The sequence below is a fragment of the Rhopalosiphum padi genome, chromosome 2, assembly GCF_020882245.1.
Source record: "Rhopalosiphum padi isolate XX-2018 chromosome 2, ASM2088224v1, whole genome shotgun sequence".
Classification (NCBI taxonomy): domain Eukaryota; kingdom Metazoa; phylum Arthropoda; class Insecta; order Hemiptera; family Aphididae; genus Rhopalosiphum; species Rhopalosiphum padi.
Genome location: NC_083598.1, coordinates 77,273,632 through 77,417,810, shown reverse-complemented (window position 1 = coordinate 77,417,810; position 144,179 = coordinate 77,273,632). Strand labels below are relative to the sequence as shown.

Below are 144,179 nucleotides of genomic sequence, written 5' to 3'. Positions count from 1 at the left end.
GGTAAAATATGCCTATACAGCTTCTAATTATTACATAAATACACGATATGTTTGAAACAATAAAAACCATTTACAGTTATTTGAGTAGATACAAATAATAATCTTCATATTATCTTGGATGGTTTTTTATCGTAAATATGCTATCGTATACCTGAATGCGTATCGTATTACTTTCGTGGTTAAAAATAAAAACAGTCGTTATCAGTTAAATATTTTTGAAATATGTAAGGCACATTATATTGTGTACGTATATTTAGGTATAATGTTGCATTAGTCATTACATTGCATACAGTTTGACAACAATAATATACATTATTATACATTATACAGAACGTGTCTTCAAACAGTGTTTGTTCTGTCAATAAAATTGTTTTATGATTAATGATTTTAAATAATCGAGTAAACTATAAACATGTTTGATCTGCTTATACCTTTTTTTTAATCATACAATTTATAATCCTACATTGCATGTTGGTACAATAAGTACAAGGTTTAAATGAATAATAAAAGTACTTGCATATTTGTTGAAAAACCACCTAGCGTCAACTTTGGGTGGTTAAATTATTTTAATTTTATATTTTATTTATACGTATTAGGTGTTAACTAATAAAATCTCTGACCACAAACACTTCAGACCTTCTTGAAAGACTTCCAAGGAATGAGTGACTTGCTAATTGGTGCATACTGCAGTATGTAAGAAATCGTTTGAGACATTATAGTAGGGAGCGTAAAATGGATTATCTTACATTTTTGATTAGAAGATTTAAATATTTTTAATATTTAATATTGTAGCCACACCCTTTAGGTCCAGATAAGTTTGAGGAGTAAGTTATACATGAATATTTTTGAATTTAAGTTGAGTTTGGGTTGCTTTTCTAGAATAGTAGTTTGTGACTTAGAAGAGCGAATCGCATAGGTTAAAACTGCTTATGTGTATGTGTTACCTAGATTAGTCTTACATCAAATTGTAGGTCTGAGTATTTAAAAGTGTCTGAATGAGGTATAAGTTTATTGTTAAAGTGGACTGGTGAGTGGTGGAAGTTATTGTTGTATATAGTCGTGAAAATTGTGTGAATTTATTATTTTTTTCGATTTTAGCACACCTACGACTGTATACAATGAAGGCATTAGATTAAGAAGGATTTAAATAGATATTAATACTATCAGAGGGTCTACGTGATTGCAGAACACTATTTTGTCATCTGCATACTCAGCAGCTAGTTACTTGATATACTATGTATAAATTGTAAAAAACAGAAGAATCAACCATTCCATGGCAAACGTTGGTTAAAATTGAAGATATTAATATTTAATACTGCGTAAAATTAAAAGCTATTAAATATCTGTTTTTGTGCATATTAAAACTTTAATATAGTCAATTTGTATAAAAAACGTTTATGATTTCCATCTAGTATTTAAATAGTTATCTATGTTTATAATTTTATCAGGAAGTGATTACTGAAGTATTATGTTTATATGTAGTAAGCGTCCTGACTTCTGATATATGCACTATGGCAAACATGGTTAGATGACTTAGATGGATACACTATAATACTATATGTATTTAACTCGTCGCATAAATCTATAACCCCCTCTTCACAATATGGCCATATAAATTTATTTAGGGGCGCCACTGGAATAATGTAGAGTGAAGGTACTTACTACAGTGTACCTACATTACGTATTTACGTAATAATAATTATTATTACACTCGATGATCCATCATAATCATTTTTATTTTTAATATTATATTATAACAATATTAAATATTTATTAATATTTTGCACCTAAGATAGCAAACAAATATGCAGTTATATTCAAAAGTTGTTGATAAAAAATGCATTACTATATGTACTTACAATTTTTAATTTGAGATTTTTTACTCTTCACCTTGTTTTACTCTTTATAGTATGCACATATTATATATTTTGTATACATATAAATCATATAATATATTATATGAAGAAAGCTAATAAGTAATAACCTAAGATGTTGAAGTATATTATAATTAAAAAATACATATAAATTAAGTCTTTTTAAATTACTTATTAATGATTATACTCGAGATTCGACATTGATTATTAGTTATATGTAATTAAAATATATTTGTTATTAATCGTTTGTATATATAACCTATACATCGGAAATAAAATTAAGATAATAATTATTAAATGTTTTATCTAATAACAAAAATGATTGGTAATTGGTACAATATACTAAATGGTTAACGTGCAATAGCTATGTACTAGTTTTCTGTCTTGAATTGAATCAAAAAGAAAACCAATTAATTAGATAATAATGATAATATTAGTCAATATTTTTTTGTCTACCGTCAGGACTTTTTTCAGGGGAAATTTTCAATGTATAGTCATGTTAGTATATACTATATTTCAATATTTGTATACCTATAATATGCATGAGGTGATATATCTTGAGATCAATAAATTTAGTTTAAGAAATAAAAGAATTTGCTCCGTTTATAGATTTTTAGTGAACTGAATGTACTATTGATATTTGATTGTATTTTGAAAATAAAACATTTTTTTATTGTTGGAATAAAATATTACAAGTAGAAATAATTTCAAGATAACCTGATAACCTAGACCCCTCAATTGTGGTATATTGTCTATGGCTACATTTATATATTGGGGTAGAATACAGTTTTTGAAGGGGGACAACATAATTCTAAATACTGTTGTATAGGTGTATATATATATATATATATATATATTTATATCGCTATTTGGAAACTAAAATGTGGTATATTCGGAACGCTATCACTCTGCCGAATTTCCGTTTACCATATTACACCGTAATACAGTATTGTCCTCAATAATTTAATAATATTGAAGATATTATCTTCTAGACACGATTTTTAGATATAAATAAATAATAAAAAGTGATAATAATTTACAATAATAAATCAATGCTCAATACGTTTATATGTCGCGTCTTAACTATTTTACTTGATTTTTTCAAATCCATATTTTATGCACACATATAACACGTAAAAACAATAAATTCTAAATTAGCACAGTAAAAAGTATGAAAATTCTACTATTTCCAAAAAGAAATTTGTGAATAATATTATAAGCAATGAGCATCTTACCTTATTCGTCACGAATTCTTCGGGAAGCAGTTTTGTGTCCAGACTGTTATCTGACGGGAGGCTCGTTCAAAAATCATTTCACTGAAATTTCGTCGCATAAAAAATATGTGCATTCGTGGAACCGGGGGTAAATAAACGGTTAGTCCTAAATAAATCAACATTTGTGGCCAAAAATGTGTCACACTTCACAACATTGATCTCACTCATCGATTGCAACGGTCAGAAATCGGAAGATGACAGGCGGTAGTAGCGGAAAAAACAGACGACGAATAAGAAGATAACTAATAAAAAATATTCTGGTTACCCGTTTTCTGCGAATAACCATATATACAATGATATAGATGGATGATATATTCTTCGGCTGAACATACCACGGTATACAATGGTATACTTACCGGCTGACCGTGTTTATTAGAACCTCGCTGTGAAATTCTTGAAGTTACACATTCAACGACTTTTATCTGAAATGTTTAAATGTTTACCGTGGAATTTAGCGAGGTTATGAACTTATGTAGTCCGACCGCTAACAATATTGTTTAAGCGTTAGTAGCTGTAATATTTTATGTTTGTAGTAATGAAAAGAACCCTGCCCATGAAAATTTAATTAAATAATTATAAGCAGGTAAATGTTTTTTTTTCTTCCATGTAATCAATACTAATCTTGATTATGGATAACTTAATACTCAAAAATGGCAATCGACTTTAACATTTTCTCCTACAAAAGAACTCCAGACTTTCGACGTCAGGAGTACAGGTATCAATTTGCACCGATTGATGACTGATTCAATTACTGACTCAATTACAATTGTTGGCATGTTTTTATTATTTTTGAATTCAAAAAAGAACCAGGCATGCGACAGGACAAGCTTTTACACCGAATGATAACTGATAAGTAATAGAAAAACTGTTAACTCACAAATACGGTAATCGACTTAATCACATTTTTAATGACCAATTTCTAGACACTAGAAAACTATTCCCGACCGATTTTCCGGTGAAGCGATTTTCACTCAACCACCTCACCTCGAAGGCGGCTTCTACATACCGGAATCGAGTTTCACCAGCCTCTAGTTTTAAATACAAAATATGAACGCCGCACAGTGTTTCCAAATTAAAATACGCAGGTAAAAATGTTTATAGTTGTTATAATATTTGAACCGCTTAACCGATTTATTTAGTCAGTACCTTTATTAATCAGAAATAATAATAACAATTATAATACCTTCTATTAATATACTGATAAATCCTTGAAAATTAAAAAATCAAATTTTACCTTTCAAAAAAAATAAATTAGAAAATAAACATACACTTAAAATAATATATTTTTATTTATTTAAATACAGCTAACATAATTATATTGTTAAGTATAGCTAATTAATTAAGATAATACTAATTATTAAATATTATCATCATCCATGTCACTAGCAGATTCACTATTATTAGGCTCTTTTGATATTATTAAACTTTTCATTTGCTCTGGTAAATTTTTTTCTTTAAGTTTATAGCAATATGTAATGCATATTATTACAGAAACAGAGCGCCGTGATCACATTAGTTATTATTACACAGTTCTAGTTCCAGCGAATCTATTTACATAACGTTTATTGATATCGGTCTAGTATAGTTTTGAAGATAAGTAGTTGTTATCAATAAAATTCAATTTTTAATTTATATAATTATATAGTGTTCCATTTTGAAAAGTTACGTGACCCATCAATCTGAGTTAATGTGCAGATATGTGTCTGCAATTTGCATAGTGCTCCTATATTACAATAAAACAAACGGGCTACATTTTTGCAGACATGTCTTAGTTAACATTAAATTATTTCGAATTAGGTCGTATCATCATATAGTAAGTAAATAGTAAATACCTACTATATTTAACGCATCATAATCGTCATAATACGATGCAAGAGTAAATGACGCCGTACCTCGCTTTTATATAATAATATGATATTACTTTTTAGTTATTAAATTTTACGAATTCGTTTTCGGCTGTATACCGATAATTGGAGAACCCTGGTTATAATATTATAAATTATAATACTATTTAACGAAAAATCGATCGCAACATTATATTATTACAATAAACTAAGAACCATATTATCCTTTTTTTTTTTTTTTAGAAAATTTAATATTACAGTTTTCAAATATAGTACGAAATATAATAATATGCACAATGCATATATTGCCATATTGGTCGAAGTGTGCTTAAAAATAATTTTTTTTTATTAAAACTCTTTTTATATATTATAATGAAACTGCAAATTAATATAATATTATTACAATACAATATTATAATATAATATAATTGACTAACAAAATATATAATATTATGCAAAAAATAATTTTCTGGTAATTTATAGTTTGTTAAAAAAAAATTTTAATATACCTACTCATTGATAGTCATATGATTTACTCCATTATTCATAAAGCTACAAACAGTCATTTTTATTTTTATTTTAAATACCCATACATATTTTTAGATTACAGGTGTACATAAAATATTTCTATTTTTTGTTTATTTTATTAAACTCCAATACGTATTTTGTTTTGTTTTTAATGAGCCTATATTGTTTTTTTGAAGGTAGACATTATATCAAACAAATAATTTTAAGCTATTGAGCATTAACAATTTTAATCAACTAAGTACAATCACTAAACAATAGTATAATGGAACCTGTAAATAATGTGGGCTTGTGATCCTATTTTGCTTATCTAAACTATAAATTATTTGTACATAAACATTTGCCAACATAAAAGTGTCATTTCAATTAAAAGGCGAGAATACGTTTTTTAAGCGTTTTTTTACCTATAATTTATATTAATATATTCATTAAATATATCTTTTATTTAATAAACTAGTCGGCTAATCCTTTTATAATGCATTATGAAAACATGTTTATCTATATAACTTGTATGTCACAATTAAATTTCTTTATCAAATTTGTATGACTCAAGTGTTATGTTATTATAAAATAATATATAACAGCTTAAATTATATCTTTAAAAATAAGTTTATTTATTTAAAAAGATTATAATTTATACATAATAATACCAAAATAAGTGACTTGTATACACAAAGAGAAAAATTTAAATAATAGCGTGAAAAGAATTTCACAGTAAAGATAAACATGATAACATGATTAAAAATTATATCTTTTTGTTAAATCGAGTAATCGACATCCTGATTTTAAACACAATAAAATGTTATAAAATAAGTTTTTTAATTAAAAGATTTTTCCCATAATCGGGGGAAATGTTTTAACATTATATAAAAACACAAATAATAGCAATTATTGAATGATATTCTTAATAACTTATATGATTTTTCTGACTTCTGTTGCACATAAAATATGTTTGTATGAGGTAAAAATGAAAATATTTTTTATTGTTAAATGCATGATTAGGTTTACATCACACGTGTTTTGCACATAAATTTATTTATAAAAATTGTTTTGCGACCATCATTTCTATACGATTTGTAATTAATACCTTTAAATCTTTTTGAAAGTTGAAAGAACTAAGACGAAGACTTAATTTATAGCCAATTTGTTATTAATACAAGATAAACAAAGACTGATTAAATTTTAAATATGTATATGTAATATACGAAAATATAAGAATCTTGTTATTATGAAAACTCCAGCTTCTTCCCGGAATATCAAGTATTTGTGGAACAATATGACATATATAGTTTAAAAAATATAATTATGTAAAACAATAAAAAAAAATATTAAATCCCTTCAACGGGAATTTAAAAAAAGCGGGTCAATGTACCTGTTGTTACGTAATTACTTTTTTTTCAGCCATATAAATTTGCTATAAGCGAAAAATGCACAACCAAAATACCAACGAGAGCCACATGGTAACTAAAAAAAAAATAAAAATATTTGTACATACATTTTTGCAAAAATATTCTTTTCTTTTTTCCTACATACCCGTGAAAATTGGCAATATCTCGCGCCTCCGGTTTACACCTATACATTGCTTTTGGCTCTCATTGAGGTCGATCTATTTTCGTGGTGGCAGGACATGTACTCTATATTTGCCGGTTGCTGTCGTGCGAAAAGCGAAATTGTTTGACATACGATTTGGCTCGCGAATAACATTTTAGTTATTACACAGTGAAAACAGTTGTCGTTATTGCTGTTATGTTTCAAATACCTATCATAACACGCTTAAAAAATATTAAGAAAAGGTACCTATGCAAAAAATCTCACTGTAATACGCGAATATATGATTATTAAATTTAATATATTATTAAATGTATGACACATTGGTAAAATTATATTGATTTTTAAAATAATATTATTTTGAAATAAATTCATTGATAGACATAATAAATACTGAATACGAAAACCAGCACACTTCATTAACTGAATGTCATGGTCCGTGGAACTCAGTGCTGGGCAGTGGTGGTCAAAAAAGAGAGGGGGTGAGGGGGGGATAGATCCCTTCCATGACTTTTTTCATTAATATTTTTAACAATTACTTTTATATATATATAGTACTATACCTGATGTTGATGTATTGAATTTTGTTTTATTTTTTTCTCAAAATAACGTCTATGAGCATATATTATAATTATCTAGATTCTAGACTCATTCTAGGAATTATTCAGTAACATAAACTCCTCACTTGTTATAAATAAAGGTACTAATTTACCTTAATTTAAAAAATTGATATTAGACATAAGTGCTGAATGCATAACCATGGATTATATTTTAATGATTAAGTAGTGCATATTTAATAATCAGCCATCAGCCATCAGCCACATCCCCCCCATGACAAAATCATTTTATCGCCACTGGTGCTGGGTTATTTATATTTGTATGTATATACTACCTAGCGAATAATTTAGATATAGATTATGGAATCTTCGTTCATTATACAAGTTTAAAACATTTAAAATTTAAAATAACTAATTTTTAGTTCAGATATTTTAATATTAAAAAACATTTACTGAACAACTATTTTTATTCCTTATACCTTGTAACACGTTATTTAGCTATATTATTAACTATACTTATTAATACATAGGTACTATATTACACACGATCTTGTAAAAATACTTTTTAAAAGTATTTTTATAGAGAATGTTACACCCAATAATTTGGTATATCTCTAGATTGCTCATCTTCTTTGTTATAGTATTTTGATTGTTGACTGTGTATAAATATTATAAAAATTATATATTAATATATACGACTAATTTGAATATTTATTTTATTGAATGTGATTATTAATCACATTTCTATTGAAAATAGAAAATAGAAAATATTTTTTATATTAGTATTTAATTTCAAATACCGACACTTTGACAAAGTATTTTAAATATTTTCTTTAAGTACTTTTTACAAAAATATTTAAAATTCGTGTTTGAGTACTTAAAAATTATTTGCATACTTTTACTCAAGTACTTTACACAATTGATTACACATAACTGAAGCAGAAAACGGTTTCAATTGTAATAACTTGACAGTTTATGAGATTTAAGTATTGTTTTTGTTACAATTTTTTCATAATTAATATATACGAAAATATAAAATATGAACTGTTTAGTATTTAAGTAAATAATAAAAACTAAAATACATTCCCTTAATCATTAAATAATCTTCACATTTCTAGGAACATTGATCCATGATTAACTATTTAAAACTAGTAATTTAACTAAAGTTAGTTAATCGTACATTGATAAATTCTATACATAATTATAAAAATCACTGTCATACCACTCATACCCATAAAGTTTTCCAAATAAAACAAAATATTTCAATATTTTTGATAGTTTCTACCAAGTTGTTCGAGTGCATTGAAAATATTCCAATCAAAAAAATACACTTAACAGTAAGTACTAATAATAATTTATTTGCACAATAATGAAGAACAATAATATTCATATTACACAATACATATACAGTTAAAAGGTAGTAATAATTATAATATAATATATTAGGTATATACCATTAGATCAGTATATACATATAAAATCACACAATTTATAATATAATAATATCGTATAAACCTCGAAACAAAATAACAGCTATTATGATGTATTGAAGTATAATAGAACGGATAAACAAATAAAAAAAGGTCGTTTTTGATTATTGGTATTTTTTATCACCCACAGTTTCGATTTTAACCACAACGAGTTGTTTTATAGTATAAAATAAAAAAAAATAACTGTTTTTAATCATGTGTTAAAATAAATTATGTTGCTATAATTTCTGGTTGCTGTATATATCATTATATTGAATAAACATAGTATATTATTATTTATGATCGATAATATAATTATAAATAATAATATATAATGGAAAAGGAAATATATTTGCTCAATATCTCAATGTACGGAAATTTCAGTTGTTTATTTTGTGTATATCCTAGTCGCATACCGACCGTCCCTCACAATAATTTTTCCTAATACCTAATCACCTAGAAATGAAATCTTATTGTAAATGCGTACACGCACAACACGTATTCCATTGGTAATCAGTACATAATACATATATTATAAATGTTTAATGTATATGTATATTGTAAATATTACATTTCCGAACTTGGACTGAATCGTAGTTAAGCAATTATAAATTAGTTTTTTTTATTATTAAATAATGTAAATTAAAATATTTAACTGCAGTTAAGAGTTAAGACGCCAAGACAATAAATAAAAACAAACATTTTGACTACTTCTTTCGTGTTTTCGTTTATATTATAATCAACTGTGTTACTTAACTTCGTTCAGGAAAAAAATGAAAAAAATATAAAATATGATGCTTGGTATATTAAGGTTTAGAGTAAGTGTACTCAGTTTACAGGTAAGTCGGTTTCGCCATGGCACAAACCTAACTATGTATAAGCAAATCTTACTTCTTCTTGGAAAAATTATAAACAAAATATATAAAAAATGAGAACTGTTGAACCGGTTAGATAACGCTACAAGTGTATTCCTATTGCATATCTCCATATTCTGAGGTTAGAAGTTAAATATAAAAAAATGTTTAAACGTTACACTATATAATAGTGTATCATATCCGGTTAAAAATAAAAATCTACTCAATAAAATAAAGTAGTTCCAGAGCCACAATTCAACAAAGTCACAATTCGTGACAAATAAACCAATTTAAGTTTTGCCTATCAATAGATTTATTAATATTTTTCTGTATTCAATTTTAAAATCTTTTTAGAGGTATATTTTTCAAAATCTACTAAACGTATGTTTTTCTTTGTATAGATGTTTTAAACAAAATTTTCTATTATTAACGGTCACGGGTCATTTTCTTTCTTTCATATTTTACTTTAATAATGAAATTATTCAAATTCTGATTTTTAAAACTTTAAAATGTAAGTAAGGTCCATAATTTTAAATTTCTGAGTTTTTTGTATTACTTATGGAGTTTCCAGTGAAGAAACAAACTTCAGTTTTTCAAATGTAAATTCTCCTTTTCTATTGTAAATTATTTAGTGAGTAATTTTTCTGAAAATGTCGATGTAACTATAAATATTGTAATATTTTGTTAACAAGCAATTATTGTTCATATGGCAAAACGTACGACAATAGGTACAGCATCATGTTTATAAATTGTATACATATTAGTCATTAACAATAGTGCTCTCAATAATATAATATAATATATATGTATATAATATATATGTATTATAATACAGATATTATACATATAAAGGTAATATAATGCGACAGTGATTGAAACAAATAACAATACGTATATTTTAATTCAAAAACATTTTGTTACTGTAAATAGCGTAAAAATCATTTCATTCGGTCTTATTAATTGCTCGTAATGAAATTAATTATAATTAAGTTGTATCTCTGATTTTGATGTTATTGTTTCGTTTCTCTTCTTTTACATTTTGTTAGCAGTTAGCATCAACCTTTGACTATATTGTGTCAAAAATCGAATAGCTAATCGAAATTATTAAATAATTATAGAAAATTATACATTTAAATATAAGCGAGTGCCGAGCATTATTTATTAAAAATGGTTTTAACAAAATGTATATTATACAAGATAATTTGTTTAATTGTAATCATTTGTTATCTAAAATATATTTTTATTCTTCAAAGCTATATTTTTCATTATTTTTAATCCTCATTAATTTTTGAATGGAACTGATTTGTGACACATTTTAAATTTAATTTTTTTGAAGTGGAATATCTTTTTTTGATAAAATCAAACGGGTAGTAAATGCTTCAGTATATAAAATTAAAAATGCATTCTACTTTTCAAAAAAGTAAAAACCTTAAGAACGACAATAATACTGATCGTGAAAACATAACTTGTTTTGTAATAACTTAAATTACTAAAAAAATATTTTCAAAACTATAAATACTTTTAAAGATAATAATGGTTTACTGTAACAATTATCGTTCTTTATATCCGGAAACAACAGTCACAGTAGAAGGGTTTCTAATTAAATATAAGACATTCTTCCTTCGACAAAGTATACTACTGGGCACATTTCTATTTCAATAACTACAATAACTAATCCAAATATCAAATTATCATATGAATTAGGTATATATTAGATTTTGATGTAATTAAAAAATTATCAACCATAGATACTTTAAATATTTACCAAATCTTTATATCAACATTTTCTACACATGGACATTTTTTAAAAGTAATTTGATTTTTATTTCCAAAGTATAAATTAGATGATTTAGATCCAATTTGCTACAAGATACTAATGTTGAAAATTAAAGCATTTTTTCTTCTTTAAAAAGTAATAGATACAAAAATAAAAATATACATTATTGTAAAATCAATATACTCTCATAAAATAGAAAAAAAATATGTTGTTTCATAATTAATTAAAATTATATAAAAAAACATTTCATAACTTGAATACTTTTTGATTTGAAAGTTGAGAAAATAGTTTATTAATCAACAAAATATATGCGATAAAATTGGTAAAATAGAGTAACAAATTTGTTACTATGTAGATATACTTGTAAGTCGGTTAGGTTACTGTTTGAATATAATAATTGAATGAGTTAAATAAACGACTACTGCAGTAATGTAGATACTTGAGTTAATAATGTTTAAATATAATTTATCACTGCTTTTATAGTAATATGTTCATTTTTTAAATATTTAAACTAAAAATTTAATAAAGAAAATAGTGTATACTTTATATAATTAAATATATTATAATTGATTTTATAATAAAGGTATTTTATTAAAGTATATAACTTATCTAAGTATTTTTCTGAATTAATTAATTTAGAAAAATATTTATCAATGTTGTTAATTTAGATAAAATGTTATGCGATCACTGCATATTTGTTTTTTTATACAACAATATGCTAATAAGCATATAATAGTATAATAGTCATTATTTTTACTTATAAATATAATAACTACCTACTGATTATTAATTATTATTATACTGGTCAGGCTAAGATTTTAAAAAATATGTATCTAGTAAAATTATTCTCATGATTATGTAAGCATGAAGCTATACTAAGTCGGATTCATCCGTTTTCCGATCTTTATTCATTGTGCAGTATATTAATGGAATGAAAAGTTATATAATTATAATGTACACAAAATACAAAACATTGGTATATAGTAAGGCTTTATTTTATAGGTGATGAGGATTGGCTTGATAACAAAAAAAATCAATTTATTGGTCAAATCTTTAATATATTATATATGTATATATACATTATACAATAACATCTATATGCTTCTATAGTCTATCAAGAACGTTTTTTTAGAACGTCTGGATGGTGTATTATATTTTTGCAGATGGCCGAATTGGCCGATGGATTGATTCGTTTAAGGTTAATACCTAATAATTAGTACATGTTTTAGGAACTTTCAATACTTGATTGAATATATTGGAGTTTAGGAGTTTCTATTTAAGAAACATATAAAATCTATACGACATAATCAATAAAATTAACAATTGGAAAAATCTCTCTAAAGTTTTAAACAGGTACATCATGTTAACAGGTACATACATAATATTAATAATTGTATGTATTAAAAAAAATAATAGAGACAATAGAGTTGTAACAATTTAGAGCGATCTTACGTGTAAAAATAAATCAGTTTAGCTATATATACTATATAGGTATAGTGTACTTAGTATAGGTATAGTATACTTAGTATAGGTAGTATACTGCATATAGTTTATAAACACATATTAGTCTAAACTAAAATTTCTAAACATATTGAACAGTAATACAATGATAAAGAATTTGCTTTCGATATCTGGGTGATGTAGTGAGCTGATTTGATGATTTATCTTACAATAATACTCTTCAGTTAATCACGTTGTTCATATTCAGAAAGACGCGGACTATAGCATCACAGAATTTTAATTTCATACGGAAAAAACCTTAAAATATACTGTCATTTTTTAACGATTTAAAATTTTTTTTTTAGAAAGAAAAGATCTTTTTCTAAAGCGATTAAAAAAGACATTTTAATATTCTATGCATTTATATCTTGAGATATTCATGAATTCATAATAAACCTAAACCGTTAAAAACGCCTTCTATTAAGATATATAGATGAGAACCATCTATTAATATCCGCTGTATATTTTTTTATGAGAAGGAAAATTATTAATAATTATCATCAATTATATTATAAAGTTACAAATATAATTTTATACATTATTATATTATATAGGTGTACTGATATAGTATAAATCTATATCATGTTTGAACAAATAAAATGTAACTAAATAATATATTATTCATTAATAATTATGTACCATTATTAAAAATATAATAATATTAAAACACATAACTAAATCAGTGCTAGTACAATATTCATTTTAATGATCTACAGTTGTATTACAATTACAAATGTATTAAATAAGTTATTAATCCAACTATGTTAGATATTTAATGTAAGTCATTTTTTAGCACTCAAAAATGTTAATTAAAAAAATTATAAAATATACTATTTAAATTTCCATTTTCATAATAATATAAAAAATATTATAATATAATACTACAATAATAAAATAATGTGTAATACATAATTAATTATGTATACATCACATATAATTATTCACACTACACCAATTAAAAATACACTATATATACCTACCAAGTACCAACCAGTACTTCCTATATAATAATGTAATTATTTCTGTAATCCTATATATATTATAGTATAATTTATTGATAAATTGTAGCAATAATTTAGTTTTAATTTCAAGTCCTTGAATACTGTGCAATCTACTAATTTTCCAACTTAAGACAGGGCAAAGGAAAAAAAAATAATATAATTCTTCAGATTTCATCCAATGACCGGGAAATTGGGGAAACGTCCAATCACCAAATTTTCTAGCAATATATCTAGGTATTTGATGTGAATTGAAATGTTTTTCTATCATTATTCAACCAATTAAAGAGCATACAGAAGTTTGCAACTGTAGCATTACCAATCGTCCGAATAAACTTTTGCGGCAAATATTTTAACGTACATTTAAAAAATAATTATTTTGGGAAGGCGGATGGTACAATACGTACATATTATAAGACGAAGCTGGTTTTAAATTGAATGTTAAACTGAAAAAGACGTAGGTCGAGAAAATGTCACCGTGGGGTCGTTGTCATTATCGTCGTCACACGGTCACAGGGGGCCACGCGCGTGCTTAGATATACATATATATCATAATACCAATTTACTATATTATAATATTAACAAATGTTATAATAAATACTACGGTGAACGAGTACCTACACATGATGCATATCATAGAATATTATATTATGATATTAGTATTGTGTGAATTCGCGCACGTGTGCCGCGGGACGTATTGTGCCGGTTTTTATATGGGAACCTATATAATACTCGTAAGAAATTATGAGTATTATGACAAAAGATGGGGTACTCTGATATTATACCTATAGTGAGACGATGAGCTGTATGCTACTGTTGTACTAAGCGTGTGTTATAACGACTTAATACTCAATATCTGTATCATAAAATTATGTATAATATTATTATAAATTATGAAGCACTTAATCCAGTATTATAATAGGTATTATGATTTGTGACGGTGGAAATATTTACTGAAAAAAGAAAATAATTTCGCATGCGCATGAAAGCTGAATATTGTGCTTATTAATTAGTAGCGAGGAAATATGGTACAAGTTTTATTATATTTATGTGTATAATATAATAAATATTGAATCAGCGTATGATGTATTGCACGAATTCGCGGTGACTGGTGTGCATTTATATATAATATATATTACACCATATATGTCTGTATGCGAGGGTAATGGTTGTAATTTATAATGTACATTCGTACACAGGGTGTTATTTTTACGATTTTTATGCTTGACTTATAAACAATATATACACATACTTACACACTACAGAACAAAACTGGCCTACCCAATTATTTTGTGCTGGATCTATTTAAGCCAACTTATTTCGAAAGACAAGAAAACCAACATAGAAAACCTTGAGTTACCAACAAACAACCACTTACTAATTGTTTTTTTTTATTTCAATGACACTCAACAAATTTTATGTAAAAAGCATAATTGTAAAACATTTTATTAATAATATTAAATATTCGTACCGTATAATAAAAAGGTAATTAAAACTGCTTACATTTTAATAACTGTTATAACTAGGGCTCGGATTTATATGTATTTATGAAACCAAAATATGTATTTACGTTAGCAAAATATGTACATAAATAATAAATATGTGCTAAAAAAATCAAAATATGTATTTTAATAATATGATTATTTTACTAATATTTATTAATATTTAATTATATAATATATCCATATGAGTTTCTAATGAAACAAATTATATTTTAAATAGTAAAATTATTAAAAAAAAGGTATTACAAATTATAAAATATAAATAAAAAAATCTAAAAAAAAATAAAAATTTTAATTATCTTGATTACAATTTATGATAACAGCCATTTTCAAATTTTCAAATTCAAAAGATCTTCGATTTGGTCGTAAAATTATCTTATACCGACTAAATGATCTTTCGGCTTCCACTGATGTTAATATGTTATTGGACAGTATTGCATTTTGACTATGTCTGAAGAAGTAAGTTATATCTACCGTAGATTAATTTCAATAATTGGTGTTATTTTGTTACTATTTTGTACTTTTGGAAAAATACAATCGTATATAATTAATAATTATTAAAAAGTCGTAAATGAACAAATTGTCGAAATATGTAGGAAAAAATGGAATTATTGAGAAATATGTAAAAACATGTACTTTGACAAAATATGTAAAAATATGTAAAATAAAATATAGTTAATTTCATTGGAAATCCATTGAAACGAATTTATCACTCACCTAAATTAATTTATCAAGTCACAGTAAAAATATGTATTTACATATAAATCCGAGCCCTAGTTATAACTTATAGGTAATAATATACAGAGTAAATCACAAACTATGCTAATCTCCATTTTCTTCTAATAATTAATTTATTAAAATCCTGATTTTTTAAATTTTTAAATATATTTATATTTTTAAAATGAGAAACGCCATTTTTTCAGTAAACTATTTAGTAGATAATTTTATTGAAAATGTTGATATACCTAATTCAAAATTGATACGAGTAGTTTTTCAATCATTAAAATGTTTATGCATAATAGTTCTTAAAAATAATTTATAAAAATATAAAATACATGTAAAATTGGATATGGTATTTATCATACTCAAACTATTTTTACAGATTATAAATGTTGATAAATTATAAATTAATAATAATTACTCACATTTTAAAATCACCGTAGCTCCAATATCTTTTAAATCGTTTATTCTTAGTGTAAAAAGTTAAAAACTCAAAAACTACTCGTTAAAATTTTTATTTTGAAATGTTAAATATTTTGTTATACGTTAAATATTTTATAGTAAAAAAGGCCCTTTTTATTATTTGAAAACAGAAGTTTGTGTCCAAAAAACACTCCTTTAATATAAAAAAAAAATCTTAAAAAATTGAAAAATTATATGATCTTTTGAGGTGGGTTACCCTGGCACCCCTATATTCGAATTTTTTATTTTTTTTTTAACCATTAATTGTACTATAATTTGTACCAATTTGTACCAACAGTTTTAAAATTTGTACCTAAATATTTCCACCGGAAAAACCAATTTCCGCTGTGGTGCCAGGGTTACGTTACCCCAGCACCACAAAAACTAAATAATACATTTTATAAATTTTTTTTTTTCATTAATTGTACTCTAATTTTTACCTACTAGTAACACTAAGTTTATAAATATATTAATATATTAATATATTTAAGTTAGTAAATATTTGTTGCAAAAATATCAATTTTTTTCCTTCAATATATATACAAATATTAATAACATAAAATCTTTGTTATAGCTTTTCTTATCGTTTATTTAAATTAAAATCTAAAATGTGTAGGTACAATTTTTTTATTTTTATTTTGTGTATAACAGTAGCTCGAAATTATTCTTTTGGTTTTTATATTGCTGTACATTTTCTTTTAAATCATCATAAACTTCCCACCTATCGTTAGACCTAAATGAGTATGCCGTATAATGTCCGCTTGTCACTCTCAGTCCAGGTCTATTGCCACTTGTAAACACCACTGCACCCCTAAGAAAATATGTTCGGTCGTTCACAAGTAGTATTTTAGGTATTTCGTCTGCGGTCAACATCACTTCACCAGCATAATTTTGGTGTACTAGATCTATATCACTGATACTACAGACACTGGTAGATAATTCAAGTCTTAAAAAAAATATTTAATTATATTATTTGTATGTGTTTTTAAGTAATAAAAAAGGTTAAATTTACCTTGGGGTATAGAAACTAGCTCAATTAAAATATGTGATTTCGTATTTATTGTAATTTTTCTATTTGAATCACACTTGGAACATTTTATTATTTCATTTTTCGTAAAATTATCAATGTCTTTTTGAATATTGATGCACCCGTTTAAAGCACTTAAGGTTATTACTTCACAGCTGTTTTGAATGGAAAATTCTGGACATAAAAAATTAGTACATTGATTTATTTTTCTATAAGATGGCATCTGATGTAAAAGTTTCTTGGCTGTTGAAGTTATTGTATCCATTGCGACGATCATTGTTATACCCCCAACAAGTTGTATATTATTTGATAAAAAATACGGAGCTAATAATAATATTCGTTCTTTGTATATGTTATTTTTTGTTTTTGTAGTAAGCATATTTATTATGAACTTGGCAGTTTTATTTTTTTTTATTAAAGATGTTAAATGTTTAAAAACAAATTGACTATCAGCTGCAGCACATGCCAAAATTGTTAGTAATGAATCGGCTGAACAGCTATTACTTAGTAAGGTTTTTCCTATTTTAGGTAAACTATAAGGTTTATTTTGAAGAACATTTCCATTTTTAAGAAATACTATTGATTGTTCACAACCGTTTTGATTCAAATTTATTTTATCGAATCCCGGCTGTGAAACCAGATATGATTTTACAGACCTACAGCGAGACAATGAAGATGATTTGCCTTTTCTTTGCCAATGTTCTACAGCCACATTTTCGTAGTCTTTTTCAGCACACGATAAACACACACGTGATTCTCCATAACCTTCTTCACTGTTCATATTTTCAACCGAACAGCCAAATAAATGTACCGGTTTTTGACATTTAATACACCTGTGTATTCCTGTCGGAAAATCTCCATTTGTACATGGTAAACAAATTATATTACTATCTTCTAGTTGCGTTTCTGTATGCATATCTCTCATATCACTCTCCTGTACAAATGTTTCTTTCCTTATCTCTTCATTTTCATTTATACATGTGTCTGTATGTGTTTCTTCATTTCCTTCTATATCTGTTTCTGTATGAATTTCGAAATTATTCACATTATCTGTCTCTATCTGTATGTCCATGTGGACATCGTCATCTACATCAGTGCCAGTATGTGTAAATTCGAATATAGGGGTGCCAGGGTAACCCACCTGATCTTTTGTAAGTATATTTAAAAATTCCAAAAATAATGATTTTGAATAACTGCATTATTGAAGAAAAAAGGGTTAACAATAAGCATGTTTAATGAATCACTCTGTATAAACTATACTTTTGCCCTTCCGGTCGGTGAAATAAACAAATACAACATAATAAGTATACAGTAGAAAAAACTTAAACCGCGAATTCATAATAATAAAAATAAAATACATAGCACTCTAGTCTTATCCCGGTGACCACTGAAACAGCGCATGTTGGATTGTCTATTCATGTCGCCGGAAAGTAAAATCGATAATGATCATAATAAAAATATTATTAAATATTTTTATTAAAAAGCCACCGCCATAGTTCGCGTACTATTGAATAGCTTTTATATGTGCGTGCGCGTATATAGCTAAAAATGTTACTCAACATTGACTCGATAACGCGTTTATATTACTGTCACACCACCTTTCGAGTATGTCGAAATATATACGTTGTAATGTATGTTATATTATGTATACCTGACGCGGCCCCGCGTAACAACCGTTTGAATTCAAACGGCATTTGCGCTGAAAGCCGCGCAATGACTTCTCTCTCTCAACCGACAACCACTAGTCGACGGCGGACCCGACGCGATCGCGAACCACCCCTAGGTTAGTCAGTTCAATCCACCGCACCGTACGCGCATAGTGACGCATCGCCGTACCGTGTCCCCCTTTTTTTTTACTTCGCCAAATCAAGAGTGTCTTTTTTGTTTTATTTTTTTTATTTTTTTGTTCTGCATATCGCTTCGAGACCAATAAAATATTATTTGCCCCGAAACCCTGGTGTTGTTTTTTTTTTGTTTGGCATACAGTCCCGGCTGCAGACAGAGATAGTGTCCGTCCGGCAATCGCCAACGCAGTCGCTTACGGAGTTTTTTTACAATAAAAAACCAACTCGCGCGCCGCATCAACAACGGGCAAGTCCCGGTGCTAGCTGAACCACAGCTAGTACATACGATAGTCGGATTAACGCACAGTAAATACCGTACGCATATACGACTGCAACGCCCCAACACATTTGTGGACCTCCGTCAAATCGCGGCAATTATAGACCCACCAGATCACCCGCCGACACAATCGTTAACGAAACCGGAACGCGACAAAGGCGGACAGTCACGCGCACCACGCCCACCACACACACCGCGAACACCGGACGGTACAGCCGGAAGGCCGCTACCGCGCGACCCGTGCAGGTACTGTGGAGGGCCGCACTGGAACAGTGACTGCCCCGCAAACGCATCGGCTTCGGGAAACGCCAGGTGAGTCGGCGGACAGTTGTCCGCACCGCCGCCTCAAACACACACACACACACACACACACACACACACACACACACGCCAACAACACCAACCTTTGGCATTATCGATGGGGATATAACCATCAAACGCGCATCGACACGCTCGGCGTTTTCACATATATCACCCGTCCACACACCTGAAATTTCTTCAAGTAATAGGTCATTACCACCACACACCACGACCCCCACTACGAAATTTACACGTGCACTATCGGAATGTAAACGTAGCACAGAGGTAACCGAAACGGACGCCATGGTAATGGCTGTGCAAACCGCCACCAAGGACTCCGAAATCGCGGTTAAGAACCAGTTATCCCGCTACTACACACACCCGATTTCGAATAATGTTAAACGAACATGCCCAGACAAAATTCCGACCCCAGCGGTAGAACTCGAATTTAGGTCAGGCTTCGTAACAGCACTACTCGACTCACAAGCACAAAAATCATATGTAAGCCCGAACATTGCACACACACATGGCACACCACAACACGGACAACTCACCCACATACGAATGGCGGACGGACACAAGTGGTACCGCCACATTCGAAGCCAGAATAGGAGACCTTACGGTCACTTTCACCGCAGCCATTCTGGAAAACTTATACTGCGACATGCTACTAGGTCACGACATCCTCGTAGACAACGAAGTCACCTGGGACTACACCACGAGCACTATACATTTAGGTTCACATAGGAGAACAACAGCGTGCTGGAAGGGCCGAACAACCACCCACCGCCCCACACCAGACATCGATAATTTGTTAATACACACACACATGTGGTGACCCACACACACGCACGAAAATCACCGACGTAATTCGCAACTATTCGGACGTTTTCAGCGGTAGGATAGGCCGCACCAGATTAATCGAACACGACATTTTCCTTAAAAACCAAACTCCAATAACGCTCAAACCATACCCCTATCCACATACAAAACAGACCACAATAGACAACATGATACGGGATATGGAACAACAGGGACTCGTAAAACAAAGCACCTCTCCGTGGGCTGCACACGTCGTCTTAGCAAAAAAGAAAGACGGCTAGCCCCGACTGTGCATTGACTATAGACGGCTCAATGATGTCACAGAGTCCGACGCTTACCCGATGCGGGACCTCAATACTTTGATTCGTCAAATGCGAGGTACAAACATTTTCAGCAGTTTGGACCTTAAGTCTGGATACTGGTAAGTACCACTTAACCAAAACGCTCGAAAATACACGGCATTCCAGACGAGTCGGGGTCTATATCAGCTCCGAGTCCTACCCAAACAGCCCCATGACCTTTGTACGACTTATGAACGAAGTTTTGAGGGGGTATCTGGACGACTTCGTACGTGTCTACCTAGACGACATAGTGGGGTTTTAGAACACCACGGACGAACACCAATGCCACCAAGACAAAATTTTGGAACGTCTACAGAGACACGGGCTGACAAGCAACACCGAAAAATGCAGTTTCGGATCAACCGAAATCTCATTTCTCGGACACCTAGTCACCTCCGACGGCATAGATAAAGAACCGGAGAAACTAGAATGCATTATGAACTTCCCCACACCAGCCAAAATAAGGGACCTACGGAAATTCCTGGGCGTCTGCAACTGGTACAGCCAGTTTGTTGACAACTACGCGGACACCATAGCACCCCTAACGGATAGGCTCAAAGAAGGAACTAAGTGGTCGTGGACCAAAACGGAACAGGCGGCATTTATTAAAATAAAACACGCACTGTACAATTTTCCAAAACTGTCGATACCAGATTACGGAAAACCGTTCTGCCTACAAACCAATGCTAGCGAAATAGGAGCAGGTGTCGTTCTTTTCCAACGGGGTGACAGACCTGAGGAAAGACGGATAATCGCCTACGCGAGCAAAAAGTTTAGTGACACGCAGACTAGGTTACGCCGCGGTCAAACGCGAGTGCCTTGCGATAATCTGGGCGACCGACAAGTTTAGACCATACTTAGAAGCCCGCCACCTATTCACAGACAACTCCGCCCTCACATGGCTCCACCGGGGCAAAAACACCAACTCCAAGTTGACCAGGTGGACACTACAACTGGCCCACCTGGACTTCAAAACCACACACGTGCTCGGCGTACAGAACGAGGCGCCGGACACGCTGTCCCGCAACCCAGCCACAGGACTCCCCCCCCCCCCCTTAGACGAGGACCGCATCGAGGAACGGCTAGTAGAAATACCCACCACCCAAATCACCACCACTACTAGCACGCCGGCCGACAACCTGTTAGCCACTACGGACCCGGACAACACCACCAGCGAGCCCACCATAACGCGCGCTATGCTAGTGACGTGGCAGGCCAATGACCCCGACACGTGAGACATAGTGAACAACGGGACACCGGACACATCGGCGCGCAATACCAGGCACGCCGCGCAAAAAAAGAACAAATATGTTTTTACCGACGGCCTCCTGCGAATAAATTTGCGCGACCACACACCCATCATTATACCACGTCAAAAAATATAGAATGTGATTTAGACATACCACGATAACGTCCTAGCAAACCACCCAGGCTGGAAAGAAACGTACAGGACGATAAAACAACGCTTTTACTGGAAAGGTCAAAAGACGACATCCGACTGTACGTCAAGTCGTGTCACATATGCGCGTGCACCAAACCACTAAACGCGCGCGCAGATGACCCAATGACCGCCAGAACACACCACCACCCCTGGGAGGTAATCAGCATAGACCTCATGGGCCCCTACCCGCGCACGAGTAGGGGAAAACTCGGTAGGGGTTATCACTGAGACACACGCGGGAGTAACCAAAACGTGTAAAGAACTCGCGTTCTAACGTTTCGATTATTGTTTTAGATGTAGCTATGCCTAGGGGATGAGCCTCGGTTCACCTACTAAGACAGTCAGTCGCTACCAGTATATACGATTTTCCCTTACCGGAACGAGGGTATGGGCCCATAAAATCGACACTGATAACTTCCTACGTCTGTGGGGGGGAGGCTGTATTGGATCATTAGGACGCGCGTTAAGTGGTTTTGTACACGCACATACGTGACACGCACCGACATATAACCTTACGTCGTTCTTTTGACCTTTCCAATAATACCATTGTCGAACCGCCCAGTACGTTTCTTTCCAGCCGGGGTGGCTGGAGAAGACGTGATCGTGACACCTCCAAATCACGTGTTGTGCTTTGGACTTCGGTATCACGATGCGCGCGTTAGGGCCAACGTTTACACGTAAGAGCCTGTTGAAAAAGACATATACTTCGGTTCCCGTTTTGGCGTTCCTTGTGTTACGTGCTGGACCGCCTAACTTAAAATCTGCAATCGCGGCGTCTTCGGACTGCCATTTTTCGAGCGTGAATATGGTGAGGGGGGTTTCGTCACTATCGTGGTTACCGAACATAGAGAAGATGCGATCGGCCTCGGGGTCAATATTTGTCGTTGGAGTTGTTGGTGTTCCGACCAATTTTTCCTCGAGTCGTTCCTCGTCTACAGGTGTGCCCGATGCCAGGTCGCGGGATAACCAGTCTGGTACCTCGTTATGTATTCCCAGGACGTGTACCGTACTAAAATCTAAATTAGCTAGTTTTAGTGACCAACGTGTTAATTTTGAATTTTTGGCTTTTGCCCTATGTAACCACGTCAGCGCAGAGTTGTCAGTAAGGAATTCAAAACGTCAGGTCTCTAAGTAGGGGCGACATTTTTCGGTCGCCCATATTACAGCTAGGCACTCGCGTTCGACCGTGGCGTAACGTGTTTGTGTCTCACTAAAATTTTTGATTGCGTGGACACTATGCGTCTTTCCTCAGGTCTGTCACCTCGTTGGAAAAGAACTGCACCGGGCCTATCTCGCTTGCGTCGATTTGTAGACAAAACGGTTTACTGTAATCGGGTGGGGACAATTTCGGTGATGTAACTAGCGCGTTTTTTATTGATTTGAACGCGCGCTGTTCGACATCTGTGCCCTAAAAATGAAATTCCACGTAAACCGAATTAAAATTTTTTTGTATTCCACGTTAATCCGAACCTCTTGAGTCGCTCTAGAACTTTGTCTAAGTGGACCAGGTCTTCGTACTCGTTCCGTGAAAATACCACTGTGCCGTCTAGGTAAACTTGTACGAACTTATCCTGGTACCCCCCTCATAACTTCGTTCATGAGCCTCACGAAGGTTATTGGATTATTTTTTAAACCGAAAGGGAGGACTCGGAATTTAAAAAGACCTCTACGCGTCCGGAATGCCGTGTATTTTCGTGCAAGGGTACTTGCCAGTAACCACTTTGCAGATCAAATACACTGAAAATTTTCCCGCCCCGCATTTTCCTAATCATTTTATATTGGAGTTCCATATCGCGCACTATATCATCGATAGCAGTTTGTTTCTGTTATGGATATGGATATGGTTTAAGCGCGTTAGGCGATGGGTCTTTAAGCAGAATTTCGTGTTCAATTAATTTGGTACGTCCTACTTTTTCACTGAATACTACTGCGTATTTGTTTAATACTTTGGTGAGTTTCGCGCGAGTTTCGGTGTCGTCCCCAAATTTTAATTGTGACGACAAATCGGGTCTAGTGGTGGGTGGCTGTGCTTTCCCTTTCCAGCATGTCGACGTACGAATTTGCCTACCTATATGAATTGACGTGGCGTAATCCCAAAAGACTTCATTGTTGACAAGGAAGTCGTGTCCTAATATCGCGTCGCAATACAAGTTATCTAAGACTGTTGCTTCGAATTTGATTTCGAGAGCCCCTATCTTAGCTTCGAATGTGGAAGTGCCACTGGTTGTCGCAGTGTGAGCGTCTACCGTCCGGACTTTGTTGTTTGGTCCGTGAAGGGCGATTTGCCATATTTACAGGCTATTATCGGATTTACGTACGATTTTTGTGCTTACGAATCTAATATAGGGCAGTTACAAAGCCTGACGGAAATTTGAGTTCGACCGCGGGGGTCAGAATTTTGTTCGGGCCTGTTCGCGTATCGTTATTAGTCATATTGCAATCGGTAGAGCGGGACAACTGGTTCTGAACCGTGACGGAGACTGTCTGGTCTACGGTGTTAACCGACATGCCCATATTGTCCCTATCAGTTGCCTCTGTGCTCACCTGTTGCGTTATGTGCGCAGACTGACCTAATGCGGGGTTGTGCGCAGCAAGGCTGGTCTTGCTCTAGCCATCTCCGTGACTATTTCGTTTGGGACAAAGTCGGGACCTGGAGCCTTCCCCTCAGTAATCTGGAAGCCATCAAGGCTAACTCCTCTAGGTTGAAGAGCTCAATGTGCTGTGCTGGATGTAACGAAGTGATCTCACCGGTCCATGAAATCAACGGTCGAGTAAGAAATAGAGCGGAAGCAATAGTCAGCTCTCGGCCCTCGGTAAATGGGGTCCTGCTGCCATTCCTCATGAATACCCTGTAGGGTAGTCCCCAAGGATCATCATCTACTAGTAAACAGAGTTTTTTCCAGGATTTACTTTGAGCCACCCGAATGGCCCTTCTCAGCTCCTTCCTGGCAGAGGAGTCCACTCTCTATCCCTTTCCTCGATGTCGTCTCTGCGAACTGCGCGCTGGTACCTTCTACGCGCCCTGCAGCTAATCCGCCGTAGTACGGCTATCTCGTCCGTCCACCAATGTACAGACTTCCGACCCTGGGCCAGGCCTAATGAGGCATAGTGTGGTCAAATACATCTACCAAGATGTTGTTTAAGCTTTCAGCCATTGCAACAGCATCTGCCCCGGTTTGTAGAGTGAGCTTGTGAGGAGCACTAGCGAGCTGTGCTTCCAACTCCGACCAATCCAGCTTTCTGACTGCCCAACCACAAGGTGAGTTAAGTCAACTCACACCAAATTGAATCCCCCTAGATATCTCGTAGGTAATGTATCAATGGTCACTCTCCGAATTTAGGTCCAAAAGTATTCACCAGTTCTTGATCTCCGCTCCCACTAACCTAACCCGAGAACGACTGCCCTGCGCTATTGCCAGTAATATTATTCTCGGATGGCTGCCTGTACCCAGTTCCCTTCCGTGCCTACCAGCGTCGAGGAAGCGTCCGGCTGCTCTTCCGTACCGTCCGACAATATGTTGATTGACGGCTGCACGGGATAAAACCTGATCGGGGTCCTGTCCTCTTTCCCGAATGTGGTCCTCGAGCCTGATAATTACATCTGGCTTAGAGCAGGACATGCTTATCCCTCGGGCCATACACTCTTTACGTAGCTCCGCCGTCGACAACTGTTGTAACGATATCCGTGTCATATAGTATTTTATTATGATAAAATTACAAATTTGAACGTTAAACTATTGCGTAGACAGTAGCCTGTGTTTGTTATACGGAACGATGTCTTAGAGAAAATTTGGTCGAGGAGGTGAAAAATATATAATTAAAAAAAAACAAAATTTGCCCGATGTTTTGATTACACTTGCGCAAATGATTATCAGCTGTGTAGCTGTTGCGGCGTCGCCGGTACGGTCCAAAAATAACGTAATTAGGTCAACGTACTCGGCGGCGGCAGTGAAAACGATTTGTCTCGGCGGTACGCGGCGGCTGCTTAAGCAAAAAGGGTGGCGGTTGACAACGGTGGTGCGCGGCGGCGGCTTACGACGACGGCAGCGGTACCGGTTGAGTATTCACCTGTACGCTGCGCTGTTATCTGTGGTAGTGTCACGGGACGAAACTTTCGTCACGAAAGGCAAGTGTTTGGCGGGGTTGTGTTCTATAACGTTATATTATAATTACTTCCGACTTGTCTTCCCGTCCCGCCCTGCGCCTTCGCGGCGTGGTGGGAGAATTGACTAGGTCTGGTCGTCTTTGCCCGTAGTGGCGGTTCATAAGGTGCAGACCGGTCGTTGTGGTGCCTGTACTAGCGACCGTTACGTACCATGTCATAGGGGCGGTGGTCGTTTGGGCGAAGGTAATAATTTTGACCAAAAAAATAGTAGTAGTTTGAGCAACTATCATTTGTACCGTTTGGGCGAATGAAAATAATTTTACCTATGCGAAGTAAAAACCTGGTGACAGATACGGACGATAATAATGCAAATCATTATTAATTACTTTTATCAAAAATTTAAATAACTAACTGTTGAATGTACATTGTATATTATGAGCATTTTCATACAAAGCCAATAGATTACTTTAAAATGTACTAATTAGTAATTACATTATAAGTCATTGTATTTATAATTTTTTGACTGTAGATTACTACCTATCTATATAATAATACTATTAATATCTAAACCAATTAAATTTTTTTTTTTAATAGGACTTATTATTAATTATTTATATTTTATATAATTTTGTTTAATTAATTGTTGAGTGTATATTAGGTATAAGCATTTTCATACTGCCTAAACGGTTTCTTAGTTGAATTATCCTCGCCCAAACGGTATATTTGGTTGAATAAACCCTCGCCCAAACAGATCATATTTTGGGTCAATTCGCCCAAACGGTCTACGCCCTATCATAGTAACCTCATTCATTACATAAAAACAGGTTGTTTATTTGTAAAATTTTAATTTTAATTGGCATAATAATAATTGTATATTATTATAACAAAATAATTTATTACATTTATTATTATTATTTTTTTTTTATTATTCATACAATCTGTTACCCATCGGTATCGGAACAATAAGTACAATATTATGATGATAGTAAAAGTGACGGAAATTACGGATTGTAAAGAAGGAACTACGACTCAATTTATTATTATTAACAAATTATTTTGTCATAATATTAATAAATTTTGGCGTCACTATTGGATTGGAAAATAAATAAATTTAATCATCTATCTAGTCATTATTTTCTTCGCTTGAGAGTGTAACGATTGCCGTCTATTATGGATGACATGAATTTTTAGCAGATATATTGTATTTAATTAATCAAACAAATAATACCATTCCTGAGACCGAAAAAAATGTTATAATATTAGATGCGCTAACACCAGAATACTATATAATACAGTCATTATTATGAATATACATTGGACAACTTAGAAACTAATTTAAAGAAAATAGAAAATTTAAAATTGATAAAATTGGACGTTCAAAGTATTATTATTAATTTAATTAAATATCAATTATTTTTAAGTCGATTTGGTCCTTTTTACTATAGCTCTAAAATCAAAATTGACTAAATGGCAACCAGTCAAAGTTTCGATTTAGTCAATTTTGAATTTGGTATTCAAAACACCTGTTGCCATTTAAAAAAATGCAAGTTGTATTGCGCATGCGCACACGGAAAGATCTAAATATGTAAAAATCATCAAGAAATGTGTATTTATGTATTCCCTATCCCCTCCCGAAAACCGTATATTATTCCGATGTCACTATACAGAATTATTTAGTGTTACCTTTAAAAGGAATCTAATGCAGTAATACCTATTATATTTTTACATAATCTACCATAATAATAATATACGTAATTTATACATTATACTTACGTGCTTCATTTCAATAAGGTTACCTTGATCTTAGTATTAATATTACACACTGAGGTTGAGTCCCCGAGATCTCGTTAATATAAACAAAACTTAAGCCAGTAGGACGGAAGACGTAGGCCCGGTGAAGAGGGGACGTTACAAGAGCATTCATATCAATATTCTACATTCTGTATTTTGACGGTCCGTCGTGGTATGATGGTCCATGCATTAAGATTTTCTGTAATTTGACGATCCGTACAAATACGATTTGTCATTTTCCGTTATGTGGCAGTCTGTGATGTTACGTACCGTACATTTACATTATGCAATTATACGGTCCGTTCGAATACTTTCCGTGATTTTACATGCTTCCATAATATACATACAGAGGGATTCTTTTATCATGAACCATTCATTATTTCAAAAAGTATTCATGTTTTTGAAAACATTTTTTTAAATAGTTTCAGGTTGTTTACGTACGGGGTAACCCAGCAAAATGTTTGTCCAGTACTCCGCATGTATAAACTTTAAATATGTATAACTCATAAACTACTCACCCTAAATTAGATTTTTATGTATCAAAATACTTAGAAAAATATTTTGCTTTGAAATATGAAAATAAACTATGTTGTCATTCAAAAAAGTAAAAAACTTAAAAAAAATATAAGGATAAAAAATATTAAAAAATATATTTTTTTAATAAAAACGTTGTTTTTTTAACAACTTGAAACTATGTAAAAAAATTTTTCAAAGACATGAATACTTTTTGAATTAATAAGACGTGGTTCATGATAAAAGAATCACCTTGTATAAAATATTAATATATTATCACTGCGTTCTACCGCTGAGGTAAAATAATTTCAAGATTCTTAATTTTGGAAATAATTTTAAATCGATGTCAACTATAACAGATAATATTGTAATTTTTAGTAAGTATATATTTTAATATAAAATGTTTTTTGTTATACCTATTACCATAATAAATAAGTAGTACATCTGAACATTGAACAATTCAATGCATGCTACTATAATATTATGTTTTAAAAACTTATGAAATATTACCATTTATAGAAATTATCCCTTGACACCAAATTACATTAATCGCATAACATTTCGACAGTACCATATGAAAGGTGTATGCTATTAATGCGAATAGCACTAATTGGGCAACCAATCCGATCGGTAACATCCTGAGGAAGTATCCAACGAGAATTAAACCATCGATCATAAATAATATAAACCGATTGTCCTTTAGAATGACCGATAAGTTATCTTCGGGTTCCTGATCATCGATTCTATTTTCCTATACATTAAAAAACACTCTTTTTTTATTGATACCATAGCTGTTATTAACTATTATTATTATTATTATTATTATTATTATCATTATCATTGTTGTTAGACGATTAGAAATAATATAGAAATATTATATCCAATCGTCAGTTACTCACATCATTATTGTTTTTGCGTTTCCTCCTCATGTACCAACCTAATAAGACTGTGGTGGAAATAACTAATGCGAAAGTGACCACGGTTTTGTTAAGAAACATAATTTATTATTAACTAACGTTAAATAGATTTTAATTGTTTAATTTATTTTGTATCGTTACCGGATCATGTGATACTATTATGTACAAACCAAATAGGATATATATATGTATATATTGTCATGGTAAAAAGAAATAATAGCCAACATTTATTAAATTCTATAAAAGAAAATTACCGTCAAGATACTCGTAGTATTTATACATAACTACTATCATATTGTTCAAAAATTCTAAACAAAATTAATTTTGTTAATATAGTTAAATTATATAATATGTGTATTGATAACACTGCAGTATAATAATAATATAAGTAGGTACCTAAATGGATTATCATGCGAATATGATGAATTCAAAATTAACTTGTCTAAAAATTTCAACTCATCGTACTATAGCTGTAAAATAGCTCGCTAATTTTTTTTTAGAAGATTAATTAAAATAATTTATAAGATTAAGTCGTGTCATAAGAATATAAATCATTTCCGGTACTGTTAAATGTTAATAATATAATATTAAGTATTTATGTATTAACCCTATAAGAAATAATTTCAGTGTATAGTATCCTAACTTGTTTATCAACTTTTAAAGTTCTAATATTAACACTAATACCTAGTTAGAAATAAGTACAGATTAATTATAGTATAGATATCTTGTTATTTAAAAAAAAAAAAAACATCAAGTTTGATCATAACAATTATGTATAGTTAATTAATTGTCAAAATATTCCTCTTGTTTTAAATTCTAATACAAAACGACAAAAATATATTTTGAACTAAATTCTTAAATCTTGAACCATAGTTAAATAGGGATCATATTAATTCACATCATGTTTTAAAATTTTTGTTAAAAAATCACAAGAACTTTATTACCTAAAATAAATTTAAAATAAAACATCAAACGATTAAAATGATAATGTTTTCCAGTGTATTCATATTATTCATCAAGACATGCTATCATTAGTATTATAGAAAATCTTTAATGATTTGATTTGTTTCAGACAGCGACTGATTAATAATATGGAATATAATTTAGTTTAATATTCACAATCAGCCACAGTATATGTTCATCTAATATTTCTAATCATTCATCAAATTTAAATTAAATCAAATACAGAAATTAATAAATAGTTTAGAAACTTCTTCACAAAAAACTTTTTTTTTTTTTAAATAATCAATGTAAAAATAGTAAATTATATTTATCTTGCCACTTTAATACTAAATTACATAATATTATATCTTCTGTTATTTATTGATTTATTGCAGTCCTAAACACATAATTGAATACCTATATAAAATCACTCAACATAATATACGTAAATACAATTTTAATTATTAAGCTAATAAGTGATTCGGATTCGTAAATATTTAAAATTAATTATGTTATCTACCTATATTGTTTATTCTTAATGATATTTAAGACAAATAAGTGTTTTGAATACAAAACGAAACATTTTGTTTGAATTTGAAACACTTAATGTTTGATTAAAATTCGCCTGGTCATGTTAGTTTACTTAACTATATAATGAGGACTTCCAGACGCCACTGCTTCTAATAAAAGATCGCCAAAAAGGTTTTTTTAAAAAAAAAAAAAAAATAGTAATGAATACAATTAACACAGGATTAAATGGAAGATACCAACCAATAGTTTTAAGAGAATATATTTTTTTTCAATCGTCTGTCATTTTTACTTGTGGGTTATTAAAACTTTAAAATTATATTGAATATTGAAACCTTTAATCTGTTTTTTCGTAAAAATAAATATTCGTGTTATTGAATTCAACTTTTGAAATAACATTGTTACATCAAATAACAATACTGTTCTTCAAATTCATCATCAATAAATTGTAATTTATAATTTTAAAGATTTTTCATGATGCAAATACCATTAACTATATGAACTCGTTTGAATTATAAGCCACGAAGCATAAAAATATTATTATGTATTAAATATTACGTATTAATTATTACCTATGTTTATTATTATACATTTTTTTTTATACAATTTTAAATTTGATTTTGCGATTGCATTTGTGTTTACCAAAAACAAATATAGAATTAAATGTTTAGATAAAACCACAGGGTTCAATATTTTTCTAAGTAATTGCTTGTTTTTGTTGTTGTTTTTCATTGAAAACGATTTTGTTTTTGACGTTTCTGTATAGAATAAAGATTATCGACTATAGATTATCGTACTCATTATCGACGTGTTGGAATTTGAATTTTTCATCGCAGACTTGAGATTGGACACGTTTGGCTTATCTAACATAGTTAAAGTATATCTTTAATTGGTTATTAAAAATTTCGATTAGTGTAAAAATCACTTATACATAAATAGACTTTCACCGCTGAACACATATTCGCAAATCGCTAACCGTCTCAAATTAGCCGAACATTTCACGAGAATCTTATTCTATTTATTTCTCTCAAAGCTCGATTAGTACACAAGAAGTTTAGACCTAAAAACAAATTCTGTAATACACACAAAATAAGCAATTTTTTTTAAATTGTGTTACTTTTAATAATACTTATCTATTTTATACCTGTATCACTATATTTTTTACGTTTGTATGGTTTGATGTTTTGAAATTATCTCTAAAGGTAAAGACGTCTGAGACTTGTGGCTGAGGCGCCAAGTTCAAAATTATAAATAAACACGATTAATCGTGTTATAACATCTAAATAATTATGAAACGAGGGCGTGGAACCATTATTATTATTACTATAGCTTATGTAATTATTAAGCGTGTACTCAGCGTGTATTGCTATTCCGGTGTTAGAGTAGATATTTTAAGTGCGTAAATACGGCGATATAGATATATTTATAAGTTTATAGACAAAAAGGAATTATATAATGACTGTAGTTGGTTTAAAGTGTCATTTGTATAATATAAACTCGATACTTGAAAGGCTAGTTTAAAAACACTGAACAGTTATATTATTAAATATTGTTTTAATCTTATGTTCAAGATTAGTAGCACATTCTCGTATACATACGCACAATAATAGTACCTATGTACGATTTATAAAGATACATGTTTGCATTTATTTATATAATATATATTATATCATAAATAGATTTTTACCTTCAATATAAGTTATATTCATAAATTGAGCGAATTAATGATTAGCACTCGTATAATAAATTAATAGCAGCCATGCATTAATCTATGGAAACAAATACATAAAAGAAGTAGCATACTTGCGTAGGTAACTGTTATCAGTTTCGACCGGGTTGGGTTAAGATCTTATATGTTTGGCATTCGAGTTGTTAGATAAGTAAAGCTGAAATCGAGAATATTTGTTTTCACGTTTGGACGTCATGATCATTCTTCACAGACCGATAGATCGATCATCACCGATCGCCCAAGGGAACGTGTTTATTAATTTAATGGCTAAAGGCTTTTAGAGCAATGCTATTTGTGAAGAGTAATATAGTATTTTGATATGGTTGATTCGACAAAAAATTGTAGATGTTATATCTGACTGCTTAGGTATACGTATAATATGTAATATGTTATAGTAATATAGATGAAAATAACTGCATTATTGTGTGAAAGTAGTAATCGAATTTAATTTTTAGAAATAAAACGATGATTTATATAATATATTAGATACTAATTATAAATTGATTAATTTTATTTTTATGATTTATGAGCATTATTCAATTAAAATTCGAAAAATCGTCTTCTGCTTGGCTTAATGCGGGTAAGTGGTTAACTAAATACGGCCTACTGCATAATTATTGTCTTTATACATATATGTATACATATTATAATGTATTTTTTTTAAATGTTAACTATTTAATGGTGCACAGTTTTTAAAGTGTAATTTTTATACTTCATTCTAGGTTATTGACTCGTAAAATACAATAAGATGCTAATTTATAATATTATAATACTGATTAAACACTTGGGATTTTGGATACTTGAATGTTATTACTTATTAATATATGATAATCGTATGCGAAGTAACATTTTATTAGGATACTGGACCTTCAAAACTACCTCCGAAATATTTAATAAATTATATAGGTATACTATTCATGGCGTGATAATGGAACAAATATATTCATTGTTTTATTGTTTGACAAGACAAAAAACCAAAACAACATGATATAGATCAATATTTAAATTTATTAAAATATTATATTACCAGAGTTCCTGATCTCCTTCAACCAGAAATAATAACGACTGCAGAAATGTGAACACGGCAAATTATTTTTCTGCAGAAATGCAAAATCACTTTTATGTAGTTAGCTTAATATTAAAGTAAGTTGATTTATTATCAAATTTAAAGGTAAGAATATTATCTGCATTTGTGCGTGGAGTTTTATGATATAATAATTTTTAAAAGATTATGATCATTATTAAATTGCAGTATTTTAAATTTTATAACAAATTGAAATATACGTATGCTGTTTTCACCTTTTTTTGTTTTCATTCTTTTTTTTTTTTTTCGTTTTATCATCAATGCTAATTACACAAAATCGGTCATACTGAACACAAATTGTCAGTGTTGCACTTTTGTAAAACGAAGACAACACAAGACCCTTTCATTAACCACAGTTGCCACCACCGACCAAGTATATCATGATATTATATTTTACATCGATACGTTTTTCTCGAAACTGCGTCGTCGATACTGCAATTCCAATTTTGACATGTCATCGCACACAGTCGCACACATTTCTTACACGATACGAATACATATTATATTATTATTATATCGTGGAACGGCATTGAAATAGGTATGTACTTACACTTCAACGCTTGTATATACTATATATATATATTCCTATAATGTTATGTATGCGGTGAAACACTATTTATATTTATCGTTTCGTCAGGTCAAGGAACTTATAGTCCGCAAACATCCGTCGAAGCCGATGAAACTTTTACGTACTTGTATATATTATTTTAGTTTTGCGCAGCAGCAGAAGCTCGGTAAGCAAAATGTGTGTGATGTTTTTTTTATTAATATTATTACGTATACGGTATATATATGTATTATTTGACGGGGAATTAAATTTCTTTTTTCGTCCGTACCTATTACCAACGTCTCACCAGGTAAAAATTTGACTCGATCCGATATAAAGTATTATAATAATACTTATATATGATTTAAATAACTCGCAATAACGATCGCATCATCCGAAAACCACGGACGATGACGTTTTGATATTGAATGCGACGTGAAAATAATGCGCAAAATGTGTTAAAAATATTATTATACAGATCTACTGCCCGTTGACTGCGTGGACATATATGACAGTATTGACATATGGAAGACAATTTATTATGTTATATTGTTTTTTGTGCGGGGCAATAATACGTGTAAAAATAACGTATACCTACTATAACTATACGTATGTACTTAGATAATAATTACGATTTTGTTTTCATCCACATTTCCGATCGGTTTTCATACCGTAGTTTAGTTAGTGATATGGTACTACCTCACATACTGGAGTGCTCATATTTTAAATATTAAATCATTATACAAGATAAATTTCTATTTTAGTTATTTTTTATTTTTTTTTATTTTTTAAGGGATAAATAAAACATTTTTTATTAATTGTGTCTAAAATTATAGTGCGTTGAGAGATTTCCATTAGGTTCTTCCCTCCAAATGATTTACCAATAATAAACCTATACAGTTACACGTTCGTAAATTGCGCCTACAATGAACAGATAGGCAATTAAAAAGACTAGGTACAGTCAATAATTGCACATGGAATTTTTCGATTTCTAAAATAGGTATAGTAATTTGGATTAATATAAGTTCATATACGTGGTAAAAAATAAGGTATGCATGTTAGTACCTACACTGCATATATTATTATATATTATAATTATTTAATAATTGCAACAATAATATATTACATTTTGTATAATATTATAATTTATAAGTTATCAATCTGATGATACTGTCATATATTTTAATATAATAATTCATAATTATAAAAAAAAATTATATTTTATGTGGTTTATTTCAGAAATTTAAATGTTTAACATTGGTTAATTTTGTTTGTTGAGTACTCTCAAAATATGAAAAATATTTTCTTTTTCGGCATATTTATTATTTTTGACTGATATTTATTTTTATATAACTATTTGCAGTTTGTATTTGTTATTTATAATATATTTTCTTGAAATAGTTTGAGAATTTCAATAATTTGAAAAATGTGTGAATATTGATGACAAAAATTTGAATCAAAGTCTGAATGAAAACGTTCACACACGTTTGTCATGTGTATTCTGCTAGAAAATTGTCACGCCCACATTTTCCGTGGTAAAATACTATTATTTGATATATAATTGTCTATTAAATAATCAAAAAATTCTGTTATTGCTGAATTTTCAGGTTTGTCAGTGTAAAAAGTTATTATTCAATTTGGAAATAAACATTATTTTGTGTTGTTTTCTGTAAGTATTATTTTTATCATTAATGAAAAGTAGTAAATATTTTGTGTGTTGAAAAATCAAATTTATATGTCATGCTTTATCGAAAGCTATCATTATAAATGTTATAATCTTTAAAGTATAGGCACCAGTGCACCACGCAATACGCATAGTGATTGAAATGAGTGCCATTATATATTATTACAGTTACTCCGCGTTATTATATTGTTCTATAGTATATATTATTATTTTCGTATCTTCAGTTTGATAACTCATAATATTATATAGAATATAGTATATTTTTTTATACATATCGTTCTTCTACCGTGTAGGAATTAACATACATAACTTTTATTTATCGTGTAGGAACTTATATATATTCATTTTTATATTCGTGTAGGAATTTACACATCATATATTATGTAGGAATTACCGTAAGTATGTAATTTTTACCTGCTACTATCATGCAGGAAAATATGATTTCCCAGTAATTTGAATCAATAGTACTTAGTGACCCTTTAAATTCATCAATATATATTTCAGACACTTCTATACATTTATTAATGAAAAGGTCAAATGTTTTATTATTGCTAGGTATATAAATGTTGTTGTGATATCGGTGTTAATGATTTTACTTAATATTTTAGTCAATTGTTCATGAAATGCCACAGAAATATAGAATATTATGTGAAAATGATTTTGATTTAATTTAGTTATTTTCGAAAATAACTTAATATATTATTATTATTATTTATAGTACTATAATAAGTACAATATATTATAATTCACCTTTAAAAAAATGTTTTTAAATAACCTAATATATTTATATTATTTAATTAAAAAAATAAATGATCTTCTCAAAGTATCTCCTTGACCCACGATAATGATAGTTTAAGTAAATAATTATCAAACAAATAAATAATAATATTATTTAAAAATCTCTGGATTCAATTTAATACACAGAAATGGATACCTCTAAATGTGTTGGACTCGAGTTACAATTTTAAGTCGCAATTTACGCTAATTTAAGTAGACATTACATAACAAGTCCTTGAAGCTTTGTAGAATTGTAAAGTTAATAATAATTTATTAAGTTAAATACTTTTCATATTATAATGAGTAAAAATTAAAGTGTACCTGTTTTTAAGACAAATTAGTAATCACAAACCTGCAATTATTGTTACTCATCATTTATAGGTACAATAATACTAATTTTACTTAAAAATTGAACAGTTTTGTTCACTGCTGTTGTCATATAACTTATACCAGTTATACCCATTCCACGATACCTATATTTTTTTGTATTTTTTGTATATAAAATGTGGACTTGGTTTTAAATTTGGCGTTAAAACTAATACACTACAAAACGTATTGTAAGACTTTTTTATTTTTATTTTTCTGTATGAAACTATTTTCAGGTAATTCGTGTAGAAAAATATTTGTCCGCCTTAAATCCGGCATAACTTTTTTAATACATTTAAAAATGCCACACCTGTGGACGTTCATTAGCAGTAGTTCTTTGTTTTTTTAGTAGGTTTGGAATTTTTCCTAAAAAACTTGGCAAAATCTAAAAATTACCAATCCAAAGGTACCACGCGTGTCTAATTTTCTATAGCAATGAGCTGTATACATACTGTATACTTATGTAACTAATGACAACACGGTGAATTGTAAACAAATTTGTATTATACTATAATAATATAATATATACAAATATTAATAGAAAATAGTTAAAAATAGTTTGGTGGTACAGGTTATACATTTCGTAATAATTATCTTCTACATAATATAAATACGTACTAAAAATAAATTATTGTTGCTCATTGATATTACAAGACAAATTCCTCTATTAAAAACTAGCAAACCCACTATATCCAACATGATAATAATCATGGAATTAGTAAATTTACTAGAATCGTTCATATTATTCCTGAATAGTTCACGGTCTTTAAATTACAATGCAATTAACTACTTATATTTTTTGATGACACAAAAAGGATAGATGCCTTATTATTCGTTGTAAATTTTATCGATTTGATTAAGATAACAATATAAATAGTTTTCCAATAAATCAAATTTTAAATTTCTTTGTAATTCATAATAACAATAAAAAGAAGACGTTGTTTATGGCCAATATTCGTCATACATATGCACATTCACACTGCTTGTAATCTAAAAAATTCTGAGCTGCTTAGTAACTGAATATAATAATAATATTATAAGAGATTGCTTAATTAAGTGTAGTGTCATTAAAGTAATTTTTTTAATAATGAAAAAAAAAAACGATTGATCATAGCATTTATTAAACTATATTTATATAAATGTTTAAACGAAGCTTACGTGTACTGTTAATTTTAAAAACTCAAAAAATAAAATTAGAAGTGTACATCATGTTATGATATTGTTGGTTACAGATGAATGATGTACGATAAATATATATATAAATATATATATATATATCTACACGCAAATTAAATTAGAAACTATTTTAACGCTCATAAAAATAAACATTAAAAATATAAATACAACTATAGGGCAATATAGCAAGCTGGTCGTGTTAGTGTAGTTTTAGCACACTAGATCGGTTTAATATGTAGATAAATTTGGTTCTATGTTTTATTTTATTTGATCTTAGGTATTTAGTTTAATGAATATTAAAATCACAATAAGGTAACTAATTTATTTTCATAAATTCTATACAAGAGAACAATATCAGTAATGTATCTAAGATAAGTGTCTTTTCAAAATTAGTACTCGTATATATAGATACAAGATACAAATATTGTTAAAAAATAGGTTTTAATACTTATTATTATTGTAGAATACTGAGTTTCCTACTGCACACCTTCCAGTTAATTCCTGCGGATAAAAAAAGTGCTTGTACATAGTTAAAATTTTAAATTAACCAAGCACAGTAACCAAACATTACTTTTTAAAAAAAATATCTTTATCAAGTTTGATATTTTAACATAGATACTACTTATATTAACTATGAGTACAATAAGTGCATTATGTACTAACAGATTTTATGTCAACACTCATGTCGCTGTACTGATTGCTTCCGAAGAAAAGTTTTAAGTATACTATTATACAGAAAAAGAATGTAAAACTCGTCGTATGTAAATATTTCTAAATTTTTTATTTGATTTATTTGAAATAAACAATAGTAATTAATAAATAATCAATTATTCAAAGTAAAAACAACAACAGTTACCATGTTCATAAACTTTTAAAGATATAATTATTACAACGATGTTTATCGTTGAAAAATATGGTATTTTATTGTGAAAATATACGATTTAATTACATTTTAACCAAATGCACTATGCAGAATAAACTGTTTGCACTGTTTCATAAGTGCACGAGAGACGGAAGGTGGTCAGAAATATCATCACTGATATTAGTGGTCTTAACGTGAACACAGCAAGCGCCTTCAGAAGGACTCGTTGCGAATACAAGTTGATCGATACGTTTTCCACAAGTATCTCTATTTGCATAGTATTGATCTCTTACAGATTTCACGAATTCGTCGGTACCATCTGACGGCACCATAGCCACGACGCATCCTCCCCAACTAAAACACATCAAAAAATATATTACTTATTAACAAATTAATACTGTTATTTGTCTGTGTTTATTTTGAAATGAATACAATATTATTATTATTATATTATTAATGTAATATAATATACCCGGCACCAGTGAGTTTGCATCCATACGCTCCTTCTCGTTTGCAGAGTGTCACTAACTCCTCCAGGTCCGGATGACTGCATTGGTATAGGTCTCGCAGTGAAGAATGGCTATCGTTCATCAACTTACCGAGGTCCGATGCTGCTCCTGAATTCTCACATAGCTTACAAAACTCTTCCATTCGTTTGGCCTCTGTAACATAAGATGAATAGATGTTAGGAATTATTGAAAAAAATTATAAAGAGTTATGATGAACGTTTGGTAATCATTCCCAAAAGTTCGTGACTACCAGGTAACCATTTTTATATTTTTTTTCAACACGTCGTAAAGACACCTAAGTGCAGAATTATACATTTGTTTTAGATCACTGAAAAATAGGTAGTAAAATATTAAATACTTTCTATTTATTATTGTTGCATACATCGGAAACTTGTGCTATTATTCTACTTATTTTTAAAATTTTTCCACTACTTATTCTATACTTTTATTAAAATAAAAAAAAATAAAAAAATAAATAAAGATATATATTTATTTTTGATAATTAATATTGTTAAATCGTTTATAATTTTTGTTTAATTATTATTAAAATATATTTTTTATAATATTTGTGAAATTAAAAATATTAAAGTAAATTTGTAGATAGGAACAAACAAACCAGAATGACATGCGCGAAGGGTCTTCCACCTATTAATTATTATAATTAACTAGTTGTAAATGTCTAGTGTCCACGAAAATACGAAATCATGTTTAATGAATTGTTGAGTAGAATATTTTTATTTATGAATGTAGCACATTTAATTTTTGATTAGTTTAATATCTTATTCGGAATTTTACTTTATTTTATACTGAAAACACTGATAACTATATACGTTTTAATTTAATATATTTAAAACTTTCAGTACATTTTTTAGTATAAATAATTACTTTTTGAAAACTATAATAGTTGCTAGCTCTAGTAGATATTTCATATTTTTCATTATAGCCGCCTAAAACTATAATATTTCAAATCACCACCTTCGAACACATGTAGAGCTCTCTGGTGCAAAAAAAATTCGGTGACGTCGGTCGTGTTGGCCGTCAAACTGAGCTTGTCGAGTTGGTCTTCGGATACTGATAATATTTCACACACCTATATATGTAAAAAGAAAAACATTCGTTTTAATTATGAAGTCACCGATAAACAACACGTTATATTATATTTATATCGACCAACTGTCATACCTCTGACTTAGTATACCTATCGACGTGCAAGTACTGGTGAACTAATTCGATCATTTGGTCTAGCGTGTTGCCCGAACGCTTTTGCAACGTTGCTAGTACGGTCATCTGCTCCCATTTGAGATTCAATTGCTTAGCAATTACCTGAAACACACGTTCACAATTTATCAATTTATGTCGAATATAAATTTTAAATTTTGTTCATGATTAAATTGAGTAATGTAAATATCATTATTAACAGAAATACATATATTTATTGTCTAATTAATTTACGTGACTGTTATTGTTACGCTATTTTATATGTTTAGCAGATTTTTTAGATCTATTTCCCGTCTCGATTATCGAAAAACACAAATCAAGAGTTGAAATTTCGCTTATAATGTTAGGTTGACAAAATTGTATTTGATAAAGATTCTCGAAGTCTCAATAAACTTGTTATTTATTAATCATTCGTTAAATTTAAAGTAATAATATTACAAACAATATTAAATCAAAAAACTTATGAAAATAATATAAACAAATTTTAAAATTATATAAATAACCAGTATTTTTCATTTAAAAATAACGATTCTTATGTCGATTATTTGATTATTATAGCCGAAAAAATTATGACAATATCGTGCAAATAATAAATATGGAGTACTGGACCTTTTCGAGTTGAACGCATAAAACATTTACCTGTGAAGCCAGTCTGCATTCCACTACCCTCGTGTTGAAGTCATTAGATGCCGCTTTATTCTTGACGGCTAAACTCTGAGCCACAACGAACTTGGCGTCGGCTGGAAGTCGGAACTGTTTGACCGCCAACGGATTGAAGTCGATACGGGCCGCATAACCTATATACCGCAAAATAACAATTAACTACAATATTAATAATAAAGAAATAACGAGACTTATAATAATGGAGGTAATATTAAGATAATAATATCATATTCTACAATAATTATTATTATTGAATAATATTATGATAATATACGTAAACTAGGTAAAATTATGTTTTCGTTCGGTTACCTTGTTTGGCGTTCACGGCTATCGCTTGGTCCATGCCACCGCCAGCCGTACCTATATATCTTTCGCATTTAGCGCTAATTTCCGCCAGCTCGAGTCTACTGATTGGTACCTAAAAACAACGACATCGTAAGCGTTTTGCCTACACGATACGCCGTCTTCAAATAGCTACGAGTTTGTGAATTTTGATATTTTTATCACTACTGCATATCGATATTACGACAAATACCTTATTTTATTCTTACATATAATTATTTTTAAATAAATTCAAGTGAATAATAGTTAAATTTGAGTATAAAAAAACATATGATTAACCATATAGGTACCTATAAAATATAAATGTTATGAAGCCTAAAAGCACGATATTTTGGTAGTTTTTACATTGTTTATTGCATAGCTTCAATATTATATTGAACTTCTCTTTTGTTATTTTTCAAAAATTATATCGATTTGCATAATATACATAAGTAAGCAACATAAATAATTATGATATACTCACTCCGTATCCGACCAGGGTGGCCATTACGGCGGCCGTCACCAGTGCACTCGAACTGCTCAATCCCGAACTTTCAGGAATGTTACCGGTAATTGCGAACAAAAAACCGACATTTTCGACGGCTTTCAGCTGACTCTCGCTCAAGTATTCTCGAGCTCCTTTCACGCCACACATAAAATAGTTCGACCAACTTGGACTCTTGCTCAATGAATCTGCACTAAGTTTGGATAAGTCAATAGTTTAATTTATATAGGTTACATTTTTCGCAAACCAGACGCCACAGAATTTTAGATTTATTTACCTTATATCTGATATATTTTTTGAGACGTTTTCGTATCGTTCTGTACATAAGTTGGTTAACTCTACGGTATGTCGGTCAGTTGTCCTCTTCGCTGCCACTACGATGCACTGATCAATAGCCATTGGGAACACAGAATAACCGCAATAATCTACATGTTCGCCGATCAAGTTAACTCTGCCCGGTACTTTGACGTAGTATTCTGGTTGAAGCGATTCGAAATTTTCGCGAAAGTGTTGCTCCAACTTTTGAACCGGTATGTTATCCGATGACGTTCCCCATGCGTAATCGACTTCCATTTTTAATCTAAAATAATATTTTACAAAAATTAAATTGAAAAAATCAAATTTTGAAGTTTTTAATATCTGGCATCTGCAGAAGTTAAATACTTGAACAATGTTTTCTTTTTCTTTTGAAGGTTTGTAGATTGTGAGTTATTTATTAATAAATATATACCTATATATATAATAAATAATATAAGGTAAAGGTATACTATGATAGTACGGTACCTATATAATAAAATAATTATGGTACATATCGGTTATGCTTGCGCCATTTGCTAGTACCCGGGTTTTCCGTATCTTTTTTATATTATTAAATCGAAAAATACTAAATGTATTTAATAAAATAGAATTTAAAAAATTTAGTGTAATACCAATCATGATCAATTATAAATATAAAATTAATCTGTTTTATAGTAAATAAATAGTTCTAAACCGGCTAAACTCAGATTACACTTTCAAAATACCCTCAAAAACGTATTTGCATACATAGTAATTAATTTTATTTCCCAAATAAATACTAAATATTAAATAGATACCGTGAAAAAAAAATTTAACAATTCAAGAACTCAATTTTACGTTTATTTTTATTTCATTGATTATATCAGGGTTAAAAAAAATGTTTTATCCAATGTGTTATTCAAAAGTATTCAAATGTCCATGTATGAGAAATGAGAAGACAAAATACCAAAAATACCTATAAGATTAATGTATATTTTAATTTATTACACTATTAAATTACTTATATAATATATTATTTTTAATAAATAATATTAATAGTAATAGATTACCACATTATTTACTATAATAATTTAAGAATTTCGGAGTTTAAAAATTAACCTTAACAATAATTTGATACAATTTATAGTTTTAATTAGTGATTTGATTATAATATTATAATACACCAAGAAACGAATGAAAGACAAAACGTGTCATCAATCACTAATAACAACAATGATAACTTATTATTACGTAACTATCGAGTATCGTTACATCGTCCTATAAATTGATTTTGAGATATCGACACGTTTTGGTGAGGAATATACATTTTTAGTAAGCATCACGTCACCACATGGTACCTACCCTGTATCCCAAATTCAAATATTTTACCGAATTATCAAACGTTTCCTATAAACGACGGTAGTAGAACTTTAACTTTACCACGATAATAATACAGTAAATATGTATATTATGCAACAGAATAAATTATCAGTGTTTACAAATTACTATAGAATTTTCGTATTGAATAATATATATTATTATAGGAGATTAAATATTATATTATATTTACATATAACACTATAACAAAATCGCATGTATAAAATCTGTATAACATATTATACATTATACATTATACAAAAAATTCAAATACGATAGTTTATTTTTATGATAATCGTGCGAGAAAACAAAATATTTAATATATTCAAACTAAAATTTTCAATTTTGTATATCAAACCTTTTTAAATCAAACCGTGTTTTGTTAAACATCATATATATTAAGTGTGGTAGTAGTATAGACGTAGTATATTAGTAAATCATATGAGTACATTAAATATTAATCGATCGACATTTCTGCAGTCATTATACGAGTATTAAATAGATTTGTAAAAAAATATTAAACTCTGATAGTTTATGAACTAATAAGTTTTTGTTGAAATATTAAACTTTGTCAAATATTCAAGTATAAAGTGTATACCAGATACAAACTAATAAGAAAACGTGTATATCAATCCTGTATAGTTACTTAGTTATCTTAGAGGTCAATTAATAATCTTAGTGCTATTTTCTAACAGTAATTTATATAGTAGAAGAAAATGTATGTCACTTAATTTATTGAAATTTCCTCACAGATGACTATTGGTAATGGTTTCACAGAGTATATACTTGGGATGGTATGAAACTTTTAAAAGATATTATACTATATATTTTTATGATAATAATTTAATAATTGTACAATTATATTGAATAGAAGACATCTATATAGTGCATTAGTGTATGTGTGCACTAATACAATAATATGACAAATTATTTTGTAATTATTATATGTTATACAATGCGGCCTATGAGACACTAATATTATTACTGAATTACCTGTTAAGATAAGATAACTATTTGCTGTTATAAAATTCTCGCGTCACTCTATAGGTAAATAATTGCAGCCCGTGGGCATGTGTCTATAATGTAATTAAATAATTCTTATCGGAATATTATAGTTCATAGTTTTATTATATTATTGTCAATAAATTTTTCCTGCTTAGATTTGAAACCGTTAGATTTTATTTTTCGAGTTGGATCGCGTGTGGTGATATGTAAATAGGTACTGTATTGTTAGGTTGGGTGAACGTGAAATATACCAAAAAATACAATTTTCCACACTTAAAAATAAATTTTTATAATGTGTTACTAGTTTCGATGATATCACATACGATGCGCGTTTATATAGTAATATTAGTAATCTAGTACGAAATAGCTTGCCAATTAATATAATAGGTTATCGACATTGCTGCGTGGCGTACTCGCGTACAGCGTACTGTGATTTCGCTTCTACATACACCATAGTACATGCATCTTCTGTTGTGGTTTGTCTATATTGTAAATGTGTATATTTACTATTTAGTAAATAAAATAAAATATGCGACAGTAATTAAATATGTAAGTGTACATATTATAGTTTGCAAATAGTACGAACAGGATTTGGTTGCTGGTGAGAAGAACGGTAGTTATTATTTGTCGTAAAAGTCAAATAACATAGTTTGATTGTAAAAAACGTCATTCAAATTACTTTGTGTAGGTACGTAATAAAATATTACTGTAGCAAATGAACAGACTTTGCAACATCATGAAAGCAAAATAAATAAAATTATGTCCACAAACATTAGATTATAGTCGGATATGTATCTATACAATAATATATTAATATTATATTATTATCAAACATAAACTTAATCACGCCATTAAAATAACGTAACGTTAAAGTACGACGAACGATTAAAAAAAAAAAAAGTATAAAAAAAGTTTTGCAATGTATATAACGGAATAATGTAATATTGTATTATAATAAACTCTACAAACCATAACAATTGATATGATGATATAAAATGGTAAAAAAATAATACATATTATTATATTTTCATATTTTATATTTTAATATTTCATATTTTTTTTTCAGTTATGATTTATGGATATTAAGCGATACAATAGAAACGATAATGAAAAACAAAGCTGAATTAGGTAATGACTAATGATTAAAGCACAACGCGTATTATAATAAGTAGGTACTATATTACCATATTGGTTGGGACAATACAATTTTTTTTTTTAGTGATCTTAAACTTAACTAATGGAGTATAAAAAAAACAGTTTTAGACAAAAAATTAACACCTATAAATGTATAATGTTTCACGTAAAATATCACGTTCAGGTGGTAATACAATTATTTTTGCTAAACACTATGTCTTAAAAGCATAAAATTGTTTTATTTATTATTCATTATTCATAGTATCATATATTCTTTAAATTATACTAATGGTAAATTAATAATTTGACGTTCATATTATATTTATTAATGATCATTAAATATCTAAAAACGCCTAACGCCCAGAACGCTATAAAAATAAGTATGATATCTACTCGCGGGAGTCTTCAAAACATATTTGGGAAAATTATTTAACTAATAGTTTTCAAAATAATACTACGAGTATTGATAAAAAAACCGTAAAAATCTTCTTCGTATAACCCCTTAACGTACAAATAATAATTATATGTGTATAGGTACAATACGATATTAGGGACACTGATGCGTTTCGTTTGCGTACGTGGAACTTATCGCCGCCCCTCTCCCACGCAAGGTTTTGGTGATAACCGTTAGAGATGATAATATAATATATGTATATATTATACTCACGAGTGTGCGGCGGCGGCGTCGTTGTCGTCGTCGTCGTCGTTGTCGTCGTCGTCGTCGTCGTCGTCGCCGTCGTCGGGAAACGTTGGGTTCGCGTGCAGGTCGGACGTGCGCTGTATGCGGACGGCGACTACAAACAGCTGCTGCTGCTTGGCCCGCTGGAGTGCCCGCGCCGCCGCCACCTCCTCTATCCGGCCGACCAACGTCACTGGACGGCGGGCGGCGCGGCGTCGGATTAAATAATCGACTGACGAGTGACGACGATGTTTTTGCCTTCGGTCCGAAGGGAACGCCGTTGCAGCCGTACCTACCGATCATAAACGCGACACATTGTAATATATAATCTATCATAGCATAATACGTTGTGTTTTTTGTCATCGTGATTTTCGTTTTGTCGGCGGCTACCATGTCGCCTTCTCACCGATTTCATACTTCACGATGGCTTTCACACGACCGTTTCCGCGGACAACGCGGCGCGGGCGATGCATTAGGCACCAACGAGTTTATGAAAAATGTATAAAAAGTTACACGGTCAAAAAAAATTTAATTTTTAATTCATATACCAATATTTTTTATGTTGATATGATACAATTAAAATTTCATTTTTTACTTTGAGAATCCATCAATAATAATAGGTACTCTAGTAACTTTGTAATATTCTGTGAATGGATAAAATTGCATGTCTATTCAAACTTAAAGAAAATTCAATCAAAATCAAATAACTTCTATAGTAAATATTAACTTATTCAGCACGATACTAATCTTTAAACATCACTCGTATTGATCTCGATACCGAGTCTTGACTCGATTCAAACAAAAAAATGTACGGGTAATGTATATTTATTGGCTGACATATTATGTTAGACGCATAAGTCAGTGGTAATAGATTGATTATATAATATAATCAGTTGTGATTGAATATAATATTCAATATTTAAAAAAATATATTTACTTCTTTAATCACTACGCTAAATACATCACTGTTAAGCGTTAATGGTTAATACACTTTATAATTCGGAGACCATACTAGGACCGTGAACTTAATTATTGGGGAAAAATTCCCGAGAGAAAATGTTGTTTTCAAATTATATACTGACGAACACGATTTTAAAGAATTTATATAGCACTTTAAATTCGTAACTACAAAACACGATCATAATAATATTATGAATGTCAAGACTTTTATGATGAATATCAATATGTGATAATTAACAAGTATTTTCTGTATGTGAATTGAGACAATACATACCAATTTTTCTTTCAATATTAAAATGAAAAATGGGTATTTAAATAAATTAATATATATATATATCTATATATAATATTATTTATAATACGTATAATGCTCGTTTATAGCAATCCCAAAAAATAGTATGTGTATAACAGCGATAAATAAATGTAATTAATATGTAAGCACCCACGAGATAAGGAAGTTTAATAATAAACCTATACAAGGTGAAAATGGGAGTAAAAAATATAACAAAAAAATCTCTGGTTATCAAAATCATAAATATACGCTAATAAATATGTATACAGTATAAAAACTGGGTAGGGTACTTACAACGGTTTTGGGAAACATTGAATATCTATACAACAAACTATATTCATGAAAACCGGTTTTGGTTAATATTTTTAATGCTGGTCTTCTGAGAACATCTTCTTTTATGGTTGAAAAACGAACACACTTTCTTAAATATTTTATAAATAGTATAATTTAATTGACACGCACCTATACAATAACAATTTTTTGAATTGTGTATAGTATAATATGTATGCATAATAATATACTCGTAATCCTAAGTATTCCTGGTTTGCTACCGAGTGAAACTAATTTTTATATTGGACGAAACGATCGTAATATAATTATATAAAATGCACAATACCTATGAGGCTATGAAGATATTGTTCGTGTTTCTTTTAGGCTTTTTAGCATTATTTTTTAATAGTAAAAATAGACCAACTTAATTATAAATGTATAATATAAACAATATTTTATCAGATTTACCTGTGACAGCATTTGTCATATTTGAAGTAAAATTATTGTGACCGTTATTTTGACCTGCGATATTCGTTGATATTAGGAAGTTCGTAGAAAGTTACGGTTAGACAAATTTAAATTATATTTTTCACGTGCAGCGTATTATTCATAAACAACAAAATGGTTTACGATCTATACATTAACGCATCTTAAACAAATATAAAACTATTTGTATTTCTTAAATTATTAATTCTGCTTGGTAATACATTCTAGGGCTAGAATTTCTATGCAGTAAAAATTGTAAAATATATAAAATAGCTTAAATAGTCTTAGTCATTATCACTATATTTTGTTATTGTAAAACGTAATATTAAAGAATTATGACGATGACGGAACCGGAGGTAAATACTTGAGTGTTTTATAGCAACAATGGCATTATAATAATATGATATTGCGTTTTATTTCTATACAGAAACTTTAATATGATGTGTACAAAATGACAATATATCTAAATACAATTATTAAGTTATCCTAATATACCCACATATAATGCTCAAACTATGTGTAGAGTAAATTATTGATAAGACAATAACAAATCATAAATACATGATACTTATTTACCTATCAATAATTACCACACTATATAGGTCATGGTATAATTGTATAACAAATAAAATAAAACTATCGATAAAGGTGTAACAATAATTATTAACATACTACATTACAATCAAATATATTATATACAATGTATTAAAAATATAATATTATTAAGATATCACATGATAATAAATAATAAATTACACGGATAATATAGATGATAATAAACCTCTAATACAATTAGAATTTAAAATATATTTTCTAAAAAAAATTGTTAATAATATCGATCTGTATACAATAAATGTTTTTAATCGTTATTAATGAGTTAATAATATAATATAGGTTTATTGTAAGTCAATTATAACATGCGTCTATGCTGCTATACGCGTTAAGTAGTTTCGGATCTATAATAATTAGGTAATAAATAATTGATTGTTATTACTACTTTTGCGACAGTGGTGAAACATAATACAGGTACATACGTATATGAGACCAACATCTAAACGATAATACTCAAGCGCATCATATCAAAATATCTGGATTTAAGTCGAAGGCTTATCGTATGTATAGTGTTCCAACCGAATAGTTTATATAATATATCATAGTACTTTTTAAGTCTAAGAAAATACTTTATAATGTATAATTGTTCGACGAGTATGACAAGTATAGTCGTGCCGATATCCACTAAGACTTTGATGACTCAGTCAATCAACAGATCCGTAATCTCCACCGTGGACAGAACTATGTTGCCGTATCGCAGCAACATCTGTCGTACCACGTCCTCGGCGACCGGTGTCACCAGGTCGAGAACCATGCGTTTGTTCGTGTTGAAAAACTGCGACGTCGTTTGCGCTGAAAAATGATCAAATGCTAAATCGTATAATATGATATATTACTATTTACTACTCGTATATAATGATGGTTTTTGACACATAAATGAAGTATTATACCCGCCCGCCATGCCACCCGTCTAGACTTTAAAACCAATATATATATATATAAATATAATTACTATTAGTGTCACAGTGAACTAGTGACTATCCCAGAAAATATACATTTATGATTCATGTTAAATGTTTATTAATCATATAAAATACTGTTATTTTATCTACTATACTGAATTACTGCACTAATCACTATATAATATCCAGTTACACGACAAATTAACCTACTACAATATTATAAATCGATACATGTACGAATACATAATAGTAGAAATAAATTAAATTAACAATAAATTTCAATAACAATTAAAAATGTTTTAAATATTTGTTTTATTGAATATATATTTTTACAAATATTATTGCAAAGGACAAATTTGTTTTTCAATTCTACTGTTATAAGATCCTATAGAGTATATTGAAAAAGTTAATTTTTGGCAATACTTACAGCAATGTTGTTATTTTTTTTTTTTAATTATAACTATGGAACATCATAAATAATAAATTAATAATATTTATGTTAATATACTCTAATGTAATAAGTACCTATACTGCATTTGAATATAATAGTATATAGGTAGTGTAGGTACATACTACATATTGTAAATTACCATTACTTTGAAATAACTTATATACTATACCAATGCAGAAAAAACACTGTCCATTTTAAGTTTTAACCTGACGTAATAATACCTAAGTTATTCACGCAGAATTTTATAATAGAATGGCTAAATAATTGCAGAATACAATTTAGATATAAATTTGTTTTAGTCAAGTATAAATAATATCAAATATCAACACTCAACACTTTAAACCAAACTTGACATAATTTATGCTCCTAAAAAAAATGGTCTGTGTAAATATTTTTTACGCAACCATAATGTAAATTTTAAATTCCATATTATTACAATGTGGGTTTTTGTCTTTGATAATAAAAAAAACTATTTTATATTATGTAAATAAATAAATACATTTTGACGTGAACGATATTAGTAACGTTTTAATGTTTTCACCGTTCCCCGGAAATCACTAATAATTCGTTTTAAGTAATTTAGTCCATATGCTATATATAACATAATATCTATTACCTATACGCACATCACATATTTTTATCTAATGTGTAAGCAATTTAACCAGAGTGCGCACGCAAACGAACCATTAGCCGTTTAAATATTATAATATTGACTAGACGTACACAATAATCTAAAAGTAAAGTAAATACATTATACGCACATACAGCATTATATAAATAATATAATATGTGCACTGCTGCGATTATTGTCGTAGTCTATATATACGCGATAAGATGCAGTATACCTAATGCACGATGAGGGGCATCGACCGTCAATCGAAAAACAACAACAAGTGCTCAATATAATTATTATATTATATTATGTTTACCGTGCAAGACTTTGATATCAGAACCTGTGAACGATTATTATTAAGTAAAAGCGTGGCCTTACCTAATGCTGGGTTTTGCGATTTGATGATGTGCACTTCCACGTCGCCGAGGTTCAAGTTTATTTTGATATCGTTCAACTTCAATTTGCCGTCTTTCACTTCGGTGTTGGCGTGAAATCGAACAACGCTATGACCTGAAAATGTATAATAGATCCACGTTGCATTATATTAATCAGTAATTTAATATATTGCGATTTGCGAGTTCCTATAAACTTAACATTTTTCAATACATGATGTTTATATTTAAAATAGTACTGTTCGTATCTGCCTTAATAAGACAGATCGGGTCGTATACTCGTATCTACTAAAAATAATTATTATAAAGAACTGAGTATACTTCCTCTTAATCTTCTATAAAAAAAATATTCTATATCTTTTGTATTAAAAAATCACTCTAAATTGAATCCATGTATAAAGTAAACGTGACACTTTAAAAGATGATTTAAATGTAAACTATACAAAATAGGTATAGGCCAGAAATGTGTTGATTATTTAGGGCCAAAACATTTCAATTGTCTAAATTATAATTTTAATATAAATAAATCTTTGTCTAATTTTTATATATCTAAATTATAAATTTAAGAAATTAGTTTGTATTTTATATTTATTTTTATTATTATAAATGTATTTAGCTTTTGGATTCTAAAAAATAACTCTCTATACCTTTAACAAAGCCTTGCTTACAGAAAGTAGATAAATCGAAATATTTTACAGATTATATGTATCATCTATGTATTTTTTAATAAATTATTATATTATTTAAAAAAAAAACCAATTATTGTTTATTACAAATGGGTATATCGTATATGGTCCAATGTCGATTTTAGACTCTAATTGGCTGCAGAGGTTCGCTTAGATGCGCTAAAATATATCTGATAATGCAACACAATAATTATTAACAATAACCAACAATTTATAAATAAAATGTACACATTAATTATGTAATTTAACCACAATATGTAAATCATTTTACATATAATCATAAAATTAACTTAAATCAATATGCTATTTAAAATTAGTATAAAGTGTTGCATCCAACGGCCTTACATACCGAGAACAGTGTTCCAATTATAAAAAAATAAGTAATAATAGTCAAAGACTCACTGATTTTTCCGTCACAGAGTCCCTTTCCGAAGACTGGCATTAGAATAACTTTTAACGTGACGTTCAGATTGAAATCCGTGACGAACGTAATAAGGGGAACAGCTATGGTCATGTCCCACGTGTTTTCTCTTAAATTGACTCTGTGATACACAAAAACGTATATTATAATTCATTTGTCCATTTGTAAAATGATGGTGTATACCAACAATTGTAATTATAGTTAGGTGGTACTCGATAAATTAAAAGAACAATAAGTACCTAATAAATACGTACTCCGTTAGGTACTAATGTTTTATTATTGTATATCGTATAAAAATATACATTATAAGTTATGTACAATATAATATTTAAATTAAATATTTAAATACCTATAAAATATTATATAATTTTATAAATACACTGTATGAGTGATATATATTCTAAGCGTAATGCGGAGAAATTGTTATTAAATTATTTTAAAATATTTGAATCTAAATATTCTGATAGCCAAATTATTTTATTTTGATGATGTATTATCAATGAATCAAACAAAATAATAGCAACCATTACCTCTGTAGTAGGTATATATGCATATATTATATAATATTAGGTATATATATTTATGTTTTATAGATATGTATACTATGCATTGGTATATATTTATATTAAGTATACGAACTTTAATGCTTTGAAGGTAATTGAACTTGCGCCTTTAGCCGTCAAGTTAGATAGCTCTCCAATCACCCGAATATCTTGCATGTTCTTGTATACAGAAACCCTGGGGATATGCACAGGGTCCAACGGTGGCAGATTCTGTTCCGGGTTACCTGTAAAATAAACGAACGACTGAGCGTATAGATAATTTAAGTAAAATTTTGGATACTAGAATTAAGAAAATTCGTGAAATCCAACTAAAATCTTTAGTGAAGGCAGTAACTGAAATAATAAGAGTTCAACCGCACTATAACAGGTATTCCGGATTTATTGTCATAATAAGTATAGTGCAACATTGATCATATTATATCAAGGACTATTACAGAAGCTTAGAAACATAACTTAAATGGTTGTAAATTGTAATAACTATGACTTTTTTTCCCACTTACCTTGCATAAGTTGAGGTTTAGTCTGTCTGAGCATGTTCAACAGACATTCATCCAACATCGGATCGCTTCTCTTGCACGCCGTCAGTCCATCTGTAACAGTAAAATTGTACACAATATTATAATATTTAAGTGTACTGAATGTTCGTGTTAGGTTAAATCAAATTCTAGTTTTATTTAACAATATAGTTATTTTCGCGATGAAAAACGCTTACCGACGAAAGGTTTTCCTGAAGTGGTATCCAAAGCCAGACTGTAAAGCGCAAAGGTGATTAAACATTTTGTGGAAAACATTTTTTTGTGTTGTCTGGTCCAGTATTATGGTGCTGCCTTTATGCGACTCAGCTGACGATCGCTGTAAAAATGATGTAGTCCGATACAATACGCAATCCTATAAATAATAAACGTACGAAAACATATATATCGAGCTGTTTTTAATACAATTATAATTACGGGTCGCGAATATCGCTTTCAACGGACTGGCAGGACAACACTTAAACGCTTCCTAACTACGGTCTTCTGCGTAATGTTCTCGACCGTTTAGATTTCTCTATAGGTTCACATAATGAATTGGTGTACCTATCCTTTATATTATAATACATTATAAAACACTTAAATCGTAGTCTGAATTGCTTTTGCGCTAACCCGTAAATAAATTATATGGAATCGTTTTCTCCTTGTGATTTTGTCATAACGGACTACAACGTATAATATTATGATTACGTGTACCTATGTATTATATTATTCTTTCATTGCAAACAATAAAATTGATCATTTGTACGTTCATATAAATAATTATTATTTTGAAGCAAAAACGTATAAAAAAACTACGATTTGGGTATGTCACCGTATTTATTTCGCTTTTCAGGCAAATAAATATTTTAAATAAAAAACAAACATTTTCAAAAGTTGTATTATCATGTACGACTATATATTTAGAGTACTTGAACTCTCATCGAACATTTTCGGCACACATTGACGCAAATCGGCTGTACAAGCTGTAAAATTAGACGGCTTAGTGCTTTTAGAGTACTAGAGATAAATAATATTATTTTCGTGAAAATAAATAGAGTAAAAGATAACATTTTAAAAGTCATCTAATAGACTTCTTTTGAAATATTATTTTAACTAAAAGTTACATATACCTAATCATTTTAAGTTGAAATTTATATGAAATTAATTGTTGTAATTCACTATAATAGGTATTTTGTTTTTAATGATGAATTTGGAAATACATAATTTGATTTGGTTAGTTACTAGGCCGATTTATAATAAAGCTTTTAAACTATAAGAGAAAACTATATGAAGTATAGTACCTTTAGATATAATTAACGTCCAAACCTATATATTATGTCTAATGATGAATAAATACATTTTCTTGCCAAAAATTCGATCCTGCCAGTATGAATAATCAAATAATGTTCGTGTATTAATTTTTAAATCAAAAAGATTTAAAATTAATTTATTATCAGGAAATTATTTCATACACGATCTTTATAACGAATACAACTACCTAATATAAGAACAATGAATCTACCTATAGTTTTAAAATCTCAATAACAGTATTTATAATATCCATTATCCATAAAAACTATATATACATTATTTACGTAGACTATTACCTATAATATGGCTATATGGCTACACATATTATGTAAAATGAGATAATATATATATTTATCTATACTGCAGTCATATATCCGGTGCTAAATATACGGACTTTCTTCTTGATATTCGTATAACTCATACACGGAAAATAAAGTATAATATGCTCGTTATTATATTATATAATTAAAATATGTGATATAATATAAAGTATGTTCACCTGCAATACACTTTTGACATGTGAATAGAATATTTACCCCGCCGCGTACAACAATATATATTGTGTGATATTATGTTACTAAATAATTCGATAGCGATGTAATAAATAATAATATAATAAACGTATCGTACATGAATCGATCCTGTCCATGACTTTTGAACGGAATAAAAACCCTTTTACCTATATATACAGACAGTCATAAACTTATAAATTATAATATTATTTTATAATAAAATCTATACAAGACGGCAAGGTGTGATATATTATACCCAAAAACTCGTATTTTTATAACGTGACGTGCCCCATAAAATCGTATTTTCCAAAATTTACCTTCTACTCATCGATATAAGTCGACCGAGCGACACATTATGCGTTTATAATATGAGTCTACGACGTGCTGTATATCTCTTTTGAAAGATTTTTTTACAAATAATATGTATTTTATTATCACCAACGAAACGTTTTTATTTCTTGTCACTTTTGCTATAAAACGCATACCCATATAATGTGCATACTTATATAATATTATTATATCATAACAGTTTTATACATTATTTTCGTTCATTTCGCCCTTTTGGAATGAGATGTGTCTTCCGCCTCGTACAGTTATTTTTTCGGCTCTTTCTGCCGCGTATTCTTGTTAAACGCAGAGAACGTTCGAGGAGACAAAATACAAAAAAATATAATAGTACATATTATTATTACACCACGTTACGTCGCATTGTATGTTAATATATAATATATTATAGTCATGGCGGACCGACCAAAAATTTTCCGATTGGAACGCCGCTCGTAAAGCGTTATTATAATTTATAGTAGGTATATATATGTGTGTGATATTCTACTAACGGCGAGTATATATATATATATATATATTATATATTAATACATAAACCATAAAGACCACGGCCATGGCGGTCGCCTCGTTCGTTAAATATATTACATATATTATTTATGCGCGAGGGCGAACCGAAACTCGTGGACTGGAGGATTATCCCCTATACCCACTAAGTCGATTAAATTTAGACGTTGGTCCAAAACGCGAATAATGATTCCGCCGAGGATCGTAAAATACACCACCGTATATTATAAATACATATATATAATATATATATATATATATATTATATAGATACTGTACAACAATACAACATTAATAGTCGTATATAAATACATATACATAAATCGTATTACGTAAAGAAATATACATGTATAATGTATATATAATTAAAATGTAGTTTGTGTTTGGTCGGTATGGTGGAAATGCGACGAACATTAAGACCTTATCGATAAGAGGCGCGATTGGGGTGGTATGTTGAGGGTGATTGCTCGGATCCTCTCCCCCTCCCCGAAAGTGCAGTCCGCAAAAATCGTGCACTGATCAAACGTAAACGTCAGCGACTGTGATCGGCCCCAATGCTATAGGTATACGTAATAAACCATTATCACTATAACACTAAAATTTGTCACGATTGGCCAGATATTTGACGAACGGTTTTTGGAGCACTTGTCCCCAAAAAAGTGTTATAAATAGTTTTAATACTACCCTTATTATGGCCTTATTAAACGATTATTTTTATATTATTGTATAATTTTCTTTTTAAATGAATTATATACTCAATGATATAATTCATCAAAATATTGAGTTACTTTTAATTATATTTCTATAGCCACATTTGTGTAACCAATGATGATTAAAGTATAAATTATTGTGATTTACACGGATTTTACTGGTCATTTATATAATAAAAATGTATTGAACCAGATAAGGTTCATAATATAATATACCTATAGGCCATAACTGATATAATGCAGTATTATATATTTACTAGTGTTTTTTTTTATTATTTAAAATAAGAAATTTACAGTCTGTACTCTGTAAAAATAAATACATTGTAAAATAAGTAAATGAAATAAATTAGGGAAAGATTGGTAGGCATGGGTAGGAATGTCACCCAGTGACAGTATCCCAAAAACTTATATTTATAATTATTATTATCATCGACACAAATTAAATAATATTATTATTTTTAATTTATTCTAAACATTTGATTCACCTCATTGAATTAATTCCTTTAATTTTCATCATCTTTCAATAAATTTAACGAACAATAAAACTATTCTCATTTCAATCATTACATTAATGGCAACAATAATAAATCAAAAATAATTTAAGAAAAAAAACTATCTTACAGGTGAATATCGAAGGTCGTAAAAATGTTTCAAATGCTCATAAAAAATTAATTTGTTTTTCAGTAGAATTTTTTTTTTTTTACTTAGATTGAAAAACTTATAAAACACATTGTATTCAATTTTATTAAATAATTTTTATATTTTTGAGATTTAAACAAATTTTGTTAAAATTATAATTTTAAAAAAAATTTTTTATTATAATTTTTTAGAAAAAAATAAAAGCAATTTCAATCTGTATTTAATATGATGCAATAAGCAACAAACAATTTATAATGTTATATACAAGGCGCGATTACATGGTAGAAGAATCTATTGACACTACTTCAAAAATGTACTAATGTACTAATGACTAGATGATAAAATAACGAGGCCTAGAGTTCCGTTTAAGACAAATTATATAAATTAATGGATTAAGGTAGTTGTGAGTGTGTGCATGAAAGTTTGAATAGTATATGTGGGCAAGAGTTGGTAGGGTGCAGATGTTAAGATCATTGTATTAGATTGTAAGGTATGGTTGTTAATATAATATATTATGGAGTTTTTGTTATTATCCAACTTTAAAAACTTATTAAAAAAATTTGTGAGAAAATTTTTTATTTTTTATTTTTTTTAATTGAGAAATAAGCAACTTATGAGAAGATTTCTAAATTTTAAACATTTCTTCCAAAGGAATAATCATTTGTAAAAAAATAACTAAAAATAATTTAAAATTCCTCATTAATATATAAATATAAATAGCTCAAAAAGAAATATTTCGAAAATTTGATCGTAAATAGAAAATAATAATATAAACATTTTGTGAAAATTTCAAGTATCTATGGTTATTTATTTTAGATTTACTCTTTAAAAAATACAATCAATTTTGTCAAAATTTGGATTTTTCATACAACAATTCTCGTTTTTTCCTTCATTTTTTTACGCCTATTATAAAAAAAGGACTGAGAATTTTTTGATCTCTTTAAAGTACAAACTAGATCTTATTTTATATTCAAAAACACCCCCAAAGTTTACAATATTAAACAATATTAATATTACAATATTAAGCCACAATATAATTTTCAATAAACAATTATAATTTATTTTAAAACTGTAAAATTAAAAAAAAAAATGTAACACATTATTATTAAGAGTTGCAATATAAAGGGTTATCTTTTATTGAATAATAATAAAAAAAAAGTTCAATTATGATTATTTTCATCGTTGTTTTTGTAAAGTATATTGCTTTGAAAGTTTGAATGTACAATGTATATATTTTACGAAAACGCAGTTAACAGATAAACGCTGTTAACATTTCGAAAAGCACAACAGGTGACGTAAAACAAGGAATAATTGCGTTTTCAATAAAATCAGAGTTCAATTTGCAATTAGTTAACTGTCGTAATAATAAAATATAAAACTTGAAACGCGTGAGTACAATGTACATCACTATATCCATTTTGCTATTATGTCTAATAAGAAGGATCTTACCGTGAATCAAAATCGTTATTGTGAACTCGTACGTAACAATAATGTTCACGCCGTAAATGCATCTATTGACAGATGAACATCACTATAATAATATTATATTAGTACAATTTTTACTATAAAACGACCCCCCCCCCCCCATTTCTATTATTTTAACGTTGCACGTGTCAATTTTTTCACAGCATTTGGCACGCAGACATTATTTTTATTTTACGTGGTTGGGTTGAATGAAAAAAAAGTACAATCAATATTACATGATACGTTTAGGTTAATCTATCATTATTTTTAATTACTAATTGTTATTGATCGTATGTGTACAAGACACCAAATAAGCGGTACAAATAAATTGCTCGGAAAGTAAAATGTGATCAAATAATTTTTAGTCAAACACAATTATTTACTTATCAGATGATAATATCGTATTACCATACTTAGTACATGTATATATATATTAAGTTTAAAAAGCGTTTCCAAAAGACTCGGAATACTGTAAAACCGTTCTAAAAATCGCCTATAGATAGAATCGATAGAACCGGATACAAAACACTATATGTGTTCTATTTTTCATTATCTTTAGCAATTAGCCGAACTCGCGGCGGTGTATGTTTGCCGTCGGGTCGACGACAAAATATGTTTGACATTAGCAAACACAGACGCCGTTGCTTATAATATGCGGTTTATCTTAACTTTCCAGAAATTCAAAGCAGATAAGCACTTTGCGTACAGCCGACTATATAAGACTCGAACCCAACTCACAATCGATACATTTGGTCGAACTGTGTTCATCGGCTAACACATTAGCTTGTTTAACAGTTTTTGATTTTTTACCACGATAATATTTTAACGTAACGGCGTTTTAAAATGTTTAAAATATTCGCGACCGTGACGTGTTTAACGGCTCTTGCATCAGCCGTCATCGGGCAAGCGGATTATCACGACGACGAGCGTCAAGGCAGAGGTGCGTGTAATGGTGTACGAATATCACGCCTATGCAATATTCTACAATATTATTATGCTGACGTTATTATGTTTTTACGCATTGCGTATATGTATAATAATACATCGCGATGATCGATCGCTTGAACGATTCATTTTTATTTTTCGTTTTCGTCCGATCTAAACAACTGTTCCGATCGTTGTTGTTTCAGGATGGAATATGCTGGAAGGAGCCAAACGTTCGTGCGTCGGGATGAACGGCCGACCTGGGATTTGTATGGGCCAAAGCGAGTGTACAGAAGCCAACGGAAAATCAGTGGGCAGGTGTTTCCCGTTCGATTCTTGCTGTTCAGGTAACGATAGTAACATTGATTTATATAATCATTAATTATGTATTAAGTTTGATGAAATGCCTGTCAATATTATAATAACGTATTATGTATGCACTTGCGGCTGCCTATATTGGTCAATTCGTGTTTATTTGTGTTATCTGCGGCGTCCGTCCGCATGTCCGGTCGTATTGATTGTACGAGTTATAATGTAAATAATTTTCAAAATACTTGAAAAACAAAAATATAAGATTGAACGATGAGTAGGTACAAAGGTAATATATTGAAGTGAGCTTGATTTTACCAGTAAGCTTAGTATTGAAACATTTAATTTTAATATATACTTAAAAATACAAAATATAATAATAAGACGATAAAAATTTGTAATTATGCGTATATCAATTTAACAAAAAAGTCACCCAAGAAAATAGTAGGTATGCAGTATATAATTATCTTTAGTCTTTAACATACAAATTTACCATTCTTCGAAAGCAGACGAAAACAATGCCAATTGCCTCGTTGTAAACTCACGTATTTAAATCACAAATGTATAGCACTCCATTCTTGTATATATATAGACACAACACACACAATACATTAGTCCAATACTATGTAAGAACACACGATGAAAATAAAAGTTATGAATTTCATAAAACTAGCACTAAAAAACTGGATTCAATAACGATAATAATTCAATACAACTATTTTAAATAATAAAAATGCTATATAAATAATGAGTTTTGAAATATTGAACGTCTATACTTTCTATATTAAACTGATAAAATGTATATAAAAGTATTTAGTCGTAGGTATATAGCTTTATGTATTTAAAATTGTTCAACATTATAATTATTTATTTATTTTAAAGTTACACCTAATTCATGTGGTGGATTTTCGAGTTCAAGCACGGCATATTTCCAAAGCCCAGAGAAATTCCAGGACGTTTGCTCGTACAAGATCAACGTCAGACGAAATGTATGCCAACTAAGGTACGATATTACGGTGCAACAACACCTATAATTTATACCTATGTCGGCTTTTTTCAGAGACTCTTATTTTTGCTTATACATATATATTATACAAACAAAATTTCTTTTAGAATCGATTTCGAGAGGTTTTCACTCGGCCAACCGACCAAACAGACGTCAGAATCAGCATATACATGTGAACGTGACGAGTTTACATTAATTTCGAACGATGACACCAAAATAAACGTGCCTGTTCTATGCGGTGAAAATTCCGGTCAACACGGTAAATTGTGAAAAAAATAAACTTTCCGTTAAAAGAATTATTATTTATAACATTTTATTATATACTTTAATGGTTGCCGAAATTAATTTCCTGTAACGTATATGCTGTGTATAATTGCAGTGTACGTGCCCGTAAACCAGCAGCAGTCTGACTCGAAAAACAACAACAACTATAACAACAAGCATCAAATAACATTAAAATTCCGATTGACTGCGAGGGATGAAGACGACACAGACCCAGAACCATTTTGGAAATTAAAAATCTCACAATTGGAATGCCAAACGACGTCGACCAATTGGTGGAAGATCAAAGACATCGCACGTCAAGTCTGGGATTGGGAAGATGAAGAAAGAGATGCTACAAGATCCAAGTACAGTCTAGGTAAGTAGATAGATAAAACGCCAAATCTGCAGCTAAATAAATATGTACACAAAACAGAATAATATATTATATTTACAAAACTACCAGTCTATTTTCACTACGACATCGAATAAGCCGCCGATTTATTATTTATTTACTTTTATTTAGCGCCAGAAGGTTGTTTACAATACTTTACTGACAAACACGGTTCATTCGAAAGCTTCAACTATAACAAAGGGATGGGACACTATTTGGGAAATTTAAATTACGCGACATGCTTCAGAAGGAACCAAGACACATGCGGAATCAAGTAAGTCATTGAATAACACACAGCAACAGTTTGAAGAGAAAATCATGTTGTCCGTGCTTAATTAATTAGGTATTAATTGATTAACCTAAAATCGTTCGTTGACAAAGTAGGTAGGTACACCATCACACTTTTTTGTTGTCAACAGCAATTATAAAAATTAAAAATATTAAATAAGGCGTGTTTCCGATTTTGTTGGGACAATTAACAAGTTCAAAAGTTCAAACATGCCTTAGTCCTCGACCCTCATCGTTTTTTTCAAATTATAGTTAATCCTATACTTGGATCTTTCGCCATAACACAAATTACAGACCTCTCGTCCTAGTCGGGTCTGCAAAAAATAATTGATCGAAAAAACATAATGTTTGCATAATACATAACACATCAAAATAGTAATTACCACCTTAGAAAACTATTAATTCATACTTAATATTAAATTTACTATAAATTATTAAAAAAAATTGATGCATGTAACTATACGCATAATATGTATGTAGGTATTTATATTTATAATAAATACATGGAGTACAATGATATGTTATATGTATTCATTTATTTTATTTTTTTTTACGTAGTATTGTCGACGTAAGCATATACCAATACCAAAACATACTAACTAATAATACTACTAAAATATTGGATAGTATAATATTTTTCAATCGAAAAATTGCCAATCCTTTAGATACGAGGCGGTAAAATTCCAAGTGGCGTACAACCAGAGGCTGACCGGTTCCACGGACCGAGACTGCGATACGGTTCCAGCCGGCGAGTCCGAACAGACCACGCCGACATCGGGAACCACACAGCCGTCCACCGAAACCACTCAAGCTTCTGCAGAAACCACTCAGGCTCCCACGGGAACCACTCAACTTTCCACGGAAACCACTCAGCCATCGAGCTCGACCGAAACATCGCCAAACGGACGCAGCAGCAGGAAACGGTCATCCGAACGCGGTGACTACTTGCTCATACCGGACGGCCTTTATTCGAGCTCGCGGTTCGCGTCAAAATATTGTGACAAGTCGCTGGAAAACGTCGATGACAGCACAGGTAACCGCAACCGAAACTTTTTTTTTCGTTTTTTTTTTTTAACGGCGTAGACCCAACGAATTTATTGGTGGTGGGATAGTGGAGGTTTAATCTGAAGGGTTAGACTACAATTTAACAACCTTAAAGTCACTCGTCGAATCTCACCGACACGCGAATAGACCTGATGTGATCGGCCGTCATGCACATTACTTCATCTACAGAATAGAAGTGTTTACGAAAAGAGTGTTTTTAAATTATTTTTCATTTTTTTTTTTATGAATTTCAGTCAAGACTCAAGGACCTCTATACGTGGCCTTTGTCAGTGACGATTACTCTAATCCAAACGAAGATGTGGAAAAGGGATACAAGATAAATTATTCATTGACAAACACTGGATGTTAAACATTATACAATTATAATTCTATAATTCTATTTATTTTAAACACTAACAAAAGCATTTAAATATGCGATTATTATTATACTATCATTTTATATTATTATATTATACTTATTTATTCGAAATCAAATTGTATTTATTATTTTCGCAACTATCCCATGCTCCTTAAAAATTACTAAAACAATGATTGATAAATTTTAAACTATCAACACACATACACATACGTATAGATAAATTATAAATTTGATAATATTCACTGTCATCTCTTGGTTTGCCACTCTAAGAAATTCCCGGGAAAAAATATTCACGGAAATGCCATCCCTCGATTCACTCGTACATAAGCTCGTATTATATTATATAATGATAATTACAGAGGTATTATAAACATATTCTTCATTACTCATATCATATTATATCCATTATTGTAAATAAGCTTTAAAATACGGTTTACCATATAGAAATATTTATAACATTTGTGTTATGTTTTAATTTTGAACATTCAATTTATGGCACACAGTCATAAAAAATAGAAATAAATATGAATTAGAACGTTCTAAACGTTGTTTAGAGTAATTTATTCACGGCTTAGTATATCGACGTTTTGGTAAAAAATTATTATGACGTGTGTTTATCAAATATTGTTTTATAAAGATAAACAATCGACTTTTATTATCAAAATAGTATAATTTTGTAATATATTTAATAACCTTGATGAATATTATAATGATTATTTTACAACGTATATGTAATATTATACAGTTGTACACATGAATAATTAAATAATGCATATTATTTATAATAGATTGAAAATCATTAACAGTAACTATAAAAGCTTCGACGAATAGTCGATATTTTGAGCTGATATGTAACTTAATAATTTTATTAACATAATTAACATAATTGTTTATTTGTAAAAATATGATAATATTAAATATTATCTTTTTGAGCTTTACTTTTCTACGATGGCCAAAACTTATAGTATTCTACTTATAGTATTCTTATTTAACATTGTTTGGAAACTGAATTATAATAAATATATTTAATAAAATCTAATTATCATAATATTCATAATATTCATCGTGAACTTATGGACGTCCTTTCCAAATTATAGTATTTTGCCACAATATATATATGTAATATGTATACTTAATATTAATTATAACTTATAAGTATAACGTCTAGATATATAGAATATATATGTATGTAAATATAGGTTTATTGGAATCAACTTTCATTTCGCCACGAACGATAATTCATTACAAAACATAAATCGAGATAATGACACGCCCAATAGTTTGATAGTTAGCACTAAGCAGTTAGCACCCACCCGTCAGCTATCATCGACATTGTACATATCCTAGGATAATATTACGTGGTCATACCAGACGGCTTGTTAACCGTTAACGCTCGTCTTCGTGTTTACTCTTTAAAGTATTGCAATAATTCACAAGGGCAACTCGGAGTCGGAAGTAAATCGTATGATAGTAGTAAAATCGACTTCATCATAATATATAATTATAATATACAAATATAATTAATTTATGAACTTATTTCATATATTTATTTTAGAGACACAATAAACTATATTATATATAATATAAATTATAAATAACATATATTACGCATTGTGTAATATGACTTTATTACTATTACTTATACTTACACTTAATTACTTCAGAATATCAGTAGGTATATGTCACATTGTCACAAACATATTGAATATTGTACCTATAGGCTATATGTATTATTATGTAGGTATATTATATAAATATATAATTACAGAAAGTCTTTCATTGTCAGTGTTATTTAGTTTAAACGTTTATCTAATACATTATTAATAATAAATGGCCAGATTAAAAATATACGTGTAATAATATAATTTATTATAGCAATTAATTGGTTATTAAGTACAAGCCGTCTGAATAAATCGCATTCCGCGAAGTATTTGAAGTTCCTTATAAAATATATTAATCTTTCATAGTGCACTAAGTAAATAAATAAAATCAAAAACTTACTTCAGACTAGAAGATCGCTTACAAAGTTACAACTACAATGTGTTAATTGGTACACGATCAATCGGTGATAGTCTCACTCGCGTAAAGAAGAAAAATATATTATTTTAACGCTTCAGTAGAAGTAATCGCCAATCGAGGAAATCATCCATGCACATGAAATGCCAAAGGACCTTATCGGAACTTTAAAATCACGATACAACGTGTACTTACGGATAACAACGGCAGAAGACCATTTTTTTTATTTAATTTAATTTAAACAGCAGTAAAATGTTAAATTGGCTCAAATTAACTGACAATAACGAGGCCGGACGCGAGTAAAATAATATACACAGTGTACAGATAAACTTCTGAAACAATAAACACTATGATGGTCGTCAAAATAAGTTCACAGATTATTTTGAAATGAAATTTAAATAATGTAGTTTAACGTCGATTTCTTCGTATATCCGATTGTTCTGAATATATGCGTTTTTACTAAATTTGTTTATACTCGTGCATACTATATTTATAATGTTCACATTTTTAAAATTACACAAAATCAATTAATCACAATAATATTATTATCATTGACAATTTGTTTTTCATTCTTTAAACACCACATAATGCATTAATGCAGTATTGATCACATAAAATTATCAAAAATTAAAAAACTATCGCTGCGAGGATGAGCAAGTGGGCTGTAACTTTATAAGTTGGAAAAGTCAGCCATTTATTGTTTCCACATACCCCGGGGTATTATCTCGTGAGTCGTAACCATGATAATTGGTCGCCAGAACGTTATTTCGCTATGACTGAGGCGTGTCATCGTCACCCTATACTCGATTTATCATCGTGTTGGTGGAACGCGGATGTGTAACGGAAAAAAAACACGTAAATCTGGAAACAGAACACTAAACTTCTATCTAATAGTGTGGAGGGCGGCATTATTTGCACACGTATGTCACGTTTTATTTGGGAAACTGTATTAAAGTATTAATTAAGGTGGTATTGAACATTATTCCTATAGATACAGATAAAAGATAACAGATGCGCGTTTTAAAAATTTTGAGCGTACATAATAATATATAATAATGCAAAATAATTTACTTAAAGCAAATCGTAATCAGTAATCAAATATCGGAGCTATATTCTCTTGTATTATGTAGTCTCCGATTTCAAAGTTATCATAATTTAAACAGTATTATTAAAATGCTAATAACAAAACATTGTAATTTCTTTAATATTTTAATCGAAATTCAAAAACATGTATAAAATATAATATAAACAAAATGCATAATGCGAATATTAAAATGGAAAAGTAATTTACCACTCTGCTCTATAGTATGGGAGTTGAGTGAACCTCGATATTGAATAAATCATCGTATTCATCACAATTACTATAATGTCAGTAATGTTTTTAATTTTAGTTTTATATTTTAATGAAAGTATGTTTACCTATACTAAACGATGTTGATATAATGCTTAGGTACCAATGAAGCGTTTTCACTGTTTTCAGCATACAATTAAATTAACATATTGGTAAATAATAAATATTAAATAGCTGTATGTAAATATATATTTTAGAATTTACTACTATTTTAATGAATTAAAGATTTAAAGAAATAATTTTTATTAATCACGTTTAATAGCATTTTAATGGATGTTGTAAATTTGAATTCAATGATAACTTATTGTATTATACAAAAAGCAATTTCGAGTGAAGACAGTCTGTCGACCTATATTAATATTATTATGTATATGTTATAACTTATAAGTTATAACCTATAATATTAGCTATAATATATTTAATATTGCTATTATACGAGTAGTAATATATACTATTAAAAATATGATAAATCAATAAACGATGGACTGTTAAATAATTAGGCTTAAAGTTAATCTAAATAATTATTAAATGTCATTGCGTATATTAAATTATAATAATATTATACTTACGTAAACAATTTAAATCCTCAAGGATCACTAGGATGAATTACAACCAAATAATGTTATACGTTTTTCAGTATCTATGAAAAAAAAATGTTCCTAAATATTTTAAGATTTTTTGGCTTGCAGTGTTAAATGTTAATTACTTATGAAAAATCTTGTATTCAATTTTTAAGATTTTTGTTCAAACACTCCAAACGATCATTATTTTATCGATATTTATAAAAATGATAAAGCACCGTTCACTTAAATTTTTTATAAATAGCTCAGAAAAAGTAAAAATATTATTAAAACTATGCGATGCATAGTAATAAATGTTAATACGTATAAACATTAGGTAGATATTTGAAGTACCTAAGACGGTTCTTTATTTTTAAATTAATCAAAATAAGAAAATGGTTTATCGTAAAAATTAATCAATTTTTTTCGATTATTTTGAAAAATACTAAGCATTTTCAATTTTGATCCTACTCCAGAATCACATCTAAATCTAATCTTCTATCGGAAATCATCATTCATATTGTTAACCGTATAAACATATTATACAAAAACCACATTTTAAAATCAATACTCAATTCAATGCTCCGCTCAGAATCTAAAATTATTTATAAGAAAAACTACACAGAATATAATTTTAAACAGTTTATATTAAAACAGGTAAGTATTTATAGTTTTCAAGAAATATAAATATCTATAAAGGTATAAAAAAATAACGAGAATTTGTAATATTTAAAATAGATAATACCGAAATTCGCGATATTGCAGTGGTGTTTCTACAATGCACGCCTTCGTGAAATTTTCGTTGCAAAAAGAAACACTTGCAAGGAACGTCTCACAAAACGATGGTTACATTTTTTCTCGGTAAATTTTCTATTAATAGGCACGATTGTCCACGTACTTTTGATCAACAATGGACAGCATAATGATATGTTTTCCACGAATCGCGTTAATATAGAACTTTACTAAGGAACACAACACGGGACCGGACCGGATCGCTGACACCGAGTCCGTCACAGAACACGGGACCGGCCGCGAGCCGATAATAAATTATATTATAATATTATCACACAAGAATAATATTATAGTTTTTTTATGATTGGATTTAAAATTAAATTTTTTATTTTTGGTCACTTTATATGCCGGAATCTATATGTATAGTACTAATACAGTATATTATAAATTTTAAATATCAATAAGTATAATGTCATACACACTGCACACAAATAAATAAAATAGCAAATAATAGTAATTTGCTTATAATATAGTTAACATTTTTATAATAAATGGTCCACCTTATGTCTCTAACAAAAGAGATCTTTTAAAATATTTTGACTCGACATAATATGTAAATGGAACACTCAGAAAAGTAGGGGCTAGTAGAAAAGTAAATATTTTTAACTGATTTTTTTTTAAGGGTTAAATAAATAATAACTAGATTTTTACATTTCGAACTTTGTTATCCAAACACTTTTTGCTATGACTTCACGAGATTGGATAAAAAAAAAGTCCGAAATATAAAAAGTTTGAGGTAAAAATCTAGTTATCACTAATAATATTAGCTAAGTAATACATATTTTAATTTGCTTATTAATATCAATAGTTGTAGAATACAAGGATCAACGATAAACGAATACATAAATGATATAATTCGATTCCAATATCTCAGATATTGAGGAATAATTAATATTTATATCATTATATCAGAATTGAGTAGATTTAATAGACTTTCAAATGTTTTTATTCTATTTTATTTTATTTTGAATAGATTAATATTATTTTAAAAGTAAATTTACTCAGTCTACATAAATTATTATGCATTTGATCAAAATAACATAAACAATATATAAAATATTATTTCAGTAAGGTATAAATAATAATTTTGGTGTATTTTAAAATGTAAATGTAAAATATTATTATGCTAAATATTCAACGTGTTAAAATTATACCTATAACATAAATAATTTAAAAATTTAAATTGAAAAGCATTTTTAAATTTAAATTTGTATGTTCATTTGAACGTATTGAAATAGAAAGTAGGTATACTTTGTTTAATATTACAAGTTGTTTTTACAAACCTATTTAAAATTAAATGTACATATTAAGCATTAAAATATATATTAAATGAATAATGGATTAGAATTAGGTACTAAATACCTAAATAATAAAAAAAATCTACTTTCTAAGTTTGCGGGATGTTTTTATTGATATTTAATACTGTAGCGCCATCTAGTGTTTTAGCTTTACAAACACTATGCGCATTGATTAAGTACATTGTATTTAACCAATGTTATGCGCAATAAACTACAATAAACATGATTTCTTTTTTTATCTGATAACTTTAATTTTAAATAATAATATACGTATTTTAACGTCAAGTTGCATTACAACTCTTATCAATAATCAACAAACACAATACTTCCGTTGTTACAGACTACAGTAAATTATGTAAAATATGTGAAAATATGTGAAGATGCATATATTAGGTATATGAAAATATAAATATATAAATATGATAAGTATAATAAGTATTGTAATGAACTAATAATATATTTTGTTATATTGCATATGACTCATATGAGTATTGTATACCATTGCGGGGATGTAACGTTTTAGCAATATTGTGTATGTGTATATAATATATATTATATTGTCATATATAAAGTATTTTACACTAATTAGTAATTGTAACGTTTAACAAATTACAATAATAAAAATATCGTAATTTCTAATAAAATGTTTAATACAGTGTAGATATTTTAAGAAACAAACGACTCACCTGATGTATCGGAAATGAAATCCTCAAAAAAGTCGGACGGGTGACACGACCAATCTTCGTCGTTCGAGACTTGCCGCGGAAATTAAAAAAGAAATTCGACGGTTCATTAAAATAATTTTTATTTCCGCTTCGTATAACAGTCGTCGATCCTCGTGATATCTTTGTTATTATTAACATTGACCATATAAAATCAATGTTATTATAAATATTACGTATAGTTATTGCCTATTCCAACTATTGGTTACTATCTACAGCCACCTACTACCTGATGGGTTATTACAAATTTATTACTTTGGAAAAAAATTCTATAATAATATTATAATATATACATTAAATTATAATATGTCACATCGCGGTCGTCGTCCGATCATCTCGATGACGGTATCTTGTCGAGTGATGAACACTAAGTGTTCACTGACACTGAGTGTCGGATCGAAAATAAATTTACCTTTGGATTAATATATGAATTGGTATAGAGGGAGGAAGTACCTAAGGGAAAACCACCAACAATAAAGACACGTATACTTTATTGTTGTTACGAGCATAAAATTTGCCAATAAAAAAAATGTTAAATTTGACTATTTCGAAATGCACATCATAACCACCATAATATTATATACCTTTAAAATATAAGAATATTAGACACACTATAACCTTAGACCATTGTGTAGAAAGGTTTTCTGCCGATTAAGATAATAAAACAGTATTTTAGGAAACGTTTATACTAAGTCACTACTATATTTATTTGAATGTATTATAATGTTATGTACTATGTATAGGTATAATACACCAATAATAATCGGGATTCGGTATATATTACTCACGCGTTTATTACAGGTTCAAAGTCATCACAATCACATATCATCCAATTGTTGGCTATACACGTTTAACGATCCACACACATAACGCTCACAATAAATTCTTTTCGGAATGAACGAGCGTGAGATTTATAGTATAAACAATATTGTGAACGATCTTCGGGCGGAGACCGTTGATAGTCAACTTCTCAAAGTAGATGAGTATTTTGTAGTAGATAACTTGTAAGCTGATCTGGTAGTCTACATAGTCTATGTTTATACCTAGTCTACTAGTCTTAAGTAACTACTACTAAGTACTACTCTATACTGCATACTTTTATGTATAATATAAAACTAGTTGTGGGTAGTGTAAAATATTTTAAAGCCGCGGAACGTAACGATGTTGTCTTGATTACCAACAATGAATAAATAAAACTGCAGTACATAGGGTATTTTTAAATATTATAATATTAACAAATAATTGAAAAGATAAAAAAAAAATTGCAAAAATTGTAGGTCCCACCGAGATTTGAACTCGGATCGCTGGATTCAAAGTCCAGAGTGCTAACCATTACACCATGGGACCGAGATGATCGACTGGAGAAAATAACGTTATTTAACTCCATTATTACGTTAATTTATAACAATATATTAAGTAATACTATTTTTATAATCTATTCTGTGGTAATAATGTAATATCACTAATATCAGTACTTTCACAGTACTTTTATTGTGAATCTACCTATCTGAAATATTAATTTTTGTAGTCATATTCTAATTTCCATTACCTGCAAGTTACAAGATCGTCAAGATCTATATTTACTAATTTAAAAATATTTATATAAAATATAGGTAATTGTATGATATTATAGTATACTAAAATCATTAGAATCATTAAATTACTGTATTGTTTACATTGTCACATTGGTACGATATGGTACTTAACTACCTACTTAATTCAAGTTTCAAGTATTGAAGTATTGAAGTATTCAACTATTTTGATGCATGTAGAGATGTTAAATCTAAAGTAGGTAATATAGCCATATAGGTATATTATAAATATAAAATAATTTAGGGATTATTATTTATTATAGGTTTAACTGTTTAAGTATTTACACAGTAATGGTCAATTCCCATTTTGCCATCGTGTACCACTTCAATGAGTTGATTTTTTCGCTGATTTTTTTAAAATTAAAAATTATCTTTGTTATTTAATTAAGTTTTTAGTCAACAAAAATACAAAATGCATAACTAATAACTATAAGTATCTATTACAAAATTATAAATAAAATTACAAGTTAATTCGAGTATTATATTATTATAATTAATAATAAACAAGATTAATTCAAAATTGTTTGTATATACTTAGTTTTAGTTATATAATTAGCAATGTTATATACTAGATGTCTAGATGTCTATAGAATACATAGATATATATAACTGATATCTACCTGAATATATACCAGGATATATACCTGTACGGCTATATCTATGACTTATGAGACAACTGACAAGTTGGTCAACAGTAAACAATTTATTACATATCGATAGGTATTAGGTACTTACATATCTTTTAATCTTTATAATATTGTAATTATAAAACATTTTAGTATATGATCCAACAATCTTATCTAAAACCTAACGGTTTAGGTACCGTTTATGTATCTATAATGGCTAATACCTATATCTGTTCACACCCAAGTATTCACCTAAGAATATCGGATTAATTAATTTATTATTATGCATATAGTTTTATTTTAATATTTTATATTACTGCAAACGTATCACGTGTGCTTACACGAATTGTACGTATACATATCAAATATCAATATAAATTCATTATTTTATTCTCATAATGTCATAATATACATTTTACGATTACATAAACATTAAACATCTTGAGCAGCTTTTCGTGTGAATATTATTATTTATTTTAATTAATAATTATTTTATTGTTAACCTGTATGATTGTAGTTGTAGAAGACTTCACTTTATAAAATAAAAAAATTCATGATGTGGTAATAAAAGAAATACATTTTGCATGACTTAAAAATAATAGGAAAAAAATTGCAAAAAATCAGAAGGTTCCACCGAGATTTGAACTCGGATCGCTGGATTCAAAGTCCAGAGTGCTAACCATTACACCATGGAACCGCGATGTTTAGACTACGAAAACATAATTATTTGTTTCATTAAAAAAAAGGGTCGGTAGGTTAAACTTAAAATGTTAACTTAGAAGTAGACGTATAGACCGTATAGTAGTATCATTGTAGATAGGTACTTATCTGTTTATTTAAAATAAATTAAATTAAACTGATATTTTATTTATTAGTACGTTATTATAAATACCACTTCAGTAGTAGCTGAGATCTGATGAGGTACTCATACATTGAGTGAATATTGGTGTATAAATAGTATAATAGGTAAATTCATACAATATACCAATATAGAAATATTATATTTTGTTTATTTTTACATATTGACAACGTTTTCAGCATATTACCTACTATATACTTATTCTTGATTGAATTATTTATACATTTTTTACAGATCCATGCATTCCTAATATTCCTATGTTTTTATGTCATCCAATGTTGAGTTTGGATAATAAAAAAAAATTGCATGTAACACAGGTTAAACGAAAGTATGATTTTTTTGTCTATAACTTATATAAATATTAAGGTAAATATAAATATTCTCTCTTCTAGATAAATAAATAATTATAATATGATATATACATATGTAAACATATTTAAAACGTTTTAAAAAATTAATAAAGTAATATATATCTTTGTTATTGTGCTTTATTTAATATATTATTTATTATTGTATTATATTGGTATATTATGATTTAAATAAATAGCTAACATTTATGAATATTTTGAATATACTTCTCACCTTGTTGGTATGTACACGTCTTTAAAAGCGTCATCATCAGATTCAATGTTTTTAAGAAAATTGACTTTTTTCAGACCCTATAATATAATGGTTATGGTTTGGTAATACATTATAATAAAGTATAAACTCTATGTTTTTACATGTTATGTTCTGATGTTCAATTAAAAATAAAAGGATAATAAATTAATAAATTCCTAGTCCTATCTTATAGTTAACTGTAATAAGAAAAATAATTATTTAAAATATTTTATTTTGTTTGTACAATATTAACTTTTTAAATAATGTGTAAAAATACATTGCCTTCGTGAACTCCGCAAAATGTTTATATCGGTAATGTTTATACTTAATTAAATAGCTTTTAACTATATATATATATTTATAATGTTATTATTATCATTTATCAGTAAGTGAATTGAATGCCTATACACAATCGCCGCTCTGTTGTTAGTAATTATATTGGGCAGTCGGTAGTGGTAGAGCCGTAGAGGTCTATATTTGTTGCAGATCATTATTACACTGCTCACACATCAAGCGATATCTGGATATTAATTATTCCCATTAATCACATTGTTCTATCGAAACTGCGACTCAACTAGCCCCTTTATGATGTAAGCAATAAAAAAAATAAAATACATAATAATAATATTTGTGTATGGTGAATCTATAATGGAAATATATTCCTTTAATTTATAAAGGTTTCCTTTGATGAAAGCTGTTCTTATGTGTGTCTTAGATTTAATAATATATATATATTAATATTATCTACTATAAATTATAATATATCGAGTAGTTTCTGTAGTACAGCTTCTATGATTGAAATAGTAATAGTTTTATCATTATTTCATTATATTTAAGTTCAAATAGAAAAATACATAGTTGAATTAATTATTACATTAATTATATTCACAAGTATATACATATACTAAAAAATGTTTATTTATATTTTATTTTTTTATGAAGAATTTATTCAGTATGTAGGCAACTTCCACATAGTTATTACTATTATATCTACCAAGTTACAGAAGTGTAATAAATAAAAAGTTCATGTTTGATTTACTATATAGACTAATATAGACTCTATAGTAATAGTTATATGTACAGAAGTACAGTTTATTTATATAAGTTAAAACTATTACTAAATAACAATGTGTTATGTTTAAAATTTTAAAATTTATACAATTATAGTAAAAAAATGTACCTATGTTTTTTTATTATATTTTACTTCACATTAAAAAGGAACTAGTTCCTTTCTTCAAGACAGGAATAGTAAAGAATAATAATAATAATAAATTAATAACCTAATAATATTAACACTATTATTATCTGCGTAAGTAGGATTTTAGGAGGGTAGAAAAATTAATGATTGAGTGATACCTATTATATATAGTGGCGTCTATTGAACCATGTGAGATATATACATTTGCGTATTAAAAATTCTATAGTAAAGAATTCTTATTGCCTGAGCAGATGAAAACAGATAGCAGTCATAGACTCACAGCGTTACACAAGAGAATATCTAATAAAGTAATAAATATGTGAAAAAGTATATAATATGTATCTAATAATGTCTAATTTATTTTACGTTTACGCAATAGTCTTCATTGGCAAATCTATATCTTTACTGGCCGAATGTGAGTGCTGCGTGATGCATCTTGGACAGTAGAAAAAATTATTACTTTATTTAAATAACATTTATTTATATCATTACATAGTATTTGTTACACATTTGTATATTATATATAAATTAATTTAGAGTACTAAAAACTAAATTTTATTCCATAAAAAAACAATCTATATTTAAAGCCAGTTTAAATCAGTTATAGGTACTTATCAAACAATTAGTATATTAATGAATGACATTATAAGCAAAATATTAAGGCTTTATGTCACTGTGACTTTATTCGTCGTGCAGTTATTTAACAAAAAATAAAAAAGTTCTAAAATACTAACCGAAAAATAACATAAAGCTTATGGGTCAAGACTCAAGAGTCTATAAAGGTGCATGGTAACATTTCCAACAATAGATAAATCTTGTTATTTCAACATCTCCTTCGGCCTTGACGGACTTATATGTAGACGATACTTTACATTTACCTATAAACCAATTATGGCCTGCCTTAAATCTACAGTTGTCCATACACAAATCGCTTACATCGAACTCATCTTTTTTACAATACTGCGATGCTGCTAATCCCACAAAAACTCCTATGACTAATAACAAACACAATTTCATGATTTCAACTGACGAGTCTAAAAAGTTAATTAACACTGAGATTGGTAATAACAATATAAGTAATAAACGGACCGTATAATATTCAATTAATAAAAACGCGTAGGTAATACAAATTCAAGTTTCGCGACGTATAACAATAAACATAGAAATAACGCCCTACACGACGTGTTTGAGATATTTAATTTTCTAGCTAATGTGTAACTGTGTAAGTCTTCCCGAGCGGTTTATACTGCAAAAGTTGAAAATCAAATGAAGTATCAAGTAATATTAACGTATTTTAACTAAGTAACAGTATCGGGTAGAATGGTCGATCAAGGAAGGTTATCTGTATAATAATAATTGTAAAATATTGTTGTATATATAAGTATAATTATTTTACAAAATTATAATAATAATAATCATAGGTCTAATGGTGATTTATATAGCAAACAATTTATATAATTCATATTATAATAATATTATAATATTAATTATAGATAGTATAAACGACGAAGAAACCATCTTGCCAGTATTATGATACGCAGTTATGCGAATTAGTTTACTATGGGACTATCAACAGATCACGCGACATGCATGATAGACTACATAGTCTGAGTGTGTCATGATAAAATTATAAAAATAATAATGTCAATAACAATTATTATCATTAAATAGCTAGTTCATATTTAATTGTGTTGTTGATTATAATATATGTAATTTATTTTTTATGATATAAATATATAATGTATATATCATAATCATTCATTGTATACAACTTTGTCTAATTTAGTTATAAGTAAATGATGAAATTTCGTATGAATTTGAAATGGAAATAATTTATTTTTTGATCTGTAGATAGTTAAAATCTCTATCAGCAATATCCTATTAATATGTGTAGTCGGATGAGTTGTATTTATTATATTACAATATTATTAGTGACAATTTACCAGTAATTTCGCGGGTCAAATAAGTATTGTGGTACTGGTGCTATACCTGCTATTACTCGTTTCAGCTGGGTTGGTCATTTGTTCATTATAAACGCCTAAACCAGCGGTTTCCAAAATGTGCGACGCACATATGTCATCAAACGCGACCTATGCATAACATAAGAATCAATGATTTTGATATAGTTTATACTGTTTATAGGTACTATTATAATCTATAATAATAATATAATAAATTATAACCTATATAGGTAATAAGTACTTCATCATCATTCATCTTATCCAGATATTTGTTTAAGTTATTAAATGTTTATGTTGTTTGTGTTTATTTAATTTTTTTATGTTTAGTTGGATCTAAAGAATAAAATCCAAAAAATTAAATATACATGTGTAGTTTTAAATGTTTATGAAATAATTAAAAATTATATAAGTTTTCTGAAAAAAGCATTTTATATAAAAATGATTTTTATTTATTTTTTATATCTATTAAAAATGTATTATTACAATCTATACATACTGCAGAGCACAATAAGTAATTTTAGTTGTATATTTAAAGTGATGGAAATAATAATTAAATTGGGAAGACACTCGGTGTAGTATAATTAAACTTATTTATAAAAATAATTAAGCCCTCGTAAATTTATAAATAAAAAAGAATATAGATAACACAATTATTAAATAAATGTACCTACCAAAAGTGCTTGAATTGTTTTTATGCTTCGTAGCTTCGTAATTATGGTAAATATTATAATATTTTATATTTCCTATACATATTGGCAAAGTAAAGAATACATAAAACTAAAATCAAGAAATATAGTAATAATAAAATAATACAATTATGAATTAATATAAAATTACATTTTCGATTTAAAATGTAAATGATATTGTATTAATTTAGCAGAAAACGTTGGTAGAAAAATTTTTTGTGATAAAAGAGTTATTTTTTCACCGCATTATGTTAAAAGTCTTGAAATATAAAAAAATGATAGGTCCCACCGAGATTTGAACTCGGATCGCTGGATTCAAAGTCCAGAGTGCTAACCGTTACACCATGGGACCGCGATGACCAATAATAGAAAACATAATTATTTGTTGCAAAATGAAATGGTAGGTTAAATTGCAAACACTATGTTACTGGTTAGGTAATACCAATGTATGTATTATGTATAATATATACATGTATGCTATATTCATAGTTAACTGTTTCAATATTAATCGTTTTTAAGGAGTTTAGTATAGGCAATTTTTCAAGTTAAAGTAATTGTCTACATGTGTGCATACTGCATATAATAGTGATTACTGATTAGTGATTAGTGATTACTAAGTAGATATAACTAATGTAGTAATGTTTTGCTGGAAAATAAAATAATAGAGTTTTCTATATCAATATAATATAATATAGGTTTAATTGGTAAATATATAAATGTAGATAATTATCGGGCATATATTATACAAAATTATAGTACCTATTTTATTAATAATACTATATATCATTAATACATCCATGTCATATATTAGTTTTATTGAAATCGTGAAATTTATATTTGTTGTATCGAAATTATATTAATACTTCCTATATTATTAGTAAAGATTATGATATTTTATAATAATGAACTCTTCATCTGTAAATGATTTTAATAAATGTTAATAATTGTATTATATTATAATTTTAACAAATGTTAACTAATGTTTAACTATTTTTAATTTTCTCTTAATTATTTAAAAAAATACTGATTTTTGGTACTTTTGGGAGGTTAAAATAAAAAAAAATCAGTATTTTTTTAAATAATTAAGAGAAAATTAAAAATAGTTAAACATTAGTTAAAATTTGTTAAAATTATAATATAATACATTTATTAACATTTATTAAAATCATTTACAGATTAAGAGTTCATTATTATAAAATATTATAATATTTACTAATAATATAGGAAGTATTAATATAATTTCGATACAACAAAAAATATAAATTTCACGATTTCAATAAAACGAATATATGACATGGATGTATTATAAAATATAAATAGGTATTATAATTTTGTATAATATATGCCCGATAATTATCTACATTTATATATTTACCAATTAAACCTATATTATATTATATTAATATAGAAAACTCTATTATTTTATTTTCCAGAAAAACATACATTAGTTAGATCTACTTAGTAATCACTAATCAGTAATCACTAGGGCTCGGATTTCAATGCAATTGCATCTTTTTTTTGGGATATCTTACGCGATGCTTTCTAAGCTACAAATATGTTTCAAGTACTTCGCAATCTAACCACAATTAATTCAAAACAATTTTTGGGGCAGATTTTTGCTTTTTTTTGCATTTTTTGATGGTTTTAATGCATTTTTTAATTTTTTAGGACATTTTTGACCTATTTGTCGTATTATGACTACAAAAATTGACCTCATTGAAATATAAGTACTACAGAGTAGTATAGTACTACGTAATAAAAATTATTTTCATTTTGAACTATTTTAACTAATTTAATATCAGGTTTTCCGGTTTTTACAATCTTTATGTCACACCATCCAATTAGCCGATATTATTGCACACAACTAAACTTTTATCGGATTATTTTCTTATCGAGTGAAAATATTATATCGGTAATTTAATTTTAAATTTAAATTTTTTTTTGTACATTGTCATTTTTTGATATTTTTAGGGCATTTTTTAGAGTTTTTAGGTCATAAATGCATTTTTTGAAAGGGCATTTTTTTGATATTTTTAGGGCATTTAAATCCGAGCCCTAGTAATCACTATTATATGCAGTATGCACACATGTAGACAATTACTTTAACTTGAAAAATTGCCTATACTAAACTCCTTAAAAACGATTAGTATTGAAACAGTTAATTATGAATTTAGCATACATGTATATATTATACATTATACATACATTGGTATTACCTATCCAGTAACATAGTGTTTGCAATTTAACGTACCTTTTCATTTTGCAACAAATAATTATGTTTTCTAATATTGGTCATCGCGGCCCCATGGTGTAACGGTTAGCACTCTGGACTTTGAATCCAGCGATCCGAGTTCAAATCTCGGTGGGACCTATCATTTTTGTAATATTTTACAACTTTATTTTTAGCGTAGTGATCATTATGAATTAAAATAAGTGTACACAGTTATTTTTAGATTTTAATGTTTGGTAGACTGTGGTTAGTCATACTCACGCACTTTGTTGAACTTTTTCCCATTAGTTGGTTGTAGTATCATTTGAACGACCTTTATGACTAATCTATTTTTTAAATGTTTTAATTTATATAATACTTATAAACCTAATGATTAGGTTAATTCCACAGCTATGCTTTTTTTTTTGTAAAATTTGAATGTAGATATTCCGCAATGTATGCCTTTAATCACAAAATGCGCTTGATCGATGAATACAATTTATTGCATTTATTTTATATTATACCAATGACTAACGAGAATTAAAAATATAAAATAATAATATAATGTATATAATATAATAATATAATATAATGTAGCTGTATACTACTCGTATGTATAATGTACATTGATATTATAGTTATAACTAATATTATTACTATTATCTTTATTATTTATAGCTTATATAGTTATATAGGTAGTGTGTACTATGTAAATAAAAATGCTAACAATTTTAATAATATTATTTTATTTTTTAGTTAGAATTTAGTATGAAAAACTGAATTAACGATAAACAAAAATCAAAATAGGTCTTAATTGTTTAAACTCTAAATCGATGGTTGACAACGTTTTTAAAATCTTGGACAATACTTAAAAATTAAAAAATTTCACAGGCCGTATTAAAAAAAATTTAAATTTTAGTTTTTTTTTATTTAAAAAATATTTAAATAATATGTAAAATTGTTACCGCCGTTTATAGGGCGTTGGTTTCCGACTACTGGTCTAAATCTAAATCAATCTTAAATATATAATAATAATAATGTAAGTGTAAGATATTGTGTAATTCAATATTGATAAGTGCATATCTGCAACCTCATATTTTGTTGATAATGCATTAATGCATATTTAAACTATCGAAGTGCACAAAATTCAAGCCATATTTTTGACCAAGAACATTAATTTTTTTTATGTGTTTAAAAAAAGAAATGAAATGTATTATTTTTCTTTAATATATGTTTTAATTATTGTTGAGAATTGTTAAAATAATTAAAATGTAAATAAAAATAAACAGTGATTATAAAAATTGAAGAAAAAAATGCAAAAAATTGATAGGTTCCACCGAGATTTGAACTCGGATCGCTGGATTCAAAGTCCAGAGTGCTAACCATTACACCATGGAACCGCGATGTTAACCTCTATGAAACGAGTACATTTAAGCAGATATTACCTACAGTATGGCATATTAGTAAACACTACAAAAATTTTATAGTAACAACAGTCAACTTCAATAAGGTACGTCCAATTCTGATTTTGACATAATAATTTATTTCGACCAATTGAACCAACAAAAAAGCAAAATTTTTTTTTTTATCTTAAGATTGGGGTTTGGATTTTGAATTTTAACATTAGTATCTACCATCTATTATCCAATATTTATATATTTCCGGTGTAGGTATAAACGATATTACAATAATATGGTATTTTGGGTAACTTTGGTAAGTTTAAATACAAAAAATAACATTAAGACTGTACGTGTAAAACCGGTGTAACCAATCAATCCAATGTACCTATTGTTTATGTTGAATAATAAACATATTATTTATAATTTATTTTATGTGTATCAATTACAACTGTATGTACTATGTATTTAAATATTATTAAGTTATTTAGGTATTAGATATATTAAGTAAATAAGAAAAAATAAACATTTTTTATACCCGTTTATTTCACTGAGTAAAGTACTTACTAAAACTCTAATAAATATTTCAGGAACAATGACCAATTTATGTCTAAAATCTACTCTAGATTGAGCGTTAATGAAAATAAATTGCCAAATATTAGGTAAGTATGGACAGGTTTGAATTTTTCGACAAGTTTTCTTGAAATCGACTTTTCCATATTTTTGATTTTTTGATTTTAACTTCTCCGTATGTAGTTTGTATCGCTTCTCACATATAATCGTCGTCCTTCAATTACGTTTTCGACGACAACGGGACGCCCGTGTCTGCCTGTACGTCTTACAGGTATCAAAACATTAATGTCGCCTCACAACATCTTGCTTCATTTCCAACTGACCAGACCTGCCATAATAATTAGTGGCTAAAAATATACTATATTATCTACATAACTTATTATATTTTCAATAATATTTTATAGATGACTGTCTACAATATACGGACAGTTTATAGGTGTAGCTGTGTGGGTGTTGATTTGGTAATTTTGACAAACATTTTTTTTTTAAGTTATATAACTATGTTATATATTCTTAAAAATGATAGAGAAAAACCACAGTTAGATTATTACACTGTTCGATTCGAAATTATATTTTCTATTTAATGAATTAATAGAAAAAACAAAATTTCTTAATAGTGGACTTATTTGGTTATTACCTCAGTGCCAACCTGAATAATTTAGAATAATAATTTAGGTAATTCAAGCACTTTTATTTCTTTGAAAGGTAATGACTAATGGAGTGATCATAGACATATACAGAAAAAAATGCACAAAATAATATAAAATATAACAAATTAAAAATTGTTCATCAAAAAATACATATTATATTTTATATTTGTTTCTTGTCGCAGTGCATTAAAAACATTCCTAAAATATCAAAAGTACTAGTTATATAATATGATTATGGAAACAATGGTTCCGGGACATTTGCGGTCAGAACATTTGCGGTCGGCAACTTTTTCGTGCCGTTTGCGGTCAGCTTATTTATATCTAAATTTAAAGTATATAATATATAAATTTATTCTATATACTATAATATATAAGTAGGTACATGTTATATTTGAACTTTCCTTCACACTTTTTCAGGCTTAGGACTGACAGTATTTTTTACTGGCGTGTTTAAAAGATTATAATTGTTATTATTATTTTGTTTATTATTACTATTATTATTATTGTTACTATCATTTTTATTAATATTATATTATAAATTATAATATTATATTACTTATTCTAATTTTTGAATATTAGCAATGATATTCAAACATTTTGTCAAATTTTTGTCAACTTCATACTGAGCTAGAGTCTTTTTGATTCGTTGGTCTAATTGACATAATACAATTTTAATTTAATACTTCCAAAGTTCTAACACTTTATCTATAATAATACCCATAAACAACAATTGAACCAAACAGCAAAAAATCGGTAAATCCAATAATAATACGATTTTAAACATATTTTTACAATAAATATAGAATCAATTTAATATATAATTATTTAGTACATAATATAATATATATATACCTTAGATTAGATAATCAGGTGGATAGAAATAATCTGACCGCAAACGGCACAAAAAAGGTGCCGACCGCAAATGTCCCGACCGCATCGGTGCCGACACCGGAAACAATTATCATAGGTGGGACCGGTGGAGGTATTTATCCTTCCTTTTCCCAACACGTGAAATCATTTATAAGGCGCTTGGATAACATAACATAATTTATAGGTCAACTATTCACGATGAAAGAGTAGATCAGATCTTGCACGGATTCGTTTAAGCAAATAATATTCAACAAAACGGTTATGGATGTATTGCAACGCCGGGCCACGCGTGATTTGCCGCATCTCATCTCATCGTCCAGTTTTCTCGTTGCGTACTTTTTTTTGCAAAATTGATGACAACAATTAATATGCCGACGGTCGGTTGATCGTCGCTTCGTGATTTCAGAATGTTGACGAGGTGTCCATCGAATAGTTTAATATTTATATCTAATAATATATATAATACCTACGCGTTTGTAAATATATAATTATTTATAATATCTTATACACTTTATACTTAAATAGTATTTTTTTTTGGATGGAAAGAATATATCCAATCCAAAAGCACCAAGTACCAATATATTTTCACAATGAATACTTTTAAAAATATACACTTACAAAACTTGGCATTTCGAATACGTCAAGGTTATGTACATCTAAGGAGTTATATACCTATATACATATACACGGGCATAATGCGACACTAAAATATAATATACATATATAATATGTATGCTGTGCATTATACTCTCTCGTTCGTAAGTTTGTGTGTACACATAATGAAAAGTGCAGTTACGATCCGTAGATGGTAGATCCCTTTAGTAGGTGTGTATAATATGTATAGATATATACGCCTCGGCTTTATATTATCAACTTATTTCGATTTAATGTGTCGTTAAGAGTTTAATTACAAGATGGCGCGTTCTAGAATTAAGGCACTGGTCACGTTTTATGGGTCCGCAGTGACAACTACGGCCCAACGTAATAAAAACGTCGTTTTTTTCCTTCGAAAATTCCCCCCTCGTAAGAGTCGAACGGCTCTGAGATAACATCTCGTGAATTATGTATGATTACTTCTCCTCTTCTCCAAAAATTGAACGTATTTACGAACCCTCTTGGCAAGAGGGTCGAATACATATTATATTGTATATCTTGTGTATTTGTGTACATAAAACGGCGTTAAAGTTTACGACTAGACTCGGAATTCCGACCTGTCACCAAAGTAGTTTAGGATTGATGAAATGGGATGGATATTTATGTATGTACACTAGATACCTAATAAACGTAGTATAATATCGAACAATATACTTCTATTACTATATAGGTATAATATATGATAGTATTACATAATAGTCGCCTGCACGATTTCGATCTGTACATAAATATTATAAAATTAATAAATTATTAATTATAATATTATTAATAATAATAATATACAGTATTATTGTCACCGCTTAGTATATATCCGATAAGTCGGAATAGTCGGGTAAGTAAATAGGTTTTTGATTAATTCGGATTAAGCTATATGCGTTTTATTTTAGTGATAATATTTTATTATTTAAATATTGCGACGATTGTAATGAAAATTTGTCTATGAACAAAATTAACTTTACGGATGTGCAAGATGGAACAAAATAAAATTATAATAAAACCTTTTACGTATTATTATTTATTTATGCCATTGCTTGATTAATTAAGTAATTTTAATTATTTATTAATAGCGTTGAAAAATCGTCATTATTTTGTTGTTATAATATATATGAATCTAAAAGCGAAGACGATCTGTCATATTATAGTCATTTATTTACTATTAGTAATACTGCAGGTTAAATTAATATTTTTTGAAAATATTATATGAATTATATTTAATTATTATAATGGTATATATTTTATATATTTTATATATATAACTTGCAATAACTTAAAGATAAAACTAATCTAAATAATTATTGAAAATTGTATTGCATATTATATAAAAGAATAACAATAATGTACGTTAAGTCACCATGGATTATATTTTTAAATTACAAAAATAAAAAAAATAATTAATTAATTTTCTTTGTTTAATATAATATATAGGTAATTCTGTCCAAATTTGAACTTGAATGTCTATAAAAAAAAATTTTACTTATTAAATTTTATATGTTTTAATTTTATAATCAACTACCTAATAAAAAGTATCTATCTATAGCTATTCGTTTTTTATGTCAACAAAATAAGAAATTAATTGATGAGAAATCATTATTTTAACCGTGATAATCCAAATTGTTAACATCAAACGTTCAAAACAAAAAAAAAATTCTCATAAAAATAAAATTAATTATTTCTCTATTAGATATTTTCAAAAGCACTAGGCATTTAGTATTTAAACCTCCCAAAGTAATAATTAGATACAATTTTTTTTTTATCAGAAACACCCTTTGTAGTAACTATATGGTAAGAAGAATTCTATCTACTATAAAATAATATGTACATTGTACACACATATAATATACACACCCATTACATTAAAAATATTGCTTTTTTCAGAATCTAAAATTATATTTTATCATGGACATTGTGATTTAAGAATTTTTAAAATTATATTTAGCGAAAACGACTTAAGTGACTTTAAAATAAAAGATGAAAAATAAATTAATATTGTCTATTCCTTCAACGTTGTTCATTGGTAATATAGTTATATATAAATATACAATATTTATTGTAAGAAAATATTTTCTATAATTCTCGAGGTAATATTCTATATCAGTTTACTATTCAGTTTACTAGAAATAAAAAAAAGAAAAGAATGATATATTATACTATATTATATGTGTATTTGTATATTATATATTAAGAAGCACCCCTCACATGAGTGTACCACGACGTATATATAAATCCACGCGATACGTATAAAAACGACTGCCATGGATGGTCGTAAAAACGGATCGGCATTTCAAAACAATGGGTACTGTAGCACAAGACGATTCAGGAAAACCTAATCCTTTGGAAGGTCGTAAAAACTTGAAAATTTCTTCGGATTTATAACATCTCACCGCGCGCCGCCTCGAACATGTGTTGGGCACATAAAATCCCAAACGTTTTCTGTTATTGAATTCGAAAAAAAAATATTTATTTTTATCAAAATAAAGCGGAGTTGAGCTTCTATCATGTATAAGTTATACTGTATATAAATTAACAATAATATCTAAGTACAAAGTCTACAACAAGATCTATGACGATACGTATCGTCATAACGATATATTTTTTTATATTATATATAAATTATACAGAATATTTTATATACAAGAAACTTGTCTTATCATATTATGTAAGATAATAAAATTATTAACAACTGTTATCTTATTTTTGTATTAGCTTATAATTTGTATCTATAAAATTTACGTTTAGCATGTAAATAAATAATAATTTTAATTTGGTTGAATTAACTATAATTTACAAAAAGCAATATAAATCGTAAAAGTATAGGTAGATAATATTGGTGAGAGGCATTATATATAATGTAAATTACTTATAATTACTAGTATAGTTATTATTTGTATTTTAATGTATAATCTTTAAACAAGACACGATTACTTTTCATATATGCCTCGTATATAATTATTATAAGTGATATCCGCGATATTTTCTGTCGGTTAGTCATATTGGAAAATTATCGTTTCAACCATAATCAGTCTGTGTTCATTTGTTTCACAATGTTCTTCAACGCCATCCGATATTTGGTCCTAAAATAAACTGTTTTTACAACTCACGAAATGGAATTTGTAATTAAATTCCAATCTCTGATAATTATCTGTGCCATTAGCCATCGCCCATCACACATCACCACTCACTAGCTCCGGTCCGTCAAGAGAACAAGACTCATTGCACATTTTTCAGGATTTAGATTTGGGTGGCGGTATGTCAAAATAACACTTATAAAATCACCTATGATTCATAGGTTCCTTATTGTAGTAATATAGAGTATAGGTACCTATAAACAGCTTATTAATTTATACTCTTCTCATGTACCTATATACGTTTGTTATTTATAATTAATTGTATTTAAGCATTTGTAGGTTTGTAAAGTTCAAGTTGAACCTTGGTAAAAAAAATATGTAAAATAGTCATATATGTGCTTGAAGATTTATAATATATCTAGTTAAAAGTTAATGATTATTATTTGAACTATATAATATAATAAATATTAACTTTTATAACTTATTAGTTATTGGCTTATTGCGTATAAGTTATTAGTAAATTAGTCATTGAGCATCATTATTGCCTCTTACAAAGAATTATGACAAAAACGAAATATTCATAAAGGTATGCAAAATATTTATTTATTATTAATTTTTCATTTACATATAGGTAAGCACCATCTGTAAATGTTTAGGATTTTTTATGTAAAAATTATTAAAATATTTATATCTTATTATTATATAATTATACAGACTACATTTAATTCTTAATAAATAAATTTAAGGAAATAATGTATGCAGTCAGACATAAAACATTGATTAGTTTATGTAAGTATTATAAACAAATTATTAGTTTAAATCAATTATTTTATAGGTATAAATATTAAAAGAAATAATAACTATTATTATACGTCATAGAATAATTAAAAAAATATTAAAAAATTAGAACACCCCTGTTCTCTCATAAAATTACTGTAACTTTACATTATTAGCTTTATTTAAAAATGCCTACTCAAATTGGTTATACGGCCATATGAATACTCTTAAAATTAAATTTTCAGATTAGACATGCTTATACAATTTAGAAATATAAACAATAATAATTCAATTACTTATTAGTTATTGGTGCTTTTTATCGGGGCACGCCCTGTAATAACTAATAATATGTATATGTAAATTTAAAATTATACAATTCTATTATTATGGTAATAAAATAACTTTATAATATAATGCTTTATATTATACAAATCTATAAAACTATCTAATTAAAACAATTTAAAAATTATTGTAATGTATTAGTTATCATGTATTATATATACGTTCTATAGACGCAGCCTGTATAATCGTGTATAGCGCATCCATCGCGTTTGGCGGACATTTTGCTTACGACGGATATTTCTTAAATCTTCGTAACTATTTTATGTTTTTTCCCTTTATTATTTTTTTCCCCCCCGATAGAGTTCTTTATTATTAAAAACCGAACGAAGATCGTTTGGGTGATTTATGCGACGGCTATGGAATAGAAAGAAAAAATGGAGACCGGAGAGGCATGCAGAGGCTGTTAAAAATTACTCGGGGTGCGCGCGCATTTATGCAGTATATAAGAACGATCCAATGCGAAGTCTTTGGAAAAACGGTTATAATAGTTATAAGTTATAACACTTATAACTCTTGTGGTGACGGCAGCGCGAGAGTGGCCCTCGCCGAACGCGTCCAGATCGCATAAATCAAAACAGACTTTTATTACTCGGTGTATGAAAATGAAATAAACGATATATTATTATAATAATACCATTTTAAATAAACCTATTATTAAAAAATATATTACGCTTGGTATATCTGAATGCGAACAATGTGCATATCGTATAGTATATAGCGAGAACTGTAATACATATTGTATTACTTGCAAGCCTTACAAACAGGTGATGCATTATAGTATTATAATACTATGTTACCTTAGTAACTATAATAACTAAATAGATCATAGTTTAGGTTGAGGATGAACTTGATATTAAACGTATTAAGGAACGCCTAAGTTTAAAATTTAAATGATTATATGGGCAAACAAATTATAAATATAGAAAATTACATTGACACAACATATTTGAAAATTGAGAATAACAATATAATTATCTATAGTTCATGTGTATTAATAATAGATTTTCTCTGTGCATAATAAATAGTAGATATTTTATATAATATGCATAATATATATTTAAGATTAAAATAACCGATGTTGTGAAGAAAAAATTTCTCCTTATTCGCTTCCACCTATAGAGGACATATTTACTGATATTTATAATGATTTCATACAAACAACAATAAATTTAAAAAATTGATTTCAACAATACATTTTATAAATAATAAATTATAAATGTATGGTGTTCCTAGCTATACTATTATTTAATGTAATCATATTTTAAAGAATAATGTAGATTTATTGTATATTCGTATAGGTATATACAGTATATATTATTATATTATAAAATATATAAGTTTGTGAATTTTCCAATGAATTTTACATTTTTTTCGGTTAGCTATAGATGCCTAGATTACGAATTTTTTAACAAGCCAAGAAGTATTTCAATACATATTTATTTTATAGAAAAATTACAAATTTAATAAAAAACCACTAGGAACATTTATTTTTTGTATCATGATTGGATAAGATATTTTTTCCAGTTATTTAAAAAAAACAACTTAGTATAGCTCTAAAAATATTGACTAAATTAAAATTAAAATCTATATACAATTTAATCACAAATGTATATTTATTTATAAAAATCTAGGATGTTCAAAATGTTTAAATCTATTCATATTAGATGGTTCAATCTTCAATATGAATATCATTGTATCTACGCACACATTGCACACATATATAGCAACATAAAATTCGTTCAGATTATAAAATTGAATTTGATACGGATTTAGTTCTGGCTTTACGAACATAATCGAACAAAAAATATAGTTCGATTTGAGAATGAAAAAAAGAACAATATTTTGGTTTGAACGAGAAAAAAAAACTGTCGGTTAAATCACACAGTCTATATTTAATAGCGAAAGTATTTTGGGTTACCTGCTGCGACCGTTTAAAATGGTGTTTAAACACCTAATAAGGAAGGGTTGACTAACAATAAGGAAATATACATATAGAGGTCTTGGTATGTGAAAGGGTAGACCGAAATTTTATTATACTTCAATATACAGACTTATTTTATGGATTTACAACGTAGAATAATGTTGTTTTTGGAAAATAATGTTCTAAATATTGAAGTTTAATATATTTATAAATACCAGATACCTATTATATATTTCTCTACTTATATCTATATAGAGAAAATACCTAAAATTTATAATTAAAAAAAAATCAATATGTATACAACAAAATGTATAATTTTTATTATACATTTCTGAAATATTTGAAATGTGAAATTATTTTACACCTGTAAATTTTTTATTTATTATTTAATCGATTTCCACAAGTACAATAATATATATTATATATATAACAATTTAAATAAGCATAAGTGATATTTATAGAACGGTTCAATGTTTAAAACTTCAGAGAACCACTAACGACATTCCTATTTTAAATTAAAGTAAAGTATATTTTTTTAAATATCTGTTATAAAATACATTTTCCTTATAATCTATGAGAAAATTTATTTTTATGACTATAGATAATATCATAAGATTTCAATATACATACTGATGTTAATTTAAAACAAACATATACCTACCGTTTATACGATGGTTTTGTTAACAATATTATAAAACATATTTTATGTAAATGATTAAATGATTGTATTATATATCTATATCTATATGACATATTATGATACTTTTTTTTGAATATTTAGTTATAAAAATAATACGTTGTAAATAAAAAGGCCGATAAAAAACAGAAAAAACCCCAATAATACATCGAAAAATATAGATAATATTATACAATAAAAAATAAAAATAGAAAAATACAGATTAAATGTATAACCATTTCATTTTGTAAGAGCAATCAAATATTTCTATAAGCATTATTATTATATAAAAAAAGTGCACGAGTCTTTATGTATAATATATAGCTGCAAAAAACGATTCTGAGTGGAAATGTTTTTTTAAACTTCTATTTCCAAGATATTTTTAAATTGATTTATAATGTAAAAAAATCAATATTTCTGTATTATAATAATTTGAAAGAATGAACTATAATTTTATAAAAAACATCGCATAGTTTATTAAATTATATTATTTTACTATTGACTATTATTATTAATTATTTTAATATTACTTAATATTAACATTATAGATATATAAATAAAGACACCTATATTATTGTTAATAATTAACTTAAATAAGTCAGTACACTGATAAACCATAAAAGAGCTTAATATCAATCTAAATATTTTAAAATTTCATTATGTATAATAATAGTTAACGTAATTGCGAAAAGTCTCAAGTTTATAAGAATAATATTTTTTAAATTACATTAAAACAACTTAAATTATAAGAAGAATAAATATTAATTGTTATTTTATTTGTATAAATACTAAATATGCAATTTTGTCAAAATTTTATACTGTAAAATCCCCTAAAAAAGTTAAAATGTTTTAATTAATTCAAAATTCAATCGCAACATTTATTGCTTTTTAAACTATAGAAAAACACGTTGATTTTTCCAAAATTTGATACTTCAATAAATTTAGTTTTTTTTTTTTTAATTGTTTCGATTATATTACATATAATATTGATATTATATTATATTCTACTTTCGATTAAAGTGACAACTGGATGACATTTTTTTACCATAAAGTTCCTCATCAAAATTGAAGATTGAAAAATTTAAGTACTTCAAAAATCACATAGCATTAGAAAACTAAGATATTCATCGCTCCATATAAGCATATAGTAAATGTATGTTAATATCTAATAAGTAATATTTGAATTAATTATCAATTATTTCACGAATTTAGTTATAGTTTTTGTGTTTATTGATGGTTATTTTTAAAAACAAAAAAAATCAAATGTGTTATATGTTTTTTTTTATAGTTATATAAGCTGAAATAAGCTACCTGTATAATAATAAGCACTCATTTTTTAACAGCATTTTCTAAACATGGTTTATAGACAAGCCACGAGATTTAATCAGGTATGACTGATTTGTACATCGATATTAAATGTAATAATTTGAAATTTCGATTTTAAAAATCATGCATGCACCCATTGCGAAATATAATAGCACGCTGCACAACCTTATCTGCATTACTGCCAGTGTTAAATATTTATTTCTATCTAATAAATAATAATTACCTAATTATGCATTTGATATTTTTAATATATATACATAAACACATACATAAACATAAATATTATATTATATGTTTTTAACTACTGTAGGTTGATAACATCAAAATTTTTGACTATATCATTATAATGGCAATACCTATGCGTAATTTTATAAATATTAAAAAAAAATAATAATAAAAACTCAGAGATCATCTCCATCGATGATCACAGAACTAATAAATGTATCCTCTTCAAGAGTGTTCATATAATAATAACAATATATATTACCTACATATAGGTACAGATAATAAGTGCATTAAATACGTTTTTATCACCCATATACCTATATTATACAAGGTATACTATATACAGTGCATACTGTAGCACACACTTTAGCTATAGGATAGGTACGTATTTTATATTGTTTTTTTTTTTCTTGAATTCGGCGGCGAGCCGAGGATTTTATATTTATTTATACCTAGTTACATTCACTGGACGTTTACACAATAAATTATATCTGACAAGTTTTTTTTAGGAAAAAAATTATCCAAAAGTAATATATATTTTTTCTTTTCTCACATTTTCAAAAGCGCGTTTCAGTCCGCCTACCCACCCGCATATTATGTACACATTATTATATAGACGCACTGCAGAGGACGAGACCTCCCGTGCGGCCATAAAATTCAGTCGACTCGGCGCGCGGTTATTGGATCGTTTGTTCGGGGGTGTCCAATGGCGGGGGGTGAGGGGTCACTCGGTGGGATACGCCCGCAACATGAGAGCGCGTCGGAAAAATTCACAGATTTATCGTGGACCAACCCTGCGTGGATATATACTGTTGTATATTGTGTATATACGTGCGCATGACATAGGTCATATTCATTCGTACAGTACTCGATTCGTGGTAAAGTTTGTCGCATCTGCAAAAACGATTTCGATTTTCGACCGTCTATATTTCTGCCAACGTCTGCTGTACAACTGACCGCGTTGACGTGCCCGCATCGCTCGTTTTCATCTCACATTATAGACTCGTATAGGTAAGTAATGTTATTATAGTATTATATAGTTTTGAGTTTTTTGAACACAATGTTTTTAATCTGTTTTTAATTTTTTTTTTTTTTTAACGGCCGTAAACATATTTAGTACGACTTTGGCACACGCGTGTGTTGCGACTATAATAAATTATACATTATACATTATTTAATTATTATATAGATAAACCTTACCAGTTAAATTTCATCGAAAAACATTAAATATAGTAATGACATAATTATTATTATGTACGGCAATAATACCGATTGAATGTTTTTCTTTTTTGAAATATAACCACTTGCGCGTGACTTATTACATGTACACCGAAATTTAATGTGAGTTTAATTGTTTTATTATGTATACGTACTTAATACATGCAACACATTTTTATGGGGATCATATAACATTATTATGCTGAACAGTAAGTACGAAAAATAAACAACCCATTTGTATTCACAAACACGTGATGAACTTGATCAATAAAACGATTTTTAAATGCCTAATTGTATACAAACATATAATTTATGACAAAAATCATACATCTGTAAATAATATAAAGTTCTATATACATTAATAGTTTATTACTATTTACTCGTCAGCAGTAACTATTACTTTTATCTATTTTTAATATTTAACTTAATATGGCGTGTAGATTTGTTTGAAAACGTAATATGTTTAATATTACACTATAATAATTATGTATATCCATATCTACGCGTACCCAATATAATAGGGCTACAGATAACTGTAACGAAATCAGTTTTCTTTAAAGTTTAAAGTCTTCGCATATTTATCTAAAATATTTAAATAGGTACCTAAATATTATGTAGATATGTTAAATTTAAATATCAGGTATATTTAAATTCATAACAATGCAGCTTGGAGTATAATTGTATTCTATTTTGTATATTATATAATATCTTAGTTGTTTATTAATTCACACTACATTCATTATACATACAATATATATACATGTTCTATAAGTATAGAATAATTTTACTATAATCAGGTAAAAGTTAGGTAAAAATTATGTAGATGAATAACATACATATTATTTGTTATAATATAACAATTATTTCAAATAATTAATACATATAACTATGTTTCATATTAAAATAAAAAAAAATGTGAATACGATTTTATTAAAAAATTGTATTTGTATATTTTGTAGGTATAAGAATTTTTTTTAAACTTTTTAGAACTCTTAAATTAATTTTGTTTAAACTAAAAATTATTTTAAGTTAATAATTTTTCATTTCCTTTTAAAAATGTTAAGTAAAATAAAATATTTAAATGAGGTATATTAATAGTTTTCGATAGATAGATTTATAAATAATAATCAATTTAGAAATATTTTTATTTATTTTTATAAAATTTGTGATTTACTAATATTCATCACTATTAAAATTTAAACATTTCTGTAAAAATTCATTAGGAAAATCATTGTGATCTGCACGTTTTAACGGATCTGCACCCAGCGATATGCCGATATACTATTGGCCATTAGGGTTTTAGCTGAACGAAAGGAAATATTTTATACATTTATATTTTAATTCCGACAGATATGAGTTAAATATTTAGTTTTTATATTTTATATATAGTCTATTATTTATTGTTATTTCTGTTTAAAATAATAGTTAAACATACTTTTGCTTTGGTACAAGTTATGGTTGGTTCAGAACCTCTTGGTAGAAGTCTGCAGATATCAGATATATCTTAGCTCGTGAGCTCGCTCACTATCATAAGGTGGATATCATCGGGGGAGAACATTTACCCGCAATTAGGTCAAAATGTGTATTGTTCTCAACAATGTAAAATTAACTGTACTTACCTTTGATGGGCGGTTATCGTTTATTCGTTTCCGCCAAATCTATTTCTAACTATATTATTATTGCGATGGAATTTGAAAATCACTAGATATAGTCTATCTACAGTGCGCCAGTGCTATCAACCATTGTCCATCGATATACATCGGAATTTTGTATAATCCATTTGATATATTTATGATAGATAATATATTGTGATGACTGATTTCGGTGGAGTACAATTCCACAAATAAATCTAAGTAGTTTGATGAACTAAAAATAACCTTTCAATATTAGGACAGTACCGTCAGTACCATATCATATGGATATACAAGATGTTAGTATCAATAATATCGATGGATAATATACGATGTATTGTTTGAACATTTATAACCTCTTTGGATACTTGATATACCTACGAGTTATTTTTCACTAACCAACCAACTAAAATTAAAGAAAAAATTAAATTTGTTAAAATTACAGTTTATAATAACGAGAACTGAGAACAAACAGTTAGGATATGGCAACGTTGCATTTAAAATTATGCAGAATTGTGTATGTACCTATATTATGGTATCAATGGCTATTAAAAATTAAAATCTACACAATTCCGCAAATTTTACTCGTAGTACCTACCTATTTTCTATTTACTATAAATAATTAAAAATTTATCTAACGTATACTACGTCTATAGATATAGTGTCTGTGTTATTGATAAAAACGATTAATTAATACAATAAACGCAATAGATGAATACAAAAATAAAACAATTTCAAGAATGACATTTTTAAAAAAGGTATGCAATAATTATTCGAATAATAAGTATAAAATAATTTATAGAATTGTCAGAAATATTTATACACAATATTATATTAACTACTCAATTTAATTTAAATTAAATTAAAATTGTTGAACTTAAATTCAAAAATTAAATTAAACAAGTTTTTGGGGATCAATAAAAACCATCTCCTCTTGGTGGTCCCTGGGTTGTACTAAACGGTTCTCAAATTATAATTATGTAGACAGGTAGGTAGAAATAGATTTGGTGGAATTGAAAATCGAACCTTTTTCGTTTTGGTGGAAACGAAAATGAAGTATTTTTGGCGTAAATAACTGATCTCCCCTCTGTTAGTCTTCTCAAACCATCACTTTTGTCACACCGAAATTTGTCCGTATTAAAAGCATACTATTTAATAGCCCTTTTCTCATTGTTCTTGTCAATCTCGTGGGTAGTTAAGGCAAGTTGGGCTAAAGCCTAAAATTATACTAATTTTAAAAAGTTCAATGAAACGGCCTATTATATTCTTGTAGAATAAATGCAAGTAAAATATGTATATACTGCATTATTCGAAATTAAAATTAATCTCGATCGAGTAGAGCGATAAAACGATTATGATTATATTAAATTGTTTTTACCTTCACTGAAGCATATAATTTTAGGGACCCACGCGCGTGTACTTGTGCTCGCAATTTTGACTCTTGTGCGCAGAATATTACTTTGCGTGAGAATACATAAAGTTCAATTCTATTTTTTTACATATGTATGCGTAGGCGCTTTGCAAATATTATATTTGTCGTATTTATACCATAATACAATAAAAGAGCCATACCCGCATATATTGTCTATTTCTTAAGACTGTTAAGAACGTAAAACATGGCAAATTTCTGTTCAGCGGAATCAATTTTTTCTGTTAGCTTTAATATTAGATTCAATTTACTTATTATCAAACTTAAAAGTAATAATATTATATAGGTACCTAGGGCATCTTATAGGATTTTATTGATATTTTAGTTTTAAAGTGAGTTAAAAACATTTTAAACTTTCCATATTTTACATAACCATAACTCACTTAAAAATTAAAATATTTATAAAAGCTTAGGTATAAAAAGTTCTAGATAATATTATTACCTTTAAGTTTAATAATAAGTAAATTTACTCTTAATAGTTAATACTAAAGCTAACAGCATAAAATTGATTCCGCTGAACGCAAATTTGCTATGTAACTATGTAAGACGAATAAATGTAGATATGACGTTTTCTTAATATATAATAAACGTTAGTGTCTACTAATACGATATTACATTGGTATGCACTTGCGTAAAAAATGAACACTCAACTTTATTCTTGTAATAACGTGCGTCGTTGTTTTTCGTTTTAGATACAGTAAACTCAAAGAAAAACCTACGCCGTAAGCGGGTGGATAAATCCGGGTGGACTTCCAAATTGACCAAATTCAATCAAGTTATTTTTCGACAGGTAATGCAATCATTTTATATATTTAAGTATAATATGCACTCTCGGAACAGGATTCAAGGGTTAGCTTTTAAAACAGGAGTGGCCAAATAGTCGATACCCTTGTTAGAATGTATTATTATACGTTTAGACCAAGGAGTTTGCCTCCTTAAAAATCTCTGAGTTCACAATTGAAAATAGTTACAGCTTTGTATGCATTTTTTATTTTTATAGATCCTCTAAGAAAAATTAAGTTCTCAGTAAATTTATATTTAAAAAAAAAGGTTTGGTCATCTATATAGACTATAGAATAGAAATAAGAACTAGGTTTCTACATAGATAAGATCAATACCATTGTAATGTATATTTTATCTGCAGTATATGTGATGATAAATCGTAATGTTAGTCTTACGTATAAAAATATAATGTCTACAAGACAATAGTTACATACATTATATTAAATATGGTTTTAAATATCAGTAATCGAATTGAATTATTATTGAATTCAAGTTCATAAATCTAAATAGATAAAGAAAGACATCGCTTTGCTATGTAGACATATAGGGGATTTTGAATGTACTTTATATATAATTGAGTAGAATTATTGTACTGGATCTATTAAATTATTATGGTATTCAATGATAATTCTTGGCATACGAAATACAATTCTGAACGAAGTCGGTTTGTTGGTCTATATTAAAAAGTATGTTTTATGATATAATATATTTATATTACTATTAGTAATTTATTTTTCTAGCTTTAAATGATTATACTCGTAAAAACTAAATTACCTGATAATACATTATTCAACCAACTTCGACTTAATTAAATGCGGTTTTATTGAAATTATATTCTTAAATCTTAATTTGTAAAAATTCATGTGTAATTGTGTATACAATACATAATATATTATATAGCTACATTGTTTATAGATATGATTTTACATAGTTATGCGAAAAGTTTTAGTTTAGTGTATTTATAAAATTATAAATGAGAATTCAAAAATATACATAGTTTAATTTTAATTGTAAGTAGGTGTAATATTCTACGTTATACTTTATGATGATAAAATTGAAGTAACTATAATAATTATATAAAAATTTATTTTTGAAAATAACCTCAATTTGTTAACTAAAGTATTTTTTATAATTTTATAAAATAAGTGTATATTAAGAATGACATTGTCTTTACAAACTAACAAAGTACACACAATAATATGAGTAGGTATGTACACATAGTATGAATATTACGGTAATGATCGTTAAAACGGTATATACGCGTGATTTTATAGTAGTCTTGTGGGCGTGAAAAGGATAGTTATACAGAATCCAATATATATATAATATAGGGCATATAAAATATATTTATAATATGTAATTATATGTTTATTGTATTCCATACACACAAACGCCTTTCACGCACGTTATCACGAGTCGCGGAATTTTGGTTTTATAATGCTAATTATTTATTATAGTGGTATGGTATAGGTACCTATGTATATAGGTATAGGTATGGTATAGATATTTAAAATAACGTAATTTATAACTACCTATATAATCTTGATATATAAATATATGTATTATGTTTTCTCGATGACCTGTTGTGCAATACAGCTGTTTAATAACGTCGTAAACGGGTTAAACGTTTAACATTAAAATTAAAATAACTATACAAGGTATATATTTACTTACTTGGGTTATTCGGAATATTTAAAGAAAAATAAGTTGAACTAATGTGGTGGCCATGTTATACTCTTATTTATGGATATATTTTAAATTATAACTAATATATACGAATACCGGAATACTGATGGTACAATACAATTAAATTGAAATTATGCGAAAATTATTGTACGACGATTTCAAATACATGTAATAATTACAATTATTTTCTTTTCGCATAATTTGATATTGATATACCTACTAAGAATATTATACTATTTAATATTATATATATATTAGAAATGACTGATTTTTAACGAGTCTTTTGGAACCTTTAAATATATTTACCTATACATTACGTTGTCTTGGTTACCATACGCGGTAATGGCCGCTTTTATAGTTACTGTCATTATACTGCACATTTATAGGGGGAGAGAGATTTATGTTAATCTTCAATACACATTTTAGAGAGGGGTGTTTTTTAACTGTTCACAAAATCTACTGAATTTTCATTTTCTAATAAATATGGTGGCTGTTATAACGACGTTAACTTATAAAGTTATAACTAAACAAATAAAGCTTCATCATGAAAAATGTGTTCATATAAAACAAACTATAATAACTAAAGTCATTATATCCTATACACCAAAAATCTTAGTTGTATTTAGATGCTAAAAATAATAAATGTGTATAATATTTATAAAGTATAAATAATAAATATATTATTTATACAAAGCTATATGTAGCTATCCTTGGATATAAAATACACGGCCCCCATATTCAATACATTTTTTTAATATCATAGTCATTATAATACAGTGCGGTGGGCACACCGCTGGTAGTTATAAGATAAATTAGTTTTAGATTCTGAGTTAAGTGATAAATGTTGATTTTATAATGATTTGTATGTGTGTGTTTTTTTATCTGCATATACGATAAATAGCCGAAAAATTCGAATTAAAATTTTTAGTGTGGTTTTGGAAAGAAAATTGAATTTCGTTTGTACTTCAGGAATAATTAAAAATTACCAGTATTTTTCAGAATGTGAAAAAATAAATTATAAATGTGAATTTTTATTAAAAATTATTAATTTTCGACAAAATCGATTTTGTTTTTTTGATGTAACTTAAAAACGAATAACCGTAGAAACTTTAACTTTTTACAAAATAATTACACAAATATTTTCTATTTATAAGATAATTTTTTAAAAGATTTTGATTCTTTTTAAGATGATTATGGCCTTATATAAGTAATTTAAATTTTAAATTTTTTTAAATTTATAAATACCGTCAAAACATATTTATAAATAGGTAAAAATATTTGAAAATGTACTACAAGCTTTCTAATAAGTTGTTCATTTTACAATTAAAAATGTATAGTCATAATATTTTTTTTTATACATTTTCATGTTAGAACTTTGAAAAAGTTTGTCAAAATCTCGAAAATTACAAATTATTTTGTAGTTAGAATGTTAGAAATTCATAAAAAAATATCTGTTAATAAATAATATTTGAAAATCTAATTTAAGTTTTTTTTTATACGTAAAAATATTTTTAATCTATATTTAAAAATGTCTGTCAGATACTCAAATTAATTTTTATGAACGTTTAAGGTTTAAATATTAATATTCTGTTTATGTCAATAAAAAAATATATGATGGGTCAATATTCTTCAAGAATTTAATACAAGATCTTACATAAGCTGATCTTGTATCGGCATAAAATTATTAAAAATACATAGGCATAATCTTTTTATATTCATTTTTCCTTTTAAAAAATTTGTCAAAATCTCGAAAATTACAAATTACTTTTGAGTATGAAATTTGTGAAAAATTTCTGAGATGTCAATTTATTTGAAAATGTAACATAATACGTATGATTCATAAATATCTCACACTGAAACCAAAAATCTAAAAATTACAAACACAGATTGTTTATTTTTTATAAACTTTCGCGTACTGAGTATATTAAACAACGTTAAGAGTTCTATAAAGCATTTTATCATTATTGTCGCAGCGATTTGCCGTTAAAAGTCTTTTAATAAAGACTGCAGTCGTCGTAGTGATCAAGGACAGTGTACTAAACTACTAAAAGATACGCAGGCATCATCTATGTTGTCCTTGTTATACTTTATTAATTCGATTAATTATTATTAATAAATTAAAATTACGACATACATTCAACATAATATACATAAAACATATTAATTATTAAGAGGACGTTATACTCGTATGTTTTGTCTCTGTCTTACTAATGTAGATCATAGTACATTTTCGTTAAGCAGAACACATTTTGTAATGTTAGCTTAAATATTAGAGTAAATTTACCTAATATAAAACTTAAAGGTAATAATGTTATCTGGGGCATCTCATAGGTATTTGAATTTTTAAGCAAGTTATGAGCATTTTAAAGTTTTAATATTTTACAAAACCATAACTCATTTAAAAATTAAGATATCAATAAAAGCCTATGAGATGTCTTAGATAATATTCTTACCTTTAAACTTGATAATAGGTAAATTTACTCTAAAATTAAAGCTAACATCACAAAACATGTTCTGCTGAACGAAAATTTGCTATGATCTACATTAGTAAGACAGAGGCAACTCATGCGGGTATAACGTCCTCTTAATATAATATATTAATATATATGAACAGTTTGCATCTAAATATGTTTGAATGTGTTATTCTCAGAAAAGACTAGATCGATTTTAATAAATGTTATTTAGTCATATCAATTTACTTGAGGTTCGGAAGGTATTTTAAGTTTATTTTTCAGCAAAACCTGTAAGTTACTATAGGTTGACTCACACATAAATTTCATTTTGGCTAACAAAAATCTAATAATGTTTTTATATATAAAAATTATAAGATTGCTATTGGCTTATGAAGTAAAATATTCTTTTATATTAATAACCAATATTCGGCGAATTGTGTGTTTGTAGGTTACATATGTCTACTCAAATACTACTCGATTGATTTTGACGAAAATTTCAAATTGTTTTTTGGGTGAATACTAGAGTTGCATTACTTTAAATACTGCGTTCGATAATATACCAACACGCACATGCGGATTGCTTATCTCGGTAGAATTAGTTTGAAATCGAAACGTCGAGTTATTGTGGTAGCAGGTCCATTAAAACTGAGATACCTATTATACCACCGATATAACAATTATTATATATACGTTCATTTTTTTTATTGACACGCACATGGCACATATAATAAATTTAGAGACAAACGCTCGTTATATTTCGAAAATGTTTACAGAATATATTGTTGCAATGCACTATGTTTGTACATTATAGTGAGGTAACTTTTTTGTTCAGGGAAGGGGCAAAGTTATGAATAAAGGTTTAAACAATTTTAAAACGAAAAATGTCATCCATATACAAGTAAATTTTGTAACTTTCACTGTTGGCAAAAAACCAATATAGTGCGGTTAATAATAATATAATAATATAATATGTAGGTACCTATTATAATATAAAGTCAATACGTATGTGTGACCAAATTACTTTCATATGAACGCGTTTGAGAATTCGAATAGGTATGATACGTGAATAAACAAATATATAGGTACATCGTACATATATACATGGGTAATATAATTCACTTGATACTAAATGTTTAATAACCGATTGATAAAACGAAAAATCTGAAATCTCACATATTCCTATATATATGAGCGCGTGGTGCTGTATTCTGAACACTGTATGGTCAGAGGACGTTCTTAGTTGGTGAACTTAAATCAAAAAATATCATTTGAAAAAATATTCATAATGATATATTGTACACGCCGTCGATATTCCAGCGATTGCAGACGATTCGCGACGTCGAGTGTCGTTTGCGGCCTTCCTTCACCGAAAACCGACGACGACTCGGCGGACGGACATGATCGCTACCAGCTGCCTGCGATGGTTGACCGCTGTCGCTAGGGCAACGGTTGGTCGGCCATGCACCTTGTCGTCAGCCGCGCGTCAGTAATGCAACGATGCGAGTTCTCAGCGGTACTTGCTGCGGTCTCTACCGGTCTAACGTGACGGCTCGGAGTGGCGACTTGCTTCGACGACAGATCGCACTGTCAGCGCGCGTTCGCGATCGTCCAGTTTCGGTTTTGTCGTTATGTCGTTAAGACCTATACTCGTTTCTGGTAGCGAAAAATAATAACATTGTAAATTTAGAACCGTCACGAATTTTCCAGTAGGTTTTTTTTCGTCGTTATTGCAAAATAGTGTTTCATCGGAGACCAACAAAATAATTCAGATTTAGCATAATATATGTTTTTTTTTTTGATATTAACTATTATTTATTTGACTTTTAGTATTATAGTAGGTTGATATATTTTTTCTCGAAAATATTGCATTCATTATATTATTATTATGATGTTATTTCGCATAGTAAATTTCATAATAATATAAAATACATAAAAGTTTGAGTTTCCACAAACAATGTTTTTAATTATAACAAAAATTATTAACATATCGTTGTTATCGTTTAAAAAAGTAATTTCGTACAAATTAGAACTTTATTTTTATATTTATTATATTAAATGTTTCAGCATATTAATGCTCTGGCAAGTCTTATAACAACAATATTAACATTTAATATAGTATATCGTGTGATGTTTATGTAATTAGGAATATGATACCAATGTGACAAAACAATCAGAGATTACAGTTATTAGATATTATACAATATAGCAGAGAGATTAAATATATATAATTTTAATGAGATATGTGGATAAGAAATGTAATATGGGAAATGATGACTATAGCTGTTATGTGAATTTATTCAAAATTTTTGATGTTGAATCTGAACTGAGTACTTATCAGTACTGTAATATTGATTGGGCCGCTGATATGCTGGCGTATGATTGACCGGATGAGGGTGAATTGAATACATGAAGTACGCGCGGGGACGTGTTGTGTTTGCATTTTTACCTAAATTAGAACTTAAAATGTCTTTACAAATAATTGTCTTTATATATTTTTTAGATGTTATGGTTTCAATATAAATACTTATAAGGAATCTTGTATTACATTTTCAAAACTTAAATAAAAAAAAAAAAAAATTATGAATTTTTACCTATAAAATAGGTTTTCACCTAAATGAAGTTTTGACAAATTTCATCAAATTTTAACCTTAAATACATATAAACAAATTATGCTTATGTATTTTTAATATTTTTTGTAGGGATATAAGAATATCTTTTGTAGGATCTTGTATTCAATTTTCAAGCATATTTACCCAGCAAATAATTTTAAATCAACTTTTATATATAAAAAAAAAAATACTAAAAAAATTTTAAAATGTCTCATACCTATAGGTATAGATAACTCAAAAAGAATTTAATAATTTTGAAAATGTTATCGTTTACATAATGCAAATGCTAATATAAACATTGAATGAACATTTTAAGTATCTATATAGTTAATAGTTATTTGATTTTGAATTATATATAAAAAAAAAACAAAATCGAGATTGTCAAAAATTGGATTTGCATAAGAACCATTGTTATTCCTTAATATTTTGTTTGTTTTTACCAATTACAAAAATATGCACTGTGAATTTTTGAGTTTAACCTCTCTGAAGAATAAACTAGATCCAATTTAATATAAAAAACAACTTCATTTGTTTAGAATGTTATTTAAAACTTATCGTGTACAAAAATAAAAACACATGATAAAATAATCGCATTTTTCAATCCATTCAGAATCTAAAAAATAGGTATGAAAAATATGAAAAATATGTTTCTCGGAAAAATAATTTAATGAGAATTTATAATTGATTAATTGATCGTTTGAATGTATAATATCATTTTAAATATATATTACATTTTAAAATTTTAATTATCATCTGTTATTTTATGTAAAAGAACTGACTAGTACCTATAACTTATAAGTATTTAAATATAATGATAAATTCCTTTATATATTATATAGTAAAGGTAATACGTACCTGTTGGTAGGTATACCCCATTTAGTTTATTTTACGATAAATTGATTGTTATAAAAATAAAAATAGTTCTTATATCTTATGCCGTGTAAAAGTAGATTAAGTAAAACCAAAAAAAATACGATTAATTGTTTGGCTTAATATCTGTTTACAATAACAATGATGAATAGCTGTACAATTGTACATTTTGAGACAATTTAATTACTAGTTACACATTATTATAATAATTATTATTTGTAAATGCTATAACTATCGTAATTTAATATTGCTTGTGAAGATTTTTATTGCTGACAAAATATGAAAAACTTTATTAGTTTTAGTTTAATTCAATTAAAAAATATAATATTTAGTGTACAATATAAAGATATATGAAGAATATGTACTTATTTTGTAGTTGCCTACACTCACTGAGAAATGTATCACAGCGTTCGCCGTACATTTATATTGATATATACTTACTACTTTGATTGCAAGCTTATTATTTTATGATCACTACAATGAATTTCTTATTCGACAGGCTTACTAGTTAAATTTAAATGTGTAGAATATATTTTATTTTATTTGTTTTAAATGTACTTATAAAACGTATCGTGTTTAATACAAGGAGTAATGTATAGGCAATTTATAAACACTTATGTAAAATTTTCATTTTTAAAAATAATGACGAGTAAAATACCAATAATGGTATAATGTTAGGATCTTGATAAATTGTTATCTGAAATAAGAACCTTATGACTGAAACTTTTTCATGATCTTCGATAGTCCATACTCCATAACAGTCTAAACCGAGGTTATCGTTATTTTTTTGAAAAAACTAATTCTATTTCCTATCTATTTATATCTATTTATATTATAAATATCATGTACATTAAAATATAACAGGTACAAATTGCATATGATTATATTTCTTGTACTTGCTTATATTTGTTGTGCAATTGGAGAATTTTTTTTCGATATATTTTTATGACACGGTTTATCGAGGTAAGTTATAAGTGCTTTGAACATATATATCATAGAGAAGGGAGATGTTAGGACTAAGAGCTCCTCCATTTGAATAAGACAAAGTTCACCATAAAATATCGAACACACATACAATTTATTTCTTTTACATGGTAAAAATTGTTGTCTATATGGTATATACTACTCCCACCCACCATCCATCGATTGTATAGAACAATATATTATAAATAATATACATAATCCACGCCTATATACGTTATATTTTATTATATACACTCTGCTTACACGGTATAATACTTATATTGTGATAATATAATATAATAGGATATACCTAAGCGTGGAATATATTTTTCTTGCCATGTATAAACGTATAATAATTTATACGATATGCCTGAACATAAATTTCAACAAGTCTTGGCGTACCTATACCTATTATATATTTAGTCTGGTACACACAATCGACAGGCCGATATCTAATCGTAAAAGTAAATTAAAAAAACAACACATACGAAAAATAGTTAATTAACTATAAAATGATGTCGAAAAAATATATAAAATATGTATATAGTGTACGAACACGCGTGTGCACGGCCTGGTCCGTCCGAGATGATATACGACTCCAGGACCGGGGAAAGCGACGGAATGACTTTTTTCATTTTTTATTACCCGCCGCGCGCGCGCTCCACCGACCAATCCACCCTGTTACCTACGTAGCGTACGCGTTTTTACCATACACGCAAGACATTTGTCGGCTCCCCCCTAACTATATTCCCAACCAGGTCTCATCTTACATTTCTCTATCGTTGTAACTTTTTCCACGTTATCCTCTTGTAAATGTATAGATATATAATATGTGTACGCGTGCATGCATGGCGCGGGTAAAAATAATATATTATACATATGCGTATATATAGGTATGGTGTGCAGACGTTGTCGGCTTGCCTGAAATAAATTACACCCGAGACGCACACTTGAGATTGGAATCGTACGCATAGGTATATAATACCATTATATCTATATTCTATAGTATATATATATATTTATATAATAATATACACGCCATATGCGTGTGTTTGAAAGGATTTGATTTTATGCCAGAAACTAGTTTTCCGTATATTATTATTGTTATTATTATTATTGTACACCTCGCCAGACGTGTGTCCGTGTATTATCATTAGGAGGTATCTATCTATACATATAAATATAGTCATGTATTATATATTATTATCACCGCGTGTATCCAGTTATATATTAGTTATATATTATAAAACCGGTTGGTATACCTAAGTGGTTTGTGCAGTGCTCGAGCTCGGACGACATTTTTCTTCTGCCAATCGTTTGAACACATTACGATTACAATATATCGTCGTGGTGTGAAATGTGCATCGTGAAACCTGACCACTAAAAAATAACCACTTTACTACATTAGAATCATTTGGAGTTTTTCTCATTTTTTTTTTATATACATCTTCATTTTTAATTTATATAATCATGAAACGCGATGGCTGTTAAAAACCAAAATCCAATTTAACAAATATCTAAAACGTAAAAATATAATAAATCTGTACTGCTGCAGTTCTAATTAATTATTATTTTAATATTTATGTTTCGTTGTTTTTATCTATGCGAGTTGATTGTGATGATATTATATTACCTACAACATAATTTTCATATATTTTGGTAGCTGTATAACCATTATTTAATCGAACAGAAAACATTTTATTTGAGCTATCGTATATAGCCATATAGGAGTTATCTGCTGTAATTAATATAGGAACTTGTAACAAACCTTGGTCATATTATATACATAAAAAAATAACTTTATATTTATTTATTTAATATAAAAGTTTATAACACGTATCAAGTGGAACACGTATTGATTTTTCATTGTTGACTCAAGTTCGGTTAAGAGCTATACACGTTTTACTTAGTATTGATATTATATAATCATATAAAATTAATGAATAACGTCAAAAAAAACTAAGTATGATAAGTGGATTCGATCATGCTTCTCGGTCCTGCATCATGTGTATACAATTTATTAACTTATAGTGTCTATATAATAATTAATAATATAAATAGTTAGGTAATATAATGTTAGGTAATATTGTGTGCATAAATACTGCTACCGCTTGCAGCAATTAAAATAAATGGCGGTCGAGACCACACGAAATGCCGCCACCAAGCTCTGTACAATCTGGATAATTACGTTATTTTTTCATTTTACGAGCTTCAGACTAGTGCGTGAGAACCATTATCACCGTCTGTAATCAGATTTTACAAAAATGAAATGCATTCTCCAAACTAGTATGGGCCATTATTATTATAATAATAATTAGTTTATCTATATATTTGACCAATGTACCTATCCAAAAAACTGTTTAAGACATATTGGAAATAAATGCATTTTTTACATGAAAGTTATATGCATTCACTTTTCACTTATAATAATGAAATATAATAAAGTAGTTACTGTTTTAGTCATTCTACATCCCTATAAACATAATATATATATAACACAATATGACTTTAAAGTAATATACCTATATAGGCGAGTATATAGATTTATTATAAACTGCGTGTTTAATAGATGTGTTTAAAAAAATTTAAATCGTTAATATTGTAGAAATAAATATACATACATTATTTCTATTTTTAAGTTGAAGTTTTGTCAGCCATAATTTAAACTAAAAATAACAACTGTGCCTGTGCGCCATAATATTTAATAAGCGATTAATTAAAATATACAATATCATATTTAAAAATAAGATTTTCTCATCTAAATAAGTGTATGGGTTATTTAAATGTATATGAATTAAGAAATAAACGAAATTTTGAATAAAATTGGTTTTGCCTAAAAACAAAATAATGAATCTGAAACATTTATTGTTTAAACAGGGGTTGTTAATTAGATATCTTTAATATTATCTAATGAGTTTTTATCACTGGGAAACAATGTAATATTATTCTCTAAATACGTATGTAAATGTTTATAAATGAAACGTGTGAAGGTATACCTATAACACAAAATAGGTATATACATATAGGAATTTATGATCCGGTGTCGGTAGACCGATAAAATTGTATGCATACGTATGCGTTGTAGAGTTAATATATTTAATATATTATGCACGTGCGTAAAAGTAGGTATTTTAAATCAGGAACGAAAACCGAAAATAAAATATATAATAATAACTAGAATATAATTTTCTACGAACAACCGTATGCCGTCCTGGACTCATTTGCTGTAGAATTTTGCGCTCGTCACGTACCACGTACGTGCCCGATTCCGCCGTTACGGTCTTCTCGTTGAAACAAGAACGTCCAATTAGGGAGAGATGAAGAAAACGAAAAAAACCACTCCCGCGTGAGGGTCGATTTTTACGGTCCCTTCTGACCCATTCGTTACCGTGCCCTGCCGCAGACATGCGGACGTACTAGTTGATTTAATCCCGAATACTGTGTATACTGTAGTTGAGGTGCTTAGTGTACCTCCCTGCAGCAGAAACTACCCTTGTACGACGATCAAATAGGTGATTTACGACACCCACCCGAGATGTGGTTGTTGTAGCAGAGAAAAAGCGAAGGCCGCGTTCGGATTTCTTGGACTTGACTTTTTCGCGGCGGTATTCGATCGAGTAGCGCTACAATCGTCAGATATCTAAAGATAAACATAGAAGTGATTAAGTAAATGATTAACTATATTTGTTTTAATTTTTTTTTTCTGAGGACAAAATGGTGGCTTTGCTGTAAAATTTTGTGAAGAAGCCCAGAATTAATATAAACATTGTTATAAGATATTAAATAAATTGCAGTGTACAGTATACTGAACGTACAACAAAAGTTAATAATGTCATTATACAATATTAATATAACAAGCATGAGTGCATTTGAAATTGTGGACATATATTATATTTTAATAATGATTAACTCATAAAACTAAAATCATGATTGATTTTATTATACTTTGTAATAAATTTGACAATTAAACTTAAAACTATAAATAATGTCAACGGGTTTGAAAAAAAATTAAAACGATGGTTATAATATATACCGTATTGGCGCATGCACGTAATGCGTATATATATATTACTATAGTAAAGTTGAATTAAGTAGGTAATAGTCACACAATTACGAGAAGTTGTTTTTAATGGTATAATTTAATATTGTATTTAATCGACGGTATAATAAACACTGTACCCTATAGGTATTAATTATCTAGCACTTTGTAGTATTTAAATGCTTTTTGAGGCAATAATAATATGTACAATAATGTACCGTGGTCATATAAAATTGCTTATGTCTTAGCTTGATCGTGTTAGTGACGGTAGTGATTTACAAGATTATAGGGGGTAATAATAATTGATGTGTAACTTTTATAACAACATTTTTCATTATTTCTATATAATGAATTCTCATTATGTTTTATGAGTGATTTTGAATTTTGATGCAATATTTTGATATCATTTAATAATAATTTGATTTTAATATATTTTTGTTTGTACGTACCTGCATTATATTATTTAGTACCTATAATATATAGGTACTATGAATAATATATAGTTTCGACAATGAAGCGATTTTAATGGATGACCGCAACAGCTTAATTAATTTATTAATCAGAGTCCACCATTATTTTTATTTATATACATATATCATGCCTCAACTATATATACACATCGAAAATCTGATAGTAAATAGTAATAATAACTACTAGCTTCTTCGCTTCATTCTCATTGGTCCTCAAGCACTTTGGGCAATATCAATAACTATTTTTCATGTTGACATTTTGGGTGGAAAAATACATTAAGCTCTATAAACCAGTATGAAAATTGTCGTAATAAATTAAAGTCACTATTTAACTTTCTCTCTAGGATAATTGTGTTGGCATCCAAAAATAGTAAATACACTGATGAAACACTAAAAAGAAAAAAATATATGTAAATTCATTCTCAAGATGAAACTACGTGTCGAAAAATGGCACCTAAAACCTACATCATGAAACTACGTTTTTTTTTTATTATGTACGATAGGTTGGTAAACATAAAATATCCATCTAAACCAGGTGGTTTTTTTTTTAATTTTATTATTTTTTTTTTCAAAAACAACAACTATCGTTTTAGGTTTAAAAATAATATCTTAAAAAAGTAACTGTTTGGTTCGATTCATAATATCAAGAGTGCAGAAGTTGGTTTCATTAAAATCCTTTTAATTCCCCCCTCCCAAATAGGCTGGTTACTACTGGTTTTCTCCATTACCTCCGGTAACCTTCCGGATAAATAAATCATTGTATTGGTAAGCGTCGTAACTGCAGCAGTCGTCATGACCCTTCCGGGAGTAAGACAGACCTTCTGGTTAGCCGACAGGATGCAATACGATCCCTCTAAGTTTTTAGAGTTATATAAATATATTATAAATACACGACGTTCGTATAATATGTATACATATGTATGTGAATTTAGTCGCAGAGAACAGCATCGTATACAATAATAATGTAATATAATGGCTTCATATACATCTTCACTAATTTTACTTTATAAATACAGCTCTACCAAACTTCTGTCATATATATTTGGATACTTGATAGAATATTAGTAATTTAACCTTAAACATTTTTGTAAAAAATAGATGGGCTGTTTTTAATTTAAAAAATATTACTTACGAAATAAAAAATGATTATTTTACTTTTGTTTAATATGTGTTGAAAATTATATTTCGTTATAGTATTGATTGATAAGAAAATTATTGACAGAAATACATACGGTGAAACACTCTGTGTGTAGGAAGAAATTGGAATAAGATAAGAATCCAAGTGTTCTTATATTATATTTAACGACCCGAAAAGAAAACGAGACTAGCTAGTAATAGGTATATATATATATATATATATATATAATATGACAGATTTACGACTTAGCCGGGCTGAGCTTTTACGGTCGTCCTCCAATTTCTCTGTATAGGAAATAATAAATATACTTATATAATAATACATGCACCCTATATTAGACGTGAATATGTTATACGGTAACACGAACGTGACTGATTCTCGGCTATGGATATAATAATATATAATATTATCGATATGTGATATGGATACTATGCGGATATATACGTCTACAACGAAACGGTCTTTTCGGATATTCGCTTATTGATATACTACGCATGTCCGCTGAAAAAAACGTGCCCGAGGTCCAAACATCGTATAAGCTATAATTCATACATTACTTTTGATACATAATACATAATATTTATGTGGACCGAATACGAAAATACAATAAAAACATTAAAAATGTAATTTTATGTTGTTGCAGTAGGTAAAATATAAGTTACCTACATTATTTGTATGTTATCTTGAATTGTTGAATTAGATTGTACATACCACATACTACATAATATTATACAGTAATAATAATTATTATAGGAACCTTCAATCTACATAGGTACATAGAAATGAGTTATTTTGAAATTGTTTTTTTCGCATTGACATAACCTAATCTAAAAACAGTAAAAACTGAAAAATATTCTCTCTACAGTAAAAACGTTTGTTATAGACACGTACAATTATTATAATAATATCTAATTCTTGTTATACACCAGTGTCTTATATCTAACGATTTTTTCATCCAAATTTTAAAATCCCTATAGAAATTCAATATTTACGGGCGTGTTATCAAATTCATATTATTACGCACATATATCAGGCACTATTTATTTTGCTTCAATAAGGCGGAGCTCCGACTGGATTTTTTTCACGTATGTACTTAACGAACTGACGTAGTATGATACGCCTATTTAATTGCTGCATTTTTCTTTTAGTATACCTACCTATGGCGTGAACGTATAACGATTGAGGCAGCCGGCAACCCTTACTATATAGTGTGAAACTCGAGTGCATTGTAGCTATTTTATATATTGTTATACATCATAATATATAGGGCGCCGTGAAAAATGTCAAAACCAGAACCGTCTAGAACTTCGGTTATAGGCACATAAGGGAGGATTGGTGGGACTGGTGTGGTAGACTCGTCCAGGACAATAAAAATTCTTTGAGGGACCGTTATTGTTATTATTATTATTAATATTTTAAGCGAGCCTAAAGAATAAGGTATACCTATATATTGTATTCATCTATGAAACTACTATATGAGCATAGTCGTAACTCACTGTCGGATTATGTATAGTACATTATATAAAGTCCTCGTCGGTATACAAAGGAAATCACACTATTATAAAATATATAAACGTGAAAAAGATGATGTCTCACTCGATAAATTCGCAGCCGTCGTAGTCGCACTGTCTCCATTGTGCTATGGCGTGAACTCGAATGGGGAGCGTGATAAATAATATATATAGGTAAGGAAAAATATAAAAATGGCAATCTGGGTACACGGGAATAAGTATATTTATAATATATAGATACAGACGTTTCCCTTTTTCTTATACCTTTTCTGCCGCTCCCTTTACAACGGTTCAGTTATGACCAAACTCCCGGTCTTGTGTGACTTAAAATACATCATAATCACGTGTTTTTTGCTAGGTACCTGATATATATTGCGTGCTGTATGGTTATAATATTCAAATATATACGAATACAATACACTGTTCGCAATTCGCTCTGTTGTGTCTTGGACAAAAAATCGATGCAATTATTATTATTATTATTATTATTATTGTAGTCTTGAACACACCTTCCCTTGACAGCCATCGAAATCACGCTTACGTATATATCATTCGGCATTGTCAATGTGCATCTAGATTTGCACATAAACCATATTTAAATATTTTATTATCACAGAATATTTAGGTATATATTTATATGTCTGGTTGGTTTAAAATTTAAATATGTCCACTGAAGTATGTTGGTGTTCGTTTCAGTTGATGGTACGACAATGCGTCCATATATATGTGTATAATTTATTATAAAATATTATATATTATACTCTATGCTGCAGGTGTTGCGCATGTGAGTCCTCAATGTCCTCGTAATCATGGATCTGAAAAAAAAATAAACGAAATAATAGAATAATGGATTCATACATATACTCGTTTATGTATTCGATTTTTCAGAACAGCATGACATTGTACATCTTAGAAAAATATTTATTAAAATGTTGGCGTTATTTTTTTAGGCTTGGTATTTAACGTTATAACTTATAACGACAATATCGCAGAATAGAACTTATTGTCTCCGGCTTTATGAATGACGTAGATATTAGATGAATAGTTGTGATACACTGGTACCTATACGCGATTATCAATAGAATGAATTTAAACTGTACCTATATGTATACTAATACATTTTTGTATTTATAGTATGATGTATATACGTATAGTGATGTATATTTTCTATTTTAAAAATACGTACCTATCGCATTGAATTTGATATTAATCACGATTAATGAAAGTCGGTACACTCAATACTGGTATACTAATAACGTTCGAAATTCTTTGACCAAATGCAACGTAGGAAGGTTATTTTGAATATGAATACATATTAACACTTAATAAGTAAAACATAAATTATAGGTAGATAAAATTATTATTTTCATGAATTATTTGCTTACAACTTCAAGATATACATAAAATATAAATATATAGTTTGGAATATTGGCTATAAAAACATTAATTGTTTTCAAAATATCGTATACTGTAGTAAAAGAAAAACTACTTAAAGCCACGGTCTTGCGCGCGGGATATATAAATTCGATTGAGCGATTACAGAATTTTATACATATATTATATTATATATATATGTACATCATTTACTCACGCGGGACCAATATAATATTATACAACAGTGTAACGTGGTATATGATATTGTAATACGATTGGAACAGTAGTTATCGGGTATATCTCGTGAAATATATATCATGTCATTAGGCGCATATTATATACATGTATAGTATTGTTGAGGGCGAATTATGTGACCACATAAAAAACGAATGTTCACAACACATTACTATATTATATAGACGCACATTAAACTGTATCAATTGATTGCTGTCGGATAGTTTAATAGGAACCTCGTAGTACTGACAAACACACATATTTATTTATATACGATATAAACAGGCTGGTGAACGGGGTGGCCATCGTCGGAGGGGTGCGCATCAGTGTTGACTTTTATCGTACACATAAAACCGCGGTAATGACTTGGCGCTTAAACCGATCGTCCTCGACATAGTTGTGGCGAATTGTATATATTTATACAATACGCGAACGGGCGTGTGTGCGCGACAAGGGGTAGTCGAGGGTTCTCTGCGAAATTGGAAAGTACCCCAATCGTTCCCCAGTATTGAGTAGGCGGAAGCTTCATCCGGCGTCTATGTCAAAACTCCATATGTAAGTTTTACTGCAGACGTTTTTATTTACAATACTATCGAATTTCTCGCACATCTGATAAAAAAAAAACACATATCATACACTACGAGAGAGGAGAGAGATGATACATAATATACGTAAATTAAATATATGATATAGGTTTGGCAGGCGTCTCGCGCGCACATAAAATTGGGAGAAAACGAATTCGGATATTGCTCGAATATTGCGTGCGGCGTGCGTTTTTATATCTTAGGAGTGTTTATATTTTTTTTCGGCCCAACAGAGTAGGTATAAATATGATGATATATTATGTCGTCCAGATATAAAAGTAGTACTTCCATTTTCAAAAAGTCAATATTTTATCATGGTTTATTTTGTATAAATATTCATTCTACCGTATACACGAAGTATATAGTATAAAATCAGCGTACCTATGTCCAAATTTATGTTTTTTTTGTTGGAAATATACCTATTATTATGCTAACTTGTGCAACTTTTTAACCGTGCATAATATAAGTAGTGTAGGTACTTTTAATATTATTTTATTACAGTAGAGTAACGTATATTATTTTATTATGATTGAAGGATCAAAGTAGAAAGCTGTTGATACCGAAAAAGGTATAAATAAGGGTCCGTAAAAGAAAAATATTGTACATGTTTTTAAATTTTAGTTTTAAAAATTGGCAATCTAAAAAGTAGGCAATTGCATAGATTAATTTAAATCTTAGTCAGTATATGTTACTTCTGATAACTAATTACTGATTTTCTTATATTATGTTTTTTTGTACCCAACATTTAAAGTTATTTCACTGGTTAGTTATACTCAGTTACTCGTATATATATAGTAAAATAGGTATAATGTACATTGTACATATTTATGTATATTATTATACATGGCTATTCATCGTGTTTATTATAAATAGTACCTATTGTGCTACTAACAATTTTCATCTTCGAGTATACAAGTACCTATATGTTCGTAAATTTGCGTGAGAGTTTATATGCAAACGTACAATAAACGCAAGTTTATATTATAATGTGTGATACATCGTTGACGAACGATTTATTGTAATATGCACATATACTGTGGTTAGGACAAAAAATGTCGTAAACGCAATACTCGAACACAGAATTTATATTTATACCTATCGTGTAACATAACAATACGGCCCATACAAAGTATCTATTTATATGTCGTGCAGTATGTAATAAAAAACTAAAACGGCGTAACTATATATATATATAGATATATGTGTATACACGAGCTAGGGGATCAAAAAAAAAAAGCATGAAGAAATAAGAAGGTTGAGTATTTTCCGCATCGTACTACAGCTTTATGGCGTCCATACGTATTTGCAAATGTTTATAGGATAAGATACATTATAAGATACAATATAATATCACTTTTATACAGATTATGACATTATATAGGACCCTATACTTTAAGTCTGGCGATCTTTGTGCCCGGCTAAACCACGGATACGATATGAAATGCGGCTGCGCTATACATATTATATAATATCAGGGGTTACAAAATTAATATTATTGTAGGGTCACATTAGGAACTTGAAAATTTTTCACGGTCCACCAAAATTTATAGTAAATATTTACATTAATTAAAAACCAATATTATTTAACAAAAATAATAATTTACAACAATACCACACATAATTTTGTCGTGTGTTATTTATTCTTTGTCTGCGGGCCAGATAAATTTGTTCGCGGGTCGTATGCGGCCCGAGACCCGCCATTTAGTGACCTATGTGGCTATGTTATATACTTATATATTATAATGTACGCGTCGGGTACAGTATTTTCATGTTGAAATATACTGTTGAAGTATAATGTAATAAATTTTTAGACCATCTCTCCTACTTTTTTTAATTTATGAAATACTTACCAACCGTTCCAATTACGCTCCTTATTAGTTATTATTAGGTTAACTTCGCCATGTTACCTTGCTGTCTTTTCTATATTTAATTCTTGTTGACCTACCTATACTATATACTATAATATATTTTTAGTCGCAGTTTTAAATAAGTAAATAAAAAAAATATTTAAATATCTGATTCTCTATATATTATGTAATTTTAGGTATATAATTACAGGTATATTATGTGTACCAACTTAAGTTTATATGTCAAATAAATTAGGTTTTACACTGTTACAACATCTATTAAAATGTATACCTAATATAATTATAAATTATCACTTATAGCCTATAGAACGTGAGTATTTAATACTTTAACTTAATTTTTACAAATAAAATATAATTGTAGATCACTGCATGGACTTAATAATAAATACTTGTATACGCCAGTTATGATACTCGCGGATTTGTTCAGATGTATACGATGGCTATAGATTAAAAGAGTATATTATAATACATAAATTCTTTATTTATTTGTTTGATGATTATTAGTTATTACCCGGAAATAAATAAATCATAATAGATATTATATTATTTATAATATTATGTTCTGTCAAATGAACTACTTCCATGCTCGGTTCTTCTGAAAACTGTAAGTATACTTATATAAGATTTATTATTATATTAGGAAACCTGTATTATAAATTTACAATAAGCGTAATTATTATTAGTGTAATATAGGGTAATGGGAAGGTATGATAATTGATAAGTGACTTATTGAAGAGATCATCAATGGAACTTTTGACAGATATGGATTATGAAAAGTTGATTAAGTTGTAACACCAATTACATATTAGACTTCTTAAAGCTTATAGTGTGTTACTTGGGATGATTTCAGATGTTAATTTAGTGACTAGAGGATTTCAATGATATAGTATAAAGTTTAGAAAGGAATTAAAATGTTTAAAAATCAATTGTTGTTATGCAACTAGCAGTTAAATTGTTTAAATTGTTTAATATTAAATTAGTTTGTAAGAATATAGTAATGAAGAAGAACCTGAAGAACGTGTCAGATGGATTTAAATTAATCGAGGAATTTGAGGTTTGAGATTTTGTTATTTTGCATACTTAGGAAATATTTTCAGTATAGTTGACTGTTAATTGAAAATTATGATTGAAATTGGACGAATGAGTAGGTGTTAAGATGTTTCGTTTGATAAGTTCTTGTGTTACTTTTTTATTGAGGCTGATACGCATGGTGTTTTTTTACATAATTACAGTTTATTGACAGGTTTATATGTTTTATACCAGTTGATGGGAGATTATTATTCCCAAACTTAACAATCTTGGGAGTGTGGACAATAATAAGTCTATCTAATATTTTTTTACAGGTGTATGTATTTTATGAATCTCAATAAAAATAGATTCGTACAGTTATCGTACAGTTATACTGAACACTAAACAGCTAGATTATCATAGTAAATATTACAATAATATTTTAATCCAATGTTATTAAGTAGAAACATTATTTATAAATATGAAAAATATATTAATAGTATTTGATAATTTTTTTGTTTTGATTAATTATTCGTTTTAAAATATAATATTAAGCTATATACCGTATAATACTACTTTTATAATAAATATACCTATTTAATACAAAAACATATTTTAGGTACCTACCTATATACTCGTTTAAAGATAATTATCATAAAAATAGGCAGGTATATGACTATATAACATGGTACATAGTTAATAAAATAAATAATAACTTAGCAGGGTAAATCTTTTAATAATATTAAATACTCATTGTTTTGAAAAATATTAATGTTTAAAATTGTTTTTTATTATTTATTTATTTTTTTATTGGCTGGATACATTTTAAATTTAATATTCTGAAAATGAATATATAATAATGTATAATTTTCGTGAAAATGTTGATGTTTAAAAACGAGTAGTCGATTAATATAAGTTATCGAAAAAATCACTGTATTATATTCACATACCTATTCTGAGTATTAGCCATGGAAAAGTCTCTGCAGTTTTGTTAATAGTACTTATATTAAAGATAAAGATTTCTATGGACGTACCTACAAATGGTTAGTTTGAATTTCAGTTATCATAAATTATTTGTAATACATATAGATAAGGAGCATGACGTATAGTGTATATGCCTTACTCATAAAAAAAATATAAGATAAATTTACAATAGTCAAGAAGGATATATAAATACATAAATAGGTATACGTATAATGTATATTATAAATTATAATTATTATCGTTGAACATATTATATTAATTAGCAGATGTTTTGTTTTTGCATTGATAAAATTATATGATATCTTTTACATTTTATTTATAATATAAGTATAAAATTGTACATTTTAATAAATATCTATATGCATATTATATTCAATCTAATTAAATTTAGGAGGTACCGATTAGCTAATGGTTTTAGTTATTATGCATGATATGTATAATATATCACGTGTTACGTTTAAATTATAAATGTGTGTTTACGTATCCATACAGCTAGTCTATATAATATAACGACACGAATACGACCGAAGATTAATAATTTAGTTATTAAACCAGCTATTTACAACACTTTCTGAATCGATACTTCATTACATAGACACTAGTATAAAATATTTGAACACATGACATGTGTTTAATAGGTTTTAATCATTTTTTTTTTTTAATGCGTTCATAATATTATTGTTGTACACTTGTTAAAGTTGTTGTTTGTTGATAACCATAATAATATGTATATTATTATAAAATCCAATAAGTAATGACCCATGATAGTATCTATTGTATCATGCTTTTATATTATATAGCTGCTGCGTATAAATAATACAGATACATTATAAGTTATAATCATAAGTAATACGCGATAATTAACAATATCCTATAATACGTTAGCTATATAAACATGTTATATTATTATAATACCATTGCACCTATATATGATGTATTTTCTTAAGACTGCACTAACTATAGACTGTATGATGGACAAAATACATTATTATATAGTTTTAGTGAATATTTAACTAATTATGGGTATTATTATTAATTGTTATACTGAAAAAAGTTAATAAGAAAAATTAAATTAAATTGCCAAACCTCGAAAACTACTTTAAACGTTTGGTATAGTATAATAATATTATGTTCCGTATATTATTTTCGTGTCTACGAAAAATAGGCTGCAAACCGGAAATGAGTGAACAGAACAACTGCGCATTTGCATTATAAAGGTTGCGCAATACAGTAGCGTAGGGTTATTCAGGTTTAATTAATTTTTAGTTTTTTAAAACAAAAAGTAATTTAATTTTAAATTTAATTCGCTCAAAATTAATTAAATCCGATGCGATGACGACTGTGTGCAGCGGCGTCGGTGACGACTGACGGTGGTAGCAATCAGCTGATCGGTGGGTGGTGTTTTTACGTGTACGCATATTATAATATACTTTTATATATTTTATACTTTCGGCGTAAATCATTTTTTGTGTTATATTTTCATCACGATAAAAGTTAAAACGTTTTTTTTTACGTCAGGCGTAAGTACGTCTTTGTACATGGAGCAATAACGAGAATTGTAATTTATACCCTTACTTTATACTAATATATATATGCACCTATATGTATAATTTTATAATGTATATAGTATAAGTCGCTGTGTTTCTGTATTCTGTGTACGTTGCAATATTATAATTAAAACACGGCAATGTCGGTTAAAGCATTACTGTAGTATATATATGTATATATGTATCTATATATATAATAATAACAAAAAAAAAACGGATGAAAAGAAACGGGTCGTAAAAGAATGTTTCGAAAATGATTTATACTGCTCTTCGTCCCGGGGACCAAAATGGAACGGAATGTGAGCTGTAAGTGGATATAAGTGTAGGGTATATATATACTTTACCTCAACTATATAATATATTATATTTTAGTTCACTGTGTGCGTGTGTGTATATATAGCGTTCATCCGTAGAAAAATAAAAAATATTTAATGATAATACCATCATGATCCCGTTGCCGCTACTGTCGGGTAGTACATACACAGGAAATGCGTTCTTAAGTAATACTATTTATTCGCTTGGATGTATTACACTAATACTGTATATATGTATATATTTCCATTAGCCACCTTCGAAATAAACTCGAGCGTTGCAAACCCGCCTCGCAACTGCTGTAGCTAATGTGCAGTGATGTTCTTACGCGTTTGTGACTATATCATATAATATACTTAACATTTTTTCCACAAAACAATATTTCAAACTCCACTCAAAATTATTTATATAATTATAATTATTATTCTGAACTTTTATGTATTATATTTTATAATATTATTCAATCAATCCGTGAAAATGCATGTACTGATATACGAGCTAGTGCTTGTAAAAAAAAAAATAATAATAAATTATACAATATCCATATTATAATATAACCTGATGCACCAACGTGTACCTATGTGTATTTAACCTAATATATATTATACCTATATATTATACTCAATTTGGAGCATAAATATCAACTAAATAGGTGTTATGCGTATAGTTTTTATACACATTGATATATTATTATTATACTTGTTTTTAAAATACAACAAAACTATAGGTATTATGTCGCAACATTTTTATATTATTATGTTGTACCAATACATATTATATTTGATATTTACGTTGGTGTATATAATATAGTTAATATATAGTTAAGTATACGCATAAGTAAAAGTATATTCCACTATTATAGTAAACAGTCTTGTCGTCGTAAATTTGAAACAAGGGATATTTAAAACTAAATATTGGTGAAATAATTTGAACCCTTTAATATAGCCAATATAGCTAATAAATAGGTACCTTCGTATTTGTAAAAGACGTTATATAATTTATATTTGGGATATATTATATTTATGTACTATTAATTATTATTGTTACTTTCATAGACAATACGAAGAATTATACGATAATTATGCGCAACGCGGGTATGCCTAAATAGTTTTATTTTAACATTAATTGTTTGTTATTATAATATATACATGTATATTGTATATTTTATACATTTTTAATAATAAACAATAGAACATTTACCTATTTTTGGAAACTTTTTAATTCATATAATGTATAGTATAAGTATTTCCCAATATTGTTTGCATACATGAGTATTATACTCATATTAAGAAAGCATATTATACTTAATAGAGGTCTTAACAGTTTAATGGAATAGAAAGTCGAAAAAATATATTTAAAAAAATATTTTATTAACATAATTTTTCTTAATCCGCTTTTCTTGTTCGTTTTATTTATTTGAAATTCTTATACAATATGTTAAACACTATATAAAAAATGAAACGTATTAGATTTCTTTTAAATGTCTAAATTGTGTAATATGTACCTATATATAATACAAACACATTTGACGTTTATCGATTTTATTGTACATATAACTTACACACAAACAAGAAAAAAAAATCCATTAAATTTACTAAATACATATATGCGAACGTATAATAATAGTCGTTTTCATTACACTGCTACACACGAGTAAAAATTACAATGTAGTTCAAATTTCTATAGGATATACGTCATACTATCATATATAGCGTAGGCAGGTATTATTCTAATATATTTATAGTAGGTGGTACTTATATTCACTACTTTAGGTACCTATTGCGTGTAACAATGAAAATTATTTCTACATCATAATATACACGGTATAAACCTATAATACCAGGATAAGCCACGTATAGGCTGTACATACGACTTACACTAATATACACCTGCAGTGGTGTAGCTCGTAATATATTATTGTAATAAAATCCATCCGTTTGTATCAGACAAAAGAAAAATGTATATTCGCGTACAAATATTGTATGAGGTATACGTGCAATATCATTGCATCGAAATCTCATTAATAAACAATGGAAAATAACGTACCTACCTATATGTACCTATACGAATACCAATACTTAATGTAATATATGATGTAGTAAGTTATTTAAAAAAAAATATCTGTTTTATATTTACCTATAGTATGTATGGATAATCTTATGTTAAATATTTTTACATTATTGTTTTAATATTTCGGTACTTTATATTTGTAAAAAAAAGCATTTAACAATAAACCTATTTTAATAGATAATACTTGGACATATAGTAGGCTGATGAAAGAAGTCAGACTACAATTAATACTGCATATAGTGCATGTCATTTTTTAAGGTTTTTCGATTTTGTCATAATATTTTGAATTTATATATTCAGTTAGGTCGACATTAATGGCGGACTACAGAAAGCGAGTGGTGTGAACACGCAAAGTACGCATGCTTTACGCCCGAATATTAAATTATACTTGCATATATATATAGGTAGATCGTACTTATGATAATATATTATACTATCATACTCAAACCCTCTCTCCACAATAAAGCTCGTTTTCCGTACACGCGTTTATATATACATAATATATATTCTTCGTAACGTACAAATTATGCAAATAACTACCTATATATTATGCATATTATGGTATTACAATAAGGCATCCGCTATTTTTTCACTAACGTTTTTCGCCCGATTTTCTTTTTTCTTTTTTCTTTACGTTTTTTTTTACGACGGGATGTTATTATTTGTCGTTATTTAGCCGAAGAGTTTACAGCGTTATGCGGTGTCATAATATATATACGTACAAAACTTTTTCCATTATATACGCTCACGTGGCTTACGTGCCACGTCCTATCGTTATTGCCGCTATTATACGAGACGTAAAGGGAGAGAGAAAGAAAGATGTAAAAAACTTAAAATATATACTAGAAGGGAAGTTTGACCGTATAACAAACCACCAGCCCTTTACTACACGAAAAGTTTTCGCATACTATGTCTCGTCTTTAAACCGCCCTCTTTTTTTTTTGACGACCACATTATTTTGTACATATAAAATAACACAAAATATAAAACAAGCTTACAGTGTTCACCTCGTATATATATATAAATAATTATATCTCCCTCGGCGCCCGCTGAGCGGTTATGGCGCATAATTTTACTTTATATTTACCTGTTGTTGTGTGAAACGCGAATACATAATATATTAATATGCATATAAAACCAAAATATGAATAATTACTCTACGCCGGGCGGTGTGCTTAATAAATAAATCATGGTCTTATGTTACTCACGAGAAAAATTATGTGAATATTCTGCGGTAGGTTAATAAAATTATTATATTACCTATATCGTATCTATATATATATATTGTATACGATATACAATTTATAGTGTATATGCATATTTGTTTTCAAAAATCAAAACGTACATATTCTAAACTTTTTTAGCTATTTCTATACTTCTGTGTATTAAAAATTAGATTGTATAATTTGGATTTTTTTTTCTAATAAATTCTTCTTTAAAGTGTGATATCATGCATCACTTTCAGTGTATTTCTTAAAAGCTAAATATTCATTGCTATATAAAAGCGTATCCATGTTGTCTCATATTTAATTACATTACTTATTAATGAACTATAATATAGAGTAATATTACGTTAATGTTAATGAAATTTCGTCATCACGTTTACGGATAAATTTCACGACTTATGAATTGATGATAGTATTTCTACAAGCATTTTTATATTTACGACGATAATAGGTAATGTTTTATATATTAGAACCATATTATAGTTTATAAAACTACAGTTTTAGTATAAAATATACCTTAGTTTCTTTACAATGCAAAACTTCGTAATTTATAAATATTTATTTATTGAAAAAAAATGCAAATAATACATATAATAAGAGCTATAAATTACTAATTACTATAATAACTAATTATAAACAAAATAAATGGGTGATGAAATGTAAAATATCTACTATAAAAGAATTGAAGGGATGTGATCTGTCGATATCGTTCTCACTCCCGACATTGTACGTATCTATATTATAGGTACAATACCTAAGTATATATTAATAAATTAATATGATACATATTATTTTATTACAAAAAAAAAAATAGTCATCATTATAGTCATCATCAGTCATTATATATATATAGCTGCAATATACCTGATCATTATAATAAGTGGGTATAGGTATTATTACTAGCTAGTAAACACAACCTCTAGCTGTAACAATTCTATAAGTCCTGAATTTAATAACGAGTAGAAACTTTGTACTCATATATCAAATATTATATTAATTGCAATTCTGTATGCTGTAGCTCTTGGATGGTAGTATATATAGGTACCTAGTACATAACATATTAATATTTTTGTATGAATAGTTTGGGCATGATAAGCGGTTGTGAGCGAATGATGAAAGATAAATATAGGGCATATAAAACCATTTAGTTTACAGCGATTCATACTTTGTATATATGACGTTTATGTATTTATCACAATATAGGTAGATAAACACTATAAACTGCATCTGATAATATCATATACATAAAAATACAGATTTACATTATAGAAACGCATGTATTTATGAATAAAGTATACATTTAATTAAAAATATATGAGTATAGTATAATAGTAGGAATATATAGTAGGTCATGGTATAAGATATATTGGTGAATTTCCGAGGCAGAATTAATGTCAAAGTTGGATGAGGTTAATTATTTTTGTTACAAAAAAAAGTGGCTATATATATAGGTAAGTGGATTGGTAAGTCATCTGAATATTACCTTGGAGGACGCCTAGCTGCTTTTATTTAGAATGGATAGTATGTATATAATATAGAGTATTCTTCTTCACATTACACCACTTAAGACTATATATATATATATATATAGCTATAATATATTAATATATAAGTATTAGTATAAATACTTAATACTAAAAAAAATTTTAAAAGAGATATAGAGTGTATTTTTTTGTAAAATTATCTCTGAACTGAAAGTGTACAAATGTATCATGTATATAATATATGTATATGTATAACCTTGTATATATTTTATTATATACATCAATACCTATTTGCATATATTACATTTATATTATTACCTATAATGTGTGTTAATTTATTAAATATACAATTATTTTATAAATTTAACTTAAAATCAAAAAAAATTATTAATTTGTTCGAACAAATATAATAAGCTATATAGAGGTATATATTGGCATATCTATAAAGTATATAATTACATATAGGTACACGATTCTATGCCGCTGGTATAAATAATTGCTTAAATTTTGTTCGTATAAGTATTTTACGTATATGTAATAAAAAAAAACACCAGTATAAATTATTTATTACTTATATAAATGAATAAACGTCTGATTAACGTGTACCTACGGTGTATGTATATATAAAGTCATAAAAAGAAAACGGGAACATAAATATACATATTATGCAGTATATAAGGCCTACGAGAATTCAAATGTTTTTTTGTGTAGTGGCATATAAATCCAGCTAAACTTGTATATATATATATATATATATGTATTGTGTATTATATTTCTCATCATTATTCAATAATCGTGGAGATTATAAATATATATAATATTAATATATTATATGGTTTAAAAATATATCCATTATTTTAAATGTATTAGCCATCATAGATATGTTAATGTGAACATTGCAATAACATAACATTATAATATTTTTTTTCCGATTTCATCTTTTATATTTTTATCAGTATACCTATATAGGTATAATAATTATATCAAATTAGTTAAATATAAATCATAAACCTATATAATATAAAGTTCTGCTTCAGGGTATATATAATATGTATATATATATAGTTAAAATATCACGCGTTATACATTTTTACAACCTCCGAATTTTTATGACGCTCAAATCCTCCAAACCATTTCTATAACCATTATTATTACATATAGGTATGTATACAATGATACGCCCATATAAGAAAACCGATTTTTAAATTATATGTTAAACTATAAACACTTATATTATATATAGGTACTAGTTTTTGTATGTATCATATTAATTTATATTATAATATATTATATAATATGTATTTACGTACTACCTATATATCTATTATAATATGTCACGATATTATTGTTTCGATGTATATTGTCTATTTATATACTAAACAAGAATGAGAAATTTATAATTGTATAATTTTACATATCTTAATCTGTATCTATATATATGCAATGTTAATGCAAAATCGTTGCCAAAATGTTTATTTGCGTTTGAATGAAAGTGTTTTCACGGATGATAGTTTTGGTTTCATAATGTTTCGGTAACTATGAAAAAGTATGTATATCGATATCTTTTTTTTTTCATGTTTAAACCGACGGCGAAGATGTATATCGATATCTATAATCTATCAAAATAACTTATATATATAGCCTAATAATATTGTTTGCGCGATTTTCTGTCACATTTTATGCCTATATACGGCTGTATGAATATTTAAATATATATTTTAGCGCTATGTTTGGTGTATAGATTATTATTACCTATTTACAGGACTGCGTAAAAGAAGTAAATTTTTGTTATTTTTTTCGGAAAAAAATATTATTCCGTCGTCGGCGATTATTCAAGCCGTGGAAATAATAGTAACAATTGCCGCGCCGCGCGCGCGACTATGCGAGCAGCGACGTCATTGGCGCGCGGCCATCTTGGACCGCGGGCGCCCAGTTCGGGTGGTAGCCAGCCGGTCGCGGACTCGCCCGTTTTCGACGATAATAATAATATCTTCATTAGAACGACCCCGGCCACCGGCAGTCCGACGACTACGGCGACCGCACAACCCCATGAATATAAAAAATCGCGCGCGCACGTATCGTTTTCGAATTATTACCTATTATTAATAATTTTTTTTTTTTTTGAACTTAAACCGCGCAATTTTCGGGTGTCCCGTGGTTTTCATCGTTACCGGCATCGCTGGATATTCGACTCGGTCCACCGCAGCTTATCGTGCAGACTAAAGTATACAATATTCGCACATATATACGTACGCTATACGCCCACTCGGTATTATACGCTATATATGTATATAGTCATCAGCTATATATTTTTATGTATATAATATATCGTATACGTTATATACGGAAGTTACGGTTGATGCGTTATAATATTATAACGTCCAAACAACTTATTCGTTTCATTCCCGCGTGGAGTTAAGCACACACGCAAGCACGGAAGAACGCTGCAAACGCTGCAAACGCACAAGCGCACATATACACACACCCACAGACATACACGATATATTGAGTATCGTGGGTCACGTATATATAATAATATATACGGTCGCCGTTTCATCACTCGGCACGCGTAGCTGGTTACACGCACGTGATCGCCGCGCGTTCTCCGACTTGTACCGGCAGCTATGTGTGGAATACGCCCGGCATAGGTATTTAGATGTATATATAAATACATTATTCGTAAAAGTATAAATTTTATACCTAAGCCTATACTACCCATCGTTGTCACACCACATCACAAGGCTGTTGCAATTATCGTGATATCGTTCATCTGCAACAATACGCGCGTGCACACCGTTCGTCATAATGCCACCGTCACGTAAGTCTTTATTTTTTATATTATTAATTGTATATTAGGTATATAATATTAATATATTATACGGTCCATTAACACAGTTAAATAATATGCACATTTTGTATAATTATTAGTTCCATTTATACCTAAATTAATATTATATATACCATCATATATATTACTAATGCATTACTAATACGGAATTGGTTCCCGAAAACATTAGGCATACTTTCCAGTATATAAACTGATATAAAATATGAACAAATCGATAATCCTATAATATATTTTTATTAGGTTTTACGATGACTATAGGAATGTTTATAAATATAATTTTATATCCAGTTGTATTTAGCAGCAATTTTTTAATTTTACTTAATTATTGTTATTGATGTAAGGAAAAATATTATTATTGATCAATACATAGGTATAAATAACGTATATATATATATATATATATATATATATATATATAATATTATGAATATATTATGTTGAGGAACATTTTTAACCATACCTACAGGTATTCTATAGATAGTGTTTAAAGTATGAAATATTTTATATATCTATAATAATAATTCTATACAGTACTAAATATGTAAAAAATGGGAAGGAAATTGTTGCTGATTGAATATATCATAATAATTCGAAAAGTTAATTTAACAAGATTGTATTATCATGAAAGCTTGCGGAAACCGATTCGTATGTTACCCGTGGACAACCTGGGAACCAATTTGACATTTGGGAACCAACTCATATAGTCGTCCAAAATATTATAATAGTAAATAGAAAATGTAACTAGCAACTATATAGATAATTTAAGAATTTTTCATCCTTTTCTCGATCAAGAATAGCAAGAATAGTAATTTTATTTTCATTTTCATTATAAAAAACATTGAATACTTTTTTAAATTTTCAATAATATTCGACCTTGCGGTAAAAGTTTGTTTTAAAAAAAATAATAATACATTTAAATACAATTATTAAACTGCTGCAGGTTATTATTCAATTACAGATTGGAAAAATATATGTTTATTTTTTTACATATTTTTAAGATGTATATAGTGTAAGTAGTATAATATATAGATAGGTACATATATAATATATATTATATTATCACCAATGTACATTGCCTTTTCCATTTCTCCATTTTAAATTGTATTTTATTTGAGTTTTTTATTATTACTTATCCGGTATTTTAATTATCTCTATTTTTTAGAGTTCTTGGACAGGAATTGACAGACATATATATATAAATGTATTTAACAAATTGATTATAATTCTTTTTATTCGATTTTGTGCTAAACGAGTTACATTTTTTACAAAATTAAAATATTACAAACACACATTTTAATTTAATACTCCGAAGCAGAATATTTTCCAGAGTAATTTGATACATTATACAAATTTTAAGTAAATATTTAATTAGTTAAAACATTAGAAGTATATACCTATAATTAAATAAAGTTTTGATGAGCTGCAGATGAGTTCAGAGTAGCGGGGACAGAAATTTTGTTATTTATTAATTTTGAAATTAATTATTACCAAGCAGCTTATTAAAACTTATGTATATACCTATATGATATATGTATATATGTTATGTATATAATGTAAATTTGGTTATACCTACACATTATTATGATAAAATCGGAACCTTTTGGTTTTAATATTTTTTACTTAATCTATTTTCTCACAATTAATAATTACGTAAATATATCAGAAAATGTAAAAACTGTTTACTTCATGTTCACTTTCTTCTAGTACCTATCTATATACAACGTGTATACTCGTGTATGTATATACATACATATTATTTATGTAAACCTAAATATATATATATTGATATAATTTTGAATAGTATTAAAATTATAATTTGAAATGTCTACAATATTAGCTTATTATTATGCTTATTAAGTAGCTAGGTAGGTATATATTATTAATACCTAATTATATTATATATATTATGCAGATAATATTATTATATATTTTAAAAATATATATAATGTGTAATAACTTAAATGTGTCTTGTACATGCTTATTGCCTATATACATATTACTTATATGATAATGTATAATTTTAATTAAATATAATGTGTTGCAGTATAGGTATTACTGCAGGGCTGGTATTCGATCGTATATATACAATAACAATAATCTATACCTAAAAACGTTTATGTTATCAATCATTAGGTTTATAATATTTTTATATGAATACATATTTTATTCGTTTACAAAAACCAAAAAAATCTGTTGTTGGTACTTACCTATGCAAACTCTCCGCCACACGAACCGCGCACATACGACAGCAGCGAACTGACTAGCATCAGCGTCGAATATACGGCATATCTTATAATATTATTGTGATCACGCGAATTGGGCTTGTATATAGTTATGTCCTTATACGCGAGTCAAGAGAATATAAACGTTGTACCTTTTTTTCATTTCAATATACCATCACTGTTATACATTGTCCATTTTCAAGGTCTGATGCGGCAAGGACAAGTATTTTTTTCACGGCGCGATCACCCCCATCATTGCGGGGGTCCTTTGGATATATATACATAAGCACACGTGTACTGAACAATTTATATTATATTATATACTACAGACGTGATGCACTATATAGGTACACGGAAGCAAATAGCTATAATAGGGCTTCCTTAAACACTCGGCGTTGGAGGTCACATCATATTGTTATGCATGTGTGTGTGTGTGTGGCTACGCGTCACACAGTCATATACACCCCTTAAGGATCGTCCTTTCTGGAGGCCATTTGTATAACACTGGCGGCCATAAAAACCATCATTATCTCGTATGCCGCCGCTAGGCTGCCCGTGTGGTAGGGATGGTTCGAAATAATAATCATTTCCTTCACCTAACCACGTCAGACGACAAACACGCGTTATTTACATAAAATATGTTTATATATATAAATAATAGTCGAGTGCATCATCGCTGTGACATCATATACAGATTAAATATATATATATATATAGATATTTGGTATACTATAACGTGCATAGAAATAATTATAATATTTATATGATATTATAAGATAATTTAGGTGAACAATAGGTAGATTTAGGTACCTATATAAGTAATAAGTATATACTTCTAACGATAGGCGTATATATCGTGATAAATTATATTTTTAATTGGATTTATATTCAATTTTTATAATTATAATAGAATTATATGTAATCAATGCAATTAATAAGACTCAATACGACATAGATAGTAGGACATCGATAGTAGAAATATATATATGCTTATATAGTATCACATAATTAGTAAAATGTTATGCATTTTTGTGGTTTACCAAGAAATAAATAATATCATGTTAGTTATAAACATTTAAAGAAATATTACTAATTAACTTATTTCGTAAGCACACTTCGCACTTATAATCAGTAGTGTCGCAAACATATTTAAAACCCTAAGAATATATATAGTATTTAAGCAATGACTCTTCATTACACCTATAAAATAATATATAATTTAAAACTATATGCTAATTTCAAATTTTTATTATAGGATATTTGACATCAACAATCTAATATAAAAAAAAAAAAAAAATACTATTATGATATTTAATTATATATTCAACACACAAATTTTAATATTTAAATTCCAGATAAATTTCTAGGGCTTATATAGTAACTGCATTAATCGAATGTCATTCACCACGCCACTGCCTTTAATTATATATTACCTATATATATTGGTATTTTATCAAGTTTAAAAATTATAGGATCCGTTACAAATAGTTAGTTGGTATATATTATTTAGAGATAATAATATTCATTAAGGATTTTTCAATTGTCTATTTTTTACATTTATAACATGATATAATTATTTCGAATAAAGAAAAATGATTGATATAAATATGTATTTTGGCTGAAGATTTATCTTAAATTTGTAAGGCACCATTTTTTTTACACATAAAAACATTTATTACTTATAAATAAGTATAGTTTTGAACTTTTTGTATCTTAGAAATTGTTATCGAGTAGTTGGTAAACTGATACTAATGAATATGTTCTAAATACAGAATAACAACTCTTTAAATCTGTATTTGGTACAAGTAGTAGGTATTTAAAGTCCAAATTATAGTAATATTATAGTACTTTTTTATCTGCAGTGATATAAGTAATCGATGTAATAAAGATTTACAGGAATGTATACTTATCTTTACAATTTATATGCTATAGATGCATAATATATATATATATATACATGTTTATGTATTTTATTCATATATTTATTTAATCAATATAATAAACCTACAAATATTTAAATATTAAATGTATACTGTTATTTGTAGGTATCAATTTTAATTTGATTACATATTCACGTCAGCATTATATAAATGACAATGAAAAAATTCGTTTAACTTTTCATATGTAATTATGCTAATATTTTTATTAGGTAAATTTTATAGTTGTTCTATATAAAATTGATAAATATTAATTTTTTATATTTAATGACTAACTAAAATATTTATAATATAACTACACACCATCATAGCAGTCGATTATCTATAGAATAATTTGTTACATATATGTACAGCATTTAAATACCTATATAATATAATATTATTAAATTTATTAATGCTTAAAAATATAAAAAATATAATAGATTGGTGTCTATTTATAAATAAATACCTGTAGTTTATCTACGCTGTGTACAAAATATATTGTATTAGACATAAAATTAAAATGGTTAAATAAAAGCAGTCATTGTTGTAACGTTTATTGTTTATGTGTGAAGACATTTATAAAAAAAAAATAAAAAAATAATAATGTTTGTTGAATAACTGACTTAAATATTTTATAGTATAGCATACTAATAAAATTTCAAAACAATAATACCATACGTATTTTTATTTGCACGTGTATAAAAAAAGTTTAAAACCTTTAAAATAATTTGTTACTTTAGAAATGCTCTTTGCGAAAGGATAACGCTTGCTAATATTTGCCGTACCAGCTCGCCAAATTGAGAAATATATTATATCACACGTGTAAGTACTTTATTTAATATAAAACTCAAAATGAATAAAAGTTTTTAATGTGTTTCTAAGTGTTTAATAAAAAAAACAAAACACAGTTAGGTATTTACTATCATTGTTTGTATATAAAATATTAATAATAATACTATCATCGTTTAAAAGCCATTGAATGAACCCGTTAACGAACCGTTTAAGAGATTTTTCTTTTACTATATGTATTAGTATTTGTATAGTATTAATTATTAGTAATAAATAGACGAATGGGCAATAACTGTACATCGTTTAATATTTATTATACCATTTTAAATACGCAATAAAACACATAATGTTTTTTAGTGTTCTTGTTTTGTAATATATATATAGCTGGTGGTTAAAGTTAATTATCGTGATAGTCCATTCATATTATATAAATTCTATTTTTGCATGGTCTTATCGATAAAAGTGTGAACTATAGTAATAGTCCGAAAAATGATAAGTTTTTGTTTGACCATTGCAAATAAAAATATTTAATTTGGTACTGTCTAAAATATATATATCTATAAACAGTTGCAATTATAAATTGGTATTAGGTATATGTGTTTTATACACCAGTATTTAATTATTGAAGCAATACATTAACTACAGAAAATAAAAATTGAATTAAATTCTACATTTTTTAAATAATATTTTTTTATTATTTTTCACATAAAAACAGATAGGTTATAATAATAATATGTTAGGTTTCCATAAATAACTAGCATAAATATAATATAAATTATATATCGATATTATTATTATACGAATATCATTCCGACGGAGCATCGTATAGGTTAGGTCCAACGCTATACTCTCGTAGATAATATAGAGAATTGCTGCAGTTAATCTTATAATTTTATTACATGACCGTATTTGTTCTTTATGATATCATTATTTCTTCATTCAGTTGTATTATGGTTGAGCGTATATTATAAGGTAATTCTTTATTCGCCTTTGTTGATATACCCACCTATGTTATTATTGTTTAATAATTTTAATTTATGGATTTTTGCATTATACCTACGCCACTTTGAACTTTTAAGTATCACTATGACACTATCGTGGCTATAGCCACTATAGGTATTATAGGTACATATTATGTTTAAGGAAATTGTGTTTTTTATTATTCTCTATATAGCGACCCTAAGAAAATACGCGTAGTGATTAAAGATCAATTTTATATTACATTATTCTCGTCGGTATAACGATTATCCGTCAAAGGCAATAATCTTGTGGTTTTATATTATATACAATATTTTAAACTATAGCTATATACAGATATATAGTTTTTGATTTTTTTTTTTTGAATTTATTAACAAAAACACATTGTTATATCTATTACCTTTAACCAGAGCTTGTGTTGGTATAGAAAAGATACTAAGATATATTATATTGACTAACAACTATAGCTCCACCTATACGATCTGCATACAATAAATTACCTTTACGTATAAATGAGAAATAACGTGGACCCATAATAATATTATTAAAATATAATGCTATACATTATATAGCATTATATTTTAATATCTTAATGCATGAATTTATAGATATTTATAATATCGCATTCGACGTATAATATATTATAGATTAATAAGTATAATATAATACGTGATACAACGTCATATTATTAAATTATCTCACGAACTTCACTATTTGACCACCGTATTTTAGAGCTAATGTTAATAAATTACTAATTTATATTGATTCTATATATATATATATATTATATCCACTGTTGAGTAGGAGCAAACTCTTATAAATAAACACCAAGTTTTACAACTAACTACCTCCACTAATCTGTAATTATAAATATGTAGTGTATTTTACTGAGAACGATACTGTTGTGCATTATAGTGAGAGGAATAAAGTAAATCAATATATAAAAATAATAAAATTATTATCCATTAGTGTTTTCAATTCAAAATTATACATGCACCGCGGGTGTAGTGAATGTTATTTAATAGGTACCTATAGGTAAATATACTTATATACAAATATATACACACAACACAGTCGTAACGTATATAGACCCATAAACTTCGTGTTGGAATAATGATCTTATATTTTTATTTGTATTTTTTTCTATGTAAGCCTCAATTAATATTGCAAGGTTGATTAAAAATAGAATAACACATTTTTTTATATAACTTTTTGTTTGACTGTTACACAAACTATAATAAAGTATTAAATTCCTCTGCTATGTTCAGTTTGTATTAATAATTTTAAATTTTGGTATTTTATTCATTTATAGGACTTGCATCGATTTAGACTATATATATTAGTTATTTTTTAATTCAAAATGCAATTTTAATTTAAAAAAAGTATTATTTTGTACCGTAAATTTAATTACATAAACTTATAAACGTATGCATTATTATAGACTTAAAGAAATTGGAACTTTAATTAATAGGTAAGCTATTATTATATAGTGCACTATTAGAATTAAAAAAAACCCATATGTATCATATTAAAATGTTTATGTGGTTAATAAGTGATTATATTTTTTTAATTAGACGTATCATTATAATTTACGTTCCAGCGCAGTACGCACACTTATAATATTATAATTAATATATTATCATATAAGATAAGGTCGTCTTAAAAACCGTATACATAATACATGATTCGTAACATAATATTATTATTATATATTATAACTCGAGCTGGTGCAATATATTTATCACGGATTTCGGCCGTCCACCACAACGCGTAGTAGGCGGTCTAAATGTAAGCTGCACATGGGAATGTGTATAACATTATATTATACTGGATTTATCTTAAAATGAGAAAAAAAATCTTTAAAAAATCTTTCTCGAGGGCGTGTTTATATTAACTCGATTGTGTATACCTATACACGTGTAATAATATATGTGCCATGTACGCATATAAAATATTGTATTTCAGTGGAGGGATTTATATATATATATATATATATATAGAGAGAGAGAGAGAGAGAGAAAAAGAAACGCCGCGTGTACCTAATGGGAAAACGAAACGAATACGATGTATGTATTATATATATATTATATCTATAGCTGGTATATCTTGGTTCTGATATACGAAACCGGTCACGTCTATTGAAAGACCGCAAAGTGGAAACGAGCAGAACGAATGAAGAAAAAAACGTATAAAATAAAAACCGAAAAATAAAACATGGCGGCGCACACACGGAATCTTAACAACCTGTCAACTTGTCAACCGGTCGAAACAAAGAACATTAGTTTTCCTTTCGTGCGTTATTTTTTCGTCTTTTTAACGACCGTATATGCACCACCACACGTCGGTGTGCGTTTTTATATATTATATTATAATATTATTGAACGGATAACCGTAAATTATAACACACACGCAAATACTTTTCTTGGGCATACTGGTATACTGATAGGCACGAGTCGGGTCTCATTTACATAATACATACCTCCTAAACCAGAATACATAATATAATATATAAATATTGGTAGAATTCGCGCTCGCGTTGTTTACGACGATACGATAGTATAAGTTATTAATAACATGAGCACTTACGTGAAGAGTTCAAAAATCGCTTCTAGTCCTTAGTGGCGTGTTTACAGGGTAGGCTGACTAAGCCCGGGCCTACCCAATTTTTATTTGACTGGTTATTTTTTTTATCAAAAATAAAAATGTTACCTACTATTAATATAAGTAATATTTATTATTGAATATTATTATCATACTCATATCCCATGTGATAGGACAAATCTTCCCTAATAGTTATGAACACACTTACACACTACAGAACAAAACTGGCCTACCCAATTATTTTGTGCTGGACACGCCACTGTTAGTCTTGACGATGTGTTTCTCAACTGCAGACGGTATTGTTATATATGTTATGTATGTATTATCATTTTATTTATCATTAGATCCTTATTATAGTTCAAACATATGCTCACGTGCTCCGGGGTCAAGTACTGTATAATATATTATATAATTTCACATGTACGTGAAAAATATTTAACGCCGTAAAATGCAACTATACTTATACTCGTATAGTCGTGCCGGTGACAAATATAATTTTACGTCATATAAGGTATCCAGGATGTAGTCATAAATCTTTACGAGGAATTTTTAATCGGAAAAATCGATTTCACGCATAATGTTATAACTTATATAAGTATTGAATAATACTATACAATACGATGCTGATATACGTCTGTAGTTGGTCATCTGTTTGCGTATTAACGTACTAACTGATTGGTTCTTTTATTTTGTTTTAACTTTTGATTTTTGTAACGCACATGATGTTTTTGCCTCCACTCACCGCCAACAGAATATTTGGAAATATTTTGGCCACATTTTAATTTTAAACCATATTTTCTCAGTGCTCTTTATGTTTTCTTCAAGTTACTAATACTTACACAGACACACACATACACAGCACACATAGTTATTTGTATACAATTAAAATTACATTGTTTACAATATAATATATACTATACCTACGCATTTATATATTAAAATGCATTTCAAAAACTATATACAATAATATGCTATTATATAATATAATATACTGACTAATATGCAAGCAGTCAACAAACCATTGATATTAATTTTTGTATAATTTGTTTACTATAAATTGTCTATAATTCATAATATGGTTGTTCTACATAGTACATAATATATTTGTTATATATATATATTGTTTTATTGCAGCATTATTTAAGATGCGTAAGTATGAGCTCTATTTCATGAGTTATAACTTTTATTTAACGACTTCGATTCTTTTATTACTTTATTGGCGTATAAATCACGTTTTACTATTCCAAATTTTGTAAACCTTACTACGATATATTATATATACACATAATAATATAAGTTTTACAAATGGATTTTTGTTTTGTTCACACGCGTTTCTATTAATATATGCCTAATTCAAAAATCACTTGTGTTTATTAATTTATTCGAAATATTGTTGTTATGTATATAATATCGAATTGGCCATCCAGTCATTAGAAATGTATAACTACATAAAACCTAATTATCAAATAATATTATTATATGATTGTATTGAATTTGAATACCTACTATATTATAATATTATAATATATTATTATATTCTACTCAACGCAGGAAACATTATAGTAGGTAGCAACTATAGTAAATTAAATGTTTCTTACGTGTGAATTAATTACTCTTCTCTCATATTGTATATAATAATCATAATATATTAGGACCACCGCTTTTGATTTTATTAGTTTGAGATGTATTGTTTAAATTTTGGAAATTTTATTCGATACATTTGTCCTTAGTCTGGGGACAATTATATTCTACAATAACGATGATTCATAATTTTACTACATAATTAACTGCTTTTTCATATATTTAGGTAAATTATAGGATAAGATAATAGGATAATAGGCATCTGAAGTTCATTAAAAAACCTTAAACAACCTTAATGGTATATATAGGTACTCAACATATAGTTATATGCGTATGTCATATCATACGACTTATTGTCGTGTGTACCTATGTGGCTAATATATTATGTTATATTATTATAATTCATTGCTGCAATATTAAAATTACATAATTATTACACTCCTAATTTACTGTCGTAATTTATTATGGTCTATACGAAATATTTAATGTATGTATTGACAATGTTATTAATGTTTTCTGTTTTGTTTTTTTCTTTGGATGATTTAAAATGATATAAAGCTATACAAGATAAATAAATAATACATTAGACTGTGAAATATTACAAAATAACTTGAATAACCTTACAGTGTTCAAATAATAACCTAACTATTAATGTAAGTGAATGTATTACGGCCATCTCCTTCCATAGATCCAGATATTTTATGGATTTTTCTTATAAAATTAATTTCGTCTCAGCGATGTTGACGCGGTCTACGTACAAGTAATCTGCATGTATGAAGGTGTGCAGTAACTTTCGGTTAAATAATTATCTCAATATTTTTTTAAATGTTTTTTTAATTTAAAATATTTCTAAGAATTATAAAATGTAATAGTTTCTAAATCCAAATAGTATAATTCTGATATAGACTGCCATAAAGGTGTACGCTCTAACCCTTGTAAATCACGTTTTAAAAAGGTCTATTTCGTGCTCCCCTATATAGGTCCTTTCCCTACAATTCTTGGTCGTATTCCTTCTGTTCAAACGATGCACATTATCGTGTTCCACGGTTTCCACGAATCCGATTTCTTGAGTACGCGCGATGATCCTACTATCTTATGGCGTTCGTATGACGTATATCCACGTACAATGTACATCTACTTTGGATTATAATTGCACGTAGCTTCACTTATCTTATTCAAGCTATTGTAAATAGTTACTTGCGCCTAATGAACCGCATTATTTCTATATGAAATGCGTTTTATGGATGACTTTTACTCTCATGAATACATAAGAGTAAAAGTCATTATTAAGTATTTGAATGTTGAAGCGTACATCACATATCTCTATAATCTATGTATTATATTGTATTATAATTTATATAAGTAGAAAATAGCAATATTAGTTAATTTAATTAACTAATCATGTATATACTAAAAAAAAAGTATCTAAGTGTTACATAGATATATTAATGTTTATTTTTAGATAAAGGTTATATACTATGAAACATTTTTTTTTAAATTACTATTAGAGAATTAAATTTTTTTAATAAATATAAAATACTTTATTATAATTTATTGAAATACAATAATATACTACTACAAAATAAATATTATAAAATAGAGACTTCTTATGAGTGACAACAATATAATATATCTTTATTATAAAACAATTAATTATATTTATTTATCTAACTTTTTTTCTATGTTACAAATTTAAAATCAATTTATTTTAAACACTGCAAGCCTTTTTAAACTCGTTTTACAAATTATTAGTTGAAAGATTCTGTCAATATATAGGTATATGGAAATAACATGAGGCAGACTTATAAAATAAATTGACTGAATTATCTATATATATTTTTTTTTCATTACATTTTTAAATATTTCTTCAATTATATCTCATCTAAAAAAAAAAAAACTATAGTTACAGTTACATAATTAGTCTTGGATTCAAGTATCTAAAACTCGGTCCATTCCTACCTAAATATATATATACAATATACTATATTATTATAATTACCTAATGATAATATTTATTTCAGTCGATAAAACCTTTCAAATGAATTATATTCCTACCAACAATAGCTGCAGTACATTTACATTATACAATATGCCATTAAAAGTATATATACATATATACATCCATATATATGTAGAAATAAATATAAATATACCTGTATATTGTATACACACAAAATGCAGAAAACATTTTTTAAATCATATATTTTTATTCCAATAGTATTTATGTATATAAAATATTAGTATCCATATAAGTAATTTTAATTTTTAGAAAACAATATATCCATGCGTTTGTAGTAAGCACATTAGAATTGATAATTTTTTTAATATAAATTATAATAGTGGTCAGGAGATTTTTCAAATTCAATTAAAATAATCGTATTGAAACCCGATATTTTTAATCAATAAAATAAATAACTGATCACATGTACACGCTGTTTATAATTAATTTCCTGTTTGTCTTCTTATAGTTGCTTATTATCTATGTAATATTACAAACCTTTTACGCAGTACGCAATAATTACATTGCTAAACGTGTATACTTAAACTAAATTATAATATAATATTAAAATGTATACGTTTACAACCTCTTCAATCGTCAATAATATATTTAAGTACACTGCAATTTCGTGGTACAAATTAATGTATAATTATCATACAAGTAAATACCTAAGATTTCCGCCTCATGCGTATTCAAAATACCAAGCTACGACATTGTTATACCGTCTATTATTATTCTGTTTAGATGTAAAAATTATAAAAATAATCAAAAGTATTCAAATATGTATTCAACGCGATGGATACAACGGTTTTACTTACATATATGATATAATAATAATATATATTAATATGTAATACAATAATAACAATGAATTATTATTAGGTATTTATAATGGTGTGTTATATCTTATCTAATATATTTTTTCCTAACATATATATATATCGTTATTGTATATATTTATCGTTCTGACAGAATCGAAAAAGGATTATGACAGCACCATTTAATGCGTCTATACTTAATTTATTGATTAATGAAGATATTATATAATTTCCTCTCACAAAAAAAAAAAAATCAGCTATTTTTATTTTCTAAAATATGATGGCCACGAGTGCATATAGATGCATGTATGTCTACTAACAATAATAATATCTTTATAATATGATTAATGTATTTATATTTTGAAAATATCGTAGGTTTCATTGTACCTATAGGTATATTTTGTCTCATTCTTTGATTTTTTTCCAATTGATAATTTTGGAAAATTTAAATATATTTAAAAAACCTCAAACTCTATGGTATTATTATACAAAATATAAGATCACTACTATCAAATTATTTTCATATTTTTTTTGATACAACTGCTTCGTGTAGGATAGGTATACTTTGTAGATGTATAATTAATATAAGTACATAGGCTATATTGTCTATATTACAAATAGCTTTGTAAATTCTGTAATCAGCAGAGATTTGTACATGAAAACAAAATATGCGATATAACACATGTTTATTTAATTTTCGCAATATTCTACATATTTATTTTACATAAAACGTTGTCTATAATATGCGCATTGCGTATAATAATATATCACACTATATGGTCTTTGACTATTATTAAGTACTTTTAAACCATAATTACACTAAATTTTTAATAATATGCGCAAATATTTTTTTAATATAATCATAAAATTATAAATAATAGTGTTAAATGCCCATAATAATAATAGTTATGTGTAATTCCTTATATTATCGCTTTTATAAACGTATGGTTACTATGTTCATTCCAAAGTCATAACGTTCTTTTTTTAAATTATTTTTTTTATATATATATATCTATAATAATAATTATAACCGTGTTACCTACACGGTTCATGTATAATAATCATGTATGTAT

At 27.9% G+C, this 144,179-nt stretch overlaps 3 protein-coding genes, 1 long non-coding RNA gene and 5 other non-coding genes across 14 annotated transcripts; 3 read left to right on the top strand and 6 right to left on the bottom strand.

The window, feature by feature from the left end:
• The first annotated feature begins 34,989 nt into the window (after nt 1–34,989).
• Nucleotides 34,990–42,960, top strand: LOC132920813 (uncharacterized). Of its 3 annotated transcripts, none has more exons than XR_009660789.1 (6): nt 34,990–35,103; nt 35,203–35,299; nt 36,514–36,647; nt 36,720–36,781; nt 42,263–42,572; nt 42,651–42,960. It is a non-coding gene; the product is annotated as an uncharacterized LOC132920813 (long non-coding RNA). The 3 variants fall into 3 exon arrangements; XR_009660788.1 differs by having other exon boundaries at nt 35,203–36,112; XR_009660790.1 differs by lacking the exons at nt 36,514–36,647; nt 36,720–36,781.
• Nucleotides 39,878–49,688, bottom strand: LOC132920811 (N-acetylgalactosamine kinase-like). The gene is made up of 10 exons (XM_060983503.1): nt 49,655–49,688; nt 47,653–47,956; nt 43,471–43,773; nt 43,173–43,386; nt 42,677–42,785; nt 42,344–42,501; nt 41,669–41,809; nt 41,462–41,576; nt 40,450–40,639; nt 39,878–40,331 (listed from the first exon to the last, which is right to left on the bottom strand). The coding sequence occupies exons 1-10, from the start codon at nt 49,671–49,673 to the stop codon at nt 40,109–40,111; spliced, it is 1,776 nt and encodes a 591-aa protein (XP_060839486.1). The 5' UTR covers nt 49,674–49,688; the 3' UTR covers nt 39,878–40,108.
• A 374-nt stretch (nt 49,689–50,062) lies between these two features.
• LOC132920812 (uncharacterized) lies at nt 50,063–71,739 on the bottom strand. Of its 4 annotated transcripts, none has more exons than XM_060983506.1 (7): nt 71,618–71,739; nt 55,025–55,200; nt 54,813–54,902; nt 54,389–54,536; nt 53,731–53,870; nt 52,629–52,760; nt 50,063–51,076 (listed from the first exon to the last, which is right to left on the bottom strand). In XM_060983506.1, the coding sequence occupies exons 2-7, from the start codon at nt 55,101–55,103 to the stop codon at nt 50,925–50,927; spliced, it is 741 nt and encodes a 246-aa protein (XP_060839489.1). In that variant the 5' UTR covers nt 55,104–55,200; nt 71,618–71,739; the 3' UTR covers nt 50,063–50,924. The 4 variants fall into 4 exon arrangements, with proteins under 4 accessions (XP_060839489.1, XP_060839487.1, XP_060839491.1 ...); XM_060983504.1 differs by lacking the exon at nt 71,618–71,739 and adding an exon at nt 66,916–67,148; XM_060983508.1 differs by lacking the exon at nt 71,618–71,739 and adding an exon at nt 66,916–67,148 and having other exon boundaries at nt 55,025–55,164.
• Nucleotides 61,043–65,030, top strand: LOC132922088 (uncharacterized). Its single transcript, XM_060985415.1, has 8 exons — nt 61,043–61,249; nt 61,440–61,580; nt 62,425–62,545; nt 62,656–62,807; nt 62,928–63,188; nt 63,336–63,477; nt 64,157–64,524; nt 64,790–65,030. Exons 1-8 carry the CDS (start codon nt 61,153–61,155, stop codon nt 64,903–64,905), a joined length of 1,398 nt encoding a protein of 465 aa, XP_060841398.1. The 5' UTR covers nt 61,043–61,152; the 3' UTR covers nt 64,906–65,030.
• A 1,189-nt stretch (nt 71,740–72,928) lies between the features above and the next one.
• Trnaq-uug (transfer RNA glutamine (anticodon UUG)) lies at nt 72,929–73,000 on the bottom strand. The gene has a single exon. It is a non-coding gene; the product is annotated as a tRNA-Gln (tRNA).
• A 1,496-nt stretch (nt 73,001–74,496) lies between these two features.
• Trnaq-uug (transfer RNA glutamine (anticodon UUG)) lies at nt 74,497–74,568 on the bottom strand. The gene has a single exon. It is a non-coding gene; the product is annotated as a tRNA-Gln (tRNA).
• Nucleotides 74,569–79,455: 4,887 nt separating this feature from the next.
• Nucleotides 79,456–79,527, bottom strand: Trnaq-uug (transfer RNA glutamine (anticodon UUG)). Its single transcript has one exon. It is a non-coding gene; the product is annotated as a tRNA-Gln (tRNA).
• Nucleotides 79,528–81,474: 1,947 nt separating this feature from the next.
• Trnaq-uug (transfer RNA glutamine (anticodon UUG)) lies at nt 81,475–81,546 on the top strand. The gene has a single exon. It is a non-coding gene; the product is annotated as a tRNA-Gln (tRNA).
• A 1,166-nt stretch (nt 81,547–82,712) lies between these two features.
• On the bottom strand, nt 82,713–82,784 carry Trnaq-uug (transfer RNA glutamine (anticodon UUG)). Its single transcript has one exon. It is a non-coding gene; the product is annotated as a tRNA-Gln (tRNA).
• Nucleotides 82,785–144,179: the final 61,395 nt, after the last annotated feature.

Excerpts from the sequence above, each read along its gene's own strand:
- LOC132920811 (XM_060983503.1), bottom strand. Across the intron at positions 43,774-47,652 it reads GACGCCGCCGCCGCACACTC|ATTAAAAATGGAAGTCGATT; the intron begins GTGAGTATAATA and ends ATATTATTTTAG. Across the intron at positions 41,810-42,343 it reads AATGCAGACTGGCTTCACAG|GTAATTGCTAAGCAATTGAA; the intron begins GTAAATGTTTTA and ends CGTGTGTTTCAG.
- LOC132920812 (XM_060983506.1), bottom strand. The coding sequence starts at position 55,103 with ATGTTTTCCACAAAATGTTTAATCACCTTTGCGCTTTACAGTCTGGCT. Across the intron at positions 54,903-55,024 it reads TTCAGGAAAACCTTTCGTCG|ATGGACTGACGGCGTGCAAG; the intron begins GTAAGCGTTTTT and ends TTACTGTTACAG. Across the intron at positions 51,077-52,628 it reads ATCGCAAAACCCAGCATTAG|CGCAAACGACGTCGCAGTTT; the intron begins GTAAGGCCACGC and ends ATCATTTTTCAG.
- LOC132922088 (XM_060985415.1), top strand. The coding sequence starts at position 61,153 with ATGTTTAAAATATTCGCGACCGTGACGTGTTTAACGGCTCTTGCATCA. Across the intron at positions 61,581-62,424 it reads GTTCGATTCTTGCTGTTCAG|TTACACCTAATTCATGTGGT; the intron begins GTAACGATAGTA and ends TTTATTTTAAAG. Across the intron at positions 62,546-62,655 it reads CGAAATGTATGCCAACTAAG|AATCGATTTCGAGAGGTTTT; the intron begins GTACGATATTAC and ends AATTTCTTTTAG.